General features: G+C 36.2%; 3 protein-coding genes and 1 long non-coding RNA gene across 7 annotated transcripts; 2 read left to right on the top strand and 2 right to left on the bottom strand.

The window, feature by feature from the left end:
• Nucleotides 1–2,665: 2,665 nt before the first annotated feature.
• LOC129745294 (uncharacterized) lies at nucleotides 2,666–4,425 on the top strand. Of its 2 annotated transcripts, none has more exons than XM_055738275.1 (2): nucleotides 2,666–3,114; nucleotides 3,237–4,425. In XM_055738275.1, the coding sequence occupies exons 1-2, from the start codon at nucleotides 3,074–3,076 to the stop codon at nucleotides 3,535–3,537; spliced, it is 342 nt and encodes a 113-aa protein (XP_055594250.1). In that variant the 5' UTR covers nucleotides 2,666–3,073; the 3' UTR covers nucleotides 3,538–4,425. The 2 variants fall into 2 exon arrangements, with proteins under 2 accessions (XP_055594250.1, XP_055594249.1); XM_055738274.1 differs by having other exon boundaries at nucleotides 2,666–4,096; nucleotides 4,162–4,425.
• An 8,271-nt stretch (nucleotides 4,426–12,696) lies between these two features.
• LOC129749476 (uncharacterized) lies at nucleotides 12,697–13,312 on the bottom strand. The gene is made up of 2 exons (XR_008738057.1): nucleotides 13,240–13,312; nucleotides 12,697–13,163 (listed from the first exon to the last, which is right to left on the bottom strand). It is a non-coding gene; the product is annotated as an uncharacterized LOC129749476 (long non-coding RNA).
• An 11,435-nt stretch (nucleotides 13,313–24,747) lies between these two features.
• LOC129744626 (septin-interacting protein 1) lies at nucleotides 24,748–28,062 on the bottom strand. 2 transcript variants are annotated; one of them, XM_055737241.1, is made up of 3 exons: nucleotides 27,247–28,062; nucleotides 25,995–27,189; nucleotides 24,748–25,457 (listed from the first exon to the last, which is right to left on the bottom strand). In XM_055737241.1, the coding sequence occupies exons 1-3, from the start codon at nucleotides 27,946–27,948 to the stop codon at nucleotides 24,865–24,867; spliced, it is 2,490 nt and encodes an 829-aa protein (XP_055593216.1). In that variant the 5' UTR covers nucleotides 27,949–28,062; the 3' UTR covers nucleotides 24,748–24,864. The 2 variants fall into 2 exon arrangements, with proteins under 2 accessions (XP_055593216.1, XP_055593215.1); XM_055737240.1 differs by having other exon boundaries at nucleotides 25,995–28,062.
• Nucleotides 28,063–30,989: 2,927 nt separating this feature from the next.
• LOC129747284 (neuroguidin) lies at nucleotides 30,990–107,244 on the top strand. Of its 2 annotated transcripts, XM_055741428.1 has the most exons (6): nucleotides 30,990–31,153; nucleotides 31,232–31,919; nucleotides 94,286–94,514; nucleotides 101,534–102,166; nucleotides 102,339–102,535; nucleotides 103,969–107,244. In XM_055741428.1, the coding sequence occupies exons 2-5, from the start codon at nucleotides 31,911–31,913 to the stop codon at nucleotides 102,485–102,487; spliced, it is 1,020 nt and encodes a 339-aa protein (XP_055597403.1). In that variant the 5' UTR covers nucleotides 30,990–31,153; nucleotides 31,232–31,910; the 3' UTR covers nucleotides 102,488–102,535; nucleotides 103,969–107,244. The 2 variants fall into 2 exon arrangements, with proteins under 2 accessions (XP_055597403.1, XP_055597402.1); XM_055741427.1 differs by having other exon boundaries at nucleotides 102,339–107,244.
• Nucleotides 107,245–131,692: the final 24,448 nt, after the last annotated feature.

Below are 131,692 nucleotides of genomic sequence, written 5' to 3'. Positions count from 1 at the left end.
TCGCAAGATCCTTTTAATACTAACACAAAACTCATTCAATACGCGTGAAGCACATTTGGGAAATAAGCATACAACATTGCATATAAACACATGTTGCTGCTACGATTCCATTTAGGCTGACAAAAGCGTTCAATGACGAAATCAACAACAAGGCAAAAATGAAACCACATTTGTTCCGACTAAGCGCAGCAAGCCGGAGTCCTAACTTATTTGTCGGTGCCACACTGATTGATGCTCTAAGCTGCAAAACAGGCCCTAATTGACAAATTGTCGTCGTTTCCCCCCCAGGTTTCTTGGTTGGACTGATGAAGCTATACACGCATCTCAACAGTGTTGTTGTAGGTTCATAATTGTATTATTGGCGTATTTGCGCAAGCTCGCCTACTGATTGTCACGGTGTTTCTGATGGAACGATTTTATTTATCGAAAATTAGCATCGCTCATTTTTGCACCATTCGAAAGCTGGGACTTTCCCCTTTCATTTGAGCCTAAATTTGTAATAATCCACCGGGGGGTCTAGAACATTTTATTTTTTTGAAGATTTTTTTAACCTTTTTAATGGTATTTTTCAAAGCCAAATCATGCTTATAACTGTGAAAACGCTCGCCTTCCCTTAAGAATAAATCCAACATCATATGTCAATAACATTATTTAATAGGAAATTTCCCTGGCTACAATATTGTGGAAGACATCAAAGTGATACGAATAGAGAGAAAGGAGTTGGAATGTCACGAACAGAGTGATTATTATTTCATTTTGAAAATCTAATAAACTTCTCACCACTGATTGTACTAAGAAGACCAGAAAAAGTATTCTACGAGCTTTGTTATTGATTGTTATTGATGTTCAAACGATTTAAGTACATTAAAAAATCAATTTTTTACATAAAATTTATCAGAATTATCTGAAGTTATGAGCATTATTGGGGTTGTATTATTCCGGAACAAATATCAAATTCTTTTTTTTGTCACTCCGATTTTTCTTAAAATCACTAAGTGGGGAATAAATAAAGTTTAAGATATTTTAAACAAAGTTTTGATACATTCTTCGAAAATTCAAACAGTTGAAAAGCCAAACTGTACAAGATGAGAGACCTGTCGTTTAGAAATTGTTTTCAAATGTTTGATCTTAATTTTCTCGATTGTTTGATTTCGTGCAATGTAGATTGTACAGATTGTATAAAAGTTTGTTGCAAGCCAGCTTTGGTTCAATTGTTTTTCCTATGAATTGAAAATTTGAATTAATTTTTATTTTGAAACCCCTGTTTTTTTATTCCATCTAGGAAATTCGAAAAAAAAAATCATCAATATGAACAAATGAAAAGTTTTCAGAAAACGAAATAAAAAAATGATGATTTCAGATTTGACATCTCAAAGTGAATTGAGAAAATATTTTCGGATAATAGCATTACATCAAATCAACCTCTTAAAATTATTGCAAACAAAGTTGATGTTGAAATATTGTAATCTTTTGAGAAACATGAACAATCTAGAATTTTAGCTTGAAAACTTTAATTCGACCACATTTTTACATATACGAGTGCCTCCAAAAACACTAATCTATGCAATCAAACATAAACAATAGGTTAATTTTTTTTTTAATTTTATATATGACACTTTATCATGCTTGTGATACCCGTGTTTAAGGTTTTACAATCAATCAAAAATGAAAAGTATGAAAACCTTCAGAAATCATCAAAAAGGATGAAAGATTTTGAATAAAGATGTTGGATTATGAAATCCAGGCGAATTATTTAAAATTTTGGCTTAAATGTAAGAAGTAAATCTAATTTTTTTTCCTAGTCCTAGATGTTTGTTCATAAAATATTCAAACTAAATTAGCTCAAAATATAAATAACTAAATTTTCAAGAAAAGCGGGAGACAATTTTTCTAGAATAAAACCCTACAAATGCTCATAACTTCAGATAATAATCAATAACAAAGCTCGTAGAATACTTTTTCTGGTCTTAGTACAATCAGTGGTGAGAAATTTTATTAGATTTTCCAAATAAAATAATAATCACTCTGTTCGTGACATTCCAACTCTTTTCTCTCAATTTGTATCACTTTGATGCCTTCCACAAAATTGTAGCCAGAGAAATTTCCTATGAAATCATGTTATTGAAATATGACGTTAGATTTATGCTAAAGGGAAGACGAGCGTTTTCACAGTGATTAGTATGATTTTGTCTTTGAAAAATACCATTAAAAAGGTTTAAAAATCTTCAAAAAAATAAAATGTTCTAGACCCCCCGGTGGATTATTTCAAATTTGGGTTCAAATGAAAGGGGAAAGTCCCAGCTTTCGAATGGTGCAAAAATTAGCGATGCTAATTTTCGAAAAATAAAGTTTTCTCCCAGAGACACCGTGATTGTAACAGTCATTGATTGGCGAAAGAAGTCCGGGAATTCTAGCCTTAGGCCTAAAACAGGGATCTAGGGTATCTTTCTGTGGAAAGTTTATCGTTGAAACTAGGTGGCATCCCTTTGATCGATTGAATTGGCCGGATCATCTAGAGAGTTCTACATACATAAGTGTGTGTCTCTAGTGTAGCTCGGTGTATGCGCATTGAAAATATTACCATCTCAAGTGGGGTCGATTATCCTATTAAACACAAATCAGTGCCCGGAGATCTACGTTCTGGTGCCTGGTTTATCCGAGATGATGGTGATCTGGGACGGTTCAGTTGATTCTTGGACATTGTCGCGATCGTTTGAACTTTAGTTGAGCTGTTTCGAGAAAGAAGGATAAAAGACTATCATGAGAGAAGGGAGACTAGTTTGGTCGGTAGGGATAATAAGCTTGCTCCTAGTGCTCTGTTCGGTAGAGCCAGTTTTTGGGAAGCGAGCGTTCGCTATTCGGATGCGTAGCAAGAGTAATGGCAATAGTGGCGCAGGATTGTCTAGATATTCGAGAAAGAATTACCATCAAGCTCACGTACCGGACCATGTCAGCGGTGGGATGGTTAGGAATCCTCCGGTTCCGGATGTACAGGCTGGTAGACCAGCTGGTTGGTCCGGAGATGTTGGAGGCCCAATTGGACCTCCACCGGCATATCCAGGATTAAGCCACCATGCAGTTCCTGCCGGAGGAGCTCCTCCGTCCTACGCTCGGGTAAATCCGCCAAGCTACGCAGAAGCTATGGGATACCATAGCCATGGTCTTAACAATCACGGATCGGCAGGTATCCCGGCCAGACATTACGACTACAATACTAACTACAACAACCTCCACAGCATCTACAATGACAACAATATTGGAAGTTACGGATCCAGCTACGGGTACCATCGAGGATCGAATCCGTTCAGCATGGGTAACATCCTCACCGGAGTGGCGCTTTGGCATGTTGGTCACGGCTTGGCACATTCCGGTCATCATCATCATCATGAGCATTACCCCAGCTACTATCAGCATGACAAAGTTGAAGACACCACAGGATCAACATTACCACCGGAAATCGAAAACCCTCACATCCAAGTTAATGCCGATTTTGATTTCGGCCCAACTCCAGCCTCAACTGTGGAACCACCAGCCTAGTTCTCGATTCCCTAGCCCTGGACATCCCTAGCCGGGAGCTCATCTCACCAAACGTAATCGTGTGACTTCTGTTGTACTATAAATGTTCCCCGCCTTATCGCTCCTATCGCTTGCTCTGTGTAAAGTCGCACGATCATATTTATACCACTAGAGGTAAAACAAAAAACCAGGAGGACTCGGATCGAATCCACAGACTGAAGTATTAAGTGAAGTGACTCAAATGAACTCAAAGTTGATCCTGCTGGTGATGATCGTTACGCCGACCGTCCTGCCTATCTCAGCATTACAGTCCAGTCCAAAGTTAATCCTTCCTATACCGAATGCCGTTTATCGAGATCAAAAACTTCAAAGATTCTTCAGAACAAGCGCACCACCGACGGCCCCATTATTTTCCTTAAAACATGATCGAAACATCTGCCGAGGTCGTCACTTTACCGTTCCCCTAATGGACAACAGTAACGTCTTCAAAGGTGACAACAGAAAAGCCTGTGCTTGCAAAAATCCCAACAAAAATCAACCGGCCGGTCGGCCCACTTCGAATCATCGTCCAGTGGCAGTGGTGAAAGCATAATGCTGTCTTATTTTATATTTGATTGATTAAGTATATATTTTTGTATTGTGTAGATAAACGGAGGTGAATAGCATAATCAGTAGTGTTGTATTATTATTATTGTACCATTGTCGACGAGATTGCTCCCAATGGCGTGACATATTGGCCACCGGAAATCAAGAGGATCTCGAAAATAGCTGCTACTAAGTGAACAGACCAGTGAATACCATGAACTACGAGTATATACAATTGGGGAGGCACGTAATCAGAAGAATTTGTGCCACATGTGTGGTGAATTAAATAACGTTCACTTGTGTTAATAAAAATTCCAAAAAGCATTTGAGTGTTCATTTCCGTGCGCGGTTCTCATTCGAAAGCTCTGGTAGTGATGAATTGCCTACGGCTATGCAATGCTCCCAACTGGGGTTGGGTTTTTACACAGCTTTTTAAATTTGAGCAACTTGTAAAGTGATGAAAAGAAAGCCATTTTAAAGGAAAGCAAAACAAGTTTTTTAACGAGATATAATTTTTTTTTATAAAAACACATTATGATACATTCTTATGACTTATAAGCGCCAATACACTATTTCACACTGTTCTTTACACATTTAACCTTCTACTGCAATCCGTTAAGGAAAAAAAATCTGTTAATGGAATTAACATTATTAACCTTTATCTAAGCAATTCATGCCAAAAAATTAAAACAATTTTTTGTTTGTTTTCAATCATTACAATTGTTTAAAAAGTGTACTAAATGATTTTTAATTCTTTTTGGTTTTTATAATTGCTTATTGAATTTTTGATCCATTTTAATTTTTTAAACGGTTTTCGGATCAACAAGTAGTCAAACTCAATTGCGTCTAGATCGATTATTCGTTTATTAAAAAAATCAAAGTACCTATCTTTCTTGTTGAAGTTAAATCTGTATTAAAGCCAGGAAAAATACTCAGTTAAGATTTCGACCAACCTAGTAAAAATTCGAGAGCGTTTCGTTTGACGCCTGCCATCAGATTTTGTACAGTCACCTATTATCCACTTTCTTCGGCGCAGAACGCCAGTTTACTTTGAACTGCTTCTCGCTGCTTACAGTTTTTTGGGTATTCTTACTGTTTTGCTTAACTATCGTCCAATATTTCTCGATTGGGAGAAGTTCTGGTGTGTTGGGAGGGTTCTTATCCTTGATCACAACCTTTTTTTTTATTAGTTGATCACCTAGGTGGTAAATCCTTTTTACGGATTGCATTCTAAGGCACGGCGAGCCACCGCGTCTCCCCAGTATACTACTCTGGGTCCATGGGTGCAATTGGTCGACTCTAAATACTATGTACCCCTACGCCATTACGTCCACCTGGGGCCTCTGGTCATAATTCTCATCCGGACCTGCATCGAAGGCTGTACCCGAGATGGGAGACCAAGTCCGCGCTTAAGCGCTCATTGGCTTACTCATCTTTAAGTCAAAACTCCAGCATATATACCATGCCTCTTGTTACGATTCAAGACTAAGGACCTCTCCTTTGACGACTCGAGGTCAGGCCTTTACTCGTAACTCGAGGCTCGCTTGGTTTCCGCGACTATCGTGCACTCCGCCTCTGTTCGAGACCAATGACCTCTCCACTAACGACTCGAGAACTTGCCTCCGCTTGGTTTGTCTCGAGGCCCTCTCCACTTTACCCGTCCGTGTGCCGAATCGAAAGCAGCTTATCCTAGACTCACGTCTGTCACAGCACACGTCCGAGGCTTTACGAAAACTACTCGGATGATTCCCGGCGAAGACGTCACCCAACACCGACTCGAGTGACTCACCCGCCGACGACGTGAAGTCACTCTACCCGAGAGTATTCCGAGGCGTGAATACTGTTCCCCCTACGAGTTCGCTTGCGAAAAAGTTAATGTCTTATCCCCGCAGCTTCCGTCGTAGGGAGCGCGTTCTACTTAGATACTTAGATACTCTGCGGCGCGGCGGTGGAGGTTTCCTGCCGTTCACGACGTACCTAACAGCTCGGCATACGCAGAAGGTAGAGTCTTACTGCTTTACTCTTGAATGCTTTACTGCTAGGATCGGTCGCACACTAATCGAATGCTCCCCGCCCAAAGGGCATTCTACTCCACTGTGGTCCGGTCTTCCTCCTTCCTTTGGCTGACAGCTTTGGGGCTGGCAACCCTAGGCTTTTTACCCGCCGTGTACCGAATCGAGAGCAGCTTATCCTAGACTCGCGCCTGTTACAGCACACGTACGGGTCTTTAAAGCTTGCGACTCAGATGAATCCCGACGGTGATGTCATTCAACCCGACTCGAGTGGCTCATCCGACGGCGATGTGGGTATTCCGCGACGTGAATACTCTTCCCCCTACGAGTTCGATTGCGGAGAAAGTCTTGTATTATCCCCACAGCCTCCGTCGCAGAGGGCGCGTTCGACTCAGATACTCCGTAACGGTAACGTTGGTGGTATCGTACACACAGATGTGCGAAGTACCAGGCAGCTCGGCATACGCAGAAGGTAAAGTCTTATCGTTCTATGCTTTACTGCCAGGTTCGGACGCACACTACTCAGATGCTTCCCGACGCAGGAGTCACCCTATACCGGTCGCCGACTGTACTGGTCCCAACTCCTCAGTCAGTCATGATCCGGGTGAACCCATCGCTGACCACGCATCCTCCGCACGAGGTTCTCGGCTGTCGTGTCTGGTCCGCAGGCGGCGCATACCCCTTCGAACATCACACAGTTGAACACTACGTGCTCTTGTGTCTCTACTGTGTCACCGCAGGCTGGGCAGAACCGATCCAAAACGATGGTGATACTGCATGAAGTATCCGTGACCAGTCCAGAACTGTGTCATGCAGAAATCCATCTCTTCATGTTTCCAATCCAAGCGATGGGTCCACCGTTCCGAACTGTTTCACTGGTGCTGCCAGTTGGACATCAAGACCTCTCGGGCATGTTTCCGCACACCAGGCATGTGCCTGTGGTCGTAGCAGAAGATATTTTCCTCTAGCAAGACCGTGATGGGCATGACATCCGCCACAACATCAGCAGCTACCGAGGACACCGTTCGGTATGCGATGATTACTCGCAGGTTCATCAGCCTCTGCACACTGCAGAGCTTTTGCAGATTACACTGTCTGTTCAAGGCTGCTTTACTGGCTGCCGCTCCGTACCGCAAAATGGACGAGGTCACACTCGCCAGGACCCTCCTTCTTCTGCAGCGGATCGTCGAGTTGTTCGACATGGCCCGTGAGAGGGTTGCTGCGCCATTGCCGCTCTTTTACAGGAGTAGTCGACGTGGGCCGTGAAGCTCATCCGGTCGTCGATCATCACCCCCAGGCACTTGATCGCATGCTTGGATTCGATTGCGCACGTTCTAGCTGCAATCGTACCTGATTGCGCTGAAATCAGGTTGGTGATCAGCACCATCTCGGTCTTGTGGTGAGCTAGACGCTCTTGGAGTGCATCAAATTTTCCACCTTCTCAATTGTTACTGTGGCAAGTAGCTAGTTGATGGGCCTAATGCCAGGAGAACCACGTCGTCTGCGAATCCCACAAGTCTCACTCCCGTGGGGAGAAGCAGTGTCAGCAGTTTGTCGTAAACGATGTTCCTCAATACCGGGCCAAGTATCGATCCTTGTGGAACCCCTGCCGAGACACAAACTGTTTCCAGTCCCTCACTGGTCATATACTGTAGTTGACGATTACGGAAGTAACATTCCACCATCCTACAGATATATGCCGGAATCCTCATGCGAATGAGCGGCGACTCAATCGCTGCCCAACTAACGCTGTTGAAGGCGTTCTTCGCGTCAAGGGTGACCACAGCGCAAAACCGGTCTCCTTTCCTCTTCTTAAGTCTGGCTTCATCTGCCATTTCGATGATGGCATCCACCGTCCAGCAGCCTTTCCGAAAACCAAACTGTTTATCGGATAGACCGTCCACACCTTCGGTGTAGAGCAGTATCCTGCTCTGGACCACCTTACCTAGCATCTTTCCAGCAGTATCCAGGAGGCATATCGGGCGATAAGCTGATGGGTCACCTGGTGGCTTATCCGGTTTTGGCAGGAGCACCAATCGCTACCGCTTCAACACGTCTCGGAAGACCCTCTCATCCACGCATTGTTGCAGTGATGACCGGAACATACCGGGATGTTCTATGGGCGCGGCCTTCACTGCAACGTTAGGGATGCCATCCGGACCCGGAGTTAAAGGTATGGGCGCTGACTATTTTTTGTTTCGCTTTTAGTCGTTTTAACATCTTTATGTCATTCGCGACTTATAAATATCAACGATGCAGTTGGCGGACAGCTATTGAAAAACTGACTTGCCAACTGAGCTATATCACAAGCCAGCTGACTGTTCCTGACGATCCTCGTATATTATTCTATACCTGGAAAAACAAGAGCTAACTTTCCCTTCAATTTTTTTATTTCGTTACGATTGATGAAAGAGGATTGCTTCCGTTTGTAAATTACTACATGATAACGTCAAAGAGTACAAGGCTATAGTAAACAAAGAGACGAAATGTCACGATTTTTTTTTCTTTTTTGGCCCGTTAGGGTCATTCTTCCTCGTTATGTCACGATTGGAATTTTTGATTTTCTGTCAGTGGCATTTTAATCCAGCAAAAGACTTGACAAACTTAAAATTTTGGAATTGCAAAGACGAAGGCATGGTTATCATTTGAATGCATTTTAACAAATTTGATAAGAAAATCATTTCTTAATTATTTCTTATCAATTTCAAACAAAGTAAATAAAGAGCAGTAATGAAGTGATAGAATTTTGATCAACTCTGTCCGTTAAACCGAAACAGCAGTCATAAAAAGTTTTATTAACGGCAATCCTGGAGCAACACTGCAGCATGGTTGCTGATTGTATTATTTTGAAAGGGATCAGATCGCGCCTGTTTGTTTGCTATAGTCTCTTCGTCAAAGAGTACAGCTATAACAAATAATGAAACACTATCAGAGAGAATCACAACATTCTGCATTTGCTTTGGATTATAAATTGTGTAACTGATAGCAGCTGAATAACAAAACCTGCTTCAAGAGCAACGTCCTGACTCCTGAACAGAAAGATCTCGAAGCCGCATTGATGATAATGGTTACTATTAGTATATTATGTTTACTACTAACGCCCCGGTGCTCGGTTTACAGCCTTTCGTCCTGTTTTTACATTAGTTTTTTTTTGTACGGGATTTTCATCCTTTGGGATGATTCATCCCTATAACCCTTTTTTTTACATTAGTACATATAGAATGTAATACAAACTCAAAAACTAAACTTTGTGGTTCCATATAGCACCAATAAGGAACTTCTTTGCACCTTGCTGCAGTTCGATGCGATCAGAGATTCAAAGCACACCTTTCCTCATACGGTGAGAGTTGAATCGGGTCATTCCAGGGAAGACGCCGTAGAGCGTATCTTAGGAAACATCGGTGAACTCGTTCAAGACGATGGCATTGTGTTCTCTGAGCTGGAGCCCACACCTGGCCGGCGTACTCCATGATGCTACGTACTAAATCACAGTATATGGCTTTCAATGCGTGAACGTCAACAAAATCCTTGGTGTTCCGACCCAGGAATCTGAGATCAGCAAATCCTTTTGCAGAAATAAGCGCGACATGTTCTACAAATGTGAGCCTGTTGACGATCTTCACTTCTAGGTCGAGAATAGACTTCCCATTCTCCAGCCTAACTCAGTTGATGAAGGGCCAGACAGTCAACACTGTTATGGATCTTTCGGAAAACCTTCAGATCATCGGCGCACAGTGGTCCAAACCCCAGAAAAGCTGGCAGAAAGTCGATTTTTGAAGCACTCATAATCGTCTATCCAAATATTTCATCGTGTTCCGGCATTCTCAAGCTTCATGAAACCATTAAAATGATAGTTATAAGTTTACCCGTTTAGGAGTTCTCAAAGAAATGCTGAGAAAAGTTTGAATATTTTTTGAAAATTTCGCAAAGATTTGCTTACATTGAAAACCGAATATATATTGAAATGATGAAAATATTTTACTTTGCAATTATTTTTATATTTTTGTGAGGCATATTTTACACATTATGTAATAAAATTTTTTGTTTTGGAATAAAGTTGAAATTTTTTATATGGAATCTAGTTCCAAAAAACGATATATATTTAAAGTTTTTTAACTTCAAATAGAGATTAAAAAAAACTCCACATAACTCCACTCTAATTTTACGTTGGATAGATTCCCACATTTCTGGACTACAAAATATTGCAAATTGGGCTGCCTTTTTTTGCCATTTTTTGAGAACGAATTCAAAGAGTTGAACTACTTTTTTCTTCAAATTTGACTTTCGAGCCATAGCCAATAACTTCCAGATTCACGAACTAAGTTGATGTTTTATTGGATCTCCAGGTTGAGTTTTCTCAAAAATCCATTCATAAAACATCCTTTTAATATTTTGAAGCATTATCAGTATGAATTTGTGTGCAATTTTTTTCAATTAAGATTAACTCCCAAAACACAATTAGATGACGGTTTCACAAATATTCTTCTGATTACTGAGCAAATCATAGAACCCTTTTTTGCTGGTCAAAATTCATGAGAATCAATTGAAACTCGAAAACTCGAAACTCGAGTTCCCAAGCCGGGAACCCTAGTCGATTCAACTTTGCAACCAATATTTTGTGCGGCACACGGTCGAAAGCTTTGGCAAAGTCAATATAAACTTAATCTATCTGGCAGCCTTTCTCCATACTTTTATTCAGTGAACTTACGTAGCGCATCAAATTAGTAACTGTTGACCTTTTCTTGACGAGTCCATGTTGGTATTCCGAGATCAAAGGTTTAACAACGGCATACACTTGCTCGTTCATCAAAATTTCGAAGATCTCGATATTGCTTTTAAAATCGATATTGGCTGGTAGTTTTCCAAGCTGTGAGCGTTTCCAGACTTGTGTATCGGAGAAATAGCCGCAACTTTCCATGCATTGGGAAACGATCTTTCAGTTACCGGTCGGTTAAAGATACTGCAGATCGGAGCGGATAAAGATGCAGCGCAAACATCGGATAGAAAACCTTTAGACGGACTTCACAAACAGTAAAGGGTGAATACGAAATTATTGCGACACATTCAACAGGGCATAATTCGAAGTCGTTGGGAAAAATATTGGACATTCACCATTCAACCGTCTCCAGAGTGTTGAAGCGGTTCCAAGAACAGTTGACGTTGAACTACGGCAAAGGAGCTGGAAGAAAACCGGGAACCAAAAGACGGAGGGAAAGGTGAAGCGGATGATTAAAGCAAATCCCAACGTCTCAAGCCTTGATTTGGCTAAAAAGATCGGCATGTCGCGGAGCTACGTCCAGAATGCAAAGAAGAGAGCTTGATTACATACATACAAGGGAGAGAACTTCCCAAATCGCGATGAGCGGCAACAATCGACGGCTATAACTCGGGCACGGAAGCTCTACGAGAAGATGCTGACAAAATATGGCTGCTGTGAGATGGACGACGAAACGTATATAAAAGCCGATTTTAAGCAAATTCCGGGGTTGGAGTTTTTCACCGGCAAGAGCAAGTTCGATGTGAACGACAAAGTTAAGAAGAAAAAAATCGAAGTTCGCTTCCAAATATCTCGTTTGGCAGGCCATCAGCTCTTGCGGACCGAGGAGTGAGCCCTTCGTGACAAAGGGCACAGTAAATGGCGAGATCTACAAATCTGAGTGCCTTGAATTTTTCTTGCAGCAGCACGACGAAGCTCCGCAATTTTGACCAGATTTGGCATCATGCCACTATTCTAAAATTGTCCTGGAGTGGTAAAGGGCGAACACGAAATTATTGCGACACCGAAAATGTCATGCCAATTTTCTTATAATGTTTAGAATCAAACCAAAATTTCAGGGTAGTTTTATACATAAATTTACTCAAAAATCAAAAAAAAAATTAGTCGATGGAGCCTTGAGTGCAACGCATTCTCGCTCGATGTCCTCCATCAAAGTCGTTACAGTGTCATCCGGTACCAGTTTTTCAGTTGTTTTTTTTTCCATTTTCTTAACATGTTCTTCTCGTCTTTGAATGTCTTCTTGCTCTTCCGAAGTTCCCACTATATTATTGCCCAGTACTGCTCCTTCGGGCACAGTTCCGGACGGTTTGACAGATTCTTGTTCTTTGGAACAAAATGGACAGAATTGGCCTCATAAACTAATAAAAAGGGGGTGTGTCATCATTAGCGCTACCGAAATGACGTCTTGATTGCAAATTATAACCACTATCACTTTCGTTGGAAAGCATCAATACGAATATGCAATTCATTGGAAATTTACGTAACTGATAACAGCTCGCAATTTTCTAATAGATCATCGTCTTGCGTATATAAATAAACGTCGAAAGGATCCCCAAGCGCTTTGTTGATGATGGTACTGACTGGTTACTGTTGAAAGCTGTTGCCCCCGGTAGGTACTATCGCGTGTTTTTAATTTAGTGCAAAAAAGTACTGTGCTATTGAGAATGATTTCCATAATATTTAGATCACGAGTATAAATAACGCGAAAGGTTAATAAAAGGATTGGCAATGTTTTAACATTGTTGAGCTACTGAAAAATCAACATGGCATAATTTTTCTTCTCTCAAGTCTATAAAAATTGGAATGTTAGAGATTCAAATGTTTATTATTAATAAAACTTCCTTACTTCATAAGAATAAAGGGATTATCTTAAAATTAATTAAAAATAACGAAAGATCTTCAGTCTTCACTCCCGAGAGAATGGTAATACTGTGGGCCAAGTTTACGAATTGGCGATCCGCGCATCAAATTACGGTTGCACAAACTTCAAATGAATCTTTCGCTTTGGAACGGGAGTCGTTGTAGTAAAAAACTTGCAAAACGAACATGGCCGCCGTTTGTTGACTGAGAAGGTTTCCTTTCGTTCTCTCGGAACATCCACCGGAGAATCATCGATGATCCCCTCGGCTCCCAGGGGACTGTCACGTTTTCTGGGATGTTTATCGTCACTTGGCAACACTGAGATGACTCGAGCTGGCATCGCCGATTGTCCCGTTTCTTTCTGGTTGCTCTGCCGAATGATTACGGCCCCTTGGAGATAGACCACGGAGCAGCTTAGGATGACCAGAAGGATAGAGAAGGTGTTTTTGTGCATCTTTGATTTTTTTCTTTGGCTATATAAATAAAAACCTTTAACTATTCGATGTCCACACGGAGAGGTTCTTGGTTCAATTGATGCCAGGACCGGGACTGCACAGATCATTTATACCGACGTTTTCATGAATGAATCGGAAAAACACTGGAACATAATATTTGTTGGGAGCTTCCGTTGACGTGATTCCATGCGTTGTTTTAAACAGTATTGTTTTCGAAAAACATCAGCCGATTATCGGTAGTAAATAAGTTGTTTGTGCCATGAAGATCGAAGCATATTGCAACCATTCCAGTTACCAAGCAAAGCTCAGCATGATCTAAAAAAATTTGGGTTGGCATCAGCTTAACCTCATATTACAGAAGACTAAAATGTTTTGTGCATACACAAAATCTCGGATTTTCATGTTCCAAATTTACAAAAGCCTGTTATTTGGAAAAACTATTTTTTATTATTAAAGCGATTTTTGGTTCAAAGTTGCATTGGTCACTCTATCGAAACCAATGTGAAATGGTCCTGGAAACAGCATCACGTTCGCGAATGAATTCAATTTTTTTTTCTTTTTTTAATACGGGTTTCAGTTAAATTTTGTATGACAAAAAAAAGCTTTGTGTGCCAGGTTATCAGCACACCTCCTGTACAACTGCATGCTTCCTCAAGCTACAATTGATAATTCACGATGACATTTTAACCCTCGTTAGAATACTCACAGTAACTTTCCAAATTGTGCTAAGTTCCAACTGATTAATTTCTTTTGTGAGCTTCCAGATGTATTTGCAAAAAAAAAGGAAAATATCAATATATAAAATCTAGAATAAAAGCAAAAGATTGGGAAAATATTTAAACGCTGAGCTTGTCAAGCGATTTAGCTATGTGGGTCTAGTTTGATATAACGATGATTATTGAATTCGTTCTATGTAATAACGTTTAAAAAAGAATCAATTATTAAATGTGTATCAGATGTAACCATATTTAAACAATAATAACATTTATACATTTTTTACCAAAATCTGGACTTCAAAAGTTACGGCCTCGATTTTTTCGATTTTTTCCTATGGGGAGTTTGTTTTTCGTCTACATGGGCGAGGCGTCGCCCGCACTAATCAAAGCATAGGGGAAAATTTTCATCATATCTTTTTGGGAGAATTTAGCAATTCGCGGTCTTTTGCATTTCCTGACAACGTGTAACTTCAAGTTTATATGTTTCACACGCACCGTCTTGCCCGCAGTCCTACTCCTCGTGAGAAATTATAGCAATCATAGTCTCATTAAAACTCTCCCACAAACCATCAAGTTTTTTTAGCCGAACTTCGATCGAGCTGGCCGTACAATCCTCGTCAAACTTCTAAATAAATCTTTATATGTCGTTAAAATTGCATCGAATCACATTGTACTTAGTGGTGAGCTTCCAAAGAGGCACTCGGTCAACCTTCTTCGATGCTGTAGGAATTTTAGTTTGCTGTGTCTGCGATTCTTATTTACTCGCTGAATTATTGGCACGATGTTCGGTTCCGCTAGAAGAAATTTTGGGAAATTATGAAAGGAATGATGTAGTCTCCAAAATGTTCAACTTCGGCTGACATATACCAACTGTGCAGCTTACCCACGAAACTATAAACGTCCTTAGCTATTGTCGATTCAAACTTAGGCAGAATGTGTGGCGAGGTTGTAGGAAGGGGGATGAACATGTAGTACCAAACTAATACCGTATTGGTTTTCATCACTCGATGGTATATAATAAGCCGTCTGCAACTAGGTTCCACAAATGAGGTGATAGTACACCTCCCTGTGGGCAACCACGTTCGCTAACTTTTGTAATTGTAGCCTGTCCTCAAGACGAATGAAGATTCCTGTTACTTAGCATTGCGTTAATCCAGTTAGTTATAACACTAGGCACTCCATGAAGTAGTGCCGCATTCATTATTGATGTAAACGAGACATTATCAAATGCTCATTGGCTAGCGAACGGTAGACAATGTGCAACTCGAGACCCCATACACCCAAACTGTCGATCTCTAAATTTTGTGGGCAGTACCCACGTGCTCTCCAACGAATTGAAGAGCCGCAAATTCGACATCGTAGCGCTACAGGAGGTATGCTGGAAGGGCTCCACGGAACGAACGTACCCAGATGGTCATGCCATCTACCAGAACTGCGGCAACACACACTAGCTTGGAACAGCTTTTATAGTGATGAGAAAGATGCAAAAGCGCGTGATCGGGTGGTGCCGGTTGAGAATCAAGGGCCGGTTCTTCAACATCAGCATCATCAACGTGCACAGCCCTCACCTCGGAAGTACCGGTGACGACAAAAACGAATTTTACGCGCAGATGGAACGTGAATACGACTGTTGCCCAGAACATGATATCAAGATCGTCATCGAAGATTTTAATGCTCAGGTCGGCCGGGAGGAGGAATTCAAACCGACAATTCGAAGGCTCAGTGCGCACCAGCTGACCAACGAAAACGGCCTCAGACTGATAGATTTCGCCGCCTCCAAACGAATGGCCGTACCTTTTTCCAGCACCGCCTCCCACACAAGTACACCTTGAGATCACCGTACCAAACGCAATCACAGATCGACCACGTTTTGATTGACAGCCGGCACTTCTCGGACATCATCGACGTCAGACGCCAGGCGCCAACATCGAGTCAGACCACTATCTGGTGATGGTGAAGATGCGCCCAAAACTCTCCGTAGTGAACAAGACACGAAACCGGCGCCCGCCTCGGTTAAATATCGCGCGACTGAAGCAACATGAGGTCGCGGCAGACTACGCGCAATCGGTCGAAGCAGCGCTGCCGGCAGAAGGCGAGCTTGATGAAGCCCCTCTCGAGGACTGTTGGGATACCATCAAAACAGCCATCAACAGTGCTGCGGAGAATGTCATCGGTTATGTGGAGCGAACTCGACGACACCTACAGAGGAAGAGGCAGCGAGTCCGAATTTTCCAGGAGAAAAAGCGCCGCCTGGAGGTGCTGGAGCAGCTGCATCGTTCCCAAGAAACACGAAATTTCTATCAGAAACTCAACGCATCCCGCAAAGGCTTCGTGCCGCAAGCCGAAATGTACCGGGATAAGGACGGGGGTATCCTGACGGACAATCGTGAGGTGATCACAAGGTGGAAGCAGCACTTCGATGAACACCTGAACGACGCATATGCAGGAGATCAAGACGGCGGCGTAGCCAACGACGAAGAGGAGCCACTCCCAACGATAAGTGAAGTTAAGGAAGCCATTCGCCAGCTGAATAGAAACAAGTCGACTGGGAAGGATGGCATCGCAGCTGAACTCCTCAAAATGGGCCCGGACAAGTAGGCCGATTGCCTACACCGGTTGATAGTCCGGATCTGGGACATAGAACAGCTACCGGAGGAGTGGAAGGAGGGGGTTATATGCCCCATCTACAAGAAGGGCGACAAATTGGACTGTGAGAACTACCGAGCGATCACTGTCCTCAATACCGCCTACAAAGTGTTGTCTCGAATCCTACTCCGCCGCCTAACGCCACAAGCAAACAGATTCGTGGGAAGTCATCAGGCCGGCTTCATGGAGGGACGGTCATGGAGTACCCGGCAACACTGCTTGAAGTGCACTCGTTTGTTTTCAAATTTAAATTAAATTGGAGAAAAACCGAGAAATATATGTTTTTATGTAAGTTTTTCGTTTCTTGTTGCTTCCTAAGTTGTGAAGAATCAGTGTGTGCCGAAGATACTGCGATTTTTCACATCCGTATTTGATTGACGCTAAAAATCGCTTTTCAACAACAATCAAAACACGAGAAGCCGCCATTTTTGCATCGATTCAAGTATGAGAGGTGCAGCAGAAGCCGGAAACTTGGGAATCAACACGAAAGGTGGTAAAGGAACCCAGAAATCTCTGAGAAAGTCATCCGACAACAATCCGGGAAGTACAGGTTCAACAATCATCGCCGAACAACTAAAAGCTATATCTGCCAAACTGGAAAAACTGAACGAGCTGGAAAGTCTTAATAAGGAACATTTGAAAACGATACTTAAGCTTTCCCAACGTGTGGAAAACATCTCAGCGGAAAATCGTCTCCTTAAGCAAGTAGTTCAGGATCTCAGACAGGACAAGATCAAGGAGGAAGTAATAATAAGAAATGTGAAGCTGCAGCATCAAAAACAACACTTGGAGGTCTGCCACAAGATCAGCGAACTTATTGACTTCAATGCACCACAGTTAGTCGAAGAGGTGCGCCCGATAGTACTGAAATCCGAGAACACCGACGCGATTATTGTTAAATCACCATCACCTGGGTGGAAAATTGCGGCTCGTGAAGGGAGTGAAAAATCTTTGCAAATCGTTAACACCTGATCGTCTAGACATCCAGTCGAAAAACAAGGCGAAAATAATCCAGGATCATTTAACCAAGGAAAGACTAAAAATACATAACCGGACATAGGATCTCGTTAAGCTGGGATTGCAGAAACCTTGGATTTATCGAGGCTCAACGTGGATTTTCCATCCGGAGACCAAACAGCGACACCGAATCAAAGACGAGCCTGATATTGAAGACATCGAATTTCTACTAGTGACCCGGAATAACCCAGAAAAGGAAAATTTGGTCAGCAGCAATAAAATAGCGTAGTAAGTTTTATTCAGTTTTAACTCTTTTTAGTTTGATTAGGTATTAGGCTTCGGATTCGTTATTAAATTCTTTTCACGATTTTGATTCTATTTTATCGAATAATAATAAGTATTTCAGTAGTGTTGAAGATTATAGTAATGATTTAAAAACAGATAGCTGCTTATCAATCATTCAAATCAATGCTCGAAGCATATCCAATATTGATAGTTTCGACACTCTTAAATTGACTATTGATAAATTAGGACATAAACCTGACATTGTTATTATAGGTGAAACATGGATAAAAAATACCCTCACACAACACAGCTTTATCAAATTGATGGCTATAATAGTATTTTTCGTGTAGAAGTAGAGGTGTTGGTGGAAGTTTAGCGATCTATGTTTCTTAAAATATCAACTTTGAAGTTATTGAGTCTGATGAGTGTATTTGCGACATTTCAAGTTTTCATTTCATTCAAATTAAAATCAGTTTAAATAAATTTCAACCATTATAAGTATCTTGCTACTACAGACCACCTAACGATTATACCTTCAATAGATTTTTGCAACATTTAGAAAACAATTTAAATTCTGCAAACAACTGTCCACATCTTGTTCTGGGTGACATAAATATCTGATAAACTGAATGATTATTGCAATACATTAATGAGCTATGGTTTTGTTGTATCTAACATTTTCTTAACTCGCCCTTCAAGCCAGACACTTCTTGATCATGTTTGTTATAACCTTCTTGATAATTTATCATTTATCTTTAACGACACCATATTTAATTCCGAAAGTGATAATAATTCTTTTTTGTCTTTAATATAGAGTTTTCAACTTTTGTTGGTTCATCTCTTTGAAAAATGATGACAGCATTTTACAATTCGTTAAACAAATAACTCTCTTTCAGGAAACGTAATATTTTTTCTTCTTCGACAGGATCGTTCGATAGGGCATTTCTTAATGATGTATCAATTTGGTAGGTGTCTCTGGCTCCTTGAAACTCGGGACATTCGATAATTATATGTTCTACCGTGAGTCTTACTTGGCATACGTCGCATATTCTTGCTGATCCACCTGATATATAATGTCGATGAGTGCTTCTGGTGTGCCCCACCCGAAGCCTTGATAACAACACCTGTTCTTTTCTGTTCTCCCAGTCGGATAATAATTTTATTTACACTCACTTTCTTTTAACGCTAGACAGACAACAAAAAGAAAAGTTTAAATATAAAACCGATTCTCAAAGAATGAATCAACTTCTTACAATGCGTTTTTCACCTACTTATATGAGTCATTTTGAGGAGCCGAACCAATTCTATGATTACTTTTCCACAACAGTCTTGAAAACTTTACACGAATGTACCAAAAAATTAAAAATAAAATCTTCCTCAGAAAAACTAACTCCATGGATGTCGGATCAACTATTGAAACTTATAAATTGGAACAAAAACGTGAGGGATAAGAGAAGGAAGTATTTAAAAATAGGGAAGTCAGTTGATCATCTAAATGTGAAGTTACATGACTTAGACAACAGGATTAAAATTTATTCGCAAGCTTTGAAACATAACTATTACACAAATACATTTGCAAATTCCAAAAATTCAAAAGAAACATGGAAAAACATAAATGAAGTGCTGGGTCGTGTTGCAAAATCATCATTAGTAAATGAAATTCATGATTTAGATGCTAACACCATAATTACAAATAAGCAGTTGATTTCCAATGAATTCAATAAATATTTTCCATCGATTGGGCACATTATGGCTTCTAAACATACATCAAACAGCACAGACTCAATAAATAAAAACAAAACTTTAAATTTTAATAACAGTACAATATTTTTAGAACCTACAGATGAGATGGAAATAACTAGTTTGATCAAATCATTTTCAAATAATACGAGCGCTGGACATGTTAATATAAGTGTTTATCTGTTAAAAGCCATAGTTGATGTTATCAGTCCAGTTTTAAGTAATATTTTTAACCTTTGCATACAAAATGGAATATACCCCACTAATTTAAAAATAGCTAAAGTAACCCCAGTTTACAAATCAGGCAATCCATCACTTTGCAATAATTATAGACCAATCTCAGTTCTCCCTACGATCAACAAAGTTTTAGAAAAAATACTTTCTAAACGATTGATTTCCTTTTTAAATAACAATTCTTTCTTTTATTCAATGCAATACGGTTTCAGAGAGAAATCTTCTACAACCAACGCTGTGATTGAACTCACTAACAGCATTCAATTAAGCCTCTACAAAAAAGAAAATGTTCTTGGGTTATTCCTAGACTTATCCAAAGCGTTTGGTACTGTGAACCGAGATATTCTTTTGGAAAAACTTTTCTCTGCTGGAGTTCGCGGTACAGCCTTAGATTTATTAAAAAGTTATTTGACAAACCGATCGCAATACGTCAGCTTGAATACCCACCGGTAGCTCAACACTATATTTTAATATTGGTGTTCCACAAGGATCTGTTTTAGGACCAGTATTTTTTATTATCTACCTCACTAATATGGCTCTTTCACTTTTAAAGGGAGAATTAAGACTCTTTGCTGATGACTCATCGATTTTTTACCATAGTGATAGTCATACTACTAACGATTATCATGTAAGCAGCGACCTGACTCTGCTAAGTGATTACTTCCGTATTAATAAACTGACACCAAATCTTGACAAATCCAACACATTAAATTTCAAATGTAGTTTTCGTTCTTTGTCGAATTCCTTACTTATTACCAAATCCACATTTCCAAGTGTTAAAGTTGTCAAAGAATGTAAATACCTTGGTATTATTCTCGATGAACATTTAAGTTGGAACCAACATATTAGTCACTTATTATCAAGATCAAATAAAGTTATGGGCATTGTATGAAAAATTAGAAGAAGAGTACCAACTGTGTATTAATAACAATTTATCATTCACTTGTTCATTCGTACTGACATACTTGGTGTCAACCTGGGGCAACGCATGCAATAGTCATATCAACAAAGTCCAAATCACACAGAACAGAATCCTACGCCTTATATACAATCTTCCTGCCCGCAGTCACATTGCTGATCTTTACAATAGTAACAATAATATAATTCCAGTTAGAGGTTATTCAGATTTGTAGCTTCATTTTTCAAAGTCTTACTCAAAGTACTCAAAGGATCTTTCAATTAATAATGTTCAGTTAAAAAAGCAATTATAGATATTCTTATTACAAACTCATTTAGTATCAACACTACTTAAATCTTATGATACTTTTACCTTATAATTTTTCTTACTCTGAAATTCAATTATCAAGAAGAATGTTTGTTAAATATTATTCTAAATTTTGTTTTGTTTTGTTTGTGTAAATATTTTACTTTATAATTATTAAATTTTGAAACCATAAATAAAAACATTTTAGTCGAAGATAGAATTTTTAGGGTTTAGCTAGCATAGGATATACTCCTAAAACGGTGTATCCAGTGGAGTATAAAATCAAAAAATGTAAATGTTTGTGTATAAAACTGAATAAAGAAATTAAACTAAACTAAAACGACGGACCAGATGTTCACATTACGGCAAATCCTAAAAAAATGTCGGGAACACCAAGTCCCTACGCTCCATCTATTCATCGACTTCAAAGCCGCATACGACACGATCGACCATAACGAGCTATGGAAAATTATGGACGAGAACGGCTTTTCCGGGAAGCTGGGGGCTTCGACAAGGTGATGGTCTGTCCTGCATGATGTTCAACGTGGCGCTAGAAGGTGTTATTCGACGAGCGGTGGGCGAAATGCGGGGCACGATTTTCAACAGATCCAGTCAACTTATCTGCTTTGCCGATGACATTGATATAGTCGGCAGATCATCTGCGGCGGTGGAAGACATCTACCGCAAACTGAAACGCGAAGCAGGAAGGATTGGGTTGATGATTAATACGTCCAAGACGAAGTACATGCTGGCCTGCGGATCCGAGACCGACCGGACCCGCTTGTCCAGTAGTAACAAGGTCACGATCGACGGCGACGAGCTGGAGATAGTCGAAGACTTTGTCTATCTCGGCTCACTGGTGATCGCAAACAATGACACCAGCCGTGAGATCAGGAGGCGAATTATCAGCGGAAGTAGTGCCTACTATGGACTCCACAAGCAACTGCGGTCGAGAAGACTTAGCCTTCGCACGATGTGTAACCTGTGTATGACGCTCATTAGACCGGTTGTTCTCTACGGGCACGAGACATGGATATTGCTCGAGGAGGACCTGCGCACAGTCGGAGTATTTAAGCGACGAGTGTTGAGAACCATCTTTGGCGGAGTACAGGAGAACGGAGTGTGGAGGCGAAAGATGAACCACCAGCTCGCGCGACTCTACGGCGAACCCAGTCCAGAAGGTGGTGAAGGCTGGCCGGATACGCTGGGCGGGACATGTAGCGAGAATGCAGGACGACTGTCCTGCAAAACAGGTGATCGCTGCCAATCCCAAGTGGAGATGTGCGAGTGGGATGTCCCAGTAGTTGGAGAATGGTTGCCATGGACCGAGTGAATTGAGTAAATCATGTAAATAAATAAACAGTTATTCTTGTTATTTAGACCATTTTCCATATTTTTTATTTTTGTCAATTTAAGGTAGCGGAAAGCTGATTTCCGGCTCAAATTTTGACAAACAATTCTTTTATGCGAGTTTTGAGTTCAGTTCAAAAAGCAAAGCCTCTTTGCCAATCTACGTACCCGACAACTGTGTCGAAATAAAATCTGGGTTCCCATGCGGCACGTTTTTCTGAAGAGCACGAAAACACGTTATCACATGAAATGAGCTGAAACCGAAAGGTACTCAATATATTTTTAAACTTTAAAGGTTGGGATTATCACGCGATATTTTTTCCATTAAACATTAACCTTTGCGCATCTTTGATATGGCGTTGTGTGGTGCGCTTCTTCCATTGGATTCTGATTAAGGTACCGATGAAAGTAATTATTGTTTTTTTTTTCAATAAAAAGATTATCTCTCTGATGTAATGTGTCGAAGGGATTTATAATGAAAATTATTGTCGTAGGTCGGTAGAAAACTACATCATAGAAGACATTGTACCTATTCAGGATTGTAAATTAGTACTCCGATTTTGAGATTTGATCGCGGATTCAAACATGTTCAGTATATAAACTACCTGATTATCTTTTTTATGATACGTCTTGAAAAGTACACCGACATCAATTTTAACGAAAAAAAAAATCAATAAATTTAAACCTTAGTTCATTTCGGTAAGAGAGATTATATGTCGATAACTCTCGATTTTTAAGGGTTATTTTTAAGCAACATAAATCGATTTGGACTTCAATTTACATTCTTAAAAAAAGTTATAAAAACTCCAAGTCATCTTTTTGGATTGCTGCATAAAAGGGGTCCACGATGAAATTGCCACATCCAAAATTGATTCGCCAAATTCGAGTTTTCATCCGATTGCCATCAAATTTTCAGGGATTGAAAAATAACTATTAAACTTCATTTTACAATTTTACTCGTATTTTATTTACAGTCCATACGCAAATGCCCGCTCCTTGGCCTAACCCCGGCCATAAGATTCTGCACAACCTGTGAATCAATCGTTTTTTGCATGTAAACCCGTACTTTCTTCAGTTTCTCGACTGTTTTCACTACCTCAGGTCGTTTAAGAAGGTGCTGCTTCATAATCGCCCAGTACTTCTCGATGGGGCGGAGCTCCGGAGCGTTGGAAGGGTTGAACATTTTCGGCCCAAAATTGACCTCATTGTCCGCATACCACTTCAGCACGTCCTTGGAGTAGTGGCATGAGGCCAAATCCGGTCAGAAGATTGTTGGGACGTTGTGGGCCTTCAGAAGAGGAAGCAGCCGCTTCTGGAGGCACTCTTTCATGTACACCTGTCCGTTCATCGTGCGCTGGGTCACGAAAGGTGCACTCCGCTTCCCCCACGTGCAGATGCCTTGCCAAATCGGGATTTTATTCGCAAATTTGAACATCTTCCGAGTGCGGACATGCTCCAGAACGCTGAACTTATCCTTGGCCGTGAAAAACAGGTTGCCGGGGATCTGTTTGAAGTCGGCCTTCACATATGTTTCGTCGTCCATGAAGCAGCATTCCACTTTCGTTAGCATGTTGAGGTACAGCTTCCTGGCACGGGTTTTGGCGGACTTGTTCTGCTTCTCTTCACGATTAGGGGCCTTTTGTACCTTGAACGTTCGAAGCCCAGCATTAGTTTTGGCCTTCGGACAAAACTTTGGCTTAGATGCAGCTTCTTAGCCACATCTCTAACGAAGGCGTTCGGGTTTCGGTTGAAGGCCCTAACTACGCGGTTGTGATTTTTGGTATTGTGCGGAATATTTTTTCCTTCATTTCTGGGCTTCCGATCGGTGGTCTTCTCGAACCGCTTAATCACTAGCGACACCGTGTAATTTGCGATTCCCAACGTTTTAGCTATGAAACGAGGTGAGAGATCTTTGTTCTCGTGATGAATGCGCAAGACTTTATCACGCACGAGCTGTTCATTCGACTCCATTCCGCGAGTTTTGATCACAGGACTTTAAAACTTGCAGGATGTAAACAATGCAATATGATTTAAATTCACCCTAATTTTCTATAAATTCGACCCAACGGTTTAAAAGGTAGAGCAATTTGATAGTGTGGCAATTTCATCGTGGACACCCTTTACATTAAATTTAACTGTTTTGTTTTATTCACAGTCAATCCATTCGAACAGGTGTCCTTCGGGCAGTAAACTTAAGTCAATTTTGTTTAACATGTTAAAAGGAAGGTGAGAACATTGTATTCAACGGATTGAAACAAATTTTGAGTTCTCTCTCAAAGTATTTAAAAATGTAGAAAATCTTGCTGAATACTTTCAAAACTTAACTTATTTCCACTACAAGAACCAAGAATTACATTTGATAGGATAATAAAATATGATGTGATACCTCACTATCGGGAAAAAATGTACATTCTTCCATTAATAGAATATATTTTGAAGTTTCGTTAGTGAGCCACCAAATGTTTTTGATCATTCGATTAACGACGGTCAATAGCAGCGTGTATAAGTCATTGAAAAAATAAATAATTCAACCACTCACCGCCCGATCCAGCATGGCCGTCAGCGAAATCGGTGTCCAATTGACACCCCCGTCCAGACTAACGATGCAAACCGACCGATCGATGTAGCAGAACAGTTTCCCGACCCGGTACACTTGTTTGCCACTTTCCCGACGACCGGGCATTGGCGCAAAAATGATACCACGTTCGGCACACCGTTGCGAAACCAGCTCCTTAAATTCCAACGTTGGTGCCGAATCCACGTGAACGTCCATCATCGTGGGAGGTTTCGGTGGCGGCGGAATTGAGCTGCTGCTCGATGTATCCATAGGTTCCGGGGATCCCGAAGAAACGCCGCCACTGGTAGTCACTCCAATCGAGCGCTGCATGAGCTCCAGTGCTTTGCGGAAGCTTTCCTTGATGTTGGTTTGCCGGACTATTTCATCGGTGAACTGTGACTTCCAACCTTGGTACCAACGGGTGACCTGATCGAAGTTAGGTGATTGGTTGAGCCAGAGCACCAGCGTTTGAATCCATTTGGGGAAGAAGAATTTGTCTAGGATAGAAGCCATTTGAATGGTGGAAACCAGTTCGTTCCATTCCCAGACTTGGTTGAAGATCTCTGGAATAAATAGGGAAAAACCGAATAAGTACCATTAAAAAGTTAAAAAAACGAATTTACAACTGTTTGCTTATTGTTTAATCGTAGTCAGGTCTGGGCGTCAGTTTAACATTTTTGGAAGTTTCAAGGCTTTTATTTTTTTTGCACATCTTTTTTCTTTCGAGGACCCCTATTAAATTCATGAGATCTTTAAATTTGCATAACAAATCATTTGTAAATGAGCCCAAAAAGTCTTGTTCTGAAACCGACCTGCACAATAATTTCAGTTTGAAAAACTTCCAACGATTAATCAAGTAGATTTAGCCCAAGTGCTTTTCTTTTTTTTAAATAATAAAAACACGATTCGTGAAAAACCTGAAATCAGCTATCAAATAAATACCTACTCAAAAATCTCTTTTGTGTGTTATAAGAACTATCTAAAAAAATTAAAAAGAAAACTTCGTGGCCATATATTGTCTCGTATGCAGAAGAGGGTTGAAAAAACGTTTGATTTAATAGTGTTCGTGAAAAAATGTCAAAAAAGGAGAACATTCTTACCTAAATCTTGCTGCAGGGGATTGATAACGAGCTCCGTCAGCCTCAGCTCTAGCTTCGGAATGATGTTTTTGGTCAGGAATACCTGCAGATGTTCCTCGGCCATTACACCCTTCCAGGGCGTAATCATGGCCCGCGCCGAACGATCCTCCGGATTCCATGCCTTCAGTGCTTTGCTCAGTTTTTCCCGAATCGTCGGGTAGATGTTGTCTTCCATCTTGTTGCCCAAAATACCGGCCCACGGTTGAATCCAGATGTGTATCGGAATGGTATCGGTGAGGGGATCCCATTCGATGACAGCGGTGTTAAGCTTACTGAGAATAATCTGCTCCAGAACGTTGTCCAAAATCCAGGCCGGCAAAAGAGGAGCCCAGGCGTCGAGCAGAGCTATCATCGGCTGGTGTAGTCGCGGATCCCAATTAGAGGCGGCCGTGCGAATACTAGGGATTACTCCGGACCATACCAGACCCGAGTATGGATCCAGAAGATTTCGTTTCTCGGTATCGGTCGATCCAAGAATTGAACGCCAGCTTTTGATAAGTTCTAAATGGCGTGTGGGATCGACAAACGGGTTCCATTCCTTCAATCTGGCTGCTATGAGCGGGGCAACTACTCCTGGAGCTAAATCTGCCAAGCCGAATTCCTTGTACTCGGAAGGATAATCACATTGGATTCGGATAAAGATCTTCTCACAATCCTCTAGTGAAACCGAACCATCTTCTGGTTCTACTAAAGCCTTCACTAACTCTAGCGCTCCCTCCAAAGTCTGGATGTAATCCTTCTCGAGTTGGGTAATGCGAATAAGATTTTCTTTCTCAATTTCCAGCTGCTCTTCCCTGTCCTTAGCGGAACATTTCTGTTTATCGATCGAGATGATATCCTGTTCGCACATTTCGACCATCAAGTTTAAATTGTGCATCAATTCCGGCAGTGCAAAATTCTTCGTGTCCTTACTAGATTTCGCCTCGAAGAAATCTTCATCGACCATCTTAGCCTGTCCGAGTGCATGGTATCCACTTAACACTCGGCTTTCCGGTCCAGTCATATCGATCACCTTCACCTGGCTCGCTTTAGAGGAGTTTCGATCAAAGGGAGCATACGAACGTTTACCCTTTTCGATAACGTCCTCCACGCTCTTGTAGAAGTATCGACCCTTGTGCTGTTTATCTTTGCGCCAGTGCTGATCGTCATCTTTCTCCTGAAAAGGAAACATTGTTTTTAAATATTTGTTTAAAAAAAAAGGCAAACCTCCTACCTTGGCCTTAATTTCCTCCTTATCCTTCTTCTGCTTTGGTTCCATTACGACGGTCTTCTTCTCCGGGCCATAAGCTCCGATGGCTCCCCTTCCCTTTCTCAGGTGAGCCTGAATCGGTGCTGCGATACCCTGCAGATCTTTTCCCAAACCTTTGCCCGGTTGATAGCCCATCTGAAGCAACAGCTTGGCACCTATTCCCTTGGTGTGTTGTTCCCAATTTCCGACGCCTTTACCCAGCGAAGCACTCTGACTCGCAGTAAACTTGCGGAACCCAGCCATCGATCGAAAATCATCCGGCTTCGGAACCGCTTCCGATTCCGACTCAGAACTGGTCCCAGACACCTTCCCCTTCTTCGAAGCTCCGAACCTGGGACGCATTTGCACCTCCCCGTCATCATCTTCGTCCTCTTCCTCAACCTTTTCCTCTTCTTTCTTTTTCCCCGATTGCTGAATCCCACCGGACACGAAATCGATCGGACCACTATAGCCACCCTTGGAGGATTTCTTACCGGTCCCTATCAGCTTGTTCCGACCCCTTCGGGAAGGACCCGCCTCTTCCTCGTTTTCTGAATCTTCCTCGTCAGCCCAGATGCCGTAGATTTGCTGGTTCTTGGTTGGCCTTCGGCGACCCCGATTCGGATTGAACTCGTTGTCCAGATCGAAATCAGTGATCTCGAACCGTTCGTATTCTTCGTCGGCCATAATTTGCCGGTATATGCCCACAATTCACAGAAAAATCACGAAATAACTCGAATAAACCGAAAAAACGCCCGAAAAACGATTTGCGGATTTTATGTTTTTTTTGTTTACCAGCAGCAGTGGGTACAATAATTATGCTCCGCACTTTTCGAGCGGTTTATGTTTTATGCTAGCACTGAAAAAAATCATCTGCAGGATTTCGATTTCGAAATTAATTTTAATTTTCATGTGAAATCAAATATAAAAAATAAAATTTAACTTTCATCCATAACTCTAAAAGGCTAATGAGGTGAAGGTAGTGAAAAGTTGAAATTGTCTAATTGATTAATCACCTTTAAAATGTTTGAAACTTTTTTGACAAAAGTTCTGATCCGATTTGTCAATTCTTTGGTGTACAAAAACAGTTCAACACATTTTAACTGATTACTTTGCGAGGTGAATTTTTTCCACCCCTCTTTCGAGGTAAATTTTACCTTTTTTTCATTCACCTAGCAAAAAGGTAAATTTTACCTTTTTTCAATTTACCTAGCAAAAAGGTAAATTTTACCTTTTTCGCATTCACCTAGCAAAATAGTAAATAATATCGTTTTCCCATTTACTGATTTAAAAGGTAAATGCTGGTTGGTTTGATTGTTTTCTTCAATAAGAATTAAAAAAAAATACAAAATTCTTTCAAAAATGATATTTATTGGAGATAAATAGGGACTGGTAATTCGGCTTCGCGTTCTTCTGAGCCGCTATGGCCGCTGAATCCACCTGCGTTGCGTACATTCATGGCCTCCTCCGTTCAACTAATCCGGTCAGGTTCGGCTTTTCCGGTTGGAGGATGACGTGAAATACACCTTAAAGCTCTATGGGCCGATCTGAAACAAAATCAATAGTATTATGACGAGAACCAGCACAACTAAATGATATTTAAGAACACTTACCATTCTATTCCGATTTTCACATATTAGGCACAAATCAAAACTTGTTCCTAGAATGACAAAACAGCTTAACCTCAATGAACGGGTTCGGCGAATAGTTACTTTTTTTTTTAGAAGAATTGTACCGTTTTGTTTGGCTCAATCCAGGTCAATTACACCTCGCTACGAGGTAAGTTTTACCTTATTTGGATTTACCTTTTTTTTCTAGGTGAATTATACTTTTTTATCGAGCTCAATCCACCTCGCTACAAGGTAAGATTTACCTTTTTTGGATTCACCTTTTTTCTCGGTGAATTGTACCTTTTTTCAAACCCCGATTCAGGTAAATTTTACCTCACTGTGAGGTGAGTTTCACCTCGAAGAGGTAGAAGTTACCTTTTTGGCTTTCACGAGCGTTCACCTTTGCTAACTCGGTAAATTTTACCTTTTTATTATTTTCCGTGTACCAAACTAAGCAAATGCTTTGGGCTTTTGCTTTGCTTGATTTCGAGCAAAGTAAAAGCTACCGAAGCAATTGGGATTGGGCCTGCTAAAAAGAATAAAGCCTGCTCTTTACTCTTACACAGATTTCCATAAGAATGACAGCTAATCGGAGTGAAATTGGAGTGAAGGCTATTTCTCTCTCTGTTTAACACACGAGAAATTGTATACCGGGACTGCGAGCGCGCCCATCGCCCATTGCTAAACCTTATTCATACCACTAAATAGGTGGTATGAATAAAAAAATAGCAATTGCTTCGATAGCTTTTACTCTGCTCGAACTTTTGAATGGCAACATTTGAAAGCATTTGCTCAGCTAGATATGAAAAAGCTGAGTAAAACATTTACTTTCAACCTGCTCCGGATTAAAAATATGCATGCCATTCGAAGATATTGACTAACAAAACTGCTCGAAAATAGCAAAAGCAATTACTAGAGCTTTATTCATATCAGCCAATATCTCTCGGTATCAGAGGTGCCAGGTCGTTTTGTCAAAAATCAGGACACCGCGAAGAAAAAATCAGGATTTTTCAGGACACCACAAAATTGGTGAAAACAATATGCAGATCTGCTTAGGCTGCATAACTAAAGGCGAAATATAGGTGCTGAAGACGCCTCGAATTATGCAACTGAAGCGAGAATAACCTTGGCTGGCCTGCAGTTAATATCGAAAAACCTCATTTAAATGTCATTTGAATCGAAGAATCTCATTGGTTTAACTGGTTAAACTATTTTATTAAAGATTTGTTTGATGTTCTCATCATTTAACAATAAATTTAGTTATAATTAGGATATTTTTTTGAAAATCAGGACAAATCAGGACATTTTAAGAGCCATTTTCCAAAAATCAGGACAATTCAAGCGTTTTTGAAAAATCAGGACGGTGTCTCAAAAATCAGGACAAATCCTGATAAATCAGGACACCTGACACCCCTGCTCGGTATAGCCACCGCCTTCCAACTTTCATCTCGAGACTCGAAACACATGTGCAGTACTGTGTTGCATTCATTGTCCAAAGTTTTACGATTTTTGGAACATTATTTATGAAAGTTTGCTAGTTTTTGGTTATTATTTACCGGATTTTTTCACAGTTTTTGATTATAAGTACCGTAAATATTACAGATTTTGATTTAAAAAGAGTGGATTGGATACAAATTTGTTGCTAGATTTTGTTCAATTTGTTTCAATTTATTGTGAATTTTTATTAATTTTTCTCTATGCTGCATCAAATTTCTATTTGCTTCACCCAGGTATTGATAAGTTTTCAGTAAAATTAATCATTTTTTTTATATTTATTACGGCGCGTTCGTAAATAATTATTGATGTTTTTAGGTGAAGCATCATGATGCAGTCGATAGATTTTTTTAGTAGATGTCAAATCACTTTCAATGCTTTTGCATACGTTTGTTTATAATTTATGAACGCCAGCATCGAAAAAAAAATCTCTTCGATAGAAAAAAATCATTTTACGAACACGCCGTCAGATTTTACAAAAACTTAAATCTGGGAATTATTTTTGTTCGCCGCCTCTGAACATTCGAGCAGTTTCCGGCATCTGGAGAACTGTCACTTTTTCGAGTACTTTTTATGCTGCGCTCTTTGTTTATATCCCCGGTGGAAGCGCGTGGTTTTGTTTACCTTGTGTAGCCCGTGTAGCCTCGCATCGTTTCTCACACGCCGGGATATTTTTTCCCGTACCTTCGCAATCTTTTCACGCGCGTATCCTTTTTTGCTGCCGAAAAGAGTCCTGTTCCCTCGATTCGATTCGCTTGTATATAGCCGGGATTGCATCCGTGCCACGGGTAAGTATTGGTGTTTCTATATATTTCCCGATGTTCGATTCCCACTGTAGTGGTTCTTCTCTTGTTCTCGACCGACAGGATTCTGATCTGCTGCAGAAACGGCAGTACATAAAACATCATCCCGTTTCGGATTCGCAGGCGGCACAAGAAGAGCGAAGAAGTGGAACCCCTCGCGCGCGTCCCTGTTGTTGCAATACAAAAGGATATACGGCCGTATTCCGTATTCCCATCAGTCAATTTCGAAGGGGGACAAGCTCAAATCTGCCGGCCGCGCGGCTCAATCGTTCGCAAGTTCAAGTGGAAACCGGACGCAACATTTTTACGTGCGTGCGTATTTTTTGGCAAAGAAAGTGCGTCGCGGCCAGTTCTTGGGGGAGCATTAGCAGTTTTTTTGTGAGTGCGTTTGCCTGCCTGGTATCAGAAGCATTTTGCTGCAGCAAACCGGGAATCTCTTGTGGATTGAATTGGAAGGATATAAAAGATTGATAATTTGCGGTAGATTTTGAAAAGCTAAACCCGGTTATAAGTGCATTCATAATTAATATACATTAAGTGTAAGATAAATTCCAAAAGTAAAATATAGAATTTGTGCTAATTGGGCATAGGGAGAAAAATCCAAAAATAAACAACAAAACTGTGGTTGAACAAATAAAAAAAAGTTAAGTGGTAGTGAATCATTGCAAGCAAGCTGCTCCTGGAAAGTTGAGTCCCTGTGGACAATACCCAAATAAAAAACCAGCTACAAATACGCATCAAAATGGTACAGGTAAGAATCTCGGCGTTTCCCCCTTTCTTAGATTTCGACCGAACGTACTGTTCTTGGCTGGTTGTCCGCTTAAAATGCTTTCGTTACGCGATTTTGGATGCCGCAAGAGAGAAACTTGTTTCATTTAATTGTGGATTGAGGCATGGATTTATAATGAAATTTAGGTACTGGTTGCTTTCAATGCGAGCGTTTGGAAGTCATCAATGTTGACTTTAGAAAGGTGAAATTTATGTTTTGAACAATTTCCTATTCATCCTATTATTTCCCATTTATCCTAAATTTATCAAAATTGGCTATTTAATTATTTTAAACTTTAAATTAAAAGGGAACCTAACTGTTTCACCTACATCGACTGCTATTTCCTAAAACTAATAAAAAGGAACTACAAAAGCAATATTGCAATTCTAGAGTGTAAAATCTAAAAACTGAATCTCGATCCTCGAATTTCGATTTATAATTTTAAATTTTAGATTTTCGACTCGGCTTTAGATTAGGCTCGGAAACTCTACGACAAACTATTGACAAAGAAATCGGATTGTGTTATCATGGATGATGAAACCTATATTAAATTCGACTATAAAATTCTGCTTGGACCAGGAAGGGAAAGCACGGTGGTCACAGAAACGAAAAAACCGAGAACTTAAAATCGCATTTGGATACCGGGAATTAAGACCTAAAAACTGTGAAAAATCAACGAAAGGAAACAAAAATTAGTTTTTGGTTCCAAAATCAGGGATCGAACCCAAAATTTCAAATTCAGAATTATTATTTAAATTTCTATGTCAAAATTCAATAGTTCAAAAAATCACAAATTTTTTAAACTAAAAATTACTCTGATATCTCTTCAATTACCTAAGAATTTATAAAAAATCCATTTTCACCGGAATTTAGAGTTCAAAACTGTCTCAAAAAATGAGATAAGAAATTGAAAAAGTCTCTTGACAGTTTTTTTTAGTTGGCCCTGATTTGACAACGTCTTTAAAGCTAATTCTAGAAACTATAATAAAACATCCAACACAATAGTTTTATTCGACCTTGTAGACAGAGCTCTCACTAGCTGTGTATGTATGTATGTATGTTGATAATCCACCATGGGTGCACGGATTCACCGCAGTTTGACCAAAGTATGGAATAAAATTTATTATTTAGATGACCCCCACATTCCATACCCGGCACCATGGCTTCGTGTGAACTGTTATGAAGTGTATGCTTTATGTGTCCATGTAAGTATATCTTTGGAAGAACAATTCGAACAGATACGCAACCAGTTTCAAATGTATAACATGTTCAATATTATATTATACATGCAGAAAAAATCCAAAATACAAGCGCTAATAATCATAGCAGCTTTGCCTACTAGCGACACGTCGCATACGTCGCGACGTTGAAAATAATAACGACGTACCGCAAGTTTCCTTGGAGACGATTGATGCGATTGATGTCCTAAGGAAAATGTACAGTAAATAACATAAACAATGTTCGAGTACTACATCGAAATCGCCTACTGGACTGAAAAAAGAAAAACAAACCTGCGAATGACAGAAATCTCGCTAGTAAAAAAGCGTCGCTAGTCCTACTGGCGCTATTCGGTTTGGTGCTTTACAAATAATACATTTACTACAGGTATTCCGGCATCCGTGTATATACCTGGCCAGCTGGCATCTGATTGAACGTTCAAATTCATACAATCGAAATAACAATATCAAAGAAAGAAAGTAAACAAGAACATTCTCACCAAATCGTAGGAATTAATTGAGGCACTTAGGATCAGAGGGGTGCAAGTGATTTTTTATCAAAACTGAGATAAACTGTTTTTTGGATAGTTAAAGTATAGATTAACATTCTGTAGAAGACACAGGTCACAAGAAAAATTATTTCGATATTTTTAAGCTATTTATAAAAAAACGTGTCAATGAAAATCCTGTTTCGTTTGGTGTCAGAAGGGTGCAAGTGCACTTGCACCCTTCTGACACCAAAGGATTATACTTTTAGGCTGATTTCATTAGAACGTATACATTTTTGTCAGTTGAAAACAACATCATCTAGCTCCGAATAGGATTTTCTACTGGTTCTGACCAGGATAATCCAAAGTCCTCAGATAGAGAAGTGATGAAAATAGATTCAGGTGTAACTTCGTCGGCATAAAAAACTCATAGTTATGTATACAAAAAATTCTAAAATATTTTTTTTATGGCAAATTTAGCCAATGCTAATAGGGATAAAAGGCAAACACAAAACGCACTTAACAATATTTTTTTGGCAAATATATCTAAGAAAAATCTTTCGGATGAAAGCTCAGAGGATTTAAATAACTGTTTAGGAAAGAGGCCTGGTATAATTAGACCAAAAAAGAAAAATTAAACATCCACGGTTCGTCTGGATAATCAGAAGGTGCTGCTGCTGCAGTTGCTAGCGAGAATGAGTCCATTCCTGGAGAGTCAACTGGCCATTCATCAAGACCCCAAAGACGCCAACGAAATCAGGCAGTCTGGAAACTCATCTTGCGATAAAAAGCTACGAAACCAAGGGGAAGCGTACGTTGGTTCTACCGGAAAAAGCGACCAGCTAAACAGTTAATTCCAATGAATGAACACATATGCAGGTATTCTTGTGTATCCACCATTAAGGAAAAAGAGAGATTGAAAGTTTTCAACAAATTCTGGGAATTAGGATAGTGGAACTTGCAAACCTCGTTCATTATGAGTTGCCTAGAAATTTGAAGCCCGAAAACGTAGAAAATTAAATGTGTGAACAAAAACAAAACATCTAGTATCATACTGAAAATACTCGTTACATACAGCTTCCAAAAGGATGCTATCATATTGTTTGGAGTCAGAGGGGTGCAAGTGTCATTCTTGGGGTCAGAAGGGTGCAAGTGAAAAATATCAATAAAATTAGTTCGCCGTTTTAACATAAATATCGCAAAAACTTTGGTTTTTCTTTCAGAATCGTTCATTTTAGACATCATGAGACACACTCCATTGAAAATTTAGTAGAAAAATTGATTCGATAATTTTGATTTAGAAAAAAAACTTTGAGGCCCGTTTTCTCGAAATCATCATTTCGGCACTTGCACCCCTCTGATCCTAAGCGCCTCAATTCCTAATTTTTCCATGAGAGGGATGCGTTGGCTGATAGGCAACTGTTTTGACATGAACCCAACAGTTTTCTGCACAAGCCAATCCACATTCTTCCTTCAGCATCACACGACAATTCTAGCACTGACCATACTGACTGGACACTCGATTTCGTTTTCTGGATAATTTTTCCAGAAAAAAAAACAAAAAAAATCATTTTTCCAACAGTACGCAATGTCGATTCCAGAGTGCGCATCGATCGATTTGAAGAAATGCTATCCCAGTTAGGAAATGCCACCCAACTTTAAAAATAAAACACGCAATTTCTACGATAAAATCGGGTTAAAAAGGACCATTTTTCCTACAGGGCATTTTTTGTCAATTTTTTCAGGTTCGCCACCTGCCGTCGGTATTGCGAACCTGCAAAAGCTGACAACAAAAAATTAGACAGAAAATGGTTGAATTTTTGTTCTAAGAGTCAAGTCAGTGTGGTCAGTGATTCTAGGTTCGCCCCTTAAACAAGCAGCAATCACTAAGAACTAACACGTTCCCTTTCACAAATTCCACGACATAACTGCATCGAGCCGACAAAAACCTGTATCTTTCTACCTGTTTTCACTACTCGTGATAAATCACTTTAAATTTCTCAACATTTTACAAATACTTTGTTCTTTACTTAATAAAACCCACGATTCATAGATATTCGAACAAATTTAAGCTCAATTCTAAACCCCCATGTCCTTGATACTTGTATATCTTTTGCAAGTTTTTTCTTTCTTCTTTCATCGCAACTTGTAAGCCAAAGCAGGATGCCAAGCATGGCAAAAATCATGTTTCGTAGGAACACACGAAATAAAACATCGTACACAATAATCACGACTCCTCTCAACGTCACTTTCTGATGATTGCTTTTTCATCATGATTTTGTTCATACGAATAACTTGCATTCGATAAGTTAATTTTCGAAATGGCCTCATAAGCTACTGGCCCATATTTCTGTAACTTTACACTAGCTTACTAGCTAGCCAGCTGAGTCATAGCAATCAATCGCAGCAAGCCGGGGAAATTCGGCTCATGCACAAACACGTCACAACGGAAGGAAAAAAACTAAACGATGCCAACTTGGTAACACCCGCGTTTGTGAACATGGCTATAACCTTTTGCATTCCAACTTCATTTTCACCAAACACATTTGGATGTTCATAATTTATCATTTGCCTTAAGCTTTCAGGATTTTTACACATTGGGCGAAATAGCATATTAAATGCATCGAACAAGCCCCAACAGAAAAGCCGAACTACGTGAAACAATTCAGTAGGAACACATTTCAATTAGCAGCATTGAAAACACATTTTTCTCATAGCTTCCCAGAACTCGAGCAGGTTCTTGGATAACTCTGCAATTCAACTGCTCTATCACTTTATTGATTTAAATTTTTCTTCCCTATTTCCAAGAAGACACTATTTGCAGATAATTCTTCTGGTGTTTCATTTATTTGGAACACTTTTTCACATTCACATATCCATGGCAATAAAGTCACTCCGCCCCGTAAAATTGAGCAACATCTTAATTTTTCTTCAAAAATAGTCAAAATGGATGCAATTTACACCACGAAACAACCGACAGAGCTCTCACTAGCTGTGGCTCTTTTAAAACTGCGTCATGAAATCTGATAGAAATTTTGTTTTAAAAGCTTTCTTTTCCGTTTTTTTTTCTCTCGTGTTATCAATTTCTCTCCCAAGCATATGGGGATTGGTGAAGATTGCATTTAAATAATTTTAAAAATATTTTCATTTATTTATATCTTACCATAAAACTTCCTGCAACCTTAGATTTATGGTAAAATGTAGATATTTATAAATAGCATCAAAACATAAGCGCACCTCAAAGAAAATCAAAGTTGACCGCATTTTAAGCATTTTTTAAATTAAAAAATAATAACTTAAGGAACATATAAATTTGCTCAAAACACCCCTTTTTTATAAAACCGCAAAAATTGACAAATTTGTTGAAAATGTCTAGTTTTTAGTGTTAAAATATCATTTCCAACAAGATGGCTTCAGTAATTTCGATTGAGTTTCACAATCAACATGGCGTTTTGTAAGTAAATATTGAAAATCTTAAAGCAGTTTTAAAATTGTTTGTTAGAAAAATGTTGTAATAAAACAATTTCAATTCATAGCTTTATTGGAGTTTTAAGAGAGCTTGAATCACAGCTTCGTTTGACGTTTCTCTAAATGGAACACACGCTCATGATGATTTATCCATTTTGAGCAAGAGTAGGGTTACCATACGTACTCTTTTAAGAGTACATCTAATCTTTTTGGGTCGAGAAACGGGCGTACTCTTCTTTTTGTGAAATTTTACCAAATTTACTCTTTTTTTTGTTGAAAGACATTTGATCTGAGCCTACGTATTTCTTCCATTTTATGAGGTTGTTTCACATCTTATGCTAAAATTACGAAAGGAATACGACTTTTTTTTGTTTTTGTTTTGTTTTATAATGTATTTTTTGTGGTTTGTCAGCATTACATCTTAATACTGCTATCTCTTCGATTAATCCATCTTTTGCATAACCTCGACAAATTGACAGAATTTGATTGAATAGAAATATCTCGGTTTCCAATAACAGTAGAACCCCGCTTATTCGAGGTAGTATGGCGCCTCCTCAGATAACACGAAGTGTACATCTTTTTCCTTCTGTTTTGCTCGATAATAAAATGGATCTTGTATCAACCTGATGCCGCTGGAAGCTCAGAAAACCGAAGCTATATCGTTTCTCCTGACTTTTTGGGTAAATAATCTCAAAGTATTCTTTTTGGTGTTGCGAGATCTGGCAACACTACTCTAGAGACAAACTACCCGAATAGAATTGCACCATGAAAAAACAATGAATTCCATGTTCACAGACCATAAATTGTATGGTTTACACAATGATTATTATCGTCCTCGATACCGTGAATGCACATTAGAATTTATAGTTTTTGACCATACATTTCATCATTTTGACGAAAATAACCATGAAAAAGAGGTGTTGTTATGCAGCGTGACCATGAAAAAAATGGCGACTTTACATACATTGAGAAGCCCAAAAATATAAAGTTCATGGTAGAAACAGCTTCCAATTTTTCATAGTAAAACCATGACAATCCGATGATTTTCATTGTTAAACCGCTGTAATAAAAATTTTTGCTCATGGTGGGATTTTTGTACTTATCTTTTGGTTTTGTCATCATTTTCATAGTTTTTTTTTATTGAATTAGTTATTAAAACGGATGGATTAAATCAAATTTATTATTTATTTAAAAAAAATACACTTTACTTACACTAACTTATCGTTTGCTGGACTGGTCTGAAGCTCACACTCCGGTATTCCGTAGCTGCTCCTGGCATCCATTAACTCCACTGTGATGATTTTTTTTTGCTGAAATTTATAAAAATTAAATCTTTGAGCACTTCGAATGAATTCATTCTGAAAAAAAAAAAAAAACTCGAAAACTATCCGACCGACGATTGTGTAGACGAAGAAGGAAAAACAAAATCAAATTATCCCTACACGAAAAACTTGGAATGTTTAAAATTTCTGAATTATTTACGCTCGGATGTACTTTTCATCATGCAGTAAATGGTCACATTCAAATTCATTGGACAATGAAAGTTGAACCATGGTTCTGTTCTATTCGGGTAGTTTCGCTCGAAAAACTCCGAAAAAGTCAGTTTTGGGAGACGTTCACCAATACTCTCAATGTTGTTGTCAAAACAATAAACAGCTGTTTGTGGCTGAAAGCAAAACAATTGAAATAATGAACGGAAAAATTATTATTGCCGCGATTTTGAACCTCTCAGCCAAGCAAAATCGTACTATCTGCTATCCAGTGCAATCTGGACACGAAAAAAGACAATCCAGATGTGAAAAACCGAGTGAAGAAATACAGAAGGGAAAACAAAATGGCAGCTGCATGTAAACATTGCGCTCATTCTCACGCACACCTACGTATGGAATAACTCGAAAATCGAAAGTCGTTTTTTATTCGGACGGATCCAGAAGCAAACGCGCAATAAAAAAAAACACGGCATTAGTAACACTTTTGCAATTTTTTTATAACACTCTTAAGAACACTATCTTATTCAAGTTTTAGCAAAACTTTCAGGGCTCTTCTAAAACACACGATAAATGAAGCATTTCCTTTGTTACAATAAAACAGTTTTAAAAATTGGATACTATGGAAAAGTCTTCATAAAACAACAATAAAACCCTAAAAAGCCTGTTGGCTTAATCTGTGCTGCTTGGGAAAGTTTTAAGAGCTGATTTCGTCTAATTTGAGGGTTCTGAATCCAAATATGCTATTTGTTTTATTTTCTACCAGCTCCCATCTTTTAGTTTCAAGGGTTAACTAAAAAAAAAGGTAAAAAGCTTTTTAATATCTATTTTTTTTAAAGAACATTTCTTTGATACTCGAAAGAAAAAATGAAATCGAAAGTTTTAAATCAATAATTATCTTTTAGGAATGCCGCAAGTAGTTTTGATCTTTGAGAAAACGGGGATTTTCGTTTAGTTTATTTCATTTGTTTCTCTGAACTAGAATACTTCGCTTATATCTTCATCCTCGATCAAATGGGGGATAGTTGAAGATTTTAAATCGGTTTTTGTTTTTATAGAAGGTTGTCGGTTCATCAATGATTGATTTTACTCAAATTAAAAACGTCAAAATCTTTCAAATTCAATTTTTTAAACAAAGGCACCGCTATTTAATCCTTGCTGATGCTCCAATAATTTACAGTTCCGTTGCTTTACAGTTTTTAAAACAAGAACATATCATGTTTCTATTGTAATGTGCATTTTAAAACTAAGAATAGTTTCAGAAAATTTTATATAAACTGTTAAGTCTCTTTAATTTTGATACCTTTTGTGTACACTATTCAATTCAGTTTTAGCTCAACAAGTGTAGCTTAGCTGGATTTTCCAGAAAATGTATTAAATTTGTTGTCCTAATACAGAGGTTGTTACCAAGAAAATCTACACAAAATTTTATAACTTTATTCTTGACCGGAGTAGTTATTTCAATTAATTTTACCCCAAAGAACTGACTCAATATAAAAACATATGTTGAACAATTTACTGTGACCTGTCACTGAAAAAAATCCACACGTTTTTGCATAACAAAGCTAACCCTCTACTGCATGAATTATGAATAAGTTAAAAAAATGTGTCGGTGGAAATACCTTGATTCACTTCTAACTTATAAATTTATGCCAATAAATTTGAATTCTTCAAAAACTGTTAGAAAAAAGATCATTTTTTAAATTATTAAATTTTGCAATTCTGATTCAAGCTCAAAAACTGCAAAAAATAAATTAATTCGAGACCATATATGGGGTCGTATGCAGAATGGGATCTAAAAATGCTTTACAATGTTTTGTTTGAAACTTTGATGGCAGTTTTTATTTTAAAATGTCTTTAAAAACCTGCATTTATTCGGACAAGTACTAGGCGCATCTATACCGTGCGCTGAATATTTGAAAAATTTAAAATTTCAATAGTATTTGGCTTGAAAAAACTGAACTCTGGTTTCTAAAATTATATAAGAAAATTTTATCTTGAACTTCATGGGTTCTGAATTCAGTGTTCAGATTTTTGAAATAGTTCTACAATTAAATTCGAGCTTCAATCAATTTAAACTGCAGAATTGTGAATAACAATTTTTCTATGCTATGAAATTAAACAATATCTAAATGTTTTCTAATGTTCAAAATTCATAAACCATTCAAAAACCATAATTTTGAATACCTTTTCCATATTATTGTTTTTATATATTCGTTTCGAAATTTAATTTCCTTGACTAGAAAAATACAGTGGGTGAATCTAAATTGAAACAAATGTTGCATTCTAATTTTTATGTATCTCAAACTTTTAAATTTTGTTTAATATCTCTAAAACTTAAATTCTAGACTGTTTAATTTGTTGCCCATAATTTTTTTTTAAAATTTTGGCAATGAGATTTCTAAATTGAGATCGTGATTTCCATGTTCTGCAATGAGAACTTTTGAATTATGATAGCAAAATCAATGTTTGGTTAATTGTTTCTAAGAAAAATTACTTTGACTAGGAATTTTAAATTAATAACATTTTTTTTCAATTTATGGGCATTTCAAAATAAAGAAAAATCTACATCGATTAGTTATGGGGTACTTTCGTTATGACATGTTATTCGTTATGTATGTTGATCGGATTATTTTCAAGATCTTGATGGTTATTGGAATTTTAACCTAAAAGGTAAGTTCAAACAATCAAACCATGTGTTCATAACTACCCCGTATATTAAAAAATATGATGCAATTATGAACAATCCTCTGAGAAACACATTTGAGAAACCTGTAGAAACATCAGGCAGATTTTTAATACGCCAAATGTTTCGAAAGTGATTATAAGTGGTTTGGAACAGTCCATGAGCTGCAAACATGTGAAAGATACGAAGGAATTAAGAGATTTACAATTTTCTATTCAACAAATAGTCTCCGAAACCTTGGATAAACCAGTTGCCTCAATGCCAAACCAAGTATTTTACACTTTTTGGATAACAGGTACTTCAACCAGCTATTATTACTAACAGTTTTTGGTTTTTTTACTATTCATTTCGAAGTTTGCTAATAAAACATAAAGTGCGCTTATAGGAATTTCCACCCTAAAAATGTGTATTTTTCAATTTACTCAGAATGGAATTGTGTGATGGTAAAACATGTGTAATTTTAAAAGATATATCAAATGGTGTAATTATTTCGTTGATATTTAATTCCTGATGAGAAGAAACCCCGAAAATGTGTGTGCGCTTATAGGAATTTCGACCTCTGAATGTTCAATAAGCGGAACAAAGAATCCTGTACACCTTTAAGGTTTAGCAATTTAAAAAAAAAAATTAAAAAAAAAACATCTAAGCGACAACAATCATACTGTTTTAGAGCTGATTCCGGTGATTATCAAGATTTTGTTAGAATAGCAACAAAATTAGGTGGAAAACCATGATAGGTTTGTCAAATTTATGATTTTTGTTTTAATTTTTTTTTCAGAAATGTCCACGTGGACAACCGGGCGGGGAGGGGGTAGAGGTTTACCAAAAGTCAAGGAAGGGTCAGTTGGTCAAAATTCTTCTGTTCAAAAAATTTTCTGCTCACGTAGTATTTTTTCGATTTGAGTACTGTGAAAATTTACACGACCTAAATTGGAAAATAGCACAGACTCAGCAAGAAAAATGATTATTCTGCCTTGATATATGGTTCAGACTTTGAACAAAGCATGGTTTTGTTCCTCCGTAAACCTAGTGTAAAGTGCAAAGTTAGAGAATCGATCCGAAGGTCTTAAGGAAAATGTACTCTTATTTTTTTACTTTGGTGTTCAATAAATTTCTTTTTTGAAGATAAAATTTTTCATCCTACAGTTTCTGAGGTATAAAACAGATTTCTTTGCGGTCCTTAACGTGTTAATATAGATACTTGACTAAGCTTTACACGTGGCATTTTATGTTGATCAAATATGTCAGATATCGCTATGTGATCACAAATCACACCAACATTTCGTGTTTTTGTTTATCATATCTTTATGTGTCGAACTTCATAAAACTAAGCGCAATTTTTTTTTATGAAACCCTGAAACAGGTTAAACATTCAAATTCATTCACTTTGCCTAGGGAAAATATCGGCCATATGGCTAGTCGATTCATTAGAACTAGCAAGCTGAACAACAAAAAAAAATTGAACCGGAGAATCTCTCCTCCTGGCGTGGCGGTGTTCCGGGTGGAGTGGGACTCGCGCAATTTTTTTCCGTTGTTCCTGGTGTGTGGGTGGGATTGGTGGGTACATAACCACCTACTACTATTGGTACTAGGCAGGCAGAGTTAAACATCGTTGAGTCAGGACGACGACGACGAGAGGAAGATCGAAGCACATCAAATGGAAAGGATTTATTCGTCCTTTTGGGAACCCCCGGCTGCTTCTGGCTTTGGCCAGGATGGATGGACGACCGACGAATCGCGTGTTCTATGATGCAGCAGGTCGGGATAGGATTTTTTTTTGTGCTTGTCGATACTTCGAATGCTGCTGAGAAATGGGGAGAAAGGGGAGAGGCCTCGATATCGAAGGTGATTGAAAGAGGGGAAGGGAACACAAATACACAACCATCCTCCACACATCAGCAGCAAAGAAAAGAGCACGTTCATTAATGATGAATTTGTGTGCGGTAGGTGAGATAACATTTAATAATTACACGATAGTAATCTGATGCAGTTGAGTTTTAAGAAATAGAATAATTTCCTCTTTCAATAATTTTATTTGTTTTAGTGTTCCGTGTCACGACATAACTTGATGAACATAATGAACATGAACATTCTCCAACTTCTCGGACATCCCACATACGCCAGATCACAATCCACTTGGTTTAACAAACTCGCTCGTTCCGCCCCTACTCTTCTTGTTCCTACCGCGAACACCTGTTTTGTAGGACAGTCGTCCGACATTTTTGCAACATGTTCTGCCCAGCGTATCTGGCCAGCCTTCTCCACCTTGTGAATACTGGGTTCGCTGTAGAGTGTAAAGTCGCACGAGCTCGTGGTTCATCCTTCGCCTCCACAATCCGTTCTCCTGCACGCAGCCAAAGATGGTTCTTAACACTCGTCGCTTAAAAACTCCGAGTGTTCGCAGGTCCGTCTTGAGCCATATCCTCGCCTCGTGCCCATAGATGAGAAACGGTCTAATGAGCATTTGTGCGAGGGCTAAGTCTTTTCGACCGCAGTTGCTTGAAGGCACGACTTCTGCTGATCATTCGCTGCCGGATCTCACCGCCGGGTCATTGCATGCAGTTACCAGTGAGCCGAGGTAGACCGGCGTCGACTATATCAATAGATTTTTCTTTTTCAGATTTCTCACTAAATGATGAAATCTTTGGATTGGATTGGATTTTGTTTATTTATAGAGGATTTTAACCATCTTGGTCATTCTTCCTCTTAAATGATGAAATCTTTGATAAAAAAAGCCTAGGCACAATTTTCCCGTATGTTTAGATAACGTGCCACTATTAAGCCTACCCATTTTCTGGTACCTGAAGATAAAGCAGCATCTTCTTCGTAGCGGATGTTGTGGGCATTCCGGGTTCGTGCGTAGGATGCTCCACCTTCGGGGAGTATCTGAGCAGTGCGGTTCCCAACGATCGAAGCTGCGGGGATAAGGTTTTTCCGCAGTGGAAATTGTTGGGAGAACGTTATTCCACGATCAGGGAGTACCCACGGGTAGAGTGGCTCTCGACGCCGGGTGAGTCATTCGAGTCGGTGTAGGATGACGTTTTCGTTGGGAATCATCCGAGTAGGTGTATTCAGTCAGTGACAGGCGCTAGTCTAGGATAAATGTGGTGAACCTCGAATCCTTGGATAAGAGGCCGGGCGTCGATTCGTTAGAGGATAGGTCAGGCCTCGAGTCTTCAGGAGGAGAGATTTGTGTTGTCAACCCCGAATATTTACGATAAGAGGTCGGATCTCGAGTCGCAAGATGAGAGAGAGATCAGGGTGTAATGAAACACCGTCACCTAAACGTAAGAAGGTTTAATTTATTTTTGTTCTAGTAATTTTAATTTTTAATTTATTTATTTATTTAGTTTTAATTTGTGATGTCTGGATTTTAATTTAATATAATGGATGGTATAACCAATAAGTTTTATCATAATTTTTTTTTGTAGGGAAATGAATCCAACTGTAAGTCGAAATTTCAGGGACTGGACTAGATGAAAATTAATGTTGAAAAACATGCGAAAAAAATTCGCCTTGTCTCCCGGTAGGACTTGAACCCACATCTTGCGCCTCTCCGGGGCCCATGTATTAACACTCTACTAAAGGAGACAACCTGGCGTCTGAATTTTTTTTTCGCATGTTTTTCAACATTAATTTTCATCTAGTCTAGTCCCTGAAATTTCGACTTACAGTTGGATTCATTTCCCTACAAAAAAAGTTTCGCTGACTGAATGTTTGAGTCAAGACCCATCTCTGGGTCACAGTTTAAAATTTTTATCATAATAATTTAGAATTTAATACTTCAATTGATAATGCAAATTTAAAAAAATAAGGATCATTCGATGGAATATACGTAGCATGAATGATCTAGAAAAATTCGATAATTTATTAGAAATTGTAGAACAGTCTAAAGTTGTGTTTGATGTGATTGTTATTTGTGAAACATGGCTTGTAAACGATGTCTGTTCATTATATAAAATTCCTAGTTACACTTCTATTTTTTCGTGCCGCAATCAATCGAATGGTGGCCTATGCTATGTACATTAAAAGTAATCTTAAATTCAAAACCGTTCAAAATATTCATATTTATGGATTTCACAAAATCTCTGTAGAATTGGCCATTAACGGGCAAATTATTGATGTGCATGGCATTTACAAACCACCCTCATTTCTCTTTAATACCTTCTTTGATAAATTAGAGTGTCTGTTGTCCTCCGTGCCCGACAATCATTCTTGTTTTGTAGTCGGTGACTTGAACGTCCACGTAAATGTAACAAACATTAATTCTGTGATAAAATATAAAAACCTTCTCGAATCATTTGGCTTGCTGTGTACCAACACCTTAACCAGTAAGGTATTTGAAAAATTATTAATACACAGAATTAATCGTTTTTTTTGAACTGCAACAATGTGTTGTATAATCTCCAATGTGGATTTAAATCTGGGTCGAGTACCCTAACAGCTATCTGTGAGTTATTGGTCTCCGTAATTTATGACTCTAAAAAAAAATTGTAGGTGCACTTTTTCTCGACTTAAAGAAAGCCTTCGACACTCTCAGCCATGAAATTCTTCTTCAAAAACTAGAGTGTTATGGTATTAGGGGCACTGCGAACAACTTGATACGAAGTTATCTGGCAACCGTAAACAATTTGAATGTTTAGGAACTGCAAGAAGCGCTTTAGAAGTTTCAGATATCGGTGTCCCGCAGGGCAGCAACATAGGGCCTCTCTTATTTTTATTGTACATAAACGATATCAGCAAGTTACCTCTGCATGGTATTCCCCGCCTATTTGCTGATGATACAGCTCTTTTTTACCATTGCACCTGTCCAAATAGTGTTACCATGGTTTTGGAAGAAGATTTAGAAGTTCTCCATAAATACTTTTCCACAATCCTTCTGACACTTAACCTCACCAAAACAAAGTATATGACCTTGCTCTCTTATCGGAAAAAAATTGAACCTCATTATAATCCCAAAATCACTGAAATCGCGATCGAAAGAGTGAACAACTTCAAATATTTGGGTATTATTCTGGATGAAACTCTGTCATGGAGCAATCACATTGAAAATTTACAAAAAAAGATCTCATCTTACAGCGGAATCTTATGGAGGGTCAAACCATTCGTCCCACGCCACGTTCTGCTAAAATTCTATTTTGCCTTCATACATTCTCATTTATATTATTTGATCGCCATATGGGGAAGGGCATCTTTGTCTCTTTTGTCACGTCTACAATCCCTACAACACCGATGCCTAAAGACTATCTTTAATCTTCCCCTACTCTATCCAACTGATCTAATCTATTCTAACAGGTCACACAACATATTACCTCTAAATCAACTTTGCGATTTACAAACAATTATTTATGTATTTGATAATTTTCACTCGTCAAACAGTAGTCAAAGCCTGAAATTCACAACAGGAGTTAGAATCCATAACACCCGCTTTTCTCATCACTTAGTACGCAGCACATATTCAACTTCTCGTGGCCAACGTCGAATTTCTTTTATTGGTTCAGCCAAATTCAACGTTTTTCCTGAAGAAATAAAAAAATCAACGAATAGAAACTGTTTCAAGACCAAACTATTACATTATTTCAAAGAAAATTTAAGCCGTTGATAATCCAACCACTATTCAGAAGTTATTTATTATTAGTCTTGTCTTTTTCTAAGCTGTAAATTTAATAAAATTAAATGTAGTTTATTAATTTTTTTGTAATCAATATCAAATATGTAGTTACATGGATCTCTTAAAAAAAATATTATTTCCACTGAGATTCATGTTGCAATTAAGTTTTGTAACGTAACATCTCCTCGTACTTAGTAACTATATTATTTGAGTTCTCAGCATGAGTTAATTTTTGTTCGCGTTTTGTGCTTTTCCTTTCGTTTTCAGACATGCTGAGAACAGTTGCGTGCATTACCAGGAGGATCATATGAGCTTCTTGGTGTGGGGGATTGTGGCGGGCCGCTAAGCTATAAAAAAAAAGGTGGGCACTAGGTCTGTGGACCCAGGTGTAGTTTAGGGAGTAGGAGGTATACACGGAGTATATCACCAGTCTTCCCATTGTAACCATGGACCCAGAAAGGGGGTGGGAGCTTCAGGGACTTCTTTTTGGTTTACTTGAGGAGTTTGCTGAGTGTAGTTCTATATATTTATACATATTTGCGCATATTTTTAACTCTCACTCATGCGGTATCGAATAAGACTCCGGTCGATAAAGTAGGCCTGCTTACGATCGTAAAACGGTGTTATTTTGAGACCGTAGGACAAATGACGAAGTTGATGATATGGTTTAGGGACAGCATGTCGAAGTACTGAACGGCCAGAATAATTATTCTGGAAGTTGTGAATGATCATATTGTGCATTCAGCACTTCATATTCCTGGAGAAGTTCTGGAGCGATAACCGACTGCGTGGTTACTCGACACCGTATCGGGTCCAACGTTTACTGTGGGCGGCGCTTCGAGGAGAATGGTGGTGGCTTGAAGCAGAACAGATTGGGTCATCCAAATGGCGGCTGGCGACCTCGTCCGACTCTAAGTGGCCGGGGTTCGAATTGTCCAATCCTGTTTTACCGGAACTGCTGGGCTATCGCTGTTATTTAGCAATCGCTAGATGTGCGACGGCTATATAATTAGTCTAGCTAGACACAAAAACGTTCAATCTTGGCTCACGAAATAGAATACCGGGAATTGTTGTGTAATTGTGAGTAATAAAAACAGGTTGGAATTCAAAATCTTAGATTTTTTCCGTAAACCACACTTTTTCCAGTTTCAAGTCATAGATGGCAGCACTATATTGCAGTTAAAACTAAATTATGTCTCAATATTGATTTTCCAGGTTTATTTAGGCCCATATTCATTTTTGGAGGTCCTTTTTCCAACTCAGTTTTGTTGGAGTTTACGCTGCAGAAAGCTGTTCCGGATTTGCAAAAAAAAAAAAACACCAGCACAAGAATGTACCACCGCACAGTGGTCCAATTTTCAAAAAAGCTGGCAAAAAGTCTGTTTTCAACAATTTTTGCTCTGAAACCTTTCAAAATTGTTCAATAATCATAATTTCACAAAACATAACATATTATTTTTATATTTTCTTTTAAATTTGTTTTTTTATTGTAAGAATTTGAAAAAAATAATTTATTTTAATATCTCAGTAAGTAAATTCTTGTAATAAAATTTTCCAACAGATTGCTGCAAAATCTATCACATCCTAGAAATGTTTATTGAAACTAAAATTATCTCAAAATTACAATACATATGAAATTAAATCAATACAGATTGACCTGACAACGCTCTAGTACCGATTACTTTTTTTAATTTTTCATTAATCAACGAGTCAAATTTCATGATAGATGAGAATTGTTCAACAATTTCGCCACTACTGATCAACATTTTGAAATTAAGGTTTGTAGGCTTTTTTTTTCCTTAATGAGCATTTATTATATCAATAGTTGTTTTAACACAAAACACTTAATTTATATTTTAAACGAGAAATACAAACTTTTTGCTTCATATTTTCTAAAAATTTTAATTTTACTTTTAATATTTGGTTATTGGCTTAGAAGTCAAATTTGATGAAAAAGTGGCTCAACTCTTTGACGTCGTTCTCCAAAAATGGCAAAAAAGGCAGCCCGATTTGTCATATTTTGTAGCCCAGAAATGTGGGAATCTATCCAACGTAAAATTAGAGTGGAGTTATGTGGAGTTTTTATTAAATCTATAGTTGAAGTTATAAAATTCAAAATATTCATCGATTTATGCAACTAAATTCCATATAAAAAATTTCAACTTTATTCCAAATCACAAATTTATATTAGATAAGGTGTAAAATATGCCTAACAAAAATATAAAAATAATTGCAAAGCAATATATATTCGCGATTTGAATATCTATTCGTTTTTCAATGTAAGCAAATCTTTGCGAATTTTTCAAAAAATATTCAATCTTTTCTTAGCATTTCTTTGAGAACTCCGGAACGGGTAAACTTAAGACTATAATTTTCATGGTTTCATTTAGCTTGAAAATGCCGGAACACGATGAAATATTTGGATAGATAATTATGAGCGCTTCAAAAATCGACTTTCTGCCAGCTTTTCTGGGTTTTGGACCACTGTGCACCGCCAAAATTCCTGCTCATCTCAACTTTCGATTCAATTGCAAATCATACCAATAATACTGCAAACAGTCTGGCCCATCAAGCTCCATCGGAAAGTACAACATTATTCTGATTATCTGTCCAAGAAATTCAATTTTAGTGACCTCGATGTAATTCTAATTTTTTGATTTAATAATCTTAGAATTTTCAAAGCGTTCACACGGTACCAATTACTTATTTCCTGACCAAAATCATCCAGCACACCTGAATTAATCCCGGATATTCGAAAATGCGCATCAATTCGGTTTAATTGCAAGATAGTACTGCCATCTATGACTTGACACTTGAGAAAATATGTTTGACTATTTGAAAAAATTAATATTTTTGAATGTGAAGTCTGTTTTTTTGAATTCAAATCCAGCCTCAAATTATGTTTCATTATTTTGCATCATACTAATGAATGTTAATGAAGAAATCAAGAAGTTCGATAGAGTATTATAGCTCAAATATCAAATTTCTTAAAGCCAGAGGAGCACCTCTTAAAACCCCCTTTTAAAACCTTTGGAATTCTAGAAAACTCCTTAAAAGGCAGTTATCTATTCAAATAATTCGTAGAAGCATTATTATTAACTCATTCACAGTAATTTTTTTTAAATAATCTTGTTTTTGATGAAAAATACAAGTGGTACTACATATTCTTAATTCGCACCTTTTTTTTTTTTTTCATATTTTTGGTCCTCAACGCCAATTGCTACGTCCAAAAAAAAGTAAACTTATGGTTGATTTTTCTGTAAAACAATTCAAAACAAACTCTAGAAGATAATTTTGGTGATTTATTATCATTCATATTGTAATAAGCTAAACACATAGGGGAGGAGCGGGCTATATGCGCCTATCAAGCAGAACACTGATTTAATCAAATATCACATCGAATATGTGTACAAAAACTATATACACGGGTGCAGGCATCTATTTTCTATACATTGGAGTAATTTTTATGTTAAAATTTTCTTCTGTTTCCAAGAAAATGATTTTATTATAAGTGTTGTCTAAAATGCCGAACCACAAACCGTGCGGGCTAAATGCGCCTTTTTATGTTTTGAACAAAATTTCTGTTTTTGGGCAATATTTCCGTATAATTTCACTGAAACTGCTATAAAGTAATAACTTCGGTACGCCAAAGCTGAAATTTTATAAAAATCTATGCATATTGTAATTTTATGGAATAAAATAAAAGTTAGGGTTGCCATACTATGGAGGCAGTTCATCCATGAGAAAAACTTTATCAAATCTGTTTCTAGATCTTCAATTCTCTCTTAAGATGTTATTCAGAGCTTATATTTGAAGGTTTTATGATAAAAATCATTAATTTATTCTATTTAACCTGTTATTTTAGGATGGAGGCATTTTACAAAAATGATGGGGGCATACAAAAACACTCTATTATTCCACTATATAATCATTATTTAACCTCCACATAAGCTGAAATATGTTTAATTTCTAAAGTTCATTTGAATAAGAAACAAATACCATCCTAGTTTTTGTTTTAAGTTTCTTTACGTATAATTTTTAAAAGTCGAAATATTACATCGAAATGTATCAAAACCTTGTATGATTTTTTAAATTGTTTTGAGTTTGTAAATTCATAAAATTCTTTCATGCCTTATGTTCTAAGCGTATCACCCTCAAAATGCATTGGTCAGATAAGCTGTCTAGTCAACCATTTCATCGAACAGCTGTAGGGTCATTTAACTCGATAGGCCCATTTAGGAAACCTTTCCCCTAGTGGTACTGTTTTTATTTCGCTCACTGTAGTATGCAATTCACTAAAGTAATGAACGAAATTATTCAAGTAACATTAATAATATTATTTATAAAAGAAACGAAAATTGATTTCTGTTACAAGTGTTAAATTTTCATTAACCTTCCAAAGCTGTTGGGGGCTTTGGTGGGTAAAGCTATCTATTCTGCGTATTTAAAGTTTTCGGTTCCGTTCATCATATCATATGACGAATTTGAAAAATACAAAATGCTAGTTTGCGTAATTTGTGCCCGATCCCCTCGTCAGCCGCGCTGAGTGACATTTTCGGGAGGCACATGGACCAGCCAGAACCATCGTCATCATCATCATCGGGGCTAACGAATAACAAAACGACACCGAACCTAAACGAAAAGTGATGAACCTGCGGGACTTCAGAGGTTTATTTCGGTGGGGGAGGTAGGAAGATCTAGAAAATGGTCCATGTTTAGGAGGCAGGGAAGAGGAAGGGCCTTCATATGAGACTCCATGCTGCCGGATGTGCGACTATTGTGTTTGTTAGGATGTTTCAAAGACGGTTGTTTTTTTCCTTGTGATTAGAACAAGAAATTTTATGGCTTAATTTCAAGGTTTGATGTTAGAAACCTATCACAATTTATTAAAAGGACACAATCTTGATTGGAGCAAAAAGTATACAACCGTGAACGCCCTACTGCGAGTTGGGAAATCTGGAAGCAGTTTGTTCTTGGCTGCTACTGCAGATGATGAAAAGTTCAGTTTTTGCTGTAGCTCCGTCCAAAACGAACCCATGATGCTCAGCCTAGGAAGTCTCCTCTTAGCCCTGCTGCTGCTATGGTGGTGTATATGCTGCGTTGCAATTCGCGTTTGTCGATGCTGTTGTTTTTGTGCCCCATTGGAAAAACGTGTAGATTTGGATTCGAATCTCGTTTTTTTTTGCTTTGACTCGACTTTTCGTTCCGTTGCTATTGTATCCGCTTGCTCTCCTGGCCTGGCCGACCACCTGCCGGATGCCTTTACCAATTTTTTTTCTCCGTTTCCTTTAACTAGAATCCCAGGAATGGGGCAGGGTGTTGAGGGTGGTGGATTGTGCAGATTTTTGATGGAAAACTAGCCTATTGCGTATGGCACCCACCCTACTCACTCTTTTTCTAACTCTATGTGCGTCTTTGCTTCAGCTGGTTGTGTTGGCAATTGCAGCAAATCTAGAATCAACACAGGATGAATAAAACGTGTGTTGTACCCGTTTCTAAAATCCAAAATCGAGTGGGTGGTTGTTTCCACGTGGTCGGTCTGCTGGGAAGCAGGGAAGTTGGGTCGGGATCTTTGGAAGTTATAGCTGGGAGAGCTGTTTTCAAATCTGCAATTCACTTGGTGGCAGCCTGACCGAAGCTGCAGAAACAAAAAGGGAAACCGGTGATGCCAGTTCCAATTTCCAAGCAACATTGGACAGAATAAAAATATATGATTTTTTAAAATTCAAACATCAGTTAGAAATATTAATTTAATTACGTATGTGCTTTGTAAATTATAAAAAAATATAAAAAATCCATGTGTTGATTAATTGATTGGACTTTTTACACATTTGAATAGCAAAATTGAAATGCTTAAAGGTGAATGTATTCGTCAGTTTATTGTTTTCTTTTTACATGTAGAAAAACTCAGTGAAACTTAATTTATCTTTGAAGAGACTTAAACTTAAGACTTAAACTAGCATCTCGCTAATGCGTCAGCCCTCAGAAAGAGTACTATGTATGCCGTGACCAAGACTCGATCTCATGACCTCTGGCTTATAAGACTTAAACGCTATCCTCCGGCCATGGTCGGCGGCACTTGGTCTATCAAAAATCTCATTTCTTCAGTATGTATGTTGGAATGATGATTAAGATGATTTGAATGTACGCTTAGGGTCATATTTTATTAACCCGAACAGTAGACTGAGTCGATTTGGGGTCATTTTTGAATTTCTCAAACCCTGGGGTCTAAAAAGCTATTTTTTGGTCCAAAACTCATCCATGATTTTTTGCAAAATTTTTAAGTAACGTTTACATGAGTAAATTTGAACTTTAAGATTTTTATGGAAAAATTGAATATTTTGTACTGAAAAATCAACATCATTTATGTTTCTTCTGTGGAACCGAGCCAGCTAATGGTTTTTATGCCAATTTGTAAGTTTCCTAAAGGAAATTCTCCGCCTAACAACTTTGTCGACATCCGTAACTTCGTATCTTAACAGGCAAAAAAGTTATTAGCTGTTTAACAGGGACATGTCTTACATGTTTTAATTTATTTTAAATATCTTTATTTAACGATTCGAATATATCAATTCAAACTCAGGAAGATATTTCAATTTAATCATGTTTTCTAGGTTTAACCTAATTTTTTTACTAACTTACATTTACTTAATTAACAACTAACTGATTTTTAATTTTCTTATCATGTTATTTTTTTCTTTCTGTTTCAGGTATGTTTATGGTGTTCAGAAGGAGGTTCCGGCATTTCGGATGAAACATCTTCTTTTATCATCAGAGCAGCATTAAAAGGACTTTCAAGATATTTGACTCTGAGGCTACGCCATGGGATGAGTTTATTGGAACCAATCCTCTTGAGAAGTATTTCGAAGAAAGTTTCAACATCGTCATCTTCAAGTGTGAAAATTTAGCATGTTTGCGAACATAAGTAACTGCAATTTCGATGTAGGTAGGGGGAGACGGACTAAATGCACATATTAAGGAAAGTATTCATTCTCTCCCATATTTTAATAGAGAGGAGTCTGAAAACTATATGCACCTGAGCAGACATCTGTTTTATATACGTTAGAACAATTTTTCTGTTAAAATCTCTTACAGTTTTTGTGAAAATAATTTTAAAATAAAAGTTTTCAAAATAGCCGATTTCCGAAACCGGCGGGCTTAATTCGCATATTTATGTTTTTAGCTATATATCATTTACACTTGCAATATTTTGAAATTATTGCAAATAACAATGGTAGAAACGGATGTTAGGCATACGTCAAGGCAGAAATTTTGGTGAAATTTTAGACATCACTAGTTCTTTTGCATAAAACATAGTCAGGTATGCCATGTGACCATATTTCATGGTAATATTTTGATCATATCGTATTTTATCGGATCCGTCTTATGCTCTTCTTTTTTCACTGTAAGATTGTGATTTGAGCGTAGATTTAATGTTTCAATGATGAAAAGTGAAAAAATTCTTAGACTTATCTATTTTTTCTTGATACAGGCATTTAACCTGCCTGACATGGGCATTCAAAACCTGTCTCTTATTCCAATACCTTATAATTTACAACTTAACCAAAAGCTTCAATTTGTTGAGTTTCCGATTTCCAGATAAATTAGAAAGAAAAGCCATGAACATTTTTGTTTACAGATTCTGTACGCTTGGTGAATAAAATTTAATATATTTTAACAAAACTGACAAAAATTTTATTTGAATTTTTAAAAATTTTTGTCATGATATAACAATAATTTTTTTCATGCCGTGTGACAGAAGCGTTTTATCCTTAAACTGCACTGATTAGATATGTTGAATCTTCAGCCATATTTTTTTTTGTTTCGATTATAGTCGTTCTACCATCTTTATGGCATTCGCGACTTTATCAGCGTTGCAGTTGGCGGATCGTTATTGAAAAACTTATCCTGTACAACTGTGTTCGATGTTTGCTCTTGGGCTTGAACTCGTGGACATCGGCTCAGGAGATAACAGACTTGCCAACTGAGCTATATCACAAACCACATCTCCAGCCATATCGACAATCTGCTGTATGCGCATTAGACCGCTGCAAAAAATGACATCCCATATGTTTTTTCGATTTCTTTTGGGTCACCATGCATCAGTGTAAATTTGAGATGATTTGGTTGATTCCTGATTCAGCGCAACGCGTTTCAATTTTGTATGGAAATTTTTATGGAAGAAGAAATTTTTGCACATTAAATCATCCAGATAATTCAAATAAGCTTGTAATGAAGTCGGTCTTTAATTTTTTGTTTTGGCTATTCTTAAGCTTCATTTTTGCTAACATGACAGGCAGTTAAGAATTTCATGAAAAAAGTTATAACCATTTCAAAATTAAAAATCCGAATACATTGAAAAGTATTTCAAAATTGCGGATTTTGCTTGCTAGAGCTGTTAATGATAGCATGAAATGGTTTTGCAAAGGTTATATAAATCAATAAATTCTCTGGCAAAGTTTTTTGAGATTTTTTATTTCCATCCTACCGTTACATAGCTTGAAAATAAGCATAAAAACACGCAAAAATAAAAAAAAACATTTTTGAAAATATTTTTTTTATAACATCGAATAACTTTTCTAAGGTATACGTCAGGTTTTGGTTTTGTTCACATGAATAGTTCTGCAAGAATGAAAGAATATTTTTCATCCAAAGTAAAATTTTTTGGAACTCTCAGTACATCTCTGGCGATTTTTTATGAAAAATTTTGTTTTCCCATACAAATTTCCATACAAAGTTAAAACTCGTTGCGCTAATTCAGGACTGAATGGATCGCTCCCAAAATTTTTATTGCTATTTCGGGCAGCTAAAGCAACCAAAACTAGTTATGGGTGGTGTAAAAATTTTAAAATTTTAATTTTTCATACAAAGCTTGCTGCAGTCTAATGCGCATATTATCCAATATGCGCATTTAGGAACACTTCACCATACAACCAGAATTGCAAACTATTTTTTTCCAAAAAGTCTAAAAAATGTATAGAAATGGTCTGAAGATGTTTGTTGGAAGTCGAAACAAGGAATTTCCTTCACAACGTTTATGGCAGTAGCATATCTGTTGGGGTGTTCCGAAATTTCATAATGTATGGTTAATTAGGGTGTAAAGAACAAAGTTTTATATGAAGCCAACTAAATTATCATGTTTAGAGGTTCCACAAGAGCGATTTTGGAAAAATTCCACTTTTTAGTGATTTATTTCTTAAAAAGTTCTAAATCCCGAAAATTTTCAACTGTGTATAAATGGCCTTTATTCTGCGCCGCGCGTGTGGTGACAATAGTCGAGTCACCTCACCGACTCGGGATTCTAGTCACCTTATTCCGAAAGCTGTTGTTTTTTCGAACAAATCGTTGGCGTCACCAACACAATGTGTATGGTGCTGTCGCCCTGCGAGATGGGATCCAAGCTTTGCAGCTTTCCACACAAGTATTGCAGCTTTGCATTCAAGTTTTGAGTGGAAGCACATCATCACACTAATACTTAGACAATCAAGCGTAACTTCACTCACACAATGTTTATGTTTATATAGTTTACATCAATGCAATTTGCACTGGTGAATGTGTGTGCGTGAAAAAAGTTCAAACTCGAGCTTGGATCTCACCCCGTCAACCCTCATTTGGCGCTAGTGTTTTGTCGCCAGAATTCCGTGGAAGCCGATAGCGCATGGTGTAAGTGAATTGACAGAAGTTCATTCCCAAAGCTTATCCGATGCGACGTTCCTCACCTAAAGCGACTTATGCAAGGTGGCCACTCATTCGGGAAATGCGGGAAAAAGTCGGGATTTAAAATCCATCGGAAAAAGCGGGAAAAGCCGGGAGTTTTTGGTTCAGCTGTTCAGTGCATATTTTTCAGTGCTTTCAATGCTCCAGAGTAACAGAACCAATGGAACTAACATTTGAACAAACAAAAATTGTGTACTTCAGTCAAGTTGTAAAGCTTAGTTCCTTTAGAAACGGGACACTTTCTTTAGCTGATATCTCATTTACTAGTTATCGCACATTCAAAATTTTGACAGCATTTTGTTGCCTGTTAAAAGTACCATCAGATTAATTTTTTTCAAAATCTTAAATTTACGCGTTTCTGAGATATTTACGATGCAAAAGAAAAAGAAAAAAACTACTTTGCACAGTTTTCTATAAAATCCATTATTTTTCAATTGATAGCTGACAAAACCAAAAATGTTCACTAAGTCCAAATCCAAGCATTGGAGAGAAGCACATGATCGGCAATTACGGTTTAGATTCATCAGGGAAGTCAAGGTTCATACCAGAATGTTTAATTTTTAATGAGTCATTATAAGTCATTCAAATCTAACCTCAATCAACAAGTTTTTGCTCGTTCCAGAGCTCGTAAGCGGTAGAGCCGGTACCGAGCCTATGAGACAGATGATTTTTGATGGACGACAAAACTTATGAAAAACCCTATTTCAAACAAATTCCAGCGAGTGAATTCTAATACATGTCTGCTCGTGGCACGTTCCCTAGCAGATTAAAGGTTGTTTTGTATAAAATATAATGATTTGTTAAAATTCTGCTTCAGTCGTAAAGTACAACAATTTTAAAAACGAAAGCTTTGGTTTTCGCTGTTTTTAAAAGCCTAAAAAGAGTAATTTTGTATATACGCTTCGCAACTTATCATCTATACTAACCGATTAATATTTAAGTTCAATGTCATGATGGTTTTATTTCGTAATTGACAGATTTTTCCAGCAGAAATTCCATTTAAAACGCTTTTAAATGGCTCAAAAATAATCGAGTTTTGTTAATTTTGAAACAGCTGTATCCACTAAATTGCCCTTAGTTTATTCAAAAAGGAAAGTATTGGATCATAAACTAGCAGAAATTGAAGGGGGAGGATACACGATACAGTCACCTAAATAACAGATTAGACAAAGTCTAAGTTGGAAAAACCGATCAATATCATGACTGAAAAAAGTGTGCGCCGGCCGATGGGAGATACCATGAATAAAGTAGACATTTGGCACACAAAAACTAATAAATAATTTTTTTGAATTTTTTTCATGAATTATCATAAGATTACCTTTATTTGCTTCATGAAAAGTATCTCGATCAAGCGAATAGTTTTGGAGATACACGCATTCGTAACTATCCCATTTCTGGTAGATGTATGATATTTTGCCGTTTGGGGAGGGGGTTTAACCTCCAAAACCCCTCCTTCTTCCCGTTCCTACGGCCATGTCAGGAATTATTTTCAGATGAAATATTAAGGAGAAAGGAAATTTTTGGTAACATTGTGGATGTATGGATGACGCTCAATTTCTGATAGTTCACACAGTAAACTCAGAAAAGTTTTCGAACTGAATTTGCGTCTTGATAATTAATCAATTTCCTTGAAAAGCCTAGGGCTATGGTTTTAAAAAAATTATAACATACATACAACCAAGGTTTTTGAAATAAAAAGTACAGAATTGCACCTAAGATTAAAAAAATCTTCTTTGTGACTTGAATTTCAATTTACTTTTTTGCGGCAGTTTTGAATCAGTTATACCAAACGATTAATTTAATTAAAACGAAATATACTATAATACTCTTTTTATGATATTCATACTTTGAGTATTTACAGCCTTCCCAATAAAACAAAATCTTTCCACTTTTATAAAATATGTTGGATATAGCACCAACACGTTGAAAACACGCATAGGAGGCCATGCAAGTAATATCAACAAATTGAATCAGCTACTGACTGAATATGCCATCAACAATAGCCCAAGGAAACAACACGAAATTTCTGAACTCAAAGGGAAAACGGCTCTATTACAACATTGCATAGAGACAGAACATCGCTTCAATTTAAAAGGTGCTGCCATTCTGGATGAAAGCCGTCGGGAGTCTGCATTGCCCATACTGGAAGTTTGTCACATCATCAACACAGATGCAACAGTGAATAAGAGATCCGATGTTGACCATCTGAGCTCTACATATTCCGGGATCCTCAACACTATCAAGAAAGGAAATAGACCGAAGAAAAACATACCCAAACAGACCGGTACTGCTACATCAACAACATCATTTGGTAGTGCAACCAGCTAGTGATCGGAGTGTTTGTTTGCTGAGTTTTTTTGAGATTTTCTTTCGTGTTTGGAGTTTGCTCTAGGCAGTAATTTTCATTTTATAAATATTTAAGTAAGCCTTTTCATCTAAGTTTTCATTTTAATATCTTTTAGCGTTTTTAATGGTAAAAAGTGTCCAATTATTGTATGTGAATTTAATTGTAATCGATCCTCCAGATGAAGAAACACAATTTTCTGTAAGTTTTCTACTGTTCTATGTTGTCAATTAGTTCTTTAAGAGATTGTAATGTTTGTTGTAGATTCCTGTGAAAAAGTTCAAATAAAGAACGAAACGTCGGAATAAGAAGAGAAGGTGTTTTGGATCCGTGAATTGACTGAAAAAGCCGAAATATTTTCCCGTTTATTTATAAATACCTCTATTCTTTAAGTTTCAAATGGGAAATATTTTGTACACTTTTTGGAATTAAGTTTTTTTTTAAATCATTGAGTAATGGGCTTTTTGACTCAGACTCAAAGACACTATTTAATTTTGGGATACTTTTAATATCTACTCTCAAAGCCCCCTGCGTCTCCTATTTTTTTATCACGTTCTCATTAAAAGTATGTTGGCCTGATGCCAATACTGATCCTCGCATTTCTCACTGAAACATTGAGATTTGTATTATTTTCGATCCATTTTCGATCTTAATGGACATAAAGAAATTTTTGGAATAATCTGGAAGATAGTCAGGATGTCTGGATGACAATAAAAGGATAAAAGGTAAAAATAATTTCTTCAAAACCTTGAAGGTTGACATTACTGTGTACACTCAACTGACGACCAAGGTTCCCGAAAAATATTCTGTGTTTTCGACGTTCTGTGAAATGGCGAAACATACTTTGAAGCAGACGAATAGCACATCTACAACCAGAAGTTTTTTTGATTGCAAGTCCCATGAATACTTATTCTTGGAAGGTTCCAAAAAATAGCTGAAACGTTTGGTACCTATCTTTTAGTGTGGCTTGCGTCCATGAATTAGGAAATTTAATTTGCCTGGATATTTAATACAAAATCTGACATAATTTTGGTCCGGCCCGGTTGCCCGATTTCATTGAAAAAATGGCCGGATTTTGCCCGGATTCAATCACTTTATTTGCCAAAACAAAAAAAAACAAAGGGAGTTGTAAAAATTTTATTTATACGTCCAAAATGAAATTGCTTGAGCTATTTTTATAAAAATAATCATGAAACGTTTTTTGAAAACTTTAACTACGATTTATAAACTGCTGATGAGTTATGATGAAAACAATTTTTTTCAAGTTTTTTTTCTTGATTTGTGTTCAGTAGTTCCTGAGTTTTTAACACATATGGCCGGATTTTGCAAAGATTTAAGATAAAATAGCCCGGATTGGTCAGTCGCGGGTAGGTGCTGAACAAAACTATTGCTGGGTTGCTCGAGATTGCTTGGTGATTGCGACCTGGCGAGAAGTGGTTCAATTCCCAAAATGTAAGTAGCTTTGTTGTAATTCCCAAAACCAAGAATAATTTTTTTTATAGCAAATTTAGTTGCTGTTGGTCTGGGGATAAATAACGCAAGAGCGTTAAAATCCTCAAATCAAAAAAAAATTGCTGTTGAATGAGTGTTCTAAATTCGCAGAGTATTTCACGTGAAAATATCTGATTGTCAAGCATGCTTAACCCTTCATTTCATGATTTTTTATTTTTCCTTAAAAATCATTTTAAACATCAAGAAAAAAAATTAAAATAAAATACGGTTTTTACTTTTTCCACACATTAATTGTTGCAAATTTGTTACTTTATGAAACGAAGGGTTAAACTGACACAATCTTATAAATTTAACTAGCAACACTGGTCCTATTTTGAGGTTATGTACATGGTAGCGCTTGCAGCTATAGCAGCTCCCAAAGAATTGCAACCGGGGAAAAGACCTTGTCATTCATTCTTATGTTGCTCGGCTCGTTGGCATCAGCATCAGCGTCAGCAGCAACTACCTACAACTACTTCAATTCGATTTAGCAAGCAGCTGCTGTGTTGTATGACTTTGACCAAAAACTACCGAGGGAAAACAGCGTTCTGTAGTATACTATCAAACATCGTACGACGAGAAAGTTCACGCGTAACTACGCTGCCAAGTTTTGCCACTCTCGCGCACAGCCCAAGATGGTTTCCAGTGTTTATGAATGAAAAAGTTTGTGAGGGCTGTTAGTTTAAGTTCGTGGAAAAATTTGATCATTTGTTTTTGACTGACTGTTGCTAGTTTTGAGATTTCCAAGAATGGTAAAAAAATGTCAAATATTTGTAAAAACAATTTTCATTCCAATTGCTGTCGTTGGAAAAATGTGTTATAGCTACATACAACAAATAAACAACGAGCTCCTAGTGATTGCGTTATATGAAAATTTTCCCTAGCTATATCCAGACTGCACTGAAAAAGTAATTCATCACATTCAAATGTGCACATTCGCGATAAAATATTCCATGGAAATTTATTATTGAACTACGCAAACATTCCTTCAAACTCGGAGATTTTTTCCTCGGCTACGCGCCATGTGAACCGTGTGCGCGGAAAAGCCAACGAATCAACCGAACCAGTCAGCGTGAAAACTGAAAAATAAATTAAAATTGAATAAAGATAGACGGCAGTGGGATCGTGCCAGAAACAACCGAAAAACAGCATCCGGGAGAAGACGTAACACGAGGGCAGAAAAAAATCCACCTCTGTTGCACCTCACTTCACCTTTGTGAAAATTGAATCGAGAAGCAGCCCAAAAACAACGAAAAAAAAAATCCTTGACGCTAGGATGGAGTGGAAAAAAAATCAGCAACAGAGAGAATGCCAAACGGAACGCAAATAAAATGCATATTTTCCATTTTGCTAAACACGACGGCAGAGCTCGGTGCAATTGTTGAAACGGGAATCCAACAAACTCTGTGCCGGGCAGGGGGACCCGCGAATTGCATCGTTTGGAACAGAAGAAATAGTCCCGGTTTCAGCGCCATGTCGACTGCCGACTGCCGACTGCCGCTGCACTGAATGGAATGATCGAATGCACCGGATAATACGGAAGGAATTATTAATATTGATAACATGGAAAAAATAGTACGAGTTTTGTATTATTAAAGGATGAAAACTTACCTTGGAATGAATTTACATTGTCGTATTATAAAAATTTTGTTTTACAAATAGTGATAGCGGAACTCCATCGTTGAACAATTGAAAAAGCCTTAATGTATTCATGAAAAACTTGGAATCGAGGTCGAATTGCAAATTTCTGGCTAGTGATATACTCTAATTTTTTAAACTCTGAATTTTTCACATTTGAAACCAATTTTTAATTCTGATTCTAGAATAGACATAAATTAGCCAAAATATCGACTTTTTGGAACAATTTTTTTTAATTTTTTTTTCAGGACCAATTTAGTGAAAACTTAAGTCTAAGATGGGCAAATTGTGATTTATTTTACATGCCAATTATTCTCATACACTCCATAGAAATCTACTGTTTAAAAAAAACGAATTTCAGTTAAATCAATTTTCCCGATTTACTTTGGTTCCGGTGATTTTCTAGGTAAAAAGTCATTTCTGTGAGCTTTACGAGCCACCCTAAACCAAGTCGGATTGCGTCGATGAAAATGTATAAGTTCTGTTTTCGAAGATGATTTTTTTTTCCATACATCCATTGTCACTCTAATATTGTGCATTAAAATAAATTTTTTAGAAACGTCGCTGGTGAACTGACAGCTGAACACAGACTTCCGACAATCTAGTGCTTTATTTTCCTACTTCGGAAGTCAGTCGAAAGTCCGGACTTCCGAAGTAAAATTTAGTGCTGGCATGATAATATTTTATTTGCCTATCAATAAAATTCTGGCTGTGTTGATAACTGGTGGAACCTGCTCAGAATATTACAACATGAATTGAATGTATTCAAACTTATCTCCACATACAAAACATTAGTTGGTGAAACACAAAATTTAACGCGATTTATAATCTCCGGGGTGTCTATAATACAATCAAAATCTTGAATTTGTATTGCAAAAAAAAACAACAACCTTGATATGAACTCGAAATCTTATACTTTGGATTTGGATTTTTAATCCAGGATTTCGAAATAATAATAAAACGATCTCGAGTTTTCAACTTTGTATTATTTAAATTAACCAACCTTAACATCTAACTGAACAACTTTGAATCAGAATACTGAGTATGAATATGAAACTTAAAGCTGAGTATGGAATCCGAATTTGAATACTGAAAAAAAAATCCTGAATCCAAATTTTGACTTTTTAAAATTTTGGTCAGATTTTTTCCCACTATAGGTTCTCAAACAGAATTCCGTATCCGAATTTTGAATCTTAATGTTGCTATAGTTAACTATAACTTTTGAAACTGAATTCTGAAACGATGAGTAAAGTTGAGGAAGCCATTCTTTTATTTTCGTTGTGGCCCAGCACACACCAAGAAGCTCATTTGAGCCCCCTGGTAATGGAGCTAACGTCTGGCAGCAAAAGAGGAAAAACTAACAAATCACGATCAAAATTTAATCATGTTGAGAACTTGAAAAAATTATTTAAACGAGGGAATGTAACGATACAACAACTAAACCACTACATGAATCTCAGTGGAAAGATATTTCCTTTTAAGAAATACATGCGTCTCTATTATTCAAGATACAGACAAACAAAAAACAAATTGAAAATTGAGCTTATTAAATGGATTATAAATATGAACTACAGTTAATTTAATTATTTATACAGCTAAGAGTATTTCAAAAAAGTATCTAATTAAGTCTGTTGGTTAACTGAATATCAAATTGAATACTCTTCGAAAGCAGCATTAGTTTGTTCTGGAAATGGTTCCTATACGTTATATTTTTTATATCAGAAGGAAGAGTATTGAAATTTTGTTGGTCCAATGAACGAAATTTGTCGCTGTCCACGAAAAGTGTAGGACTTGCTGCGTATCAAATAATTAGAATTTTGTGAAATATGGATGCGCATTTTTCCCGGAGTGAACCTCATGTTTTTTTTTTCAATGGATGCAAGTTATCAAATACATAAATAGTAATTTGGAGATCACAAAGTTTTGTGAGTGGTAAAATATTGTGCAAAACGTAGGAATTAATTAAATTGGTTGAATAAAGCAAATGGAGATTGCACGTAGTTTTTAACAACGGTTCTGTAGGGATTGTAAGCGTGATGAAGGGACAATGATGCCCTTTCCCATATAAAAATTAGCTCATATAGATAAGAATGTACGAAAAAAAAACTTAAGCAAGTCATTACGTGGAAAGAGTTCTTCGATCATCCATAGAATTCCGTTATAAGAATATATCTTGTTTTTTTTTTTGCAAATGATGTATGTGATTGCTCCATGAAAGAGTTTGATCCAGAATCCATTCCCAAATATTTAAAGTTGGTTACTCTTTCGATTGAAATATCCGAGAGTTTTGGATCATCATGTTGTTCGATTTTTTTTACGAAAAGAGCGGTAAATCATGTTCATACTTTGTGCCAGTGAGGTTGAGTGTTGAAAGATTTGAGGAAAAGTATCTATGCAAAACTCTCAAATCTTCTTCCATATGCACATTAACGTTGTTTGGACATACGCCGGGTTAAAAAAGAAGGATTGGTCATCACCAAAAAGAAGAGGTATGCCATGCAGGGAAATTCGATTAAGATGTACAGTAAGAAAAAGAGAGGCCTTATGTTGCTGCCCTGCGTAACAACGACATTCAAGTTTTCAAGAGAGCTGGTTGCATCTCCTGAAGATACAAATTGTTTTCTATTTGTTAAATAGCTTCGATTTACCAATACCTTTTGCACCATAACATTCTAGTTTTGCCAGTAAAATTTCGTGATCGAGTATGTCGAAGGTTTTTTTCCAAGGAAAAGACCACCTACAATATTCTTTGTATCTTGTTTTTCCATCACAAAATCCGATAACTCACAGATAGCTGTTAGTGTACTGGAACCAGATTTGAATCCGTGTTGCAGATTGTAAAGTACATTATTGCGGCCCAGGAAAGTATTGATTCTATTTATTAGAAATTTTTCAAAAATCTTGCTGAAGACTTGCTGAGATTGGGTGGTAGGTGATTACTAACTAAAATTTTTGCAATACCTGGCCATTTGATCTCGAATTTTTCAACATCAAGTCCGGAAAAATCTAAACAGCATTCAGTGATAATTCGAAAAAAAAAACCATAATTTAGTGACTAAAACCACATAAATATTTCATTTTTTTTTTTATCTAAACACGTCTGCAGCGTTCGAATCTCTTATCAAACTCCCAAAAAATAACAATTCGGATAAAACAAGCACAGAAAAATTGAACCTAATTTAGACCCTAGTTTGCTTTACTTTGTTAACCCTTTACTTTGAGAACCTGGGCATGTCCGAATGAATCCGGAGAATCTGGAATGCATACCCTACAAAAAATAATACTTCACTTTCTCCTGTTCATTGAATAAAGAAAACATTTCAGGAGTTTCCGCCGAATCTAGCATTAAGTTTTGATAAGTAAGTATTTTATTCTCATTTAAAAAAAAATATAACAGCTCTTACGGGGGATAGATTTACTTTTTCTTTGATTTGCCTAAATTTAATGCTCACTCTGTAAGCATAAGTATGAGTGTACAAAATTAATGTTAGTTTTTCGATCATTATTGGAATTAGCGTTGATTATTCTACTCTACATCCTTTTGAATTTTGAGAAAAAAAGGTAACTGTGGATCAATCGGCAAAAATGAGTTCTGCTATTGAATTATTATTCCAATTTGAATTTAAGATTAAAAATTCTTATTGAAATATTTCCAACTAATTCAGACCAAATTTCATACTTTGGATTCTGATGCACTTTTTTTTTAAATTGTTCTCTACTAAATGAAAAACTCTGAATTCAGAAAAACATTTTCTAAATGACCATTCTCATATAATTACACTAGTTTACAAAATTTTAAAAAACAAAAACGTTAACTTTATTGACCGACCAATATTTTTACGTGAAATCGGACGCTGAATCCGCGTTTCAGCGATAGATTTAGAATCGATGTTAACATTTAAAAAATATTATTTTCTACTGGCTTTAAATGTCAATTCAAAACAAAGATTTTAAGTGGCTATTTATCCAAATCGATTGAAAATTTATGGTTTTAGATTTAGATTTTGGTTACTTTACCATAACAGTAATTTTCGTATTTTTGAATAATTTAACGAATCGCACTGTTCTAATCATAGTATAGGAAAAATTAAACATGGTAAATCTTACTTGCTCTAAGTCAAAATTAATTCTTAGCTTACACGAAGGTCACATGTCAAATTTCAGCTGCAGTCTCAAACGTGATTAGGATTTTAAGGTATTTTGCTCGGGAGGAACAAAAATACTGGTTTTTCATTAAAAAAAAAAACTTTTATCTTCTCTTGCCGATCGCTTTTTATGAACAATTTTCATAATGCTTAAATTAAGACAAATATTTCACTTGAAGACTGCAACGCGATTGGACTTGAAAGAAAAAAGTTATTGCGGGTCCTAGATTGATTTTTTTCTGCAAATTGTTGACTAACACACAATGAGTACTTTTTACACATTGCGTTTTATACGAGAATTTTCGGCCAAAATGCAATCTTTGAATCGCAATAACTTTTTTGTTTCAAGTTCAATCGGGTTGCAGTCTTCAAGTGAAATATTTGTCTTAACTAATACTTTAAGAAAATTGTTCAAGCGATCGGCTAGTAAAGAAAAAAGTAATTTATGAAAAAACCAGTATTTTTTGTTCCCCCCTAGTACACTGCGATTCGTTAAATTATTCAAAAATGCGAAAATTACTGTTATGCTAAAATAACCATAACTTCTTCAGTTTTTAACCGATTTGGATAAATAACCACATTAAATTTTCGTTTTAAATTGTCACTTAAAGCACCTTAAAGCAAATAGAAAATCATATTATTAAATGTTACCATCGAGTCTAAAACTATCGCTGAAAAAAAATTTTCTCTAAAAATTGCGTTTTTTTACATTTTTTTTTTTATCATAAAGTCACTAATATCAACAATACTGCTGATCATACGTAGAAATGAAGTTCAGGTGAGCGATAGCAAATTTATTCACCTTTAATATGCAAAAAAGAGATTTGAAATTAATGTTACGCAGTTCGAGATATTTTAATTCTAAGTTCAAGTACTTTTTTTATTTTTCCGAAATTTCGTATTTGGAGCATAACTCAAAAACTGTTCTGCTGAGATTTTTTTTAAATTTCTTTTTCGAATTCAGCGCCGGTTTCACATTAAAAATGATACTTACATAGTTTACTTAGTTCAAAAATTGCTTTCATATTTGAATTGCGAATTTCATTGAGCGATTCTCTAAACGTTAATGTTTCTATATTTTCAATCTCATTTTATTCCAAATTTTATGATTCTGTATCTTGAACATTTTATTTCCATTTCGAATGATTGCTTAGAAGGGAACTTTTGTCACATTGAGAAGAACTTTTGACAAAAGCTTCTTAATTTTTTTACAACATATTTTTTAAATTAAAAAAAAATATTTTTTAGTTTTAATCCGCAGTTCATTTTATAAATTTTGGCTCATGACATGAACACGATTTTTTTTGTGTTTTAAAGATATGAAAGTGAAATAAACATTTTAATTTGAATTATAAATTTTGCAATTCATGCTTTCCTCTGATTGTAACCTTGATTCTAAATTTTGTATTTGAATTTCATTTGTAATTTCACAGTACGATTTTAATTGAGACTTTGAATTGTGGGTCTGAATAAAATCCGATTTTAGGTTTTGAATTCTACTGTTGAACTGTCTGTATCTCCATGGAATTTGAATTTAATTATGTAGTATTTTTTTTATTTTGAATTCTTGTTTTTCCGCTCTACGTGAGTGGACTTTACTGAGAAGCATAACTCTAATGTGATACTTTTGATAAAGAAACTTTATTCTGCATAATTGTGTATGACACTTTCGATAAGTCAAAGATATTAAATTCGGACTTTGGTTTCTTCGCGCTCCTTAATGTGTAAATGTTACTTCTTTATAGTCATGAGGGGAATATTTTTTCTGCTTTCGAGAAGCTCATACCCAGTGGTGGATAGTTTAATAAATTAAAAAGTTTCAATATGTATCTGTAATTTTCTTTCTAATCCAGAGATTTTTGGGTGGTGATCGATTTATTAAATAAATTGTGAGTTGAATTTTGCATTCTCTCATCAGTTTTTTCATTTTAGATTAGTTGATTAATTCTTCCGCAATGTTTGCACGTGATGGATTAACAATTATTGTTTGAAGACATCAGACATAATGGTTATTTGAAGGTAATATAACGAACTCTTTACAGTTTCTTTGTATGTTTAAGATATTATGTGTTCTCTGGGGCAACATATGAAAAAAAAAAAATTTATAGGTTATTCATGTGGGACGAACCCACTTGCAGCAGCAAATACCCGGCTGTTATGGTTTGAAGTTAAATTTCCACCCTCTCCGGCTCCAAAGCCGGATTCAAAATTTTGAAATCCTTTTGCCTATTTTGCATCTCAAATAGTCGTTTCGAAATTGGAATTCTTCAGTATAAATATTTCAAACTACAGTGGATGAATTTTAATTTATTTTTTTTCCTAGATTTTTGATAACTTAAACTTTGATATGCTGGTAAATAATCCACAGAACTGTAAATTCTGTTCTATGGAACTCTTTGTCCATATTCTGTTTAACTTTTGAAATGTGTTTTAAATTCATTATAGTGTCGTTAATCTCAGTTTTGTTATATTCAAAACTATTTTGTGTATCCTTCAATTTCTCGGGGCTTGTGATATAGCTCAGTTGGCAAGTCTGTTGTCTCCTGAGCCGATGTCCACGAGTTCCGCCATTGTTTTAAAGCATTAAAGCATACACCCAAAATTCAGCCTTTACTCCAATCATGAGTAATCAATATCACAGCGTAATTGGCATAAGAAAAGAACGCGAGCGGGGATGATTCGATTTGAGACCGCCGACATTAACAAAAAAGCAAAAAAAAAAGCAAAAAAAAACATTTCCTTATTTCTATTCACTGGCAAACAACCACCTGTCCGGCTTTAGCAACTATGCGTGTGTATGTAAGGCAGGCAGTAGAAAAGCAAAACACAAAGTTTATTCAATGAAGTCTGGTCAAAACGGGTCGAAAGTTCGACTCGAAACAAGTAGAAATGGATTGACAGTTGATCAACTGTCTCTTTCCAACTGGCTTCGACCAATTTCTACCAGGTCGAAACGAATCCTGCTGCTGAGCTGGATCGGTTTCGACTAGTTTCAACTTGCTCCATTGAACAACGACCTGACTAGTTTCGACCAAAACATTGACTCGTTGAACATCTAACAGTTGACAGAAACCAGTTGAAACCGATTTTTACCAACCATTGAACGAAGCTACAGTCTCTTGTTTCCAATTCCCATTCATTTGATATCCATTGCCAATCGCGTCCCCTTTAACAAGACAAAGGACTAACTTGAAAGGAGGTCGAACGCCAAGAAGCCACCGCTGTGTGTGTTTTTCTTAAATTGATCGGTGACAAAAATCCTATGTTAATTATCCCTCGTCTTTCATCTGGCTCAAGTAGTATACTGGGTAAGCTGTCGAATTGTTTTGAGTTCGATTCTCACTTCCCAACGGCACTTTTTTTCTTGTTTCTGGGATGAATTATCCAATGGAATGAAAATCTCATAAAATGTTTTTCTGGTTTCGCTTGAATGTAGTGGTGCATCATTTTGCAAGGGAGCTCGAGTCTTTATACCAGTAGTGCTTTTTCAATCATATCATCTTTGGCGTAGTAAACTTTTCAGCGCATTTTCGGCACAGAGATTTGCTGAATAGGCATTCGATTGTTGCAACCTGTCCTATGGGTGTATCTTTTGACATCACATACTCTGGAATTTTGGTGTTTAGGCTTCATAAATCGAAATGTTTCCTATCTGGAGTTGTTAAAGTTTAGAAATAGAGAATCAAAGTATATTGAATGATAGCTGCTAGGTAATTTTGTTGTCTGAGAGCACCTTCCAAACTCGTCCTCTTTTTTCATCCACGCCCCTGTATTTAATACTAATGCACGTGTCCCTAAATCCGATGCGATGGGTTAGATGTCGTGGCCATCATCATGGAAGTGGTTTTTAGCAGGCCAGCTAGCTATCCACTTTGGGTCGCGTTGGTCGATACAAGTATCGAGTCGCTGTGTTCGCGGGAACTTGCGGCCGATCGTTACTGCTTTCGTACAGCCCGTTCGATGACCGTCCGCAAAATCCATCAGTGAAACGGCATTTAATTTAGCCACGAGACTCAACTCTAACCCTTCTGTGCCGATGATGACGGATTCAGGGTCAGTGGGCAGCTAGTGGGGAAACGTGACAGTCACTGGCTGCAGTAAAACCTCCCCCTTCCATGTTTAGTTGAGGAGGGCGGCAACAGTACTCCTTGTCAACCGGCCACCCCATTATTCAGAACTTTCTGGCTGGCTGGTTGACTGACGGGTGTAGAATATCGCGAGAAAGGAGTTTTTTTTTGCTCGCTCCTATTCCGGTGCTATTTGTTATCCGCGAATCGTCGTTTGCGTACCAGCAGCCAGCAATATACATTCCTGGTAGCATCAGAACGGCGGCGGATCCAGCAGGGCATTACCTACTAGTCCTATCCTGGTTTGTCCCGAATGGAATGGGCAAAGTCTATCTAACCAGTTGTGGATCACAACCAGTAGGCACCTGGAGGGAGTTCACGTTGAGGGCCCCGGCGTACCCGGCGTAGGAAAACATCAGTAACTGTGCTCGCCCTTCTACAGACAAAGCAAACAAAAAATCAAACATTTTTAACAGGGTAAAGGTATGTAGATCAGAGAAAGGATTCGGCAGGGACAGGATGTTCTAAATCAATAACTTGATTGGATGGCTGCTCGGAACTGGTCCGATTTTTTCGAGATCTAGTATAACATTTAATAAATAGTTTTAGTTTATCATGCTGTAAATGCTGCTAGCTGATGATTTTCATGGCTGATTTGAGAGTTTTCCTCTTGATCCGATGCGATGTTTATAAGTTTTGTCGATATTGGAAAATTTTTTGATAAATATTTTTAAGTCAGTTACTAAGCTAAAAGGTATCAAAATGCAAATCAAAGGTTCACTTTTTAAATCTCGTTTCCATATGCTGGAATTTGATTGTTTTGCATCACGCGTTTGTTAATTTAAAAATGTTTCATTTATCCGAACATTATTTTTTATGATTTCAGCAAGTTCAATTTCTTGTAGTACTTTTTTATCCATGAATGTATGCAGCACCCTAATGCCTTTTTTTGAAAACCATTTTTGACAAAAAAAAACGTTAAATTTAATTCACTGTTACACCCCATTTCATTCTTTTATGGGCGCCGCTGTATATAAAATTTTTCCCAGCAAACATAAAATCGCATTAAAAATGATAGCTCAAGTCGTTAACAACGTTACTGCAAATCTAAATTCTTACCAAATAAGTAAAAGACCGTGAAAATGGTAACTTAAAGTCTTTTTACATCGGGTATGATAAAAACATCGCCTTATTTGCAGATCCTGAAGACGATTTTGCTCCGATTTTTTTCCCGCGCGGGACTCAAGTGAGAATACAGCCTTGTTGTTCTCTCTGCGACCAGCAGTGCCACCAGATTGCTAATAACCAGATGGTGTATTTGACAGAATGGTCCAATAAGTGGATTCTCGCACTGCCTGACCTAACTGTTTTTGACACTTCGCAGTTCCTGTTTTGATTCCTTATTTTCCAATTCTAGGAAACAAAGCAAACATTTGGGTCCTTATTTTATTTTCATTTTCACGTTTTTAGCAATATTTTTCAGCTCAATTTTGGGATAAAAAAAAATTAAAAAGGAAATTAGTTGCAAAGAAATTAGATGTTATTAGTTTCAAATAATGATAAATCGATAATTTTGTTTGTTAATCCAACTGAAAACGGAAATATTTGAATAAATGGCTTTAAACTAAGAGTTAAACAGAAACAAATTTAACATCCCCAGAGCCTAGTATAATTTTGGACCTGGGATTTGTCCGAAGTCAGCCTTGACATGGGTTTTATTGTTCATCAGAAGGCACCCGTTGGTTTTTTTTCTGTTTTTAGAGGAGAAAAGCTCATTATTGATTGCTAGTTTACAAAAAATCTGTCCGAAACTGATGCTAACTTTATATATCATATTATATGATAGCAGCAGGTTATATATGATATATAACCTGCTGAAAAAAATTATACGAATTCGGCCGAACTCTTAAGGTTATAACTTACTGCAAAAAGGGATTATTTTGGATATTTTGTAGTACATCTCCTTTCTTAGTTGAAGAATTTGTTCTCGCGTTGGTTCACCTCCATTTTCGTTGAATCGAAAAACACGACTTCGAGTTTGACAGCATGTAAAAATACACATCAATAAGAAAGTGTGCAAAATTTGGTTGATTTTTACCCAATGGTAAAAAAAAGTTATGCCCTGTTGAATGTGTCGCAATAATTTCGTGTTCGCCCTTTAATTTAAAAATGTAGGAAAATTGAGGTAGAAAACAGCCAAAACTCCATTTTACGATGCGTGCGGTGGCTCTCAAATAGCCTTCATTCGATTTCTCGGAAAAAATCACTTAAGATAAGTTTCATTTGGTTTCAAATTTTCAAGTCCGCACTAACTGTTTTCATGATTCCTTGAAAAAATAGGAGAATCGAGGGTAAACTCAGGTATAATTCTATTTTCCTAAGCATGTGGTGGCACAAACAGTCTTCATTCGATTTCTCGTGAAAAATCACACAAGGTTGGTCTGTTTTTGTTCGAAATTTTCAAGTAGAAAACCAGTGTTTTTTTTCTGGATTGTTCACAAAATATAGAGGAATTAAGTATTAAAAAGGCCCTTTATCTCCGTTCGTAAGCTTGTATCAAAATTAAATAATTAAAAAAAAACCTAACTTGAACATTGTTTATTTTTGAAAATGTAACTTACCATATTAAGCGTTCCTGTCCCTGAAACATCAAGGTATCTATTTAAGAGATCCAGTGACCCCACTCTTTCCATATGTGAGGTTGATTCAACCATGCAGGATTTCTCAGTAGTCGATTACTGGTACCATTGGATCAAGGTTAATTTTTCGTCAAGTTAGATAACTAGAGCAATGAAGGAACTTTTGAAATGTCCGCAGAGGTTTGAAAGAGTTCTGAAGAAAGTAACCAGAACATTTAAAGGCTAAGAATTCCCTTACTTTTATTGAAAAGTATTCACGGGATATTTTTAAATTCTATAGACTCTATTTCATGAAATTTAGATGAATTTCTTGATGCGTTGTTGCCTGTTTGTATAAGTGTTAGTTTTTCTCCGATTTAAAAAAAAACGCCCGTTTTTTCATGATTCCTGAACTTTGGATGGGCATAGTGCGTACGGAACTAGATACAGAGAACCTAAAAAGTATGGCCCTAACAAAAATGTGCAGTGACAACCAAAAAATTTTATCGCAGTATGTTACTGTACAGGTACTGTAATTCGGGGTAATATTGATCACTTTTTTCATTATTTTTCGATTATTTTTTCGGTTCAGGGGAATATGGCATGTTTCATATTTTTGAAATCAGTACTGGACTCCATTGAACGTAAAACATGGTTGCAGAAATTTATTAGACCTTTTTAAATTTGATTAAAAAATCGATTTCGTCCCTGTTTTGAATTTGATGCTTTCGGGTAACATTGAGCAGTCTCTATTTTGACGGTTTTTACGAGTTTTCTTGATCATAAAGGATACAAAACACCTTTATAATATTTAAAAATGCTAGTTTATTAATTTTACGTTGATTTTTAACGTTTTCATTAAAAACATTTATAATCGAAAAAACTATTATGGTGCATACATTTTGGGGCAGAAATTAAAATAATGGCTAAATAATTTGAGCTACAAAATCCAAATAAATTTTAACTTCACTAAATTCCTCTAGGCCCACTATTTCCATTTTCATTTTTTTTTAAAGTTAATCATTTGATAGAGTTTTTAGCCATTTGTTCTAAAAAAGCTTTTTCAAAGAGAGTGTCCTTATTTTTAAATATCAAAAATTTAAACTATAGTAGTTGGTCAAAGTTACCCCGGTGATCAAAGTTACCCCTTTTACGGTATGTATGTAAATATCACGAAAATATGAATCAACGTACTTGAAGCTTCCTGAATTCAGAGCAAATATTGTCAACCCAGCAAACATAACATCGCATTAGAAATGTCAGCTCAACTCGTTAACAATGTTAATGCGAATCGTAATTCCTACCAAACCAAGTAAATGATCGTAAAAATGGTTAGTTAAAGTCTACCGACTCGTATATGACAAAATTCCGCCATATTTGCAAATTTGTCTCCCGCGTGCGGGATTCAAGTGAGAAAACAGCCTTGTTGTTCTCTCTGCGAATAGCAGTGCAACCAGATTTCTAAAAATCAGAGGGTACATTTGGTTAAACTGTCCAATGAAAGAAGCAGCAAATATTGTCGCTGGCAACGGTTTGCATGCATTGAGAGCAAAACTTGCGCTCTCTCGCATACTGTCAGGATGTACGGTAAAAGGTGTCGTATATCGTCCAATTTTTATAACACTTATCGCATAAGCCAGAAGTTAAAAATATGTATGTATATTGCCTCCACTTTAGTACGTAAATGCTGTTTTTTCGAGTTATATAAGATGATTTTATAATGTATATGAAGCGTACAGCAAAGTTTGTTGAGAAATATACCTACAAAAATGTTTGCTGGGAACCCTGGGTACAGGGTTGTCAATATTTGCTCGACTATATTTTAATTTAGTTAACGAACTCATCGAATCAAATACAACCTTCGTTATCTTAGTTTAGCTTGGGCTCATGATTGGCATAAGAAGATGCCCACAAATGGAACAAACAAAAATTAAGTTATCGATTCACCATTCTAATTTGCGATGGTATTTCTTATGTATCCTACCACTTCGCTGGCTCTCATAGGGCATTAGATTCGCGTGTCACTTGGCAAAACCTTATTTAGCATATACCATGCAAACTGTTGCATGTCTGGTCTCGATTTCAACATGTTGGAGACTAATTGAATAATACAAGGTAGATACTTATATTCATATTAAATTTCGTGAAACAGTGCTGACATGATTGTTGAACGACCACCTTGAGTTGATCAATTAAGCTGAAATTGGCATGGCGCCATGGAGAAAATCCAGCTCCCGAAGTTTTGATCTCGAGAAGCATCGGTTTAAGGACCACCCTACTATCTACATATGTATTATGTTCAATATTTGCATTTAATATTAATATAACATTTTTTTTTATTTACGTCACTTTGTCATCGTTGGGGTATTCATGTCTGCGATGAAGTAAATGATTTATCAAATTGATATAAAATATGAAAATATTCTGAATATAAAAGATTAAAACCCGTAAGTAGCAAAAAGAATGTCTGAATACAGCAATCCTCTCAAGTGTAAAAAAGAAAATAATAAATTCATACATAAATGATAATGCCATGGAAAGACATAAACCATTGCCAAAAAAAAAACACTTGCACAAACGCATTTGGCGCGTAGCGCACAAGTATTTACTTTTTATGCTTCCACGACGACAGCATTCGGCTGATAATTTTAATTAAAAATAAATTGTAAAAACATCCTCCCACATGCAAATATGACCAAAAGAAAAAAAAACGCGTTTCACCTTTTAAATATTTTAATGCAAAAAACGGCAGCCCAACAGACTAGCCGAACGCACCGGATCCGCTGTTTCGCATCTCTGTACATAATATGATGCGTGCACCCTTTATTTCGGCGCCTGTATGCAACCTGGGGTTGATGCGTGTTCATTCGACTTCCGAAATAAAACCAAGGAAAACGACAAAATATGACAGCCGAAATACGAGAGGAAAAAATAGCAGCAATCGACAAACACACATACACACATGCACTGTCGACTTATCCCAGGTTGGTGGAGGAGGAGTGGACAGAAAATGAATTGCCAAAAAAGTATTTCCATTCCGGGTGGAAAAAAAAGTGTCGTCCAATCAATGTCCTTTGCAGAGTTGTTTCACCCGTTGATCATGGTAATAAAAAAATTTACACGTATTTTGAAGGAAAATGTTCAAAATACCCTTATTTGTCTGAAAAATACCGACTCTCGACCAATCACCCAGATATTGCTTAGACACAGATTTTGCTCTGATTTTTGCTTAGAGCTCACAGATTTTATAGACTTTCAAAAATGAACGTAGAAATCAATATAAGGGGAGATAAGGGCTTAAAGCGCACCCGAGGTAGATCGCAAGGAACGTTGTAGGAAATTTACCATTTTATATGATAAAACAAGCATCAGCTTGGAAAAGCAGTTTAAAAAAGTTAATGAGTTATGAGGTAAAACTATACCGAGACTTTTTAAACCTATACTGTTACATTTAGAGATTCATTTGGATTTTTATTCACGGTTCCGTAAGAATTTGAAATTCTCGAATTTCACCGGTTGGCCGGAGAGGCTGTGAAATTTCAAAGTTTTGCCCGGTATTTTCTGTCGCTAGTAACCCTGAAATAATAAGAATCAATACATACAAGTTTCAGATTATCAGGTTAAAAAAATCGTATACATGAGTTAAAAATTCAGCCATGATAGTTACTTTACAAAAATTTAACGAAACATTTTTACGAGTAAATCTTTAAAATTAGGTGTGTAGGCAAATTTTTAAATTCTGTTCTGTATGAGAACGATTTTACTTGTCACTCCCGAGCCGAGCCTCAGTTTTTTGTGCCAATTTATAAATTCTTGAAAGAAATTCTACTGAGCAACTTCAATTGCATGGCATCATATAATTCTCAGCTAGTTTTAACAATAACTGGTAATTCGTTAATAATTTCCCACTGTATAATACAGTTTTAATTAGTTCGTGTTTTACTAAAGCATGGATTATCTTAAAAATGGACGCACTGTTTATTTTACCATAACGCTCCTAAAGCTTAGTTCTTTTAGAAATGGGACAGTTACGAATGCGTGTATCTCGAAAACCTTTCGTTTGATCTTAATACTTTTTATGAAGGAAATGAAGAAAATCTTATGATAATTCATGAAAAAATTAAAAAAAAATTATTTATCGTTTTTTTGTAAGAATGAATTCTACTTTATTCTTGGTACCTCCCTTCGGCCAGCGCACACTTTTTTCAGTCATGATAACGATCAGTTTTTCAAACTATTACTTCGTCTAATCTGTATTTTAGGTGGCTACATCCCACTCCTTCAATTTCTGATACTTTTCGGACCAATACTTCTCTTTTAAAAGAAATTGAGGCCATTTTAGTGTATACAGCTTTTTCGAAATTAACAAATTTGATTATTTTTGAGCCACTTTTTGAGCGTTACGTTTTGAGCGTAACGAAATAAAACCATGAGGAGATTGAATTTAAAGTATAATCGGTTAGTATAGATCGTGGGTTGCGAAGGGTACATAAAAGATTACTCTTTTTAGGCTTTTGAAAAGAGTGAAAACCATAGTTTTTGTTTTGAAAATTGTTGTTTTTTCCACAGGAGCAGAATTTTGGCAAATCATTATATTTTATACAAAATAATAAGCAAATACATACTTTTATATACTCGGGACCTTGCCACGAGCAGACGTGGTATAGGATTAAAACGCTGGTATTTGTTCAAAATAGGGTATTTCATAAGTTTTGTCGTTCATCAGAAATCATCTGTCCCATAGCCTCGGAACCAGATATACAGCTTACGAGCTGTGGATCTGGCAAAAAATTTGTGTTTTTGGTTAGGTTTGAATGTCTCATTAAGAGGCAACACTTTCAGATTATCGGAGAAATATTTTTTTGGATTTTCAGAGATCTACCCTTAATTTTTCGCTTATTGAAAATTAAAAATGCTGGTATGAGACTTGACTTCCCTGATGACCCTAAGCCGAAGTTGCCGATCATATCCTTCACCCCAATGGTTGATTTGAATTTTGTGGACATTTTTGACAGTATTTCCCTACTTTTCCACCACTCACACACAGAAGTTCTTTGAATGATCAACGGTTTTGTCGGCTATCAATTTGATAATGATGGATTTTGAATGAAACTGTGCAAAATTATTTTTTCCTTTTTCTCTTGCATCGTAAATATCTCAAAAACGCGTAAATTTTAAATTTTGAAAAAAATTGGTCGGATAGTAATTTTGACAGGCAACAAAATGCTGTTGAATGTCCGATTACTAGTAAACGAGCTATTAGCAAAAGAAAGTGTCCCATTTCTAAAAGAACTAAGCTTTAGTTCAATCTATATACATATCTGAGGTGGCGTTGGAAATCCCGTGCTAAGTGTTAGTAAAAGTTTTTTTTTGTGTAAACATTGTAACCATGACAATTCGTGACGTCAGTTGCATTTTCAAACAAACAACTATCGTCGCTGTACCAGCGAAAACTTGAGAAAAAAATCATTGCCAACTGCTGTTTACGATTCTCGCCTAGGATACATAAACATCCTGGCAAGTGACGTAGGCCTTTTCACTTTTTGAATAACGAGTTCTGGAATAGTGTGCGTGTATGTTCGATACCTTTCCTTATACCTCATTGCTCCTAGTTGTCTGGAATGTTTTGACAGTACTTTGTTTTGGAATGTTTCCTCTATCAGTGCTGAAAATTTCATTACGATTCGTTTTGTTTCAAAAAAGTTGCACGTGATGGTAGCCGCGAGACGAAAATTAATTTTGGACAGCCACGTAAAAAACCCCACGTGGTCGGGTTCAAAAATCGCGAAATCTTTAAAAATGGTCTAATCGACCGCGTGTAGCGTCCTCAAACGTTTCCGCGAGACGATACTATCGATCGGCAGGTTCATACCAATTGTCATAGTGGAACTAAAGATTGGAAACTGCATTTGAAGATGTTGAGAACGATCAAGGCAAACCCAGGGCAGTCGGACTATGACATCGCTAAGAAATTTAATGCCGACCGGTGCACCGTCAGAAAGATTCGTTTGCACGAAGGAATACGATCTTACCGGGCCTGTAAGCAACCAAACCGGACGTTGAAGCAGAATGTAGTAGCCAAAGGACGTGCCCGGAAGTTATACAACAAGGTTCTAACGAAGTACGACGTATGCATCCTCATGGATGACGAAACGTACGTGAAGATGGATTTTGGGCAGCTTCCTGGCCTTCCTGGGTTCCTGGAGTTCCTGGGCTTCCTTTCACAAAGCCATTGGTCGGGGTGATGTCCCCGGCAAATTCAAATTAGTTTTTGCCGATAAGTTTACAAGAAAGTATTTGATCTGGCAAGGTATTTGCAGCTGCGAACGAAAAACCACGGTTTTTGTGACAAACAAGACCATGGACTCCAAAATGTACATGGAGGAGTGCCTGAGAAAACGTATTCTTCCGTACATTAGATCTCACAAAGGACCAGTAAAGTTTTGACCAGATTTTGCAAGTGCCACTACAGCAAAGAGGTACCGTGAACTGGGGGAACTTTGATCAGCGGGGTAACTTTGATCAACATGAAATTTTTGCAGATAATCATCATTAACTAAGTCTGAAGTTAAAATATCTGAAAACTGTTTACTACGTTTGAAAGCCTGTAAATTGAGTTACAAATAAGCTTAATGTGGTTTTTATTAGGAGATTTTTTTATATAATTTAAAATATAATTTTAAAGATCTCAAAATATCTGGTTTTTTGAAGGCTCACAAACAAACATCACTCCTGATCAAATTTAAGCATTTAGGAGCAAATGGGTTGCTTAATGTGAAAGTTCAACTTTTTTCTTGGTTTAGGGTAAGTTTAAGTGTTATTTTTATGGTCATTTGATGTAATTTTTTGGATATTGAAAAAAACGGCCATTTTCCATGAAAATGCCTGTATAGGAAAAATGGCTAAAAACCCTATCAAATGGTAAAGTTTGAAGAAATAAAGAACCTGCGAACAGTATGAGGACTAAGAGAATTGCATGAAGGTAAAATATTATTTGATTTCGAGGCAAACAAATATTGAGAAATGTTTATAATTTTTGCCCCTAAATGTATGCAGCAACATAGTACATCTTTCAAGTATATTTGTTTTTGAAAGAAAAAGTTGAAAAATTTAATTGAGTCCAAACAAAAAAATACTGTTATCGATGTTTTGAGCCTTCTGTGCTTAATGGCATCAAAACAATAAATTTGAAGATGTTGAGAAGCTCAACTTGAGATACGTAAAAACCATAGTGATCATAGTTACCCCGAAACTCGAAATCTGGTTTTGTAAAAAATATTTAATTATGACCACAAATGTCGTTTGAATTTACTGCAATCCATCATCATATGTAAAACTTCTTACCTCAGTAAGGGTTTTAATGCTTTTAGATACTACAAAAAAGCAACCCCTTCCAAAATATGCAAAAATGAATGAAAAAAGTGATCAAAGTTCCCCCAGTTTACGGTACTACAGTTATATCGAAACAACGGGGTGGATTTTGTCGAAAAGGACATCAACCTACCCAACTGCCCTCAATTCCGCCCTATCAAAAAATATTGGGCAATTGTCAAGCAGAAGATGAAGAAAAATGGTAGGACGACTCGGGATGCAACAGAGATAAAGAGATTGTGGAACAAAATGGCCGCTGAGGTCAGCGAACAGGGTGTCCAAACTATGATGAGTGGTATCGGACGAAAAGTTCGAAATTTCATCAAAACAACATCGGAAAATTTTTTGTACTATTTTTTTCTTTTAAGTGCAATAAAAACCCTCATTTTAAGTACAAAACATTTTTATTTCGTTTACACAGCTCCGAGATAGACCCGTTGTAAGGCGTCCAGATTAATCGTGATCCGTGCTTTAGTCGAATAAAATATCAGTGACATGGGAAAACCAACTGTGAACTTTCATAAAGTCAACCTCGATGAAATCGAAAAAATTTACCTTAAACCAGTCATACATACCAGTAATCGACAACTGAGAAATCTTTCATGGTTGAATGACTCTCACATATCGGAAGAGTGGGGTCACGTGATCTCAAAAATGTCTTGATTTTTTTTTTTTTTTGTTTCGATTATAGTCGTTTTACCATCTTTATGGCATTCGCGACTTTATCAACGGTGCAGTTGGCGGATCGTTATTGAAAAACTTATCCGGTACAACTGTGTTCGATGTTTGCTCTTGGGCTCGAACTCGCGGACATCGGCTCAGGAGACAACAGACTTGCCAACTGAGCTATATCACAAGCCCATAAAAAAAATGTCTTGATATTTCAAGTACCAAGTACCTTAATTTGGTGAGCTCTAATTTCAAAGATAAAAATAAAGTTCAAGTTTAAATCCTCCCAACCTGCCTTAGGTTTTTAAAATATGTTCTATTATTTAATTTAGATATTTATGAGTTAAATATGAATGGTTTAAATCATGGGTGTCCAACATTTTCAAACCGGTGGACCAAATTTTTACAGGCGGCTGGCGTGCCACACCACAATTTTTTTTTAAATATTCAGAACAAATAAATGACTTTCAATGATGATATAATAAAATAATGTTTATTTTGTTTTCTTTCATAATTTTTATTGGGATGTTTGAATGAAAGATTGATGAGATCCGGTACAGTTGGAGCAATAGTTATGTCAAATATATTCTTTTCAATTTAAGTTTAAACTTCGGTTTGGTTAACTTGTTGCAGAAATGATAAATATTATGGAAATTCCAAAGTACATTAATTTTTGTTCATGGTCTTACAATTTTTCAAAATGGAAAAAATTCAATTTTTGACTTCTGTTGAGTTGTTTAAATTTTCCTTAAAAAGAAGGACATAGTAAATGATGTGACGTTATGTATCGACTGCGAGCGTCCTGAAAAAAAGTTCAACTCGCTTCTAACATGTGCATCACCAAAGTACATTTCAGATGTCGTAATTTTATCGGCACAAAAAATGAATGATTAGTTATTCTTCTGCAAACCAAGTTGTTGAGACACTTATTTTAAAATTATTAATTCAAAAGTTAACCAGCCTCTATTACTTCCAGTGACCGCGGCTATAGAAACATCCCAAGAACTCTTGTCTTTAAAATTTGACACCATCCAAACAGATTTTAAAAATTTGAAAATTGAAAATGAAACTCCAAAAGTATAGGTGTCTGAACAAAAAAAACGCAATCTTTTCTTTCCGGCAAAGTTGCAAAGCTGGAAGATCAGCGATAAAAGCGATAAAAACGATCTTTAAAAATGCCATGATGAGCCAATGATCTTCAAAGAAACCTCGACCAAGGAGGAATTATTCTCCAAAACAGCGTGTCTTTAGAAAATTCGACTCCTTGTTCTTCTCCATCAATGGTAGATCTTAAAATATAATGATTCGAGATAAATTAACTCTCTATCATTGGAACTTCTCACTGCACTCCGAGAATATCAAGATTTGCTAGATATAATATATATCTACTTTAAAAAAGGATGATAATTCTAAACTAGGATGTTAAAAACTGGAAGATCTTTTGCGAATGTAACATCGATATGAGGTATAATCTGAAGGGATGTGTGTCAAGCTTCCTTAAATTTTCCAAAAAATTACAAAATTTGATTATTTTTCGATTTTAAAACACATGATTTTTTGCAGATTTTTAAATTTAAATTTTCTGAGGTATTTGATATAAGATTTTTTCTTCAAAAATAACTTTATTTAAAATCCACATAACTTTGTAATTTTTCAGATGATATTCTAAAATGGCACATAAAATCGCATTGAATTTTACAAGCTTTTCATATTAAATATGTAAAAAAGTTAGCAGTGAAAAACTATGTAGAAAATCATAAATAAGCTGCAAAAACTGTTAAATAGTACCGTCTGCAAAAATTATCATATTTTGAAATTTGGTGAAAATCCGAAGACACCCTGCGCAAGTTGTCTTATCTTTTTTTTCCCGTGATATTTACAGTAAATATTTCGGTGATATCAATAGAAGCTAATAAATGAAGTGAATTATTCGCTCCAAAACGCCTAAAATACTTAACATTTACATATAAATTGTTTAATTCATAGATAAATGTGTTTTGGTATTCGGAATAACTTCGGACTAAATTTTACAGAAGTTTTTTTTAAATAGCATATTACTTTCTCAATGAAGCCTTCAAAAACCAGTCCAAATTCAAACTAGTGGCCTGCATCCATTTAGGCCACTCTCAATGCTTTTAGAATAATGGCAAAAGGTAATCAAATATGGAAAATTTGTCACAATACACATCTGTTATTCGAAAGTACAATTCATGTGTAAAATATACATTAAAAATATATATTACTAGCTGATCCCATACGAATTCCGTTTCGCTTTCAACTTGGAATATGTCATGAACAGTTGGTATGAAAGTCAATTGCCAACCATTTTCCAGATGCACTTCCGAATAAATTGTTTAGTAATCATTGCAAAAATATTGGACGATCACTTTTTTTGTCGTCTTAAACTACGTTTGAAATCAGAAATCAATTGACCATGCCAAAAAACCCCGTGTATAATTTTCGAATCGATCGTTGCATAACAACGCAATTATTGCCAAAAAGTTAAACTCCTTTCGGTTGCCTCTAATGCAATCTTTGATATCTGAAATCGATTGCCCTTCCAAAACTCCTGTGTGCAAATTTTCAAAGCAATCCATAGCATAATAACGTCAATATTGCTAAAAACAGTGAAACATTAATTATTATGGAAGACATTTGACATCTGAAATCGATTGCCCGTCCCTGAAAACTACTGTGTGCAGATTTTCATCCCGATCCTATGTATGATAACGACGATATTGCGAAAATATTGAAAGGTTAATATGAACGACCCCCTTTGTCGGCCCTTTACACAAATTTTAATACCTGAGATCGATTGCCCTCAAAATTCTCGTGTATCAATTTCCATCTGAACCCGATGTATAACAACGTCAATATCGTATTAATAGTGAATAGTCAATATGGACGACCTCTTTGGCCGACCCCTGACTTTAGTTTGGATAAGTGAGATCAATTGTTTGTCTAATAACTCCTATGTTCAAATTTTCATCCCAATCCTATGTATAAAAACTTCAATATCACTAAGATATTAAAAAAAAAAACAAAAAAAACACAATATTTGTCTCGTATGGACGACCCCCTTCAGTAGGAGTCATCCGAAAATCTGAAAACATTTTTCATCATTCCTAGTTCTAATAAGAATCCATGCCAAATTTCAGCTGCCAAATTCTCTAGCTCTTAAGACGGCTGAGTCTATAGAGGACAAACAAACAAACATTCAGAAATTGCTTTTTATGTTATAGATGTATATTACACAGGTTTTTCTTCGACTTTTGTTTCGAATTTTCGAATGATTGATACAGATTTTATTAAACTTCATCTCCAAATGGTATAGAAACCAAGTAAAAATTTCAACACTTAAATAGAACTAAGGCGCCATAAAAAGACAGCCGGGGCCACATGTGGCCCGCGGGCCTTGGTTTGGCCACCCATGGTTTAAATAGTAGAGTACTGTTAGCTGTTCGTGGCAAAATAATAATTCAAAAAAAATATCAACAAAAGCAATAAAGCATGGATGTTTGTATACTTTTAGTTTAAAAAAATAGTAGACAATTTTAAGGATGATAAAAAAACTCCTAGGAGAGACAAGAGGAAGTCAGATGTCATGTTCATCATGTGCTTCCAATGACAAAAACTAGCTGGTAGTCAGTTGAAATGCATTTCCACCTTTTTGCAACTCGCTTGTGATCTCGTTTTGTTTTTCCTATTTCCTTCAATCGTGATACCTGATGAAGACTTTGATGTTAGGCGTATAATTGAACGAACAACTGGCAGATTGAGGTCAAGCTGCGGGAAGTAGGAAAATATCAGAAATTCTAACAAATGATCAGTACTATATTTGCGGTTAAATTTTAGCCTTGGATCTTAAAACAGGTGTCAACAGTGACACCTGTTTTAGGAGAAACATTTGTTCTATAATTTTGACGTTAATATCAGCAAGTTTTATTGTTTTAAAATTTTGAATCAAACATTGAGTAATTACCACTTATAGATGACCATGTGAGCTGTCCATCACAAACCTCATTTGAAATGTGTGATAAAATAAAACAACGGAACCACATTCTTCCTCATGATATCCCGGATGGTATTCCGTTCGGCGTTGGAGTAGGAGCTCTGTTGTGAGTACAACTCGGAACCTATGAACAAAATTTATCTCGCAAATGAATGGAAATAAATCAATAATACCCATTTTGGGGAATGCGGAGGGTTCAATCCCCGAAAAAAAAACAACGAATATAAAAAACAACAGAAACTGTGGGATATGTGTATATCTACGGGAATATGTCATTTCGCGAAATTTCGTGTGACCGGGTGGCGCTAATGGGTTTTCCCCCGTAAGGGGAAGGTTTTAAAATCGGGTTCCCGGGGCTTTTTTTTTTCGTTGGTGCGACCCTCTCGTCAGTTCAATATATATTTTTAAATTGGAATCGTAATATTTTTGCAGGTTTTGTTTTTCCTAACGTCGTCGTTGTACCCAGCGAACTCGAACCCACAGAATTTGTTTTCCTGAGGGGAAGGAAGGGGGTCATTCTGATTTCTTTTTTTTTTTGGTTCTCAACGATCGCGAATGTTTTCGATATTATATGTATATATTTTTCGGGGCGGTACTTTGGATGGTGGCTTGATCCGGATAAATATTTTCGGCGTTCGATATTCGGGGGGAGACCGTATGAATTGGCCGGTACGGTTCGTTTGGTGCACTCAGTTTTTTTTTTGAGATTTTTTTTTTTTCGAAGCCACCCCACAGTCTCACAATCCAATTCCGGGAGGGATGCTGTTCCGTTGTTACTGAGGCTGCTGCTGCTGCTAGTTTTTCACTTCAGACTTTATGCGTTTTTTTGCCTTCTGTCGAGTATCCGCCGTTTTTTCCGGTTTATTTCCCTACCCTGTGTGTTGTTTGTATCCGGCTGATTGGTTCGGTGATTTTTGGGAAAATGCACTCCAGGGAATGGGAGGACAATAACAGGGCTCCACTACTCGATGGTAAAGCTTCATTTCCGGTGAATATGTGTGCATAATTTTCCACTTGGAGTGATGTTGCACCAATTCAGGATATACTGGGTGCATGTAGTGGACTGTAAATGGGAGATAATTACCGAAATGTTTTCGGAAGACACCGAAATTTGTAAAAGCGTTATGTGAGTACGTATATAATTTTCTGATTTAAATTATGTGCCTTTTTGTTTGATTTATGTTGTGAGTTGTTTTTTGTTGTTTGGTATAAAAATAACTGGTGGTGTATTATTTTTTAATTAAAAATAATGAACTTTTTTTTTTGGAATCTCAATTGTTTTTGGTTATTTGAAATGATTATGTTAAAATGCTCTTTCATCAAGATGTTAACTTGTATGTATTTTTTTAAAGCTGACATTTTTTTATCATTTCTTTAATTCATCTATTTGAAAATTGTTAAGCTATGGATGTGATTCATGTATGAGTATTTTAAAAACGTTTTTTTTTCGAGAACTGGTGATGTTTTGAGAAAAAATACCAACACAGAAATTTTTGGGATCCAAACATTTTTGTATACCTCGAGAACTTATCTAGCAAACAAACCCAAATTTGGCATAGGAGGGTTTTTGTGAGCGAGTAATTTTTCTTTGAATATTTAAGAAAGGTTGATCTAGGTCTAATTTGTAGCCTGCTCTGGTCGGTTCCCTTTAAGCGTATAGCTTTTGCGCCACTTCGTTTCTGGAGACTACACACCACGGTTTGTTTGCCCGGCTGAGACTCTCTTCTGGGCAGGTCCTGAAGATAGTCCGAAATGTTATAAGGACCGATTCAGATAGGCTGACAATGAATGTGGTTTAAAACTCAAGAAAATATCTTGGACTCACTACATTAGAATGCCTAAATCACCCCAAGATTCCTAAAAAATATACGGTGAGAAGTCACTCATACCTGAGCTACTCATCATTGGGCCTCAGAACACTCTAAACCAGTGGTTTTCAAAGTGGTCCCTACCGCCCCCTTAGGGGCGTTGAGAACTTTCAGGGGGGCGGTGAGCTCAATTTAGAAATTTGGGGGGCATTGGAAGGCTCAGGGGGGCGCTGAGGTCATAATTCAAATTTTCACAAATCACTAAACATCATAGATTTGAAATAACAACGAAGAAGAAAATTCGAAGCAAAACAATGAAATTATGTTACAGAACCAAACACCAGATTTAAGGCTAAAATATCGATAATTTCACAGAACTGCAGGAAAAGTTTTGTTCCACTATATAAATATTTTTTTATAAAAAAAGTATCTAAAAGATTTTTTTTCAAATTTTTAAATTCTTACTTGTTTATCTGTATTTCAATCAGTTAAAAACAATCAATTGTGCCATTTGCAATGGATAAACTTTTAATCTATTCGGTTATAATTGCAAGAAATCAGTTATAAGGATCTAATTTAAAAATTAAGACTCATGAATGCTGTAACTTTCAACAGGACTCAAATTCAGATATCAAGAAATAACACTATTTTTAAACGCTATTTTACCGGCTGGACAGTAATTTACTTTGTTCAATAAAGTTAATTAAAAGTGAATATAGAATTTCGTTTACCTAAATTTAAGGTATATGATTTTATATTAAAAAAAAAACTAGTAAATCATTTATCTTGAAAACTCTACATGAAATTATGTGTTTACTGGAAGTTTGAAGCAATATGAGGCCCTTAGAGCTAAAAGGGTATAAGTGAATAAATGCTTATTTCGAGAAAACACTCTTTTAGGTTTTTATGTTAGGTCATTTTTCATATATTTTTCGAAAATTTGCATTTTTCTTTCGAAATAAATAGTACGTAAATATATTTCAAAAGACCGGAAAAATATCGAAATATAGTTTGATCAATTTTAATCCAATTTTACACTTATAATACCCCTACCAATTGGCTCTGAGAGCCTCATATAAATTTAAATTATTTTTGAGTTAAGTCGTACAACAACTTAAAGCCAACAGCTAATATAGTTTTTCAAAATTTGGAAATTTGAGAACTAATCGAGCAAATAGATTAGAATTTGGCATGGACTGTTATTTGGATGTAAGAAATATGCCATAAAGATGTTAAAACAACTATAATCGAAAAAAAAGTTGAGATCCCTTTGCTACTTCCAGCGGATAGAAAGGAAGGGATTAACGAGTTTCCTTCACATTTTTTTTTATAACTCGAGTACCAATCTCGTAAATCTCGTAATATTATTTGGCATAGGAGGGTATTGAAGCACAAGAATTGTCAAGAAATGTCCAGTAGTGAAGAGATATGAAGAAATATAAAGGTCACCCATGCGATTTTCAGAATAACCCGAGAAGACATAAAAAAAATGGAACCACATTATTCATTGGAGCGAATTTTAGTACAGGAAACGTTTTTTGATAGTTCTGAAATCGCCTTCCCTTTCCAAAGGGGAGAATAAAGTGGGGAAGGGGTCGTCCATTCAATTTTTATTTTTCAATTAAAGCAGATAAACCACAATCAGATTTGAAAATTTATACTAAATGATACTTGCCTTGTGTGTTTTTTAGGAATCGAACGAAAGCTATTTGAGCCACCGCTTATGGCTATTTGAAAAAATGAGGGTGAAAATAGCGATAACTCCATTTTCCGATACTTTACTAGATTCCTCGAAAAAAAAATCACGCAAGATAAGGCTCATTGGTTCAAAATTTTCAATTCCGAACATGCTTTTTCTGAAATATTTAAAAAATAAATGAGAATTGAGGTTAAAACAGCCATAACTCTATTTTCCGATGCATGTGGTGGCTCAAATAGGAAACAAATCACACTAGATAGTTGTCTTTTGGTTCAAAATTTTCAAATTATGCCAGGGGTGAGCAACCTTTTGAAGCAACGGTCCACTTTTAATTTGATTTCTTTTCGGTGGGCCGCATTAAAATAAAATTTAGGTAATAATATTTTGCAGAGCTTTAGGTAATTTTTTATAACGACAAATTTTTGATAAAAACAAAACTGAAAAAGGATAAATTAAACAAATCCATGTGCTTGCATAGAAAAATTTAGTTCGAGGTGGTTAAACAAGCCTGAATTGAATAGTTTCATCAATAAATCTTGATCGTTTTACAATAATTTAAATGTTTGAATGATTTGAAATGATTAGCAAATTATTTTTTTTGCCAAATGGATTTGCATCATTTACTTCCCTTTCATTTAATCAAAACGAAAAATGTAGAAAGTCTTTCCATGGTTCGTAAAAAGATTTGAACCGTTTTTTTTTTAGAAAGGTATTTTTCGTCATCACTTACATTTTTAGCTCATTTTCGAAAAAAAAAAAAAATTACAATTTATTTGAACTTCGTCGTGAAGCCTCAATCTTTTTTTCTATTAATGTTGAGCAAAGTTTCAAAATCATGAAAAAATTTATAATTTCACAGATTTTTATCCAAATTAGTCAATGTTACAGTTTAAACTTTTGATTCTAGAAAATTTTTACAGATTTTATATTTTTTTAAAATTTAGTTTAGATACCTCTGCGATAGGCTTTCCAACGCTGAATGATGAAAATCTTATGACTTTGATAATATGCATTGCTAATTTTGAAGTAAAATGACTCAATTTAATCAATTTTTGGCATGATTTGCCTATGACATTTCTGAAAATAATATCTCACATAAGACAAGACACCAAAATCAACATTTTTCCGATGTGCAAGAAATCTCAGAACTGATTTTGACTTATTCAGGGGCGGCGAATCCAAATATTCAATAAATTTTTTGTCAGCTCTAGTTTTCGAGATAACTTTAAAAAATAAGTAAAAAATTACTTATTCAGTTTGTGCACTTTTTTGACAAAACTGTAAAACACAAATAATTATTGATTCAATGATCATCTTTTGAAAAGACATACACCGTCTTAGCCGATTTAGGCTTTACAGACTGAATAAATGGCGTGGACAACTTAAGATTAACATTTAACACCCAGTACCGAGATGGGAATCGAACCCATGCCATCAGTGGACCAGCGATTACCGTTTTACCACGCTAACCACTCGACCATCGAGACGTACAATTTTTCTTTTCTAAACACCCTGAGTAAATTTTAGAAACAAATTATGGAAGTTTCCTTTTTGTTTTTTTTTTCAAACCTGCAAAAAACGGGACGAAATTTTAGAGCAAATTAAACTAAATTGAATCGTTAATATTATTAAAACCGCAAGTCAAATCATTTCGCAGTCTTGAACAAAGTTGTTGAATGAATTAAAATCTTAAATATAAAATATTGAAAAACTTTCTTTAATGATGTCATAAAAAGGTGTAATCTTATTTTTTGGAATTTCTATTAATTTTTTTTTGTATCTCTGATAACTACAAGAATATCTTTGCGACATCATGGGAGGCGAATTGAGACGATCTGATAATGATAGCTGGTTTATCACTTGTTTAACACTTATCGATAAATATGAGAACGCGATTATTTCTCATCCGTTTCCAATGACGATCAAGATAACTCGTCCGTTATTATTTTTTCTCAGTCAGTTCTAGTTCTGAGAATATTCTCCGACAAAACTGGAAGCGCAGCAAGAGAACAAACGCACAGAGAGTGCTTTTTTCAGTTGATGGCGAGTTGGCGTTCATTCTGCTGACTCTCCGCGTCCTTGAATGAAGGGAAGTAAATTGATTGAAAGTCATCTTTTGGTTTTTATGTAGGTTTATTGGTTTATCAGTTATGAATGATAGATTTTAATAAAAACTGATCAATTTAAAATTTCCACATGCTATATCTCCGAAAGTAGAAGTGATAGACGAAATCTATGAAATGTTTTGAATTCAGGACGCCAATATCTTAGAAAATCAGTTATTGAAACATAGACACCAAACATGCTGCAGCCCGTGGCGTAGAGGATAGCCTTCAAGTCTTCTAAGCCAGCGGGTATGAGATCGAATCCCAGTCACGGCATACATAGTACACTTTCTGTGGGTTGATGGTTTTAGCATTTGTAAGATGCTAGCCGTCGTATCCTCGAAAGATGTACGCTTAGAGTTTAGAAAAAGGAATCTCTTCGAGGAAACATCAAGTTTCATTGAGAATCCTGTATGTGTTTGTGTTCGTTTTGAAAAAAAAGTTGTTCCCCTGTGTAATTATTTGGGTTGAATCCCAGAATTACAGATATTGTTTTTGTCGAGAACAATTTATCGTAAAGGAAAACCGTGAAATAAATTTAATTTGAAATAAGCTTCGCAGCCGCACAAACATGTCTTGAGGGCCGCACGTGGCCGCGGGTTGCTCATTCCTGATCGATACAATGAACAGGGATGGATTTTTCATTACTAAAATCTAGCAATATTACCGAGGAATTCGCACATCATTTAGAAATATTGTTATAACGTTCAAGCCAATAACTTTAGAGTCTTGAAATGTTTATCCAAACTTATCTAAATTAAATTTTCTATCTTTTAATCGGAAAAAATAATGGCTTTGTAAGTTTTACAGATCTTTGGATACACAGTTCGCAATATTGGGTACCTCTGCCCTAAATCCCATGGCGGGATAAAATACCAACGTCGATATTTTAATAAATTTTGAGGATGTGCGTAGTTTTCAACGAAATTTTCATACACAAATGTGTTCTTGAAATAAATATCTTATTATTTTATTATAAATGATGACCAGCTATTCAACTCATTTCAAAATAAGAATCGAATTTAGATTTATAGTGTCTCTTTATCACTCCAGTTGTCAAAAATTAGCGAATAAAAAAAATTCCACACCAAGCGTCTTGCTTCAAATTTCATCACCATTGATTTGATTGGTTTTACATGGAGTATACTTAAACTTACAATTAATGAAAAACTGTTGTGAATTGTTTTTTTTTATGTGAAACTAAATATTTATTAAACTTTAACTATTTGATTTTTTTTCAAATCGCTTTCCTCTTAAGATGCTGTTCAGTATGATGTAAATAAAAACACTAGCTTTTTTCTAGATTTGGAGTACAGTTTTCCTTCAAAATTTTTTTACTAAGCCCTAAACTTGCTTGAAAATGTATAACGACTACTATTTTCGATCGGATTTGAGTAAAAAAATGTAAATAGTAAAAAGTTTCAATTTTTTTGAATTTTTGAAAAAATATTCATTTTTGTATGTAGACGAAGTTAAATTTTTTTCCGAATATATTAACAGAAATAAATTGATTCCACTGTGAGCATTAAGTCGTTCTTAAGGCGTTTTGATCCAATGTTTTGGAGTAACATTAGCCTACATATGGGCGTTTAACATCCAATTTTCGAAATCGTTGCTTCGAGAAACGCTTGTTATTTGTAGGGTAGATACTCTAGATTTCGACAGGAGCTAGTTTTCGACAAAATTTTAAGGAAAGGCTTATCTTTCTGTTTGGTGACTCAAGCTATCTATCTTCATATTTTTCTATTTTTGCTCTCCCACTTTAGTATACCTTGAATATAAAAATTCCTCTAAATAAGTTATTGAATAGTTGTTAATAAATAATTTAAAAGTAACATTCTAAATCACCTGTGAAATTCAATTCCAACGACCAAATAAGAATGATTTTGAATCATGAAAAACCCCCCTTTTATTTGATTAAAAGCAACATAAAAGGAATCAATGGAAAGGTTAAGGTTCTGAGATCAATCTTTTCGGTAATTTATTGAATATTTTTGCTAACATTTAATGAAATTTCAACTGTTTTTTGAGCTGTCGAAAACTAGCGCTGAAAATTCTTCCAATAATCTATTTTTCGACACCCATCTTCTTCTGTATGTTTATACTGTTTCCATGGTGTAAAAAACGCCGTGAAGTAGACAAGCAATTCCAATACGCAAATATTCATGTTGCTGAGCTAACAAAGGAGGTGGAAATATGCTTGTCGAAAACTAAAACTTTCTGTGTCGAAAACTAAAATTGAATGTCGAAAACTAGATCATCGAGAGGTTTTAGTAAAAGGCTAACAAAAACGTTGTTTTGAAACTTTTGATCATTAAAAAAGGTAGAGAATGAAGAAAAAAATCTGATTCATATAACCAATCACATTTGAAATGAAAAACTTTAGTCAAATAGTTTATTTACATGGTTTTTCTGACAAATCAAGCCAAAACTGTCGAAATCTAGGTATTTTACCCTAATAAAAATAACCTTTTTTGACCAAATGTAAAATGTAAATAGAAATACGAAAAAAATGTGTACAGCGAAAATTTCATCCAAATTTTGACAGATCTCAAAGAATTTTCTGAGGAAATGATAAAATGAATTTTCAATTCCATCGCTTACTGATAATATTTTGGTCATACTCTCTGGAGCCACCATAAATTAAAAGAGTGTCTATTCTTTTCAATTCGAGTTTTCCTCATAATGATTAGTTAAAAAAGAGTAACAGGAAGGAAAATTCAACAGTGTACTCTTCAGTCCAGTAACTAGTAAAATTTTAACTGAGAGGATCGTTAAAAATTTCTAAAATTTTACTTTTAAAGAAATTTTTTGTTCATGCTTCACTGTTTATGATGTGCTCAACGCATTAATTAATGCGGAGGCTTAAATTATTTCAGCTATCCTCGAAGTCGGATCGAACCGGCTACTCTCCCATCCACAACAGAGAGTGGGATTCTATTGAAGCCGAAACTTTTCTCCGGATGCCACGGGTTTTTTTTCTGTTTTCTCTCGAAGCTAAAAACATTCTGAAGCGTACTGAACTGAATAACGCGCGGGTTGTGGGAGGATTGAATTGCATATGGATGGACCTCTAACCGCCAAAGTTTGATGTCGAGGGGTTCTTTGGAAATACCGTTTGATTGATATTGATATTAATATCGAGGCTTTTTTTTCCTGTTCGCTGAATATTCGCTCTTTACGCCGCTCTACACATATGAATGGCATTTCTGGCTGACCGTTTGCTCGTTGTTGGCACACGGATCGACGGGAACGTTGGAAAGTTTTTTTTTCGCTCTCCCTCTATCATGTCGAAGTTTGCGCGATTTTTTCCCGTGACTTCATCGTTCAATCCGGCTTCCATTCCCAGGGCCTGACTGAGCTCGCAATAACCCGGACCCGGCATTGTCGAGTGCACCCGGATTCGGATCCTTTCCGGGGACTGGATGAACGGACACATTCACACAAACGCACTCGCCCGATTCCATCATTTATGAAATGCACTTTATAAATACGAACCTATTGGCCGTACTCGAGGCCTGTCCTGTCATTGACGTGTGCTTTTTGACAAAATCTTCCGGAGGAAATGCCAGAAAAAATCCCGTATATTTCATCGTCCGTCTGTGCTACTCGAACATTTCACGGTATATTCATAAAATATTTCTCTCTAACCAATCTACCTTTTTCTCTCTCCCTCCGATTTCCAAAAAAAAAATCACAAAAAACAGGCACTGGATGAATACGATATCCAACCGGATCTTCCGCAGGCACTCCGGCTGCTCGGCGAGATGAACACCAACTTTAAGCAGGTTTCGGACCTGGTGGGCAACACGCTACAGCGCGTCAAAACCGGAGAACTGTCGACCGAATACGGGCTCAACTTCCTGGAGATCAAGTACCACATGCTGCTCAACTATCTGATCAACCTGACCTACGTGGTGCTGCGGAAGTGCTCCGGTGAGTATATTTTTTAGGAATTTATAGCCATTCATTTGAGAATTACCCTTGGCAATTGTTTGAGTAAACAGATTCATAAAGTGCTTTTTATTAGTTATGACAAATATTTTTTTCAATTTTTTTTAGTAAATATTTGTAATCTGCGGTTTAACCCTAATCCGCTCTTGAGTGTCAATATGACACTTTGGAAGTGTAATACTTCATTCGGGTGCATTCAATTCAAAAATAACTAGCAGATCCTCAATGAATTCTTGAAATCTTCAATTTGCATCGTTACTTTTTTTATGGACGCACCCTGAAAGCCCACGAAAAAAACTCTCTTATCAGACCTTGAGTGTCAATTTGACACTCCTCGCTTAAAACCGCTATATCTCTCTTGTTTATCAATCGATAGTTTTGGAAATCTCGAAATGTAACTCATTATTCAAAGTCTAAGAAAAATATCCGAAAAAAACATGCTTCGGAAAAAAGGCTAAAGATTAGCTACTGAATGCTAAAAAAATTTAACTTAGTGTTGAGGAAAGCTGAAGTTAGAAACTATACGTTGTGCACAAGGATATATTTTTTGAAATTTCTTAAGATCATCACCTCAAAAAATGTAAAAAAGTGGTGTAAAAACCGTACTTTTCAATCATTGAACCGTCAAGATTGTTTGAGTCATTCCAGATAAATTTTGAATAGAGGGTTGGATTTTCAAAGGAATTTGTTTTTAAAACTTTTAGTAAATTTTCAGTTTTTAAGATTTTCTTGTACAGAATTTTGAGTACATTAACGCAAGATTTTCGCAATAAATTTATATTCATCAGAAAGGAAATTGCATACCGATTCTAGTGATGTAATTTCATTAGCGCTGCAATACTTTACACCATGGGTGACCAACATTTTCAACAGGCGGGCCCAATTTCAGAAATGAGATTTGCTGGTGGGCCAAAAAAAAACAAATAATTACGAATTTTGGAAAACACTGTAAAAAAAATTGCCTGGGTTACATTGAGTATAATTCATCCTAATGATCATTTCTGTTACTTGCATATTTTTCCAATTTTTGCTCCATTTGAAAAATAGTAGAAATATTACAAAATACGAAATGAATTATCCCTCTCAACTTATGAATGCACATCAATCTTTTCAAGGGATTTAAAACCTCCTCGGTTGATCCATCCCAGAAATGTCAAATTGCGTGACTACAATCGATATTAATTAAATTTTATGGTCCCCAAATATAAAAAATTACCGCTCATTTTCCAATGTTTTCAAGTTTACCGTTCTTCGTAGAAAAATTTGATAGACCAATTAAAAAAAAAACACAATGAAATTGTTTAAAAAAGTAACGTTCACAAGATTTTGACATTTAAAAGAATAGTTTTTTTTATCGAACTTTAGTTATATTATAAATAATATTGATTTTTCAAAGTACGGACCTCAACCTCATCTCAATCTAACTCTTTTCAAATTTTCCGGTGTCTCGATTTATCAAGTGTATTGGGAAAGTCTTCTATAAACGGGATGAGCTCGAATTTGATTGTTTTATAATAATTGCCCCCTTTTCAAGTAAAAATTGTGCTATAAATAATTCTTTCTTCTGAGTAATTTATCAGTACCAAACCGGTTCTAGTTAAATTCTACTACCCAACTGTATATTCGGTCTGGTTTTTATTATTGATGTAGATACATAAATACATTGTCAATTAAAATATGTTTAGATTTGGTTTAATTTTCATAAATAAACCCTTTTCTGTTAAAGCTTTACAAAAACTAACAAATTGGAAAAAATTACTGAGTAAACTTTCGATAATTTACATAATTTACTAAAGTTCTTTTGATGAATGGACCAAGTTAAAATGCTTATAGATAGATATAAGAAATTTTGTTAATTTGTTTCAATTAAGGTTGCCGGTTTTATCCACGTTTGATATCATTTTGATATCAAATACTCCGAGTTTTACCAGGTTTTTAGATAAAATTGTCGGATTTGTCCGACCCGGATACGTGCTGATAAAATTCTGGCAACCTTAGTTTAAATCCACAACATCGCCATTTGAAAAATTGCAAAATGTACAAAATTAAAGAACGTTAACAATTATTACGCAAAAACCTTTTTCGAACCTTAAAGAAAAAAAATAGAAAAATTGGTAATGAATGGGGAGGAGGATGGTCTTACGTAATTTTCATTGTAGATTCGTCGCGGCGTTACGATTTGTGACATACATGTGACATTAGACTGAGTCGATTTGGGGTCATTTTTGAATTTCTCAAACCCTGGGGTCTAAAAAGCTTCGTTTTGGCCCAAAACTCATCCATGATTTTTTGCAGAATTTTAAAGTAACGTTTACATGAGTAAATTTGAACTTTTAGGTTTGTATGGGAAAATTGCATATTTTGTACTGAAAAATCAACATTATTTTCGTTTCTTCTGTGTAACCAAACCAGTTGATGGTTTTTGTGCCAATTTATAAAATTCCTTAAGGAAATTTTCCGTTGAACAACTTTGTCCAAGACTGTAACTTCGTATCTTATTAGGAAAAAAAGTTATTAGCGGTTTAACAGGGGTATATCTTTTCGCATTGATTAACAATAAATTCAATTAACATCACTGCTTGAGCCTCGCGAAATATTGCATAAAAAGTATTCACGCAATACTTCTCAAGGCACCCTGCAGTGATGTCAATTGAATTTATTGTTTATCAGTGTGAAAAGACATATCCCTATTCAACAGCTAATAACTTTTTTGTCTAATAAGATATGAAGTTACGGTCTTGGACAAAGTTGTTCAGCGGAAAATTTCCTTATGGAATTTTATAAATTGGCACAAAACCATCAACTGGCTCGGTTCCACAGACGAAACAAAAATGATGTTGATTTTTCAGTACATAATATTCAATTTTCCCATACAAACCTAAAAGTTCAAATTTACTCATGCAAACGTTACATTGTGACATGTGAAGAGAGGGTTTTTAAATAGTGCAATTTGCAATTAAAATATTTATAAATGCCGCAATTTATCATATTGATTTTTTTCAATCCGTTAGGTACATTCATTGTAATTGTTTTTTTTTTTGTAAATGTGTTGTTGTGGACATTTATGAGCATGAACTATGAGCCATTTCAAATACTGAAATAATAAAAAAAAAATTTAAGCAAGATAATATATTAATTTTTTAAATGATTGTTTTGAATAATGGATTTTGACGAAACATTATTAAATTTTAAAATAACAATTTAAAGAACGGGACCTTGGCGATATTTTTTTAAAACCTTTTGATCTTCGATAACCCCTTAACACTCTAAAAATGAGAGAGAAAGTTTGAATTAAGATTCACAATTTTCAATTGTTAGTTGACAATAAAAGATAAATTTAGTTTGATCCACTCTATCAAAAAAGGGAAAATTGGATAAGACAGAAAAAAAAAATAAAAAGAGGATATAGAAAATGACGGAAGGCATACAAGAAATGAAATAGAGCAAGGGGAAATGTTACAACTTAGAAAATAAAATTGAAAAAACTGGAGAGGATACAGAAAAAAAGGATTTAAAAAAGGAAAATACGGAATGTGAAAACAAATCGTAAATGGAAAAATCAGGGTTGCCATCGAACCGGGAAAACCGGGAATACCGGGAAGAACTTTGGAATTTCGTTGCGTCACCGAGAAACCGGGAATTTCGGCACCTCACCGGGAAAATTGTCATGTTTGAATTTTTTTCACGGAGTTTCAAAACTGAGAAACGAAGCATTATATCGCCGCAAGTGTTTAGTTTTACATTTTTACTACGCTGGAATATATGTCTTATGTGAAAATTGTATCGAAGAAAGCTCCGGTTGAAATCTAAGTTTTTAACCTTGATACAAAATAATATCTTACATTCAAACGATTTAAGTTCAGCCCTGTCTTAGACATGATTTTCTACATTTTCATGAATCATAAGTTCAAATGACTAGAGCACTGTTAAAATTATGCATTGTTTTGTATTGGGAAGATAAACATTTTTTTTCTAAAACATGTCTTTGGATTAGTACAAAAAAAATATTGAAAGATGCACTGCAATTCAGAAAATAACTAAATATTTTCCTGCAATCTGATGATTTTAAGTTTTTTAAGACAAATCCCCATTCATGTTGACAAGCTGATTTGATATTTTGTTTCAATGTATATTTTTTACATATTTCTATATAAACTTTATTTTTATTTTCCTAGAACTCTATAAAAATTCTAGAAAATTTCACAGTGGCGGAAAAGTACATTTTAGTTTCAAGATCAATTTAACCGGACTTGTTTTTTCGCAAAATCGTGCAGCAAAACAACGAATAGATGCCAATTTTGTTAGATTTGTTTTAAAAATCATGAAAACCTGTCAATATGATAAGAGAAGACTACGTGTTGAAAGACGCCGAAGTATTTGTCATGAATTCTAACCTGTTAACAGGTTTTGGGATACAATTGTTAGTTATAACATTGATTTTTTTCTATTCACCACCAACCTTTGCATTGTAGTTTTTTTTATTCACCATGATTTTATATATAAAAACGATTATAATAAATGGGAAAATCATCATTTATAACCGGGAAAAAATCTGGGAAAATCTGGGAAAATCCGAGAAAAACTTTGGAATTTCGCTAGCAACTCTGAAAAATATTAAAATGTCAAAAACCAAAGAAAACAAAGAAATTAGACGGAGTGGAAAAATAAATAAGAAAAGGGGAATGAAAAGAGAACATGATCAATAAGAAATAAGAAAATGGAATTAGGCAACAAATAGGGGAGATAAAGGCATAATGGCGCCCTTAAGGAAGACGCTTATGTAACCATAGAAAACAGCTATGATATGTGACTTACATCATTGTTTCGTGTTCAGACACAAAATAAGTCTGTTTCTTAACTGGCTGATACTCGAAAAAGTAGAAAAAACGTTTAAAAATGAATTTTAAATTTTCTTTTGCCGAAAGCTGAAAATCAGTTACTGAAGGGGCATAATGAGAAATCGGGGCACGATGAGCGTTTTCTGCCATGGAATCTAGCAGCGAATTTCACTCGATGAAGTCATCTGGATAATAGAGCTACAGCTTGGCATGTTTCATCTGACGATTTGGCTTATTGGTTAGCTGTCGGAGAGGTAATCAGTAGGCTCGAATTCGATTCCTATTCGAGGTGATTTTTTATTCATTTACCATTCATGGTCGATGCATTACACTAAACGGTGAGGCGTAGATCCATCAAACAAAGCAATACTAAAAAAATGTGTGATTGTTTGTACAAAACAAACAATTCACACACACTCATACATTATGTTTTTAGTGCTTTGCTGCATCACCCGCCAAGATGCTACTAGTTATATAATGCAACAATTTAAATAATCGATCATGAATGGTAAATGAAAAAAAAATCTCCTCGAACAGGAATCGAACTCGAAACTTCTGATTACCTCTCCGACATCTTACCAATAAGACAAATCGTCAGATGTAAACTGGTGAAGCTGTAGCTCTATCATTCAGTAGGCTACATCGAGTTGAATTCGCTGCTAGATTCTACGGCAGAAAACGCTCATCGTGCCCCGATTAATTGTGCTCTGTTCACCCCGAGTCAACAAATTAAAGTAAAAACGCGTTTTAAAATACATTTAAGTGAAAAATTAAATAATAAATGATGGTGAAAATTGAGGAACAATATGTATATCATGTTGCAGTGCGTACATTATAGATCAAGATGATTCAATGATCATTAAAGCTTATTTCCTGGTGCTTGAAAATCATAATATTTTCGTCACTTGAGAACCTAGATGTTTTTGTTAAAATATTTCGGTAAAGAAAATAAGGAGATTTATTTTTTGGTAAAAAATTGATGTTATAGGAAGTACGAAACTATTCCTCATGAAAATTTATTTAAGAAAATGTATACTTTTGTAGAAAAGCGAAGTGCCCCGGGTGCTCGTTATTCCCTTATCTCCCCTAATATACTATTTGCAATTGACAAGAGATAAAAGGAAATCGACAACAGGCAATAGTTATTAAGCAATAAGCAAAAGACAAATTAACTAAAACTATCTACAATTTGCAATTGACAAGAGATAAAAGGAAATCGACAACAGGCAATAGTTACTAAGCAATAAGCAAAAGACAAATTAACTAAAACTATCTACAATAGGTGATGGGAAATAGATAACAAACGATTACAAATTGGCAATAGACAAAAAAGTAGTAATAATTATTAAATTGAATATAGAAAATGGGAATAGGGCAAATATCGTAAGTTCAATATGAGAAGGCTGAAGTTGAATTCCTGGAAAATGTAATCGTAGCTTTATTGATATCTTAACTTTGAAAATATCAAATTGAACAAATTAGAAACGGAGAGTTGAAATCTAGTACATGTGGGTTGAAGAGAACAAGAAAGAAAATTTGATGTATTTAAGTCGGAAGTTACGGACTACATATGAGGATTTGGAATTGGGAAAATAAAATCTGAAAGTTGCAGGTTTCAATTGCGAATTTTAAATAAATAGTAAATAAATTCGAAATAAATTTTATTTTAATGCAGCGCACTGGAGGCTGGAAACCGAAATTCTCAGACTTGAAAATCATTCGTTTTCATTGAGAAGTGTTATTCTTTTTTTTTTTTGTTATTTTAATTTTAGACTCTCTACTTTGAGTAAAATTTTGATTAATGGTTTTTCAGATATTAAAATTTCGTCATCCAGATTTTTTGTTTCTCGATGGAGCAAATTGAGACAAGATAGAGCAGACATGATTGAAGTTATGAAAAATTTAATTTTATACTGTAGATTGATCGTTTCAACAGGAAATATTAAATTAGGGATGACAATCCCGGAAATAATTAAATGTTAAAGCGGTGATTTTTTGTGAATGTTAAATTTTGTTAGAAGACACAAAAGGATGTAATTTTGTTTGACTTTGTTTTATTTTTTCTGGCATTGTTGCAATACTATGTATTATAGCTTTTCAAATTTTTCCAGTATTCCAATTTGTAAGTCTTTGAGAATAATCCTTATATTTTTGATCTTTTAGGTCACAAAATCGAGAAGGACCCCTCGATCGATCGGCTCATAGAAATCCGCACGGTTCTGGAAAAGATTCGCCCGATCGACTACAAACTGCGTTATCAGATCGACAAACTGGTTAAAACGGCCGTGACGGGAAATGCTGGAACCGCAAATGATCCCACCTCGTTTAAAGCTAATCCGGGCAATCTGAGCTCTCAGCTGCCGGAAGCAGCTGAAGGAGGCGCCGATGGTGAGGATGGATCTTCAGGCGATGAATCGGATAGTTCAGCAAAGGTTATGGAAAAGCTACGGAAAGCCAAAAAGGCAGCTGCCGGTGGAAAATCTACGGAAGTGAGCAGTAGTAACGATGTTTATGTGCCCCCCAAGCACATGGCCGTGCCCTATGAAGAGGACTCCCGTGCCGAACGCTCCCGGAAACAGTTAGAACGAGCTCGAAAGCGAGCTCTCGGCTCGTCACTGATACAGGACCTGAAGGATGAATTCCTGGACACTCCATTGGAGATTTCTTCCAGCTCCCGAGCACTACAGGTTTTGTCTCGAAAAGAACGGGAACGGGAAGAGTATGAAGAAAAGTATCTTACTCGGTTGCCGATTACCAAAGCTGACAAACATCGAAGCCGGAAGCTGACCACGTTGGGTGAGTCTTGTTTCTTTTTTTTTTCAGATTGTTTGTAACTGTCGATTGCCATATCAGTTTTGGAAAAAATTCTCTAGAGGACTCCCTTCTGAAAATTGAGCGCATGCGCTTCTTCAAAAGCTTACCGAAATCAAACTTTTTCGAGATACTAATTCATCCTTTTTACCACTAGGAACCCTCGGCGACGAACTGACGAGCTTCGGTGATATCAGCGCCCTCGATGATGAACTTCCATCCTCGAAGTCAGGCGGTGGTGGCAAAAAGCGTAAAGCTTCCAAGGCGGCCGGTAAAAAGCACGGCAAAAAGCGGCGCTTCCGCTAGAAGGTGACTCCGACCCCCGACCGGAAATAAGCAGTGGGAGATTTGATGGTTTGTTTTTTAAGTCCTATGAAGATTTTCATAGGATGATGGATTATTTTTATTTCTATTTGTGAACATTTCTTAAAATGATTGTTCATTTCAAAATTTTTCGGACTTTTAAAATAAGTTTCCATAAAAGCGATTGGAACAAATGTTAACAAATCGTTAGCTTTTGTTGTATGCAATCTTCTTGAACATAACATTGAAAATTTCCGTTTTAAAGATAAGGTTAATTTAATGGTTATCAATTAAAAAAAAAACTATGCGTTTGGGGTATAAGCATGCATTCAGAATGAACAAGCTCCTATGAGAGTTGAACGCAGAAAAATGCATGCCCTAAAGAAATAACGAAAAACTACAAAACAGATGCTAGAATTACATACCACAAGTTACTGTTGCCGAAATTATAGTGAAAAAATATTAATTTAAAATACAAATTGAACACTCACAAGAAGCCTTTATGATATATTTATACATGAAGATATTTTTTTCTTAAAAGTTTCTTCCGATCACTGAATAATGAATTCCGAATGCATATAAGACTAGGGAAATCCATCTTGATCAAACTGATTTATTACAGCAGCCTGAAAAAGACTGTAAGAAAAAGGACGAGGTGATGTGAATTTTATGCAAGCTTACTTTTAAAATTCACATTTTTTTTCTTAAATCGATAAGTTACTGCAACAGTTTGAAAACAATACTGATTCGTCTTTTAAAAGTATGAGAAGCTGAATTTGCATTACCTGAAAAATCTCAAGATCGAAAGTAAATCGTCATTATTTTCCTTTTTCAAGGTTTCTAGAGAACTAACAAAAACTATCAATTCCATAAAAAAAAAAATATAAAAAAATAACAACTCCACAGCATTACTACTTCATGTTCAGTCTCTTCCACAAGAACATCGTTCCGCACTTACTAAGATGTCATATTTTTCTGCATTTTGTTGTTTTTTATGTAACTTGCTTTAATACCATAAATTTCTAGAATTCTCTCGCAGATTAAGAGATTACCAATATTTGATACATGGTTGGTCAGCACCTCTCAAATCCGACAGGGCGTGTGAAAATCGCACTGTTATCTGCAACGATTTGTAGAGCTCCGAAATGCTCTACACTCGTATCCGAGTGCAGCCGAATCCAACAGCCGAGCGAGAGAAGGAGAATTTCCAAAACACACCACTGAAGAGCGATACCACAAAAAAAATTTGTATCATAAGTGTGTTATTCTCACCCATAAGAGTCCGAGTGTAACAAAAAGAGATACACTGATGATACAGATCAAAATGTGGCATCGTTGCACTGAAGTGCAATTCTTTTTCCTTCGATATTGCTTCGTAATTTTTTTTTCTTTTTGGGAAAAAACCAAACCAACTGAGTTGCTTTAGAGCTGCTCCCATCCATTAAACTTTATATGCTGATTTTTTTTCTCTTGCTCTCACCCAGGCGAATTCTTCTCTGTTCTTTGATTTGGTGTACGCCCGGCGTCTCAACCAGTGATGTCAACCTTCCAGATTTTGTCTGGATCTTCCAGACTTTTTGGCCTTCCGTCAGTTATTTTTTTAGGTTTCCAGACTTCCAGACTTTTGACATTTCATCCAGACAATTCCAAAACTAACAAAACAAAGGGAATTCACAATGTTTAAGTTATGTAATGCTACCCAATGATGGGAATTAGGAATTAAAAAGAGCAAAACGTGTTTAGAGAGTGAAATTCTGGGAAAATATTTGTGAGGCAATACGCATAACTAGCACGTTGAGGCCCATGGAATAGATAGTGGCAGAGATATCTGTATACTAAACGATTTAACGGGTAAAATAAGGAGCAAAATAGTATCCGCCAAACTAGAATCTGGCGAAAAAAAGGTCACTATCAACGGAAATCGCTATCCAGACTTTTCAGACATGTTTTCAAAATCTTCCAGACAGTTTAGAAAATACAGTCGGCAACTCTGGTCTCAACAACAATTTTTGAGTACCTAACTGGATAAAAATTCCATGCTATTCGATGGTACCGTAATTAATGAGCATTTTTTTATTTTGTGAATGATAAAAAATTGAAAACTTGACAATGACATTGGCATTTTAAAAGTACGAAAGGATACACCAGAGATATATGAATAAGAAACAATCTTTAAGTTTTTAATAATTTGTATTTCACGCTATGGAAAAATAAACCTAAAAACCAAAATAAGATCGAGTTGAAAAGTTGAAATGATTATTTGAGAGTTGATTATTGAAAGGATAGGATTTGGAGAGTTTGACGTTAAGAGTTAAGTGCTGATAAATCTTAAACTCTCAACTCTAATTAGGTTTTGGAAAGAGTTGGATAGTTGACGGATTGGAGTGTCGGTAAGATGGTAGTTAAGATTTGGAAATTCAAAATTTACTAGGTTGAAAGTTAAAGTCGATATATTAGAACCCCGCTTTTCCGAGTTTGTCGGGGGAAGGACTATATCAGATAACGCGGAAGCTCTGATAACCGGATCTAGGGAATAGCGGGGTTCTACTGTAGTTTGAAAATCAAAGAATTAGAGAAAGATAGACAGCTGGAGAGTTAAAGAGTTGAGAGTTGGAGAGTATTAAGAAAAATAGCTAAGAATTACTGATCTGAAAGTTGAGATTTGAGAGTTGTGAAATTCAGAATTTGAGAGTTGGGGAGCCCAGAGTTTGAGAGTTGAGAATTTCAGAGCTGATAGTTGAAAGCAGGAGATTTGTTATTTTGAAAGCTCGTCGCCATGAGACTCATATTCGGGTGACTCTTGCTCAAGTTAGCCTCAGTTTCGCTACGCGTTGTAGAAATGATTCACGTTCCAAGAATTATTTCTGGGATCAGCGTGTAGAACTACCAAAATGATCTTGGCGACGAACGTATTAAGAGATAAAAGTTGATCAATTAAAAAAAAGTGTCAAGATTTGAGAGTAGTCAGAGAGATGGAAGATTCAAGAACAGCGTTGAAAGATTGCAAACCGCTCAAATTCGTAGGTTTGAGGAAAAACGGAAAATGTACTGATTTCGGCAAAATGAAACTTGATGACCTTTTTTTTCGTATTTAGGTAGAATTTTCGTTTATCCGTAGAATCCTTTTAACTTTTTCGATAATCCGTAGGAAATGCTTGAAATCCGTAGAATTCGAGCAGTAATCAATAAAATCCTAAGATCTACGGAGAAATTCGTAGATCTTGAAACGCTTCAAGTCTCAATTCTCCTACTTTCAACTCTCCAAAAATCAACTCTCAAACACAGTTCTCCATCTCTCAACTTTTACTCTTGATTCAAGAATAAGATTTGAGAATTGGAGAATTGGAGTTCTTGATTCAAAAATAAGAGGTTAAAGTCAATTTTCCAACTCTCCATCTCTCAACTCTCCAACTCTCAGTTCTCCAACTCTCAACTCTCCAACTCTAAACTCTTATTCTTGAATCAAGAATAAAAGATAAGTGTTGGAGAGTTAGAAAATTGAGAGCTTGAGAGTTAAGAATTGGAGAGTTGAGAGTGGGAGAGTTGAGAGTTGGAGAGTTAAAAGTTTAAAAGTTGGAATGTTGAAAAATTTTTTTTTTTTGGCGTTGGAGAGTTGAGGGTTTGTTGAGGGGTGTTGAGAGCTAAAGAATTGAAAATTGGACAGTTGCTTATTGAAATACTTTGAGTTCAAAATTAGAAAGTAGCAGAATAAAATATTCACACTTTAAGGACTGCGATAAAATCGACATATACATAATCGATCCAGACAACAACTCTCAAATTTTTATGTTTGCGAGTGTTGTGTTTGATTTTGAAGAATATATCATACTTAAATTTATAATTTCTGAGTTATTTCACTAAGTGAAACACTCAGCCGCAAAGTGAAAAACGAGATATCTCATAATGGTCCTCCAGCGTTGCCAGATTGCAAACCGCTCAAATCTGAAGGTTTGACGAAAAATGAAAAATGTAGGTACTGATTTAGGCTAAATGAAACTTGATGACCTTTTTTTGGTCGTCAGGTAGAAAATCCGTAGGAAATGCTGAAAATCCGTAGATCTACGGAGAAATCCGTAGATTTGCAACGCTGGTCCTCAATGTTGAAATAGTTGGAAGCTGGAGAGAGCTCTAGATTTGAGATTGATAATTGGAGAGTTGAGACTTCAGAGTCGGGCAACTGAGAGGAAGGAAGTTGAGTGTTGAAGAGTTGGATATTTGTGAATTTTAGAGTTGAGAATTGGTGAATTGAGAGGTCGATTACTAGAATTGAAGAATTGGTTTTTATCCAAAGTTTTGTCCTATGTTTATTGACAGAAAAAGCATAAGCTAAGATTAAAAAAAAAAACATATAATATGCAGTTGAAAAAAATTTCAGTTGTCTTATTTTTTTCAATTTTTGGAGGATTTTTCGGAAAATATGACAGTGAGCATTCGTTATTTCTGTATTCAAATACAGAGTCGTTATCAAAACTAAAATTAACTACCAAGCTTTGGACGCGTTTTGATTGAAAATTGGTTTATTTTTCTTTTCAAACTTGTTTCTTTCAGTTGGAGTTTTGTTTTTCGATTGGTAATTTCAATAATCATTAAGTTTTATATATTGAAAGTATTTGTAAACAGTAAAGTAAGATAAAATAATTTTTTTAAAATTTTAGTTTTATTCATCTATTATCCTTTACACAAATTTCTTCGGTTTCTGTTACGTTTTACTATGATGATTACAAAAAATTAGCTTACGTTAAATTCGATAAATAAACTGTGTGTGGAAATCGCGTTGATAAGTTAGTTCCTGTTTGAAATAAATATATTTTTTGGTACTTTCTTATATGTTTTTATGTTTCTTTTTCGTATGATAATATCATCATTCTTTAGTTGAGTAAGTTCAATTTTAAGTAAACACATTTTTGTTTTTTTTTGCTATTTGATTATATGCTTCTGTTTCAAAATGTATCCGCGGCATAAATTGTTGCACATTTTTAGATCATCCACAATGAAAGGAATCGATTACCGGAGCAAAACGGGCTCATTAAATCGCTTCCCCCTATCATTACTGTTAGATCCGCTGAATAAGTTCGCTTAACGATGACTTTTTGAGCCTATGTTTCAAATTACCGAATCGGCAACAAATTGCATTACAACAAACTGTTTCCGCCACAGCTTTTTCCATTATCCTCGCAGTTAGCACACCTTAGTGCGCGTACAGATAATTTATTATTGATTTATGAATGGGTAAATATAAATTACCGGTGTGTGAATCGATGCATTCCGTTTAACTATCTTAATGCGTTTTAAAGCATTAATTCGTGGCGTATCATAGAGAATCATTTTCGATTCGAATTCTACAAATATTGGTTTGCGCTATCCGGGGGCCCAATGACAATGAAAATTACGTTTTCAAACCAAAAAAATAGGAGCGGTAAAACTTCGGAATGTGGTTTTTCGATTCGCTCCGGGAGCGCTGCTAATAATTCAATGATAAACTTTATCGGGGGTTAATTCGCAAACCGACCGGTGTTCGACATGGAGGAGAGGTCGCGAATTAATTTATTTTACGCACCCTTACAATTGGCAAACGGATAACCCGTTCGAGAGAGACCCTATCGCTCCCATCCCTGAAGGCTGAGTTACTGGGAAATATTGAAGAGTTTAAGCGTAGTATTTGTTAGGTGAGATAGCTGAGATTTATACCTTTTCGGAGCTGATATATCTGAATATTTTAAATGAAAAGTTTTACTTCCGAGAAGCTAGAAAGAATTCAAGTGTAGATTCTAAAGTTCTGTTGAAATGGAGAGTTGACAATTACAATTTGAAATTTCAAAATAAGAAAAAAATGAAACCAGTAGCCACTGACCTATTCTTCGTTGCATATTAACGACTTTTGTATGGAACTCGCGCCATAGCAGAGAAAAAATCCGTTTATACCCGAATTGTGATTATTAAATTAAATTAAATTGATAATATTGAATGAATTCTTTGGATTAATTAGTTAAAAATTGAAAAAATTAGATTCCTTGAGTCAAAGGGTATGAGTGCAAGAATGATTAATTTTTAAACCATTTTTATATTCTACAGTTTTTAATTTGTAACTTCATTCTTATTGGTACGAATGGAAATAACAACTTTTCAAAAAATGTTTAAAAACAAAAATAATTTCAAAAAGTTTACGAGTTCCGTGGGCCAGTTTGTACGTCTGTTGTCTGTGATATTAACTGGCATATTATTTAGTAGATGTCGACACTTAGTAAGAATTCCATAACTTTAAGTAAAAAATTAAAACGAATAATCACTGTGCGATCATCAAAAATTTGCTCTCTCTGTTAAGAACTTCTTCAAGAATTTCGGTTGTACTCCATTTACCCGAAAACCATTGCCCAGAATGAAAAATCCCCAGAATTCCAATCGCCAGAAAGAACCAATCCCCAGAATTTTTTTCCCCAGACGAACCATTCCCCAGAAAAATTTTCGCCAGAATGTACCATTTCCCAGAAATTTTTTCACCAGAATGAACCATGTACCAGAATTTTTTTCGCCAGAAGGACCATTTCCCAGAAAATTGGAAACATTTATCCTTACTACAAATTATAAAAAAAAGGAATTGTTACGAAAAAAAAATGGGGTTTCATAACTTTATTCTTTTGCGGCAAGGCCGCAACCAACGAGGATGAAGGGGCTGAGGCGGCACAAAGCCGCCGAAGCTCCCAAATCCGAGGAGGCCGCCGACCCGCCGTCGGAAGCGGCGGCCCCATTACATTGGTCTAGGTCTGCCGGGGCTTCCTAGGTCTGCGTGAAAGCTAGGGGTGATCCCTTAGTCCCGTCCGCCACGCGACAGCGTGAAGGACAAAACGTCTTTCAAGTTCGAACGCGCAGCGTGAGGAGTCGGATACCAAAACGGTTTTTTAAAGGACCATGGTAAGCATTGAATCAATTAAAGTACCCAAACCATAAACAAAGCACAATATTGGTTCTAAAATAAATTTAGTTGGAAAATTTCGAAGTCGTAGTTTCATTCAAAAAATCATTTTGAGAAAATTAATTTCGAATCATATGAAATATTCAAGAATTCATTAGAAAAAAAAAACAAATAAAAATAGGGGAAAAAATCTGGGATTTGTGCCATTCTGGTAAATGTTCCATTCTGGGGAAAAAATTCTGGGAAATGGTCCATTCTGGGAAAAAAAATTCTGGTAAATGGTGCATTCTGGGGAATTTTTTTCTGGGAAATGGTTCATTCTGGGGTTTGATTTCGGGTATTTGTCATTCTGGGAAAAATTCATTCTGGGCAATGGTTTTCGGGTAAATGGGATACAATCAGAATTTCTGATATGATACGTCACAATCTGAGAAACAAGAACTTACGAAATAAGAAATTCTCAATGAAATTTTGCGTCATCAAAATATGTTACTTACACCATACAATCATTATGCTGATTCAAACATTTATAAGAAAAAAAAAATCAAAATCTTGACAACGATCCAAAACCAGCTTTCGATATCAGACTTTTTTTTTAATTTTTGGCTGAAATTGCCAATCGGAAAATCTGCGAAAATCAACCAGTCGTTAAACAAATTTATTGAAGATATCACTGGGATCACTGGGATCAGGTTTCAGGATATGGTTCGGCATTAGGATCAGGATCAAAGCCTAAGTTTAGGATCATCAATCCGAATCAAGGTCCGGAATCCAGGATTAAAAACCGGGTTCAGCATCAAGATTTAAGATCGAAGCCGCCGATCGTGGCCTAGAGGATAACGTTAAAGTCTTTTGAGTCAACTGTCGATCGAATCTCGGTCACGGCATGCATGATGCTCTTTCTGTGGGTTGATGGTTTCAGCTTTTGTCAGGTGCTAGCTTCTTGAAGGATGTACGCTTTATTGTCAAGTAAATTAGATTACTTAAAAGAAACATGAAGCTTGACTGCGTGAGTGTATGTTTGTTTGTTTTTTTTTTTTTTAATCCAACATCAAGAAGAATCAGAATTCTGTATCCAGGATCCAGATATACACCGTCTAAGACAATTTAGGCTTACAGACTCAATAAACGTGGACAACTTTTTATTTACATAGTATACCGTCTCACGACATGATCGCCAGATCACGCTCCACTTGGTCCGGCCAGCCTTAACCACCTTCTGGATACTGGGTTCGCCGTAGAGTCTCGCGAGCTCGTGGTTCATCCTTCGCCTCCACACTCCGTTCTCCTGTACGCCGCCAAAGATGGTTCTTAACACTCGTCGCTCGAATACTCCGAGTGTACGCAGGTCCTCCTCGAGCCATATCCATGTCTCGTGCCCGTAGAGAACAACCGGTCTAATGAGCGTCATATACAGGTTACACTTCGTGCGAGGGCTAAGTCTTCTCGACCGCAGTTGCTTGTGGAGTCCATAGTAGGCACGACTTCCGCTGATAATTCGCCTCCGGATCTCACGGCTGGTGTCATTGTCTGCGGTTACCAGTGAGCCGAGATAGACAAAGTCTTCGACTATCTCCAGCTCGTCGCCATTACTGTGACCTTGTTATTGCTGGACAAACGGGTTCGGTCGATCTCGGATCCGCAGGCCAGCATGTACTTCGTCTTGGACGTATTAATCATCAACCCAATCCTTCCTGCTTCGCGTTTCAGTTTGCGGTAGATCTCCTCCACCGCCGCAGATGATCTGCCGACTATATCAATGTCATCGGCAAAGCAGATAAGTTGACTGGATCTGTAGAAAATCGTGCCCCGCATTTCGCCCACCGCTCGTCGAATAACACCTTCTAACGCCACGTTGAACAGCATGCAGGATAGACCATCACCTTGTCGAAGCCCCCTGCGCGATTCGAATGAACTCGACAATTCATCCGAAATCCACACACAGCACTGCGTTCCATCCATCGTCGCCTTGATCAGTCTGATCAGCTTCCCGGAAAAGCCGTTCTCGTCCATGATTTTCCATAGCTCGTTACGGTCGATCGTGTCGTATGCGGCTTTGAAGTCGATGAATAGATGGTGTGTAAGGACTTGGTGGATTTTTGGAGGATTTGCCGTAATGTGAATATCTGGTCCGTCGTTGACCGTCCCTCTATGAAGCCGGCCTGATAACTTCCCACGAATCTGTTTGCTTGTGGCGTTAGGCGGCGGAGTAGGATTCAGGACAACACTTTGTAGGCGGCATTGAGCACAGTGATCGCTCGGTAGTTCTCACAGTTCAATTTGTCGCCCTTCTTGTAGATGGGGCATATTACCTCCTCCTTCCACTCCTCCGGTAGCTGTTCTATGTCCCAGATCCGGACTACCAACCGGTGTAGGTAATCGGCCAACTTGTCCGGGCCCATTTTGATGAGTTCAGCTGCGAGTGGAAAACTCAGAGTGGAAAACTTAAGATTAACATTTAGCAATCGAGCGAGATGGGAATCGAACCCATGCCACCAATGGGTCAGCTCGGTCATCGAGACTTATTGTTATGACTCACGATCAGGATCTGCAATCTAGATTTGGTTACAAGATCTGGATTGAAAATCGTGTTCCAGGACTCAGGATTAGGATTCAGAATCAATTGAAATTTTTTAATTCTAAGTTCACCCTGCCGTCGTGTATGCTCAACACTTTTTTTTTCTTCAAACTTGTTTAGCACGAATTGTACATTTGTATAAGTGTTGAACAAAACGGGTTATGCAACGAGTTGTTTACACAATTTTATGCAATTTCTCAGATCATGTCTCATATAGCAATCGCAACTCATGCTTTTTGAGATTATTCGTGGAATTCTTTTTCCAGGCGAACAACTTTAGTTTAGACTAGAGAAGAGTAACTCGCGGCCCTCCGATCCTTTCTTAACTATAATTCATTTTACTAACTTCTCTTATCCCTATATGGAAATTAAGATGAATAAAAGCTTACATTAAGCTTGCCAGATTGCCTGGTTTTATCAGAACTTGCCCGAAAATTTGACAAATTTTTTAGGAAAAGTTCAGTCCGGCCCAATTGCCCAGATATCTTTGAAAAAAGCCCGAATTTTGCCCGGATTTATTCACTTGAATTGATATATCTTACCACTTACTCAAATTGAGTTAGTATAATTTTTTTATTTGCCTTTGAATTTAATGTATGTATGAATGTAGGTAATCCACCATGGGTGCACAGATTCACCGTGGTTTCGCCAACGTATGCGCTGAATTGCATTCTTTAGATTATTGGTTCCATAAATCATCAATGCAAACCACTACATACCCGACACCATGGCTTCGTGTGACAGTTTTGAAATAAATGTATGATGTGTAAGTGTATGTTTTATTTGGCAGAATGAGTCAATCACTTCCGTAGCCGTTTTAAGATTTCTAACATTTTCAATGTTATAAATCTACGACAGGATTTCAGCACACGTGTATATACCAAGGTTGCCGAAAAAAATTCTGTGTTTTTGACAAAAAAAATTCTCGAATTCTGTGATTTGAACCCAAAATTCTGTGACGGTTTTCTGTGACGCTTTTTATGAAGTTTATAAGGAAATCATGTCAAACATCAACAAAATGGAAATTTCCTACAGTTTTAACTGAAAAATATTAATTTACATAACCTTGTTTTCATATTTTCATAAATTATAGTCAGAAATAAAAAGTCGAAAATGACAAAAAAAATTATAATTTTGGAAATCGGTACAAAATTTAGAAATTCTGTGAATTCTTTGAAAATTTAAAAAATTCTGTGATCTGTGACACAGATTCTGTGACGAAATTTTGCTCAAAACTCTGTGATAATACAGATTTTTCTGTGATTTCGGCAACCTTGGTATATACCTGCCCAGCTGGCAAGTGATTCGTTATTCTAATATTCATATAAAATACAAAAGTCATGTAATACAGTTATACTTTCAACACTGACAAACTTTCAATCTTACCTTTTTTTAACCACTCAAGCCTTACCTGTAGATTTCCACCTCGTTCACAAACCTTTATTCCATTGCTAAATTAGTAGATCGTTTCTCTCAGAACCGAGCTGAGAATTCTGCCTCCTGTGTTCTGTATGAAATAGAATGAATTATCGACATAACGAAAAATTAAGGGACGATTAACTAACATGGTGATTAATAAGCGCCTAAAAAATGGTAATGATAAAAAAAATGTAATCAAAATCAAAATGTTTCTTTCTATTTCTTATCCCATAACACTTTTTTGCATCCATTTATCTCTTCAATCACTCACAATAGGCGATGGAAGCACAACATCTGAGGGGGGTGAAATGAAACATAAACAAAGTTGTTATAAAATGGAAATTTTAAATCACTTTTTAAACAATATTTCGTATGTTTAGGATAAAACTGTGAGTAAATTAGGTTTTTATTAATGTGTATTTTTATGTCTCTTATTTCGCTGCTCGGTTATCGTGTTTGTTAAGCAATAATCGGTTGTTTAAAACTGATATTTTTGTGCTGTTCAAAATTGTAATTATGAAATAGTGATATCTAATTTGAAACAAAAGATTTTGGAAAACATTCACTACCGAAATCTGCGCAAAGAATAGTTTTATTCAACAATACCTTATTTAAAAAATAATAAATTCAGTATTGCCCTTAAAAATGTCCTTCAAACTAAGAACGTTTTGTTGTTTCAGGAGCAGCTAAACACATTGAAACGACAGCATTGGACTTTTCTTTTGTTGTGGCATTCACTGAAGGAGATGAAATGATGGTAACAGGGTGAGACTCTTAAAGCAGATCGTTCCCCAGCACAAAATTCCGTCAGTCAAGATTCCGGACAATGTCGGTGTTTGAAAAAAGGACTTGCTTATCAAGAAAATTACCAAATAAAGAAAAATATCTGATTTAAATGAACAATGAAAAAAGGTCCTTAACCTATTTTTTTTTTATTTAATATCATTTGATGATTGATGAAGTCTCTTGGATTTACATTGTTTTATTTGCAAAATTACATTGAATCTCGTGTACCAATCTGAGCTTCAGATCTTGTCGGCAAGTTTTCTGTGTGTTCTATTGGGTTCCGTAGGGCAGGTTTATCATAGTAAAGCGTACCTCTATTGAAAAGTATAATTATAATTAATTCATGCACAACAAATCATAAGAAAACACTCAAGTGTTGTTCGGAATTGAATAACATTAACTGATTGATGCTGACTTGTTCTCCGCAAAATTTGGAGGTAGTTGATGTTTCGTAAATCATTATCTAATTGGTTCCAAGCAGATCTTCTCCAATCTTCCGAATTAATAAATTTTAATTCCAGTTTCATGGCACTTTTTACTGGTGAGCCATATGCATGCTGTCCAATGCATTTTGCTCTCACAAGATGTTTTTACACCTATTTTTTGCAAAAAATACGAAGAAATGGAAACAAAAACATTAATGGACGCATAATTCGAATCTTAATCTGCACTTTTATCATCATTTCATCTATCTACATGCCTTTTTTAATTGAACTTTTCCATCAACAAAATACTTACTTTGGAAGTCTTCAAATATTCATGAATTTCTCTCCGTATTTTAAAGGGCAAATTAAAGTTTTTATCTCCAACTGGACGCATATTCCCTATATACGCAATACGAGAAAACCCATGGTATATGAAACTTATCGTTAAATGATCATATGAATGAAAAATCAATCCATTTTAAACTGACTAAATTTTATTTCCTTTGTTTACATTTTTGTCACCCAATATTGAAAAGTTCACAGTTGGCAGCAGCGCAGCTATTCCGCCTCCTATCAACCTTTGAGTTGTTTATTTTCATTACAAAAGCACAAAGTAGGCCGCACATTATTTAAAAAGTACTTGATCGCGCACAGAAAACGAAATAGCCTCCCTCAACTTGTTTCCTTGTCTTTTCCCCAGCACTCGTAATGCGCATGAAAATGCTTTATTTATGGAATCAAAATCCTCCACTTTAACTATCCAAAGTTTTTTTTTAGTTATTCTATCATGCACGGAAAATATTTAAATGTACCTTGATTTTCACTTCCCGAAAATCCATTTGTAACACAAGATTACAAAATTTTTAATTCACTTCTTTCATGAATTTTTGGGACTCTTTTATTTGCATCTAATTTTTATATACGAATATTTCCCGGGTTTTTGGTTGAAATTTTTATATAAAATGCTGCAAATGCCCGGATTTTGCAACATTTTTAGAAAAAATTGTTTAGATTTGCCCAGTCTAGATACATCCGAGAAAAAAATTCTGGAAAACTTATTTGATATGGGGATGCATAAACTCAACTTAAATTAATGTAAAAAAAAGTGTCTGTTTCTGAAAAGTAAAAGTTTTGATGATAAATAATGAAATTGCGGTGTTTTTTTTATCGTGAAGATTAAGCACTCCGATGATCTTAAAGTGAAACTCCAATACAAACATCGTTTTTTTCCACAAATTTAGGAAAATTTAGGATTTTCAGCGTAAATCTTTTTTTTTTTTTAATATATAGCATGTATAGCAGAATAATATTCTTCGAATATGTGTAACATATGTCTCAATTTTGGAAGCTAAATAGGCGGCGGATACATGAAAATGTTTTCCTGGTTGTAAAATTTCGAATTGGACTTAGTTCCGAACCTTCCTGAAAAAACAAAACAAGTGCTGGTTCAAGTGTAGAACGTTGTAATTGAGCATTTCAAAAATACAAGTTCTCGTGGTTTTTTTTAATATGTACCTGCTACTTAATGTATCAGTATGGGGATAGGCTTAATAGCGGCACGTTATCCAAATGTACGGAAAAATTGTGCCTAAATGTAAACTACGTTTCTTTTTTCCTATATTTCTTAACCTCAATTCTCAACCTTGTTTTTTTTTAATGTAAAAAAAAAGCTACTTTCGAGGAAAGACGATTCTAAGTTATGTGTTATGCTATTTTTCTTATGTATGCACCCAAAGAAGAGATTGCAAAATTTCAATGTCGCTTGGCGCTTACCCTATGCCAAAAATGCGTTGAACTGAAGATGATATGATTGCAAAAGCACTACTGGCATGAAGACTGGAGCTTCCGGGCAAAATTATGCATGACCACCACATTCAAGCGAACAAACATTTCATGGGATTTTCATTCTATTGGATCATTCTCCCACAAAGAAAAAAAAAACGGCGATAAGAATCGAATTCACAACAATTTTCTTCAATCACCTTGCCCATCCGGCAGGTTTAACAGTGTAAAGCTTAGTTCTTTTAGAAATGGGACACTTTCATTTGCTTATAGCTCATTAACTAGTTATTGGATATTAAAAATTTTGACACCATTTTGTTGCCTGTAAAAAATACTATTCGACCTATTTTTTTCAAAATATAAAATTTACGCGTTTTTGAGATATGTACGATGCAAGAGAAAAAGAAAAAAATTATTTTGCACAGTTTCCTTTAAAATTCATCATTATCAAATTGATAGCTGAAAAAACCGTTGATTATTCAAAGAATTACTGAGTTTTTGTGGTGGATAAGTATGCAAACACTGTAAATAATGTCCACAAAGTTCAAATCAAGCATTGGAGTTAAGCATATGATCGGCAACAACGGTTAAGGATCATCAAGGAAGTCAAGTCTCATACCAGCATTTTTAATTTTCAATAAACGAAAAACTAAGGGTAGATCGCTGAAATGTCCAAAACAATTTTCTCCGATAAGCTGATAGTGTTGCCTAGTGATGACTCATTGAAATCCAACCTCAAACATCCATTTTTTGATAGTTCCAAAGCTCTTAAGCTGTAAAACTGGTACCGAAAAAAAAACGTTCAAAAATGTGGTCAAAAATAATCAAATTTGTTCATTTCGGAACAACTGTATCCACTAAAATGCTTCCAGTTTACAGTTTCCAGAGAAGTATTGGATCAAAAAGTATCAGAAATTGAAGAAGGAGGGTGAAGCCACCTAAAATATAGATCTTACGAAGTATAAGTTGGAGAAACTGATCAATACCATGACTGAAAAAAGTGTGCGCCGGCCAATGGGAGATACCAAGAATAAAGTAGAAATTTCTTTAACCAAAAACGGTAAATATTTTTTTTCAAATTTTTTCATAAAAGATCATAACATTACCTTATTTTTCTTCAAAGAAAGTATTTCGTTTAAACGTATGGTTTTTTAGATACAGGCATTCGTAACTGTCCCATTTCTAAAAGAACTAAGCTTTACTATCTGAGCCAGATGGATAACCAGAATTTATTGTCATGTCTTTCTGCAACCACCAATCACCAAATAACTCATAGTATTGTCTTATGATGGTATAGGGAATTGGTACGAGCCAATAGTAAACAAAATCACGAAATGTCACGATTGGAATTTGTGATTTTCTGTCAGTGTCATTCCAATCGAGCAGAATCAAGCAATCTTAAAGGCAGCTCTTCAGGTTGCAAGCTCATTATTTTGAAAGAGATCAGATGGCGCCTCTTTGTTTACTATAGTTTCTTTAGGAATAGGAAACAAGGAACTGTTCTTCGATTTCCTACTGCCCGTTTACATACACACGCACAACCGGGCAGCTTGGCCGGTGGTTTGAAACGAGGAAATGTTTTTTTCTCTGTGGTTTTCCTTATGCCGCCTTACAATTCATTCATTCATGGTTTCCATCTCCCTTTATCTTGTGATGGGATATGAAGGGGCATGAAAACGTTTTTGTTTTGTATCCTTTAGACATACGCAACGCTGGGAGGTTAATGCCGGGCGAATCATCGCCACTGACCTTCACATCTCATGCCAATGACGTTGAAATGTTGAGAACTCATGATTGGATTAAAGGCTGAATTTTAGGTGTGGTAGTAGAAAACGGTTGATTTCTTTATAAAATTTCATTCCGCTGAGTATGCCACCTAAAATTAAAATTAAAAGTATGAATATTAAATTAAAAAAATTGGAAATATTCATTTAATATCTATTGTTAAAATATGAAAACCGTTGCGCGTTATAAACTCAAAATTGATCATTTTTTTCACTTAAATCCTTTTGGCTCTGAGAGCCTCATTTAAATTCCATAATAAGTCATCATAGTCGTTTGCCTCAGAATAATTTTTCTGTTTTTGATTTTAGCTCCAAAATACAAATGTATTATCGAAATTTTTAACTTTGAATTAAATAGGTATTGATTGCAAGTTGTGATTCTTGATTGAACTTCAGAATTCTAGCCCGAAAACTCTGATGTTGATTCTAAATTTTGGTTTCTAATTTCTTTCAATTTGCAAAAAAAATATTATTTCGAATTCCTATCAAGAATTTATCACCTTTAAGTTATTCGTGAAGTTGAATTTTTATTTAAATTGCATTGTTAGATTCTGATATGTTATTCTAATTTTAAGTTTGTTGAAGCTTTTCGTGAAATATTGAAACATTCCGCCGCTTTAAAATGTATTTTGTCCTTAGGGAATTCTTTGTCATTTGTCATCCACCTTATTTATTCTGGCTAGTTTTTTTTCTATGACAAACAAGTTTTAATTTTCAATTTTGCCCGCTAAGTCGAAAGGTTGCTGGTTTAGACAATCAACCTTTGCTTTATTTAACCGTTTTTTTTGGAATATATGTTACCTACATATATAAAGTTCAAAAAAATAAAAATTCAACAATGATTTTGAACAACAAGCTTTGAGAGGGTTCCTCACGCCCATCGTAAAAAAAATCCATTCCATTTACGACAAGTTTGGCTTTTACAAGGCACCATCCGGTGAATAAATTCCGCATTCATTGTATTATCTCCGAAAAGAAAAATAACACACGGCGGGTACCTAGTTAGTATTTAAATTTCCGGGCTCTCATTTTTACCCAATACAAAGCCAATTTATGTCCGCAAAATGCTCCACGGTAGTTGACATGGGCGGTGGCTGCTGGACAGGACAACGATGAGCGGATTAATTCAGGAAACGAATCGAAGGACTGGGAGAGGTCAAGAGGAACAACAACTGGGAAATCCGCTGGTAATCGCACCCGCAACAAAACTGTTGAATTAAAACCGAATTAAAAGATATTATCGTTCGTCACCTGTAGTTGGTTTGCTTCTTTTTTACATTATTTCAACAGAAATTATACGACTGGGTACATCATGTCTGATCAACGGATTATCTCACCTTTTGAATCTGACAAGAGTGGTCTCATTTAAATTTAAGAGACTTTTTGTGAATTTTGATCACATTTTTTCCCAGCGACTTGCACCAAAATCACCTGTCGCACTTGTTGAATAAAATGGTTCAAAAATAAGCAACCTTAAAGCCATATCACCCAGACCGATGGCAATAAAATTGCGTTGCCTGTGAGAGATTATTTCTCACTGATTAACTTTTATCGCTTGCCGAGGATCAAATTGGATGCAGTAATTCGCATTAATAAAGCACTGATTAAAACCTCGAACCGCGTCGCTTAAATATTTCCGATGGGGGGTTTCGTCAGAATAATCACTTGTTTTGTCGGTCGTGCACTGACTTGCGGATTGCCTGGCCGGGTTTCGAATCAATCACCGGATCGAGATATTAAAATTAATTATGTCATTAATGTTAAAATAGCACTGTCAATCGAGACAAGGAAGTGGGTTTAATGGTTAAAAAAATATGGTTGAAAAAAAGTTACGGGAATGAAAAATTAATAACTTCACATACATATGCACTAAGTGTTTAAACACTCCTGGATTGTTGTAAGTTTTTTTCTGTGTATCTACACTTTTTTTTAACAAGCATCTAATATCTACATGTTTGTTTTTCTTTACCTAACATTAATCCGATACTTTCTTGATGCCACTTTGAAAGCTGTTACTCGTTCAAATATTGATTTAACCGATAATTGCTCGACATTGGTAGCTAATTTTCCCTCAAACAACCTAACACCTGTCTGGAATTCTTGGCCCATACATCATGACCCATTCCCCAAGGAAAATGTAAAAATTCAGTTCAAACACCAAATGTGTTCTCATAACAGTTTATTTTCATTTGAAACAGAATGAACCAATCGGCAATGGTTGATTGGGTATTTGTGGTGTTGATTTAGTTCCGCTTGGCAAATGGTTGTTTATGATAAAGAATACACTCGATTCACCCAGGTGTGTTTGGGTTATTTTAGGTTCCTTTTTTCCTGGTTTTGATAGGAACAAAAAAAAGTACGAAAACGAACTAATTCACAACCATGAATATAAACTACATGGCAAATTTGCATAGCCAATCATCATTGGCACATGTGGCATCGATCGGTTCATTTGGCTAAACACCCTTCGACGAGAGGTCTAGGGAGTGTGAAGTTGTGTATTTATTTTTCGTCAATGAGAGCAGAAAAAAGCTAAATTAAATTAATTTAATGGACTTAGAATGCTTCCACATAAATTGGTTAATTATTCATTTTGCATCGTTAGAACAGTCCATTGAAATCATTTCGTTCATTTCACTGTTCAACATTTTTAAGATTATCTAAACAGCATACAAACTAAAAAGGTACATATATGTCCATCAAAAAAAGATCCCGATCAGGAGGGAAAAACTAAATTATATCAAGATGAGATATTTTGATACTAAACTATCTAAATGAGTTATTATTCAGTACTCGTAGGATGTTAAAATATCTCAAATTGTATCAAAAAATCTATGCGATCATAGCTAAATTATATCAATTTTAGATATGCTCCTTTCAAGATTATATCTCATTCAGATAGCATAGGTTGATATTGGACAGAACAAAACCTTTCAAAGTTATAACTTATCAAGATATGAGTGCTTCGAGAAAAATTTCTAGTGGAATGTCAATAAACAACATTATATGCTAAAACCATGCTCCATTTTTGGTTTCCCAAAATTTGGATTCAATTTTATGAATCTGTTGAGCGAAACTCATCAATACACGGTTTGGGCTGTTGACTTCGATGTCCGTGTTTCATAAAAAGTTGCACGTATATGAAAATATGATATAATAATTCATTTTAAAACAATCCGAGAAAAATCTTTATCATTGAAAATGAGCTCAACCCCATTCAAGTATGTCAATCAAGTATGTCAGATTGGAGAAACTTAAAATCGAAAATTTAGAGTACCTACTTAATTATAACTCAATCAGATGTAGATAACTTGGTGAGATCCCGATCAGGAGAGCATATCAAAATAATAACTCAAACGTATCTCACCAAGATATTCACATCTGATTCAGTTATAATTAAGTACCCTAAATTTTAGATTTTAAGTTTCTCCAAGCTGAATTATATCTTATTCTGATTGACAAACTTGAATGGGGTTGAGCTCATATTCATTGATCAAGATTTTTTTCGGATTGTGCTAAAATAAAATGATTATATCTTATTTTGATATACGTTCAACTTTTTCTGAAACACGGACATCGAAGTCAACGGCTCAAACTTTACATTAACGAGTTTCGCTCAACAGATTCATAAAATTGAATCGAATTTTCGGGAAACCAAAAATGGGGCATGGTTTTATCAAATAATGTGGTTTATTGACCTGCCTCTAAAAAAATTTCTCGAAGCACTCATATCTTGATAAGTTATAATTTTGATATAATTTGTTCTGTTCAATATCAAACTATGCTATCTGAACGAGATATAATCTTGATAGGATCATATCAAAAACTGATATATAGCTAAATTATCGTATAGATTTTTTGATATAATTTGAGATATTTTAACATCCTACGAGTACTAAATTATAACTCATCCAGATTGGAAAAAAATGAATATCAAAACATCTCATCTTGATATAATTTAGTTTTTCTCTTCTGATCGGGATACGTTTGGGTTATTATTTTGATATGCTCTCCTGATCGGGATGACTCAATCTCATTAAGAATTGATTTGGTTTACCGTTATTTTCATTTAAACCTTATTTTTCGAAATTATAAGGTGTCCCATTATGTCTAAGCACGATTTTGATACAACCCTGCTCATTCCGGATCACGTTTTAACAGTTGATTTCTGCTGAGTTTTGTTGTTTACAGTTCAACTTAAAACTATGTGTCGTAAAAATGAGAAGGATTATAAACGCAAAAATATTTTGAACAAATGGTGTAAAGGGTGTCCACGATGAAATTGCCACATACAAAATTGATTCACAAAATTCGAGTTTTCATCCGATTGCCATCAAATTGTCAGGGATTGAAAAATAACTATTGAACTTCATTTTACCATTTTATTCGTATTTAATTTACATCAGCCTGTTAATCAACGGTTTTTTGCATGTAGGTAAACCCCATACTTTGTTAAATTCCTCGACTGTCTTCACTACCTTAGGTCGTTTAAGAAGATGCTGCTTCATAATCGCCCAGTACTTCTCGATGGGGCGGAGCTCCGGAGTATCGGGAGGGTTGAACATTTTCGGCACGAAATTGACCTTATTGTCCGCATACCGTTTCAGCACATCCTTGAAGTAGTGGCATGAGGCCAAATCCGGCCAGAAGATTGTTGAGACGTTGTGGGCCTTCAGAAGAGAAAGCAGCCGCTTCTGGAGGCACTTTTTCATGTACACCTGTCCGTCCATCGTGTGCTGGGTCACGAAAGGTGCACTCCGCTTCTCACACGTGCAGATGGCTTTCCAAACCAGGAATTTATTCGTCAATTTGGACATTTTCTAAGTGCGGCCATGCTCCGGATCGCTGAACTCATCCTTGGCCGTGAAAAACAGGTTTCCGGGGATCTGCTTGAAGTCGGCCTTCGCATATGTTTCGTCGTCCATGATGCAGCATTCAACTTTCGTCAGCATGTTGAGGTACTTGTTCTGCTTCTCGTCGCGATTAGGGGCCTTTTGTACCTTGATTGTTCGAAGCCCAGCCTTAGGTTTGGCCTTCTGGAAAAAAAACTTCGGCATAGGTGCTGCTTCTTAGCAACATCCCGAACGGAGGCGTTCGGGTTTCGGTTGAAGGCCCCAACAACGCGGTTGTGATTTTTGGTGTTGTACGGAATACTTTTTCCTTTTTAGCTTCCGATCGATGGTCCCCTTGGAATTCGCTATTCCCAGCGTTTTAAAGACGGAACGATGCGAGAGATCCTTATTCTCGTGATGAATGCGCAAGATTTTATCACGCACGAGCTGTTCTTTCGACTCGATTTCCGCGAGTTTTGATCACAGACTTTAAAACTTGCAGGATGTGAACAATGCACTTTGAACTAAATTCATCAAAATTTTCATTAAATTGTACCAAATGCGTTGCAACGGTTAAAAAGTTAGAGCAATTTCATTATGTGGCAATTTCATCGTGGACACCCTTTACTAACCCAAACATTTCGCTGAGTCAGTTGGCGAAAATGGGAGAAGTAAGCATTGGAGCGGTCTGAAATTGGATTCAGAAGTATGGAAAGCAAAGCAGCTTTATGGACGAAAAAAATCTGGGTCCGGTGGACAAAACTTTGGATCGGAAAGTCATGCGTTCTTACGCCAGTAAGAATACTGCCTCAGTACAGGATGTGGCCGAAAACGTGGATCCCATCTCAGCACTGTCCATCGTACCGAGGTTAGTTTGGGTCTAAAAACATATAAGAAGCAGAAGAAGCCGAAGCCTAATTAAAAACAAGCTGCTTCCGTTAAACCAAGAGCTCGTAAATAATTTGATTAACTGCTGTGTGGAAAATCGGTGCGCGTTATTATCGACGACGAAACCTATTAAAGTTTGATTGCAAAACGCTTCCGTTCGACCAGTATTACACAGTTCAGGATGGCAAGTTAATGACGATACGGAGACATAAAATTCTACGGAAAAATTAGGTAAAAAGGCAATGGATTGGCATGCTATTTGTGAGTGTGGCATGCTTTTCGCGCCTTCCGTGACTAATGAACAGAGTTGGTAAATTTCACCCGTCACGCTTGATCTGACTAGTTTGGTTTCATCAATCGACCGGCACTACACTCAATTGACGGAACCTCACTCCTCGCATGACGGATAAAGCACGGGTCAGCATTTCTTCGTCTTTCGTTGCGACTGGCGAAGCTCTACACATAGCAATAAAAAACTGAAAACGGGCTTGCTGGCAGGAGCAACAATAATAATAAATGCGTTTCTTTTTCGTCTTCGGTCGTTTGAATGCGTTTGGTGAATGCTTGATTATGAAATTCTTTTAGCTTCAAACGACTGAGGGATGAGTGACTGGCAAACGAAGTGACTGTCGTTTAGGGAACAGTCAATTGAGTTTGACGGACCAAGAGGCTTCACAGTCACAGTTTTTTTTGACTAATGACGATGATTTTTGCCAAGCCTGCTAATGAATACAGCTGTTTACGTCCGAGAGTGCCTAAACCGTCGTCTGTTGCGCATTGCGCCAGTTAGAAAACTACCAGACTTTTTGGACTTTTGTCATAAATTTTTTTTAGCTTTCCAGTCTTTCAGACTTTTGACATATCTTCCAGACATTTCCAGGCTATCAAATTTGGACATGATTTTTTTTATAAAACAGTCAAAATCACAAATTTTCGTAGTAAAATGGCGGAATATGATTCAAGTTTGTTATTATCTGCAATATTGCGATCTGGCGACCAAAACAAAAAGGCCATCACCGATCAAATGTGCTATCCAGACTTTTCCAGACATTTTTTTTTTCAAATTTTCCAGACTTTTCTGAAAATCAGTTGGCATCTCTGATCCTAACTTCGGAAAATTTTGCGTTTGCCATAATTGCTTGATTTTCGATACGAAAATTCAAACTCGGGGGTTTATGGCACAGTCATTTGATTCCTTATTCCAAATTTAGTTTCAGACGACAGAAAAGGAGGTCGTTCGTAATTACTGTTTCGCAATTATTGCGTGATTATTCATCGGATTAACACGTTCGTCGCCATGGGACGAGTGTACTTCCTGGAAGGTTTCGTCATATCAAAAAGCGTGTGACGCTCTCTTACTCAAGTTAGCCGCTCAGTTTAGCCACACCCCTGTAAGCGCGTCCTCTCAGAAACCGACAGAGCATGCGAAAAAAATGAGAGTTGAGTCACCGAACCTAAAATAAAATGTTTAATTTCGGCGACACTCCAAGGAAGCAAATATATTCTCATTCGGTTTGTCCTGCCGAAATACCTAGAGGCAACGAATACGAATGCGTACATGCGAAATCAGTTCGAATCGTACACTCGACTCGTACGGTGTGCTCGCATCTCATCCCCGTGTTTTATTTATATGTGTGCCTTCAATCGTAGCAGTCGACTTCTCAGGCAGGCAAACACGCGTCTCGAAGGAAAAAATACTATTCGGATTGTGTTCGTGTGTTTCTCTGGAGGGCGTGTCTTAGATTATTTCGTGGCACTCACCCAAGGCACGCGTATGGTGTGTTCCTCTCTGCCGATTAGATGATGCAAAATCGCCAGAGAGATCGTTACGATCCCTCTGTCGATTTGAGTTTGAGACGTTGCAAATCATGGAGTTCTCCTTATTTTCTTTCTCGCTCTGAGAATTTCTTTGGGCCTGGCTAGTAAAACTACCACAAAGAGCGAATATTGAGGGCAAGGAATATAGAGGAGAGGCGGGCTAAATGCGCCTACTAAGGAGAATACTTATTTTCTCCAATACAGGGTGGCCAGCCAACCGGGAAAGCCGGAAAAAACAGGGAATTAAAGAAGCACCGGGAAAAAACCTTATGCAGTGCAAATCATCTTTTCTATATAAATCCTACGTATAGAAAAGGTTGATGTTTATGTAGGGTAATTTTTTATTAAAAATTCAACATAGACTTTAATTGTATTTCTATGTTAAAAATACGAAATGGGAAAAGTTCCACCATTAACATTCTACTCCAGGTTGGTCTCCTGTAGTAGAATGTTAATACATGGGCCCCGGAGAGGCGCAAGATGTGGGTTCAAGTCCTACCGGGAGACAAGGCGATTTTTTTTCGCATGTTTTTCAATATCGATTTTCTCTTATCTAGTCCCTGAAATTTCATCTAACACAGTTGGATTCATTTCTCATACAAAAAAAGTTCCACCAAATTTTAAAAATTTCATAAAGCAAGAATTGTTCGAAATTCTAATTTTAGAATGCAATTTTTGGATTTAGAATTTATATAAAAATCAGGTTTAGTATGATATTTCAAATTTTTAACCCGGAATACAGTTTTGATTCAGAACTAAGAGTTAAGAAGGTCGAATTAAGTTCTTTGTGTTAAGATTTTAATCATGCATTCAGAAGTTGGACTGAAAATGCAGATGAAATTTTAAAAAGATTCTGGTGTAAGTTTGAAATTTTAAGTTTTAAAATTGGACTTGAAATTAAAATTCAAAATCTAAAAATTTAACTCTATTTAAGATTCTAAATTCAGACTTGTTATCTGGATTTAACATACTCATTTTAGAACATAAATAAATCCAAAACTAAGAAATAAGTAATCTAAATCCATTATTTAGTAAGCACAATCTGTGTAATTTATTAATTACACAGATCTATGATTTCAGAAATAATTAATAAAACTTAACTCGAAAATTATACATCCATATTCAAAATCAAACAGAAAAAAACAAAATAAATAGTTATGCTATGCAATTAATATTAATCTAAATTTCTAAGTTTCAATCTTAGGATTAAAATTCAAAATTGAATATCAAAGCTCGAATTAACAATTGAATTTAGAAACTAATATCGACATTTATGGATCAGAATTTCAATTCTAAGTTGATATTCCAGAATTTGAGTTCAACTTATCGAATCCGAGACTAAAAGTAAAATACAACAACAGCACAAAATGAGCTTGTTTATTTATTTGAGTATAATGATTTATCAGAATTATTTAAAAAATTAAATTAGGCTCATCCTGACGATTTTCATGAACTTTATTTTTTGAGATTTTTGATATTAATTAAATAAAAGCAATGTAATTTTACTAGGTTTTGAATTAAAATATAGTAAACTTTAACATGAAAATATAAAAAAGCCTGTTTTATCAAATATTTGGTAAAATATTTAATTTTCCAGCAGATGGTGCAGCTTTTATTTTAAGACATTATAATGGGCTTTTCGTTCCTTTTAGAGTTATGGAGGAAATCATGACAATAAATCTCTATTTTTGCATCCAATTCTGACAAATCTAACATGATTTTTCGAAGAATTCATAATAAATTTAAATAAAATACATTAAACTTTATTTATTCCGCCTGAAGTTTAAATATGACAAAAAATTATATTTTCAAATATTGTTTAATTATTTTCACGAAAAAAATCTAATAATAAACGCATCGGAAAATATATTTTCCTCACAATTATTTTAAATATTCTAGAACTCTTTGAACCCCAAAATTGTTTATTGACAAATGGAAGTTTCGGTTCTGATTAGTTGAACGAACTTTTAAAACTCCTATATAATTTGAGATCCAGAACGTCAGCTTAGATGTACCACATGATATCATAATGTGGTTTTAAAATTTTGCATTGCGGTACTTCAAGATTCCAAGATGACGTCCATATAAATATAATTAGAAAAATATAGTAGTTTCCGTAGAAAACAGTTGTCAAAGTTAGAAAAAGTTGTCAAAAACTAAGAAGATGACAGTTTTCGTTAAACAAATGGAATACTGGAATTTATTTCTTACAGTTCAACATTTCAATACTTTATTATCGATACGAAATCCAACAAGTCTCACCTCAATTTTTACAGTAGTGAATAACTTTCAAATTACAAAATTGATTCACTGAAAATTTTCAGTTTTTACACACTTTCACTTATACATCTTATAAAATGTCTATTTGTTTGGTCAATAAATCTTGTAAAAGATATAAGTGTATTCTAAAACCGTGAAAATATAAAATCTCACAAGAGAAAACCGGGAATTTGAAAAAAAGGAAACCCGCTGGCCACCCTGCCAATATCCCTATAGCAAGGTATATGTAAGCAAACATCTATACATACATTGGAGCGATTTTTTTTTTGTTGAAATCTCTTAAAGTTGTTGAGAAAATGATTTTATTATAAAAGAAATCAAAATATCCGCTTTCCGAAACCAGGCGGGCTGAATGTGCATATTTATTTTGGGCAATATTTTAGTTCCCCTTGCAATATCTTCGTATAATTAAATTGAAAATGGTAGAAACTGATGATAAACATACATCAATCTTAAATTGTGGCAAAATTGTAGATATCGGCGATGGCGCGCTCCAAATCCCGGTATACAATTTCTCATGTGTTAAACAGAGAAAGCAACAGCCTTCACTTCAATTTCACTCTGATTAGCTGTCATTCTTATGGAAATCTGTGTAAGAGTAAAGAGCAAGCTTTATTCTTTTTAGCAGGCCCAAGCCCAATCACACGTTCTTTTCATAAAACATAGTAAGGGATGCCAATTCATGGGAATTTTTCGTTCATATGATTTTTTTAGAGGTTTTATTGATGACACTTCACCATCCTTGTGGCATTCGTGTCTTGTTCATATGATATTTTTTATCAAATCAGTTTTAATCTCTTATATCTTCATTGTAACTTGCAAGGTTATTATTGGAGGTAGAAATTAAGGTTCAAACATAAATAGTATCAATTTTATATGGTTAGCCTGTTTTTTTTTCGTAATGCAGGCATTTATCCTGCCTGATATAGGCATTCAAAATCCGTCTCTTATTTGAATATCTTGTTTCAATTTGTTTAGTTTATAATTTTCAACTGAACAAGAAAAAAAACCACACCCATAGAAAAGGTTGCAAAAATCCAATGCCTATTTAGCAAATCTCTGTGTTGGAAATGCGCTGAAAAGTGTACTTTACCAAAACCAACTGCTTTCTTTGACGGATAACACTAAGGGGCCGTTCAAATATTACGTAACGCAATTTTCGAGCATCCCCCCCACCCTCTCCCTAAAAAGGTCCCTAAAGAGAGATTTTTATTTTACAATCATAGAACATTACATTTTTTTCCCGCGTAAATAGCATTTCAAATTTCGCCATCTATTAACTCGACATATCACATTAAGACAAACGCTTTGCAAGATTGATTGGATAATTCATCCCAAAAATAGGTATAGTGAGAATCGAACTTACTGCAACATCTCTTCTCGGCTTGCCAGTCCGATATCTTACCCTGTGCACCATCTGTGTCGGTTAGCAAACGAAGGTTTATTATCATTGGCAGTCTGCCGTTTGGCCGGTGTTATGAACTAGAAACTGTTTTCTTTTGCAGGCAGGTTTACATACACACGCACAGCTCATCTTAGCTGGTTTGCGTCTCGGTTGGAATAATTTTGTTTTCTTATGCCGGTTAACATAAAGAAACTATAGTAAACAAAGAAGCGCAATCTGATCCTTTTTGAAATAATGAGCTTGCAACCCTGCTGTAGGGCTGCCTTTAAGACTGCTTGATTTTGCTCGATTGGAATGACACTGACAGAAAATCAAAAATTCCAATCGTGACATTTCGTCTCTTTGTTTACTATAGGCTCGTTAGGTGAACATACACACACCGCACTGGGTACATCAATTCACAATATCCTTGCTGGTTGATTGTTTACATCCTGCTTTGTCTTGTGATATGATATGCGATTTGTTTTATTTAGTTTCTTTCTGACATATGTAAGGCGGTTGCGCTGGGAGAACATCGGCAGTTATTAGAAAGCTTGTTAATGCCGGTCCGGCATAGAATCTCATACCGATAATTCCACCTCAAAGGAAATTCATTGTTGGAGTAGAAACTAATTTGTGGGTGTAGATGTTTGAAATTCGCACGGGTTCCAGTAGAAAAAAATGGTTTTTTTGCCATCACAAATTTATCAAGCTTCCATGGTTCAAAAATGTTAAATTAACACTTTCGAAAAAAAAGTAAAAGGTTTCGAATTGAATCATTCTAGGAAACGACCACTGAATATTGGAAATTGTTCAACGATGAGGTTCAAAAGCGCACTGGGACTTAACAGAAATAGGACACGATTGAATTATTTTGATTGATAAATGGAGTTGAGGTTACGGTAGGAAAAATATTTGCTGCAGCTTCACCAACCTTCCTACCTAGTTAACTATGTGTGATGTTTGTTTTCAATTAGATGTGCACACAACCGGATACAAAGTTTTCGAGTGGTTGTCGTTAATTGGTCGTATTGTCATTCGGAACACGATGGTATTTACTATCAATTTCAATGGTCGGTTTTGCAGTTTTCGATCAACATTTAATTCAATTAAGTGACACCTGGAAATGTCCAAAAACATTTATTACGTTAAACTTTTTCTATGATTACATAATCCATTTATTTGAAATTGCTGCAGGAAACTTCGGAATTCCCAATTATTGGTTCTATAACGAAACAGTTAAAATTAAATCAGTTACTTATCGACAAATAGTCGATGCGAAAATATTCGACAGTTCCATCCGTTTCCGTCATCAGTCAAATTACAAAAGGCAGGAAGGCGTGTCCCAGCTGACGGCATTCGAAGGAACCGGATCCCAGGGCTTCCCGGAACGAAAAAGTTGGAAAAAAATTATTCAACCTCGAATTAAAGGCTGACAGACGGCTGAGCCAGAGGAAAATTGTCTACAATCTTGATTGTGAACAAAAAACTTTGTTAAAGGGTTGCACCCTCTGGACAACGCAAGACGGACGTTCCGATTGGGATGGAGCAGAAGGTTCCAGGAAGGAAGAAGCATCTGCGAATCCGGAACCGAATTGGTGCGGCAAACAAGATGAATGAAATTAATATTAAATTTTAATTTCTACCAGAGTGACTTTTTTCCTCGGAAATTTTCACGGAAAAGGGTATATCATCATAAATCTGTAACAGGGAAGCGAAAAAAGAGTGCAAAAAAGGGAAATCAGAATCGAAAGGCAATCCTCTTTGGCTGGAATCAAATTACAACCCGGTGATCATCATTTTGGGCCGAGGGTGTCGGAGGGTCCCTTGAAACGAATGTCCGGGCGCGCCATCCGGTTCAAATTGGGTCGCTTTGGAGCGGATGATGGTGAGATAAAAAAAAAAGAGACCCAGACCCGGAAATCGATTCCAATCGGTCGAATCACGGAAAAAGGGTATCGATACGGAAAACAGATATTAATATTGATTTATTGATATTGATATCGAGCCTCCTGCTCCGGATCCGAATGGCGCTGACAGCAGCAGCAACTGCGAATGAAAAATTGAGGAACAGAAAAAAAACGCGCTTGATTGAGGAAACATTTTTGCATATGACAGCAGAGTGACTTTTCGAGTTTGTATTCAGTTGGGATCCTCTGTCGGAACCATAGAATACAGATACTGTAATCGAGAATTTAGGTCTTTCCTGCCCGCCTAACCTGCTTATGTTTAAAAAAAAAAAACCGTTTAGTGGATAAACGTTCATTAAGCGTTAATACTTAGGCTCAAATGGTCCTCCCATAAAAATGTGTATATAAACAG

This window comes from Uranotaenia lowii, chromosome 2 (genome assembly GCF_029784155.1).
Source record: "Uranotaenia lowii strain MFRU-FL chromosome 2, ASM2978415v1, whole genome shotgun sequence".
In the NCBI taxonomy this organism is placed as follows: domain Eukaryota; kingdom Metazoa; phylum Arthropoda; class Insecta; order Diptera; family Culicidae; genus Uranotaenia; species Uranotaenia lowii.
Note: the sequence above shows the minus strand (reverse complement) of the source record. Positions and strands in the feature narration are given on the sequence as shown.

Coding starts and splice junctions, on each gene's coding strand:
- LOC129747284 (XM_055741428.1), top strand. Junction 94,515..101,533: donor GGTGCTGCGGAAGTGCTCCG/GTGAGTATATTT, acceptor TTGATCTTTTAG/GTCACAAAATCGAGAAGGAC. Junction 102,167..102,338: donor CCGGAAGCTGACCACGTTGG/GTGAGTCTTGTT, acceptor TTTTACCACTAG/GAACCCTCGGCGACGAACTG.
- LOC129744626 (XM_055737240.1), bottom strand. CDS start 27,948: ATGGCCGACGAAGAATACGAACGGTTCGAGATCACTGATTTCGATCTG. Junction 25,458..25,994: donor TCCCCTGCAGCAAGATTTAG/GTAAGAATGTTC, acceptor TATTTATTCCAG/AGATCTTCAACCAAGTCTGG.
- LOC129745294 (XM_055738274.1), top strand. CDS start 2,761: ATGAGAGAAGGGAGACTAGTTTGGTCGGTAGGGATAATAAGCTTGCTC.